We start from the raw sequence: 144,179 nt of genomic DNA, 5'->3' as shown, positions 1-144,179 counted from the left end.
AGCCAGCATGACTAAATGCCCAAGGCGCATGGAACGCTGTTACCTTTCCACCAAAGGTGGTTCCTATTTTTCTACTTGCATTTGAATATTTACATGCTTTCGAACTGCTAGGTTGGGACAAGTAACAGGAGCTTCCTCCATTACGCGGCAATAGGGATTTGAACCGCCGACCTTTCTGATCGACAAGGTCAGCGTCTTAGCCACTGAGCCACCGTGTCCCTTTTGAAGTGATAATAGTGCTGAAAAAAATGAAGTGATGACCTGTATCTGAAATTATGACCCTGCAGTCACATGATCAAAATGCTGGAGCAACCGCAAGGGCACTTCAACTCCCTCCGCCTACTTATATCCCTCCCCCTCCTCTAAGCCCTTTTGACCAGCTTAAATAAATAAATTACAGCCAAGGAGGAGAAGAGAGAACTTCAGATTTATTACTCATCCAGAGCAAAAGAAGCTCCTAGTCCGAAAGGAGAAAAGACTTGCCAGGATCCCCTTCCTGCTTTCTGTTTTTGATGTTTGCAATTTCCCTTCCAAAATGTTAGAGAAGATTAGCCGGGGCAGAAACAACAAGAAATAAAGAACAGTTACCAGCCAGCAACAACTTGGTACAGAACAGCTGTAAGTCAGCAATGGAACATACGCTCCGCATGCAGAAATCCAAAGTTCGATCTGGGACAAATGCAAAATATGGCTCGTGCTATATTCCTTTCAGGGCTGGGACTTCGGGCAATCTGGAATGAGAAGGGTGCTTTGCTCAATAGGCATACTTTCAAGGCATGACATAGCCGTTTGTGTTCCCTGCTCCAGAGTTATAATGTCCACTTTTATAACATTAACTGAAGTCCGCAGTCCAAGCGGTTCAGGCCCATCTGATCTGCAATATCTTGATTTGTAGCTATGCACCTGCTTGCAAAGCTATGCTAATGCTTGTTCAGATGGGTATTTCTAGAACTTCTTCCTGAAGCTTATCCAGTACTATTTTAAAGCTGCATGAACCGCTGGGGCCACCTTCCTCCCATCCTTCTCAAATATCGATAGTGAGCTAATAATATTAACAGACAAACTCTCTTTATTCTTGTTTAGCTTCGGCTCCCATTTCTGCAGGCTTGGCACTTCTGTCTTCAGCTCTGTTATCTAGGAATGTATCCACCACCATTTCTTTGGATTCAAACGCAGGCACACACTGCCTCTTACCCACACTTTGCCGATATGCTTAACGTCGGGTAATTAAAAAGAGGCAACCCGAATCAATAAAATATATTGATCCTTCAGTTGCCAAATTCCAGCCAGGATGGACATCAGTAATGAATTATGTGAACTGTAATTCGGCAGTATTTGGAAATCTCTAGGTTTCCCCATCCCCCTTGTGAAGTTTTATATGGATGTAACATAACAAAAATATTTAGCCAGTTTGCCAAGATGATGCATTTCAGATATGTTGGACTTCAAGACCCATAATCAGGGGTGGGCTTCAAGAATTGCAGCAACGGGTTCACTGCCCCATTGCTGGGTAGGTGTGGCCATGGTGGGTGTGGCCTAGTCAGCCTCCTGAACCACGGAGGGGGGGCATTTTTCACCCTCCCCAGGCTCTGGAGGCTTTTCTCGAGCCTGTGGGAGGGTGAAAACTGCCTCCCCCAGGCTCTGGAGGCTGGAAACAGGCTCATTTCCAGATATCCAGAACCTCCAGTAGGCCCATCCCCTCTCCCGAGCCTTTGCATGGGCCCTTCACTTACCTGGCATGATGAACAGGCTGCGTGGAGACTTCTGGGAAGGGAGGGGAGGGCATGGCCAGCCAGGGGTGGCATTTGGGAGTTCTCCAAACTGGGCAGAATCCTAGCTAGAGGATCGCCCAAACCCATGCAAACCTCCAGCAGCCCACCCCTGCCCATAATGCTATGGCTTTTCAAACTGCTCTTCAGTAGGAACATGATAAATAAAAGGCAGCATCCACTGAATTTAAGACATGAGCTTGAAGCAACAACCAAAGCAAAATGTTATAGCTACAGGAGACGTAGGAGGTGTTGGAAATGTCAAATGTTTTATGATCCATAACACTGCTTAAGTCCAATCCAATATTTTTTTGGCAATTATAAATAATGAAATCTTAAAAAGTGAATAATTATTATGTGCTTGTGCACTTTCAACCCTTTGTTCCTTCCCCAGTCATTTCCTCCCTGCTGGAGTCAAAGCAATTATATCTTTGATTGCCCTGATCAAGCTTCTTTTTATTCTCTCTTAGCAATACGACACTCCAAGGAGATGCGAATTCCCCAGTCTCAGCGACATATGCAATCTCCATCTATCTATCTCTGTGACAGAAGCCATGCATACCAAGGTGTTATAATATCCCTGGTTTCAAAACTGAAACTGTGATTATAACTCAAGTATGCAAGTACACTGGTATAAATAAGGAGAAAAATAGTTTCAAGATGACAGGTTACAGAGTGCATCATGTGAATTAAGAGTGAGACAGATGCCAGGACACTTGGCTAAAATACTAGTATGGGTCCATCCTTGTTCTCCATATTCCAAATCCATATTCTACAGCGGATTACATGCCAATTTCACATGGAGAAAACAGTAATGGTTGACCATGAATAATACTAAGTAATACTAAATGTCATTATTCCCATCCTCCATCCTCCAAGTGTGGTGTCCATCAGCTGTATGTTGACTTGTAAGTCTTGCGTAGCAAGGCCAACATTTACATTGGTTGGGAATCAGAGAAATTATATTCCAATGTATCTAAATGTCCCCCTCCTTACATCACTGATAAAGTCTCAAATCAATTGTCCTGGAAGATTTTGTCTAAAATAGAAGTGGACAAATTTTAATTGGCAAAATGAGTTTTGACCAATGAAAGTGGCACTCAGACTAGCTTTCGACCAGAGGTGATATTTAGCAGGTTCTGACCAATTCTGGAGAGCCAGTAGCGGAAATTTTGAGTAGTTTGGAGAAACAGTAAGTACCACCTCGGACTGGCCCTGCCCCATCTATTCTCTGCCTCCAGAGTCCCAGCTGATCTGGAGGGAATGGGGATTTTGCAGTAACCTTCCCCTAGAGAGAGGAGGGAATGGGGATTTTGCAGGAACCTTCCCCTGGAGTGGGGAGGGAATGGAGATTTTACAATATCCTTCCCCCGCCGTGCCCACCAAGCCACCCCCACCAAGTCATGCCACCCCCACCAAGCTACGCCCAAAAAAACGGTAGTAAAATTTTTTGAATCCCATTAGTGTTTTGGACCAACTAGGATGGAAGCTGTCGCTTTTCTCCTTCAAATCCTTACTCAGCTCTACTTTGAGGGAAGGACAAATTGCTGAAAGGCCATCTGCAAGGATTCCCCAAAAAGGATGATTTGGGTATGATGCTTTTGGACATCTGAGCACAAGCATTCAGTCTGGAGGAAGATTAGCTTCATATAGAGAACCTAATATATTTAAACGATTGGAGGAAGGGATGTTAAGTAGCTTTTTTCTATATTCATTCTGGATTAGCATTCACTGTGGTTAGCTGGGAGGAAATGTAGGTTCCTAATGAATCTACTACTGATAACAACAGTTATAGATGAAACAATTTGTTTCTGCTTCATACCTGCCCTGTACAACTAGGAAAACTAGGAGATGTTTGTCATTTTTCTTTAACTCAATTTGTCTGTTCTACAGGATCATTATACCAAGATAATACTAGCTGTTCTTGTAGAGATATATTCAGTGTTCCTGAGAATTGTGTAAGCTATTGCTAAACATCCTCCCCTACTGACAAATGTGGGTCTTACAGAGGAACTATATTCTTCTAAAAGGGTTTTCCTTCTTTTTTTTCCAAAAAAAATATGTATGTTGTTCTTCACTGAAATAACACTTCCTCCAATATCCTCAAAAATACTGATACTGGTCATCTTCAGTTTTACATATCAAACCTATAGAGGATGGACACTTTATGCGTTTGTGTGGGTTTGTCTGTGTAAAAGAGGGAGGGAGAAACAGAAAAAAACGTAAGACTATAAGCACCAAGAGTTTAAAAAATAAAAACCATCAGAATCAGAGAAGCTTGATGTTCTGCCAGTTCCCATACCAATGGACCCAATCTGTACCCAGAAAGAAGTTAATCATCAGATTGTGCACTTCCCCCAATTGCTCAGCTCTATCCCCAATATGTAAATGCACAGTAAGTTCTGCAAACGATGATATGTATTTAGAATATGCAATATGTATAGAAATTTGCATTTCATGAGAAAATACCCTGAAAATAGACTGTAAAAAGTACTTATGTGTTAATTTTCAGTAGATATTTTGACAAATTGTGAATTAATGCAGAAATAGAACAGATTTAGGAATAAACAACTATGAAACCGATTAAAAAACTACGATAGCTATTCAACTATACCTTGAATTTTAAGTGGGTTTTCACAATTCACAGTTATTTTCTGTTGTGTGTAAATGTTATTAATGCATCTGTTATTTGGACATTTAATAAGACTGCTAATAAGAGCCAGGAGAAGGGAACCATTACTCAATCCAATATTCTCTCATTCAGGGTAAATTTTAATAGGCACTGCACCCAAACCTAACTCCCTGGTGGCTTTATTTCTGAACAAAAGAACTTTTCCCAAGGTTCCTTAGAAGCCCTTTGTGATGATTTTGAATGCACTTTACTTTTTAAAAGAAATGCTGCTAGTGCTATTCAGATCTGTTATGTATCTTCCAAGGATACATAACTTGCTTCTTGAACTGAGGAAGCCCCCTGAGGCCTGCATGAAGTCCTTTCCCTACATCTTCACTTTCGGTCTAATGGAAACACAGGAAGACCATAGGAGCCTTGACTAAATAATTAAAAACAGGATATTCATTCACATAACATGTTCCATGAACATCCGACAAGTTTTTTTTTTTAAATCTCACTAGTAAGGCCATTTTTCATACGTGATCAATCCCCCCACCCGGCCCATAAGAACCAGTTCTGATTCAATTTGAAATGGAGATGTAATGTTCAAACAGGATGGAGTTCGTTTCCATTTGAGTTCTGCATTCAAAGCAATCCAATTAGATTTGAACCAGTTAAAGATTCGACTGGGGGGGGGGAGATGTATTCAAAGGTACAAAAGAAAACATCTGCAGATGCTTTGTTTTTAGACAGGATGGAAGGAAAGTAAGCAGGGAGGGTGAACCTTTTAGAGAACATTAAACTGGTTTTTTTAGTCAGATACTGCAAAAGTTTCATTATAACAATGTGTCACTTCTCTTAATACAAAGACAGGAGGACCTCAGAGAAACTTCGAAACTATTCAGCAAAGAGACCAAGTTATTTTTAGTGAGACAGAGCAGAAAGTGTACAATATAAAAATAGAGCTCTTAAAAACTAGAGTTATGCTAGCGAGCTATATATAAATGTTGTTCTAATTATGAGGTATGGTTATTCCTATTACTATCTTCTATCATCTTGAATTTTTAGATTAGGAGGTACAAATGTGATTTATATAAATAGATAAATACTTATCTTCCCATTTAAAGAGTTGGTAAGAATGAATGCCCATTCACTTCCTATGTGTGGGGCTTAATTTAATTTCATGTAGTTTAGTTCAGCTTAATTTAATTTAATTTGTTCAATTTAGATACCGACTGATTCCAGACTGACTCTAAGTGGCTCACAATAAAGCCAACCAAGGTAGAATATACCATATAAAATAAATAGAGTAATAATAAAGAACAAGATGAAGAGTCTGGCCAAAAATACCCACATATGCAAACATACCAAACAACAGCCCCATCATAACCGCTATCATAACCGCCAGGTCTTTTAGGCTTTCCAGAATGTCAACAGGTTGGGAGTCACATGGATATCGGGGGGGGGGGGGGGGACTCCATCCCAGAAGGCAGGCACTGCCACAGAGGGGGCACGCTTCCTGAGGTTCAATAAATAACACTGTTTCATCAAAGAGACTTAGAACCTGCCAACCCTGCTGGCTTATACTGGTTGGGCACTGGGCAGACATCACAGGAAATAACCAGTCCAGAGGTAGGATTCAGCAGGTTCTGACCAGTTCTGGAGAACCGGTAGTGGAAATTTTGAATAGTTAAGAGAACCGGTAAATAACACCTCTGACTGGCCCTGCCCCCATCTATTCTCTGTCTCCCAAGTCCCAGCTGATCGGGAGGGAATGGGGATTTTGCAGGAACCTTCTGCCATGCTCACCAAGCCACATCACACCCACCAAGCCATGCCCACAGAACTGGTAGCAAAATAATTTGAATCCCACCACTGAACCACTCCCTCGGATAACCTGGCTCTGTGACATGTAAGGCTTTACAGGAGATGACCAGTACCTTGAATTGCACTTTGAAACACACTGGCAGATAGTGCGGCTTGCAAAGCAGGAAAGGTGTGTGTGTGTGTGTGTGTGTGTGTGTGTGTGTGTGTGTGTGTTTGTGTGTGTGTGTGTGTGTGGCATTCTGGGCTATTTGAAACTTGAAGGAGTCTTCAAAGGCATCCACATCAATGGTGGGTTTCAAAAATTGTTCGAACCTACTCTGTGGGTGTGGCCTCCTTTGTGGGAGTGGCTTGCCACCCATGTGACCGGATGGGAATGGCTTGCCGCCCATGTGACCGGATATGAAGATGCCGACGACACTTGTCAGAACCACCTTAAATTACCTCACACACAGCACCGGCATGCATAAGAATATGATGTAAACTTGTTTTTTAAAAGGCATCTTTGGTTTGCATTAAAACAACTTCAACACACACAATGTTCTGATTGCACCACAAACGCAGTAGTCATCCTTACCTTTCACAGAGGCACTGAGTTTTATAAATATGAGCAAGATAATGTAGAATAATCATATCCAAGGACCAGTGGTGGGTTTCAAAAAATTTTGGAACGTTTTCTGTAGATGTGGCCTGCTTTCCGGGTCCACTGGTGGAACCTCTTCTAACCGGTTCGGTAGATTTGACGAACCGGTTCTACCGAATAGGTGTGAACTGGTAGGAACCCACATCTGATCCACATGTAGAGTGCCCTGAGACGTAAGGTGATTAGGATATGTTCCAAAGGGCCTCCTGATATGGGAAAAGTCACAGCTGGCCTACTAGATGGAATTGTGCAAAGGCCTTTTTTGGATGCTGGCTTTTGGTATGTGTCAGGCCAGTGATATTTGAGACAAGTTCATGGTTGCTATGATAGTCACAAACCTCCAAGCTACTCCAGATACAATAGCACAAAGTGACAAATTTAAGCCTTGGGTATCCCAACATCAGCCCAACTCAGGCAGAGAAGTCACTGGGTAGCACAGAGGACAATACTTCCATAGCAAACACAACTTCAACCAGAATATCTCACATCCAGTTATCTGTGGAGCAGAACCTCCAAAAGCCTTCAAAGAGTCATTGATGATAACATCCTCTCTGCTCCAGCCCCAGGTCTCAGTTGAGGAAGCACTTAAAACTAGCTTTGTTGCTTCTGATTATTGTATTTTGAAGGGCTTGTAATGGAAGTTGAGGTATTCTCTGTATATGTGAGCATTTCTGAGAGGGAATCTGATCTAAACAATTCATCATCATCGGCATCACTAGGACTTGCTATTATATTTTTACCAATCCCAGACCGTGAATCGAATTGAAGATTAAATCTTTAATAATAATAGAAGAGAAAGAACTGGAGAAGATAACAAAATACAAAGACTTACAAATAGAAATAGAACGACTGTGGCAAAGGCAAGCAAGGATAGTATCAATAGCAATAGGTGCCTTGGATGCAGTCCCAAAACAACTGGAGCACCACTTGAATGCCATCGGCATTGACAAATTCACCATCAATCAATTGCAAAAGGCGGCTTTACTGGGGACAGCTTCCATTCTGCGACGATGTCTGTAACACCATCAAACATTGTGATCTGCCTATCCCAGGTCCTTGGTAAGGACTTGATAGGTAGAATGCCAAACCCAATCTGAACATCTGGCTGACTAGGCAATGATCAATAATAATGACAGAAAGATTACAAGAACTAAATTATAAGAATAAGTAAAGCCTAGAATTTTGCTACTACATTCAGATAATAGGCATACACAGAGGGAGTACATAAGAAGTCTGGCCCACCTTCAGAAGGAACAGTCACAGTTTTGTTCCATACAGTATCAACCTTGTGAATTATCAAGCTTCCTCTTTCCGTTATGTATTTAAGTTAGACAGCAATTAATATTTATATGTATTTAAATGTTAGGGTATAGGTATATTCATATATATGTATATAGCACCTCTATATGTTTGTTATGTATGTGTACACATTTGAGAGCAGGCAAGAGAATTTCATTTTTAATGTGTGCCAGTGTGCCCACATAGAAAAATGATAATAAAGGTTATCTTATCTTATCTATCTTATCTAACCTCATTAGTAGATTTGGCGGGGTGTGCAGTCTTGGTAGGGCACCATAGCAAAGCTTGGTATATGCAGGATGTGACTATGACAGAGTTAAGGCTTAATGACAATACTCTATGGGCTTTCCCTCGTGTGCTTTCTACCAGTTTTCAAGTTGGCCAACATAAATTATCTTGAGTTTCATTCTGACCTGACAAATTTAATGTGGGCTGAGTTCTGGGAAGGGATTAGGGGATTCCAGCAGTGCTTAGTACTTGAAATGGCAGCTTAAGGCACCTTTCAAGTTGCAGAGTGACAGGCCGCAGGCATAGGGAGAGATGGAAGATGAACCAGGAGGAATTATCCTGCTGCAACAGGGATGCTTCCTGTCACTCATGCAGCACTTCTCTGTGAGCGTAACCTGTTGGTCAGGCTATTTCTAAACACCCGTTAAATGCTCTTCTAGAGGTGACAAATCTCAGTGGTCTGCTATTCACATTATTGTCGGAGAGTTCTATCACTCCTCTTAACCCCCAACCCAGTCTTCTGATACTGCAACATTGCACAATTCCCGGGGGGGGGGGACCAAAAAGTTGGGAATTCTGCAAAGTGCTTTGCTGTCATCTAATTGAATCTACTGTATTAAAGTACATATCTGCTGCCATTTATGAATGCTTCAGTGCAGTGATTTGACTGAAACTTGATTGAACAAAAGCACCTCTTCAAAGTTTCTATTCTATTCTTTTTTATTCTTTTCTATTCTATGCCATGTCATGCCATCCAGATGAATGGCTTAAGAAACATGGACTAAAGAAACAGGGCTTTGGTGCTGCTTTGATTTTAACAGAAGGCATTGCCCAAATCTTATAGGTTCCCACTTAATCTATTCCCAGAACTTGCACACATATTACCCATTCTCCCTCTCTAGACTCTCTTATTCATATGACATGAACCCACTCCAACTATCACTTCCACGGTTTTTCTGTTCCAACTGCACAGTAGCCAACCTCTGTTGAAGTGGGCTCTGCACTGGGGCCTCCTTTAAATAGAAAGGAGAGCCTGCTGCAAACAATTCAATTTCTCCCACTCAGCACCCAGTCTACTGCGATTTTCTGATACATTTCTATGTCAACAGGACACCAAATAAGAATGGAAGGGATGAAAAGATGGGAGGGACGAGGAAAATAAAAAAGTTGGGCTAAATTTACTATTGGGCTTTTCTCTAGAAAGATCACTGGGATTATTGAAGAGGTGAGAACTGTTCATTAAAATAAAACCTCAAGCAGCAAGTTGTCAAATGATAGTGTTAGCTGTAATAGTTAGCTTGCAATAGAGCCCTCAACTTGCACGAGGAGCTGCTTAATCAAAACTGCAATAGTTTTAAGCAACTTTAAGCTGTAAACTGACTTTATTTGATTCACAGATGTTACATACAGTGTTTTTGCATGGATGGCCTGTGGTAGGATTCCTTTTACTGACTAAAGAGCAACTGAGTGTTATGAATTCCTCAATGTGGTGCAACATATGCCTGAAGGTATCTATTTTGCCACCTTGTAATTCAAATCCCATCTGGCATGAGACTAGCCAGGCCACCCCAGGAGAATGTGATTTTGGGAATGGATCAACTCTATCTCCACAGAACCTACACCATGCTCTCACCTTCTGAATGAACCCATTGATCAAATAACCTTTTATCTACCTATATTAATGAAAGAAGCCCTCTGAAGTCTAGAAAGGGGAACTATCCGAGTGCTTAACCCTCTCTCTGCCAGCTTTCTTAAACCCATGCAGATTTTTTAATTGTATATTTACACTGACAGAAATATTCAATGGGAAAATAACTGGATGATAGAGTTACAGCAACTTTGATCAGTTTAGCCAACTTTCCTGCCGCCTAGGAATTCTAAAAATTGCAAATTCCAACCTTAGGAAAACTAGACTAAACAGACATATAAACCTGACCTTTTCAAAAAGTGTAATTTATTTTTCATAGACAGGTCCGCATGACGTACATTGAAAATCCCTTGCTGAATCAAGAACAAACTGAATCATCATTCATTGATGCTTTATTCTGGATATCAGCACTTAGCACAAACTTTGCCTTATGGGCCTAAATAGCCCTTTTCAAATCTATGACAAAGATATATTTTTGTCTCTATGAATCTTCCCAATAAAGAATGGGAGGATGAGGCTAGAATTCAGACGATATTATTGGATGACTTACAGCCATTATATCTGAAAAAGACTCTAATGTTGGGAAAGATGGAAGGAAAGAAGAGGGTGACCAACAGCAAAGTGCATGAATTCATTTGCAGTGGTGATAAGTGCACTTTTGGAAGACCAGAAAGATCATCAGATTAGGGGCAAATTGTCATAGAGAAAATCTATGCGATCACTGAGACTCACCCAGAATTTGATGGCACATAATCAATCAATTAATCAATCGATCTTGTTAAGAGCTGGAGGCTATTTAGATGCTGAAAGTTGGAAGCTGAAGGACAGTCAATAACACTTTCCCAACCTGGCTTCCAGTATCTGTACCAGTCCTAGCCAATCCTGAGGCTTTATATTGTCTACAAATCAGAGGCTGATTTTGGAAGCCAGCATTCCATCCTGCATCTGAAAAGAGTGTTGGGACCTGAACACATGCAAACACAGCTAGTTTCCCAGCTAACTCCAGGCCGCCAACTACACATTTTTTGTTCAGGCTCCCCAGAGTATTTTGCAAACAGTATTTTTTCTTAGACATACAGAATGCTGGAACTTATCCTCCTCCTCAATCTAGTGACCTCTGAGACTCTGGGATTTAGCCTGGAAACTCCAGCAGATGGTTCAGAGAGCTGCTGTGCTCAGCATTTTCTCCCGTCTCTGAAATTATTGACATGCCCTATTTTACAGCTAGAGATGCAGATAGCCACTGAGACATTTGCAAGTTAAGCAGACTCATGATGTAACTAACAGCAGACAACAACAAAACTACTACTTCTGCTTCTTTGAAGGGGTAGGAAATTAAATTGAAACAGATGCCTAGCATAATTATCTCTGGTCATTAGGGGCATTTTCAGATGGATGGCTGCTAACCTTAACTGGTCAAAAGACAAGATGCAGCAATTCAATTTCTTTATTCTTTAATAAATGGAAAATTAAGAAGCAATAGAAAAATGGAAGGGTTTCAAGTAGAGGCCCCTCATAAAATTCAGTGAATCAGGCAGGGCAATGGTGCAATGAACACCTTACTTAGAAACACTCTAGCATTTAATCTTATTAACAAAAAGCACAAATAGCACATTGACTGAAAGGTTGTGAGTTTAAAAATCAGGAGAGGAAAAGCCAAGGCTGAGGAATGATTGCATGTTCTCCACATTACTAGTCTAAGGAAAGGTGAGAAAACATATGCTGGCAGGATAGTTTTTTTTAAAAAAAACTATTGCACATCAATGATTACGTAGAAAGCTTATCGGTCTGGCTTCAGTCCCAGTTTCCCATAAAGAATATCCCTTTGATGACCTTCTGTGGGATGATGTGGACAGGGGAACTGGATCTCACTGATCTTCCGGGACTTCCCAGTTAGTTTTACATCCTTTGGGACCAGGATGTTAGGGATAGGAATGAGAGCATCCTTTTCCCACAAATTCTTATCTGCATAATAGGTTCTAGAAAAGGATGCCTTAGGGACTTCAGCTCTGTGGGTGTTGACTCATGTTTATCTCTTTAACATGGTGCCCTGCTATACAATGAGTTTTTCGTGTATTTTGAACATGCAACTTTCATGGCTCAAGACATTACCAGCTGACCTCTGGCAAACTTTCAAATTATCTGTTTCCTCCACCATCACCACCTCCTCCTCCTCCTCCTCCTCCTCCTTGCAAAAGGAAGACTTTGCCCCTCCCTTCACCCCACTTCAGGAATAGATGGCAACATTTCATTGGCTCCCGTTTCTAAAGATGTGGATGAAACCAGAGAAAACACAATTTATTTTCCTAGCCTCTTGGCAGTGAACCACCATGCTTGACTTGGTCCTGGAAAAACTGCTTTTCTGGCTTGAAACTCTTCCTGGGTTGGTTACGATTTGTAATGTAGCCCACCAGCAGAGCTGATGTGGCATTACATAGAGAAGGCTTTATGGGCTTCTCCATGGATTTGCTTGATTGCTTTAAAAAAACCACTTTCACCTCAGGTGCTTTTTGCCAATTACCAGCTTAATATACTCATGCACACAAAGTGATAAATTCATGAGTGATGTACATGAAGGAGAGAGGATGCTGGACACTGTGAAGGGAGGGGGAAAGGTTGTTGTGTATTTTTGAAGATTTAAAACTTGGAATGAGGGCAGGAGACATTAAATTCTACATCTGGAAAGCTAGACAGCATTAAAGCTGATGTCCTTGCATTCTACATTCAGCTACTGGGTAGCTTCAATAGAAATGTTGATGGCTGAAGGGACCTTTGCAGGATCCAGTGTTGCAACCAACTCATGGATTTTCGTTGCATGGTTTTAATGTTATATTGATTGTTTAATGTGTATATTTTTACATGTTTTTGTTTTAACTTAAGAGCAAGAGATTTGTTTACTGTTTATGTTTATACCTGCATTGAGGAAAGTCTGAAGTCATTCCCTTTTCTCGTCATTTTTTTCACCTTTTGCCTTTTTTGATCCCATCTCCTCCCCAATTTCCCTCTTTTTATTTTGTATTATATATATAAATGTAATAAGGTTAAGAAAAAAGACTTGCAAGTATTCAGACCTCTTTTTTTGAATATTTTTCTTCTCTAGATGATCAGCCCCTTCTTGAGAGAAATGGGCAGTCTAGAACCAAGCAAGCAAGTGTAAAGGGGGCGAGGGGGAAGTAAAGTAGCAAAAATCCCACACAATTCCAAATATTTCCTTGTTAGAGATTTACTGTGACTTATAGCATTACCTGCCATTGCTGTGGCAACAAATCACTAATGAAGACAGGCTTTATATCATCACAGCATGGCTAGGTGACACTACACTATAAATCATTACTGAGGAAATGATCTCTTGTAATAATGGTGAATAAATAAGGGCAAAGAAATTAAAACAACCCAGTGTGATCCTCCAGATGTTGGACTGGAGTAGACAGTTCCCTTTATTGAGGAATGGGTAAGTTGCCTCACATGGCTAGCTCTCTGTCTCTTATCCTCTAATCTTGCACCTTAGAGGGGCTTCTAGACTTAGTTGTGCACCAAGGCTCCGTTTTTCATCTTGCTAACCTTGTTTCACAATCTTGATATTAGATCATTTCAGTGATCTATGTAGGGCTGCCTTTCAAGATGGTTTGGGAACAAAAATTAATTCAAAACTAATTGGTCTTGCATTGAAATGATACAACATGAACTGTTCTTCTTTGGTATGTTCATCATATAAAATTTAGGAAATATTTTCTGTAACTCCTTTCGGCCTGCTGAATATGTAATATTGGCTATGTAAAAATCAATGCTTGGAAACTGAATATTACTACATAATACTTATTCCCCAACCTAATGTCATTCAGAAGCCTGGATTATGATTCTCATTATTTATAACTAGCATGATAGGCAATTACAATTACTGTCCCAAAATTGGGAATCACTTTTATACTGAATGGAACATGCTACTGTTAATTAGAAAACATCCAGGCAAAACATATTTTTATCCATGTCATAGTTTCCAAACCATTTCCAAAAAGTGCCAGCTCTACTCTTCATATTTTTTAAAAGGTAGGCCTAAATTCTTCCCAAAAATGAAAATAAAAAATCTTACTATGTCATTTGAAAATATATAGCTGCTTGTTTCAGAGTCAAGGAGGATTCCTGTCACTCTAAATCTTGCTATCTCTATAGCATGCTTTTGCCATGCATCTCAAGTGGGACTCTGTTGTGCCATTGTTCCTTCAGCTGTACCACACAATGCTGAAAGAACAACATTGTTGCATTCCCCTGGCTGAAATTCAGATATCACCAACAGGAAAAGCCACTACCAACTGCCACACTATGCCAGAGCTATTCGTATTGTCTGGGCACTCTATTCAATATCTTTTTTAATACCCTCCCCCACTTCCCCAACCTATTGACCTAATGAACACGAAGATGGCCAGAAACGGTTTACATATTTTGACTGCAATCTAATGTGAGAAGCCATGTGAATCTGTGGAGTGTTCTTGTAAATATCAACAAACTTTTCAACTGTTTTATTAGTTGATTTGTTGACCACAAGATGGCACCAAAACGTTGGTGTTTGCGTCACTTTACTGCCATCTAGTGATCACTGTGCAGCTGCTGGGTAAAGTGCTGAAAGTTATCAAAGGAGTTTTTTTCCTATTTTTCCATACTGACCCCTAGTATTTTTTAAAGTATTACTTTTTATTGCTGTAGCTGTATTTGTACATAAAATTACTATTAAAAGAAATCAAACCATCTCTTCCTTTGTGGTACACAGTCTGCTTGGAATGTCCTGTGCCAAGATATCCATTCTGAAACAACTAAAGTCATCTTTGGACGGCCTTGGTAGCTGGCTGAAGATGAGACAGAGGCAATGTTGTGAGGGCACATCCTTTGGCAGTATGAGAAGCAACTCCACACCAGGACAAAGAGGCTGAATGCCAGGATAAAAAAAATTAAATATTGTGTATATGTATGTGTATATTGTGTTTGTGTGTATATACACATACAAATTACTTAAATTATAAATTGTAATTCATACATACATATATTTAAATTATAATACACAAAGACACAGACACAGATATACATACACACTTGACTTTTATACAGAAGTTTATGAAGAAAGATAAGCTTAAAAGAACTGATTGACTTAGTCACCCACCGAGTTTCTCCAAAGTCCAATATTTCAACCATTACATTGTAGAGTATTGCTTTTCTCTATATATTTATGTTAATTGTGGGGATTTCTGCATTGTGCGTTTATCATCTTGTTTTTTAAAAGTTCTGTTTTTTGTTTCAAGTTGAAAGGGAGTCTCATAAATATTTTAAATAAATTCTCCACAAATGTGTGATTTAGTATTAAGCGTTGATTTTATTACTATCACCAACTTTAAAATTCATGGAGAATAAAGCAATCATTTTCATTACTCCTAATGCCTTATGCTATTTCCAATATCAGAAATTTACCTGTGATTAATTATTGAGAAAACATGTATGTATCCACATTATCCTACATCTTGTGTACTGGCTTTATTGGACCACTTTGAAAAAAATACTATACAAGGTAAGCCTTTATCGTGGTCCAAGAGAAGCAGCAAATTATGCAGGTTTTTGTATTATATAGCAGGTACAATTAGAATATAATAAAATAAAGGGAAACTGATGTACAAGATTCAGTCTGCTTCTAATTTCCAATTACCGGTAGTTAATTTTGAGCTATTGTGTATTAGAAGAATAAAGATATAACATGCACCTGGGCCCCTGGGATTGTGCAAACAAGGAAATGCAGCATTTGTTCTGAAGCTAATACAGACAGACCTTAAAATTGTTACTATTAATCTTTGGAGTTGGACAAAACATACATCTTTCAAAAGCATATATTTTATATATTTAGCTGAAGGAGGCCTCATTTCATCTCAACTTTTTAGAAGCTTTTGCCATTTGAGTAGAATGCATAACTTTTGCACAGCCATATTTTGGGAAAATAAGGCACACGGATGCTATGGCCTGGATGACTGCTGCCCTCTATAGGTTTTACTACATAGACTGCAACAATGAAAATCTAAAATAATACAAAAAGCAGAACTCTGCCTATGCATGCACATATACTATAGATGTTTTGAAAGACTGAATAACAAATACCAAAAATGTTATGGATGGAAGCGGAATGCTAAACACATAGTAGAGAGAAGCATTCAGTTACCTAAATTTGTTCCTAAATATGTATACAGGTTGTCCTTGACTTACAACCACAATTGAGACCAGAATTTCCATTGCTAAGCAAAGCAGTTGCTAAGTAAGTTGTACCCAACTTTATGACCTGTTGGACAGAGGGGAATCTTACACAATAGATATCATACTCCCCATCCAAAACATCACCGTTGCATAAAACATGAGGTGGGCAAATATGTCCATCTAGGAAAAAAATAAATGAAAAATTAATACTAGTATAACATATTAGTTACTGATTTTTTTCTATAGATTTTTAAAATAATATCTTATATTAGTATTAGGACATTGGTGGAGCCATTACAGTAAAAATAATCAAAAACCTTACATATACAGTAATCCTTGTGGAATTCAGAGGAAGATACACAAATTTACTTCACACTTCAACCAGAATCTCTTAACTGAAATATCAGCTAGTAGGGTGAATTCGGAACTTTCACGGGTATATGAACCTCATTTCAGAGGTGTCAGTCCTCTGTCAATACTGCTATTGAAAAAGAACAAATTGTGGGGACGAAAGAACTAGAAGCCCTGAGTGTGGTCTGTGTCAGCCAAGACAAAATAGGCATAAGACAAAGCCCAGCCATCAGAAAAGGAGATACAACAGAATTAGGTGGCCATTTAGAGCTGGACAGACCTCTGATTGTATTATTCCCATTCCCATGTCCATTGTAGATGGGTTTTATGGCAAGACTTGGGCCAGGGAAACAAAACACACCATTTTAACAATGGAACTAAACATGATTTCAAGCTGCTTCAGGTTACCAGGCTGACAGGTTAGCAAAGTATTTTTGGATAGCAATCCGTGGAACATGAGGACAAGTCCATAGAGTCTACACTCTTAGTAGGGAAACGTAGATGGAATATTTTTAAGTGTGTCATGGTTAGGAGGGAGTAGGTGCATTATTTACCCCATCCTACAAAATCAAGTAAAAAATTCTTGGGTTTATCTGAATATTTTGGTTTGGTAATTTCTTATGCCAAAACGTATAATTTTTGAAATTAAAATTATAACTAACCATAAGCATAAATAGCAATTCAAGGCTCTCTTCATAGAATTCCAAAAAAATTCAACCTCTTACTGGTCTCTTCTGGGGCTTTTTATAAAACAAAATATTTCTCTGCCTTTGCAAGCAACAAAAAAAATTCTTCAGAGCAGCTGAAAGGCTTGTCTACATTCCCTCAACCTTGAGGTCATGAGGCATGGCAAGAATGCTGCAGGGGCAGTAGATCTTGTGGCTCATCAACCCCACCCATCTCACTGTATACTTTGGCACACCCTCTTCCAAAAAAGAGAACTTTCTAATTTGGGAAGTACCAACCTGGGTGGTTGATAGAGAGGCAGGAGGGAGATACCTTGCCCTCCCCCAGCTCCCAACTGGGGCCTTGTGGACTTGTAGAGTAGAACCAAATAATCTAGTCCCTAGGTGCTGTTCTTAATTAAAAGATTAAGTTTATAATGTTTCTGGAATTTTATCATACATGTATCTTGCGTTTTCAGAATATTTACCTATCTATCTATCTATCTATCTGTCTGTCTGTCCGTCTGTCCATCCATCCATCCATCCATCCATTCCTCCATCCTAAATCCAAAGAAATTTTCTACACTATCCTAATAAAGTGAGGACAGTTTAGAACTATAATTGTTTAGACTTAACATTGGCAGCCAGTCTTTATTTATGTATCCATATAGCCACTATCAGTTAGATTTCTATTAAGTTTGCATAAATAAATCATACATATACATATATTTATACAGTGAAATTATACAGTGAAAATAGATTCTTCCGTGCCTCTATTATACCTAAAAGACTAATATTGCAATATTGGGAAGATAAATGTATAGCCCCATTCACTCAATGGATTGAAGACTTGCTATCTATGAGAAGACTGCCTACAGATATAGACTTCGTATAGACAAACATAAGGAAATGAGACTGATTTATACAAAGTACAGAATGTTAAAAAAGCATGGTAGTCATATAAGTGTATTAGAATCACACACACCCTTTATATTATTTGCATTAGATAATTATATAATTGTAACTGTATATTCTAATGTTCTAATAACATTAAAATCTTTTTTCTATCTTGTATCTTATTTCACTTATTTTTAAATACGAGAATGTATTTTTAATTTCTTTTTGTGTTTGTTCTTTTTCCATTGTTATTTTAAAAGTAATATTTTTTAAAAATAAATTAGCAGATGTGATCATAATTATCCAGACCCTAGCCAAACAGTATATTCTACTAGCATTTCTGCATGTTTATTATGTTAAATAAAACACATACATATGCTGTACAAAATGAAATAGCCTGTATTCCTGAAGAATAATCGTGTTACTATCCATCCCACCAGCGTCCCAATAACCTCCAACATACCAAAACATAGAACTATAGCTTCAGAAACTCCTATTGAGTGTCAAGAGATGAAAATAAATGTGTACTGACATTTCAGTTAAGACTTGCAAGACAAACCCAAAATTAAAACTGAAATAACAGAAAATAGTTAACAGCACTTTAACAGCAATAGCCATATACAAATTAAACCTAAATCATTTCAAGTTTGTTTAAAACAAAAGGTGATACAACGTTGCATTCATACAATCTGTAATATTGCAGTACTCTAGATTCTTATAAGGTATCCAATCATTTCCATTTTGTGCAGTTGAATAGAGAAATTTGATTTAGAACTTAAGTGTTTTTGTCCCATTGCTGGGAATGTTTCAGTCAATAGCATCTTCAAATTGGCCGTCCTCTGTCACAGCTTTTAAGTGAATCAAAGTCAACGGTGCTACATGGTGTAAACTTGGGTCATACAGAGGTTCTTCTTGAACTGAATAGGATGCCTGTCCATTGCCATCCCAGAAACTTCCACAGTAGATAATATCGTCTACATCTAAAGAGGCAATTTGGGAACAATGTAAAAATGCACTATATATATTGTTGTACAATGCTGAAGTTAATATATATGTAGATTGCAAAATTACTCAAGCTAAGGTTTTATTAACTTATGAAGAAATGCTTTATTATAAATATTACTATGTTCATTTATACTCAGCCCTTCCACCAAGGAGCTTAAGCTAATTAAGCTGGGAACATGCTATTTTCTCTGTTAAAAGAAAGAGTAAACAAAATGTGTTATTTGACCAATATGATTAGAAAGCTCAGTTAACACACAGAAGTAAATATTACAGCAGCTATAAACAAAACCTATCATTCATTCAATAATCATCTTCATTCAGTTAAACCAGGAACAGAAGTCATAAAATTTTCATGTTACAGAAAAATGTAACTAAATTAACTTTACAAAAAATTGTTTTTAATTTCAATATATGGTAAACACTACACATGCTGTATTTTTCAGAATATAAGACATACCTTTTTCCTCTCAAAAAAGAGGGTGAAAATTTGGATGCGTCTTATACACCAAGTGTAGCCCCACCCCACCACACCCCACCAAAGGCCAAAAACGTGAGGCATGGAGGCAGCATGGTCTGTGGCAATCCCTGCAGCCTGGAACAGCTGATTGAGGCAGTCTGATCCACTTGCCAATCAGCTGTGCTGAATCAGGCTGCAATAAGTGCTGAAGCTGACATGGCTGGTCAGAGTTTGCAGCAGCAATCACATTTAGAAAGCACAGTAACTGATTCAGCAGGATTCAAAATAACAATAATAATATACAATACATTACCAAAAGCAGGTTTTCCAAGGTAGTAGTAAATACAAGCAAAACACAAAGCAATTTCACTTTCAGTTCTAGGTTAAGCCAGGCTCCTTCCTATCTCCTAGTTGCTCACACAGCAAATTTCTGAGTCCAAATGGCCCTCATTGACAGACTTAGTTGCTATGCCTATTCATTAGCTGACCTTGTTACCAGGTGTCAGCTGAATATCATGGATGCTGGTAGGCAGGGGCAGATTTTTTTTTCTTATTTTCCTCCCCAAAAACTAAGGTGCGTCTTATACTCTGGAACGTCTTATACTCCGAAAAATACAGTAATTTATAGGCCATATTTTATGAAGTGCTACTAATTGACACACTGTGAAATCTTGCAATAGTCAATAACTTGTTTCCTCCAATTCATACTTGCTGCCAAAAAACTTCAGCAAGTTCTCGTAAGAAAAAAAGGATCTATGTTTGCTAGCATAAGACTCAGAAAAATAATGCTAGAGACAAAAAAGAAAAAATGTGCATTCCTTAAATGGTAATATGCAACTCTTCTCCACATCACATCATTAATTTAATATTTTACAGAAATGAAGAAAAACGGCAATTAAAAGAAGAAAAATCTTTACTATTTAGAAAAAATATGTATTTCATCCTTGTTACATTACCTTTAGGCAAATCCTTCTGATAATTACATAAAATTCAGATTAAATTTCCGACCTCTACAAATTATTGAAAACACAGGGTTGTTCTTTAAAACATTAAGAAATAAGATAATTCAAAAATAATAAAAATAAAAGTATTTGAAACAGTTTATTCTTTTGCTAATTGAGCCAAAGGATAAAAATGGCACTACACGTAATCCTTGTTTAACAACCACTTGTTCATTGACCATTCAAAGTAAATGATGGTGCTAAACAAGTGGTACTAACAACAGATCATCAAAGCTTCAGCCATTTCACCATTCCCAGGGTCATATGATCACAATCTAAGTGTTTGACAACTTGTTTGAAATAAATAGATGCATTATGTCTATCGGTGTGTATTGTTTAAAATGGCTCCCTCTGATCACACAATCAAGGGCTTTTCCCAAGAGCATTGGTAAGCTGGAAGATGGCAGCAAGTGACAGTCATGTATGTCAATAAGCAAAGAAAAATGGTTGAAAATACAATTTTATTGCAGGTGAACTCTTCAGCTTACTTTTTCTATTTAATATATGATTTTTTAAAATTACTGAATAATCCAGTAGAACAGCATCCCGTGAATCCCAGAGGACCTTTCTTTTTTTAATGGCAGTTGCATTTTTTATGTTTTTGAGTCAACCAAACAAATAGGTAGCCCTATAAACTTGAATAAATGCATATATCTCATATCTACGGAAAATAAATATGTAACAGGCATGTTTAAAATAATACACAGTATTATTATTGTTATTATATTTTTTATATTGTTGGCTTTTTGTATTGCAAATTTTTGAATTATATATATAGACTAGCCTTTCTACTTAGGAGTTTCTATTATTTAATCCCAGGCCAGAGTACAGTTTTAAGAATTAATATATTTATATTCTAATAGTACAGCTTCCACCAAATTAACAATAACGGAAGTGCTTATTCTCTCCTATCTTCTCTCTTAACAAGCTCTCGGGTAGTCTACTGCACCTAAGAATTGTCTCTACTATAACATGACAATTATTTAGAACCAGAAAGAAGATAACCTGGATATCTTGCAGGGAGCCACACTTACATACAATTAGATTTCTTTAATAGATATAACTCTATGCACATTTAACCTGAATATATATAAAAAAGGTAAAGTTTCCCCTATCAACCATATCTGACTCTAGGGAGCAGTGCTCATCTCTGACACACAGCCAAAGAATCAGCTTGAATAATGCTATAATCCTTATTTATATCAGAGATCAGTAACATGCTAGTAACTATTTAAAATTTAGATAGTCTAGAACCACACTCCTGAAACATATGACAGATACAACTGTTTTCTACATTTTCTCATACGAAGTACCAAGAAATTCATGTATCAGTGCTTTAATTTTTCAAGTGAGGAGTCTGACAAATATATGATGTATTTTTCCCAGTCATTAAGTTTCCTAACATTTGAAAAAAATCATAAATAAGCATTCCCTTACCATAAGAGTTTTTATTGTTTTCAGAGTCTTCCATCTCCTTATCCCAGTCCTCTTCTTCATATTGGGAAACTGTTGTCATTTCAGGAAAAACAGTTTGGGTAGCTACATCGTAATCTTCATCATCTGATTTCCAGTCTTCATTTTCTGATTTCCAGTCTTCAAAATCATCCGAGTCCTCAAGATTATTTATTTGTGCCTCCACTTTTTCTGTTAGCTCTACAAATAAAGTAGCCAGTATTTAAAGTAGGGGGGGGGAACAATCGTAAGGATGATCTTATATACCGGTATTAGGGGGGGCAGAGATAAAATACAATCAATGTTAGGATGACTCCATGCAATTTATTTAATATGATAGTTGCATTTATGGGTTTTGACAAGACAACAACCTCCTCCATTTATTGCCCATTTCACCAACAAACATCAGGAGAAAGGATGGCAGTTATGGAGCCTGAATTAACCACATGAACTGCAAAGCACATACAACGAATACATTTTGCATTACCCTCAAGATTTCCTGGATCAGTTTCAGGAAAACTTGCTAACAATTCCAAACCCAGAAAAGGCCCAAGCCATGTATAAACATCTTAGAGATGTTATCTTTCAGCCACTATTAATTAATGCTAATGCAACATGCTAAGGGAACATTTGCCTGTACCACTCAGAAACCCAGGTATGATATACTATATGATAATGCAGGTTTAGTAACAGTTTTTAAAACCTACCAAGTGAGCAATTTCGCATGTTAATCAATTAGCTGCTCAGAAAAAGCTTTAGAAAAAATTAACTGAAAGGAAAAAAAAACAAGCCTTTGCCCAACAAATGTGATTTTTTTTCAGGCTGTGGAAAATAATACTTCCCTATTTTGGAACCTAATTGCTTACTTGTTATATAAGGGGAACCAATATTCAAAGGCTAGGATTTCAGATGCTAGATCAAAAGAGAAAGGCATTTTCTCTTCTAGATACCACATATTTCTTCACTCCACCTCTACCACTGTTTTTCCATTCAGAGATTCTTAAACAAATTGACCAATTATAAAGCAGGAAAGTGCCCAACAGTGATCTAATATCACCTAAGCTGCTAAAGGGAATTGCTGCTTTATAGGTCCGTCTTGATGTCCCTTTTTAAACACATAAATAAAAAACTTCAAACATTTGATGACTGAAGTTCTGTAACCATTCTCCTTCTCTAAATTGACAAAAATAGAAATCCTTCACAGTTAGCCTACAAAAAGAGCTTAAAACACATGCTCATTTCCTCGTTATGAGTTTTTGGATTATGAGTATATATCAAGATAAATTTCTAGCAGAACTTAAGGAAGGTGTGCCAATTTACAATTTCTAACAGAAAAATATAAATGTGAGCAAAGTCACCCTTTATACATAGTCTTTATTTAAAACAATCCTTCAGTTTTATTTCAAGGAACAGATTCTGATGAAAAATGTCCCATTCATTGACAAGTGGCCATTCACTCTAATAATGATACAGTATAAACACACCATCACCAAGTCAGATGAGAATAGAGCTGGCTAGCTTACTGCAGACATTCCAATCCACTGAGGCACAAAATAGGGATGCATTCTAGCACCCTGTGGTTCAATATTTATGTGGACTTCAGAGCTAGTTGGAGCTAGTTGCTCCAACTATCCTAAATTCCATCTAAATTCAGTGACAGACATTTAATAATGCCGCTATATGCCAATGAACCAACTATTCTTTTGTTTCTTAGATAGCCCTTAAGAGAAGCTTAGGGCTTTAGTAAAATAATAACAGCAGAATATAAAATAAAGAAATATTGTAAAAAGAGAGGTCTTATAAGCAACTATTTCTAAAACCAAGATTTAGTCTTCCTGGGAAAGAAAATCCTTTCAGATATTTATGGCAAATAGGAAATAATAAAAATGAACATGTTCCAGATTTTAAATAGATTGGCATAATTTTTTAAGCTTCCAGAAGTTGAAGGGAATAAATTAGATTCATTGCTGCCAAAGCTAACAATAGTGCCAAGGCAATTCTGGGCTTTTTCCATTCTAAAGAGAGTAGTTCAGTAATTGCTACCATTAAGATTTTAAAAGCTAAAAGTTATTTCATAACTTGTCTAGTTCACAGGTATGTGCCTACAATGATCAAGTGCCTTCAAGTACTATCTAATCCACAATAGTGATGATATCTGGATTTACTGATTAATACGGGCAGAACAATTAAGAGAACCACATGATATATGTTTATATCTGAGGTGAACTATATTCTTGTTTTCTTTTTCTATTCATCCTAATATTGAAGCAGAGACATTGTGAATATTTTTCCTGTTCTATTTTTATTTGCTGTGTTCTATTCTATTTCAGTTTATCTTATTTAAGATTTCTTTTTAATTCCATTTTTTAAAATCTTTTGTGACTAATTCACTGCTTCCATTTTATGTGTGGCTATTTCTTCTGTGCTTCATCTTGCCAGTAAAAGGCTTAAATTAAGAACAAAATTTAGAAAAACCAACAATAAGCCTAAATTGGTAAAATAAACCATAATAATGCCAGATTGCATTTCACATGGGAGCCTAGACATGCGTAAAAAGGCTGCCAGCAAATCAGTCACACAATGCAAACCATCTCTCACCAACTTGTTCAGTAATTAATAGCAATAGCATTTAGACTTATATACAGCTTCATAATGCTTTATAGCCCTAAGCGGTTTACAGAATGAACACATTGTCCCCAACAATCTAGGTCTTCATTTTCCTCGTGCAACACAATACAACAGCTGAACAAGGCCTATGATTTAGTCCAATATGCAAATCTATTCATGTTTACACTACTCATGTAGTGTATTTATTCTACAACATAGCTACTGTTTCCTCTTCTAGAAATGCAGTTACTTTTTTCTAAGTACCTTTCCAAGGTTTCCAAATGAATGCCTTTGCCTTCTTTACTTCAACTTCCTCGTGTTCAGCAATGGAGGAGCCATTAACTTCAATCTGCAAGGCAGAAATGCTTATTTTAATAAAAATAAATAAATGATTTCTATCTCCTATTGTTTTTATATAAATGCTCCCGAAATTACTGGATAACAAATATAACTCTTAAAAGTTGGATTAAATCTGTGTTTTTGAGAAAGGTTGGCCTTATGTTGTTAAAATATGGAATTGTAAATGTATTTTAATGTTGCCTTCATAGTGAGAATATAAAACTTTAACTTGTTAGTTAACAATGACAAACTATCTTCTTGAAAAACAAATCTTGTGAAGCTTGTAAGACCAATCTTTCTATTTGTCATAAAGAACCAGGGACAATTGCCATAAGAATACTTTAATATTCTGTTTCCTCAGTTCAGAATAGCAAATAATGTAATCATGAATTCTGAAACGAAAATTCTGCTTTTAATATATAATGTATGCTTTCCTAACCTGGATAAATAATATTGGGTAAAAGTGTGGGGGGGGGGGGTTGGGTAATGCCGACAAAACCATTATACCAGGGGTGTCAAACTCAATTTCATTGAGGGCTACATCAGGGTTGTCTTTTACCTCGGGGGGGGAGGTGCATGGACGGAGTGGGCATGGCCAGCTGACGTCACTCGTGTTAGGGCCATCTGTGGCAGCCTGAGTGCTCTGTAAGTGAAAATGGGCTCCTGAGCTCCTTTTTTGGCTGTGACTGCCTCCTGCAGTCCTCTGCTAGCTCTGTTTTCACTGGCAGAGGCACCATGGGCCAGTCCTTCGTTTTTCCAGGGAGGCCCGCAGGCCAGATCTAAGTATCCCATGGGCCGAATCAATCCCCCGGGCCTTGAGTTTGACATCCCTGCACAACACAATCACAACAGAGATGTTTAAATACTCTCTGATAAGTAATTTTGGATAATGAAGGAAATGGCTATGAAGCACTGATCCAAAGTAAGAAAAAAAGAAAAACAAACACTTCTCTACCCAGATAGTTTGAACCTGACCCAGTGACAATACTGTCTAATTTTTAGGAATAACACTTAGAAATTCATGATTAAAATGTAAATATTTTTTCAAGGAATAAAAAAATCTACAGAAAATAGATGATTTCTCCAGACCAGGCAACTTTTTGGATTGCCTGGCATGTTTTAGAATTTTAAAAGGGTATTATGTCCATCTATAAAATGCCGGCCATTGATGGATTGTCTCTTCACAAAATGGTTGTCGCGTGCCTATAGCTATTCACAAAACCTATATGTATCAGAAGAAAAACTGAGATTTCTCTGTTATATTATAGCCAAAGGATGCTCTCTATGAATTCAGAGTAGCTCTTTCTCTTTTTTTTTCTAGATAGGACAGCATTGAGCTACACCATGCTGACTTTCTAAAAGTGCTCATGGGGCTGATTCACGGTCCATAAGCAATCATGTAAACAAATCTGATTTGGAAATTAAGGCTTTACTCTGCCATATGGGTATCTCCCATGTATTTATTTATTTATTTTTTAAAGTTAAGAAAAGAGAGCATGGCTAAAGGAGGCACCATTTCCTACTATTCCCCAAAATATGAATGCCCATATAAAGGAATCATGTCTAATTCAAAACAGTGACTACTTGTTGGCTATAGCTCTCCAAAATCCAATCTCCTAAAACCTAAAACATTAATGTGTTAAGAATCATAAGACCAGAATGTTTATCTCTGAAAGTACTAGCACATTAGAGTGTTTATATACACAATCTAAAACATTAAACAGAAGGCATAAATTTAAAAAATATTTTGTTAAATATAAGACAGCTAACCTGTAGAATATGAAGAACAGTTCTACAATTTAATTTAATGTAATTGCTGCTAGGGATAAAAACTGTACTCAAGAATAAAAACATTTTAATTATATAGCATGTTCAAGTAATTTCTGAAGGATGGCAGTTTGATTTTCACTGGGTTGCTCCCACTAGCATCTAGAATTCAAAAATTGACGGTAATAATCCCTGTCCATCTAATTTCTTTTTAAAAAAATACTGACAATTTTCAGTAAAGGTTCTTTTCCTAGCAATTTTCAAAGGAATTATTTGCTTGTAAACATATTTGAGTTTCCAAACTATAAGATTTCAGTTGACTGCATTTTCATATTTCATTTTATGGGCATGGGATGGGGGGAATGATGACATGACACAATGCCATGACTTAAACAACCATATCAGGCTTTGTAATGCAACTACATTATATTTTACAATAGCACTGTCTGTCATGAAGACATTATTGTAGTTTGTTATAAACACCATATACTCCAACCTAGTACCCTTTGTAAGTTTTTTGAGTTTTCAGCAAATCTTAAAACTGCTTGCCTAAGCATACTAGAGAAGTTCTTAAAGGAGCAATAAATACCAGCAGGAAGCTTACAGCCTAGGAAAAAGCTGGTTTATCAACTCAAACTACTGTATAAAGTGCATGCTCCTTGTTTCTAAAGTCTTGTTGTCCTTATTTGTTACCAATTAATTGTACTAAAATTGAAGTCACAATTAGCAAAACTGTAAATCTAGATTTAAAACCTAGAATCTTTTAAACTTGTAACATCCAATTATTCTATGTTAAATCTGAGTCCTTTTATTTCCCCTTACCACATCTTTTTTTCAACATATAATCATCATGTTATTTCTTGAGAACCAGTTTTACCCTACAGGTAGTCAGTCCTTGACTAGACAGTTCATTTAGTGATCGTTCGAAGTTACAACGGCAGTGAAAAAAGTGACTTATGACTCTTTTCACACTTACAACATTGCCGTATCCCCATGGTCATATGATGAAACTTCAGATGCTTGACAACACATTCATATTTATGATAGTTGCAGTATCCCAGGATCATGTGCTCCCCTTTTGCAATCTTCTGACAAGCAAAGTCAACGGGAAAGCCAAATTCATTTAATTGTGTAACTAAATAATTGCAGTGATTCACTTAACAACTGTGGCAATAAAGGTCATAAGATGGGACAAAATTCACTTAACAAATGTTTCGCTTAGCAACAGACCTGTGGTTGTAAGTCAAGGACTACCTATACTTTCATCTCTTACCTTCCCTTGCACATATTCTTAAACTTAGTATTACTTCTTTAGAAACATTTAGTTTCTAAATATATTCTAAAAATATATTTCATATTTCTAAACCACCCATCTCCCTCAAAGATGAATGAAACCACTATTTAAACATCTCCTTGTCTATTCTCACAACATTCTCCCTCAGGATACTATTACTAAACCTTCTTCCACTCATCCAGCTTTTTGATTCTCTACCTTTCTGTATCTATAACCTTTGCCAGTCCTTTCAATAAATCCAATTCTATTGCCTAGGGTCCATGAGAGATTTAATTACACACTAAAATGATTTTTTTTTAAAAATCTGGGCTGTTAAGTATTCTGGCAATTCTGCTTTTCCAAGAATTTTAAATCTTACACACACTGCCTACCATTATTGTTCTTCTGTGTCTGATGCTTCATCACACAAGGATACTTTGCATTGCAGAAAAACGTGATGCACCAAATAAATGCCAAAACTGTCCGAACAGATATCAAACTGGAAGTTAGATGCAATGCTAAATAGGTTACTAGGAAGCCTATCAGTATGTGTGTTTAATATGTCAGAATTTTAAATTAAGAGTAGTGAGGCAGGGATCCTTTTAGCTAATTGGAATGCATGAAGTAATTTCCACTGATATGGCAACACGAGGCACAAATGGTTAAACATCCCTTTTGGTCCTTGCTAATAATTAAAACTAATAGCTTTGATTCATATGTGTGTGTGTGTGTGTGTATATATATGTATATGTATATAGGTATGTATGTATGTATCACCAGTTTCACATATTACTATAGCCTTATGATCAAAAAAGAATCAGAATGGGTTTAAATATATCTAAAGAAACTATGAAAGAGAAAAGTATGAAGAAAAACCATCCTTAAATTCCAAACTAAATTGATACAAAGACCCATATGATTAGAATATGATGCCACACAAAGCATGGCGGTGTTTCTTCAGCCACTGCTTGGAAGGAGGATGATCTGATCCCTTAATGCATATTTTTCAACCGGATGCCTTCCTGGTGACAGACCTATGAGAGTTGTAGTCCAACATAGGTGGAGACTTACTGTACCAGAATGGGGAAAGCTTTCCTTAAACCTTTTTTTTTTACCTCAGGAAAGATACATGGCTGCCTAATCTTATTCAATAAAGTTCACGCAGCATTTCCACTGCATTTAAAAACAACAAACTCCTAGTGAAATAAGCGTGCTTCGAATTTAATTAATTCCACTCGTCACGGATAGCGTTAAACGGTCGCCTGACACACATATACACACCCCAGTAACGCTCTATTTTAATTTCAGTCATTGCGCTTCGTTACCTAGCAAGAAGCGTTAACATATAACGCATATTCCTGAGTTTGACGACGACCTGACTGCTTTAAAAAAAATAAACCTCGTCAGTACAGAAGCATCAACTCGAAAGCACGAGTTTGAAATGCCATCAAACCGACTCTCGTATCTAGTGGGTAAATATCTGCATTATCTACGCAGCTTCCCAGTCAAGGGCGCTATATAAAGCGGCCTCGCCGTTCTCCCTTGAAGGATATGAGTTTCATTTTGAACCGGTTTCTAAAACGCGTTTCCTAACTCTTGGGAAGCAAAGCTCTTCTCCTCCCACCCCCACCCCCACGGCGGCTAACTTGCAACTCCGCTCATCGGCTGCCATCGACAAATCCTCCGCCCCGCTGCCCGGCCCTCGCGCCCATGAAACGTGTCCGTCCGTCCCCTCCCCAGTTCACGCGGGCTCCCGCCTCACCCTGCAATCTAGGCTACGCCCCTGAGGAGCGGCAGTCTCCATGCCCGGCAGACGGGGCTGTCCCGATTCACCCGCCCCCGTCAGTCCACCTTAAGCAGACCTTCCTCCTTCTCCTCCCTTCCCACGAGAAAACTCGGGCAAGGCGAGGCTCCCGTGGGCAGCCCAAGCTTTGCACCCCGTCCGTCGGCCTGGTCAATTTGACTTGGCGCGCGCCTGCCGCAGCCCATTTATTTATTTATTTAAATCCCGCCTCCTCCTCCTCCCCCTCCCCCCCGCCTTCTTTCGTACACAACTCATAGACGGCCCAACGTGCAGTACCAAGCAAAAGAATTAGACTTAACGACCGCAATTTATGAGCCCAGAATTTATGGGGCTAAAGTGAGAAATTGGTTTGAGTTGAGTTTACAACTTTTCCTTGCCACGTTTGTTAAGGGAATGGCTGCCAGTTTTGTAAATTGGTTTAACATGGTGGTTCAGTGAATCTGGCTTACTAGCTTGACTTTGCTTATCAAGGGCGCAAAAGGTGGTCACGGGACCCTGGGATGCTGCAACCGTTGTAAATATGAATCGTTTGTGCGAATGTAAATTGTGTGACCTTAGGGATACTGCACTGGTCGTACATGTGAAAAATGGTCATTTTTTTCAGTGCTGTTGTAACTTTGAACAGTCAGTAAACAAACTGTTGTAAATCCAAGACTACCTGTAGTAGGTCCTACTCCAATTTCCCCCACAACCCTGTCAGCTGAGTTGGGCTGAAAGTGCCAATCCTGGCCATTGAAGTATCTGTATCAGTAGAACAATCGTGGCCTATGGATGCATTCAAAAACTTAATGGTTGAGAGGATTTCAGGAGGAAAGGCTTTTGTTAACTGAAATCCCCTTTTCTAAACAAAGAATGCAGGCAAAGGAATCCTATCATCCCCTGAATTTTTGTGTGTGTGTTGGAGAAAAGCAGGATAGTGAATTGAACTTCATTTTATGCATCACCATCTTTCCATTACTTATGGGAGAATACCTTGGCTAAAGAGACAATGTATGAAAATTCCAATTCCTTGGTGTTACCTGTAAGATAAAGATCCATCCAGGGATCTTTGATTTGAAGGTGAAACATGTCCAATAAAACAGCTGGTGCCAGCTGTGCTTCCTCAAATATGACAACAAAAATGGCCTTTTATGTGCTCTCGGGTGCTAGGCTAGGACAATTGGATCTCTGCTGAGTGCCTGATATTTGATACATGTGTGGACCATGTTCATCTTTTGCTTGTTGTTTATGCAAATGGTTATTTTTATATTTCCTTGTATTGTAAGCTGCCCAAAGTCAGTCGAGTTCAGAGGTACGAAGTTGAATAAATTATTTAATACTCAGAAATGCTCATTTTTCAAAGATGAACCCTGACATTGAAAACAAGTTTCTGATGTTAACATTCTGAAGTCTTCCCCCAATGTAAAAATTAGGTTTTCAGAGCTTCCAGGCCTAAATCCTCATTTTGATAGCCATTTACCTCACAAACAGACATCTCAGTTTAACAATCTTGATTACTTATTTCAAATAATCACAAATAATTGATCAGGGATAGAAATCAAGAGTGGGAAAATAATTCAGGATAGAAATTTTAGGCAAGAATTGTCTTTATTTCTTAGTAATAAAGCATATTCTCATATATGCATGCATGCATGCATGCATGCATGCATGCATGCATATGTATCTTTGACTAGATTGTTATATAACCTCAGTCAACTAGAATTTATAAATCAGGTCACAAAATATCAGAGTATACGCCCAACTGCTTCTAAGGGCCATTTGACTTCTCAGATCAAGGTTACATGCTACTATAAGTCTATCCCAAAAGAAACTACCTGCAGCTCTCTCAAATGCACAAAAGGGGTTATAACTTGAATTCATCCATCATGCTACAGTAAAAGGTGATTTTTGGTGTTTTTTCACAAATTAGTTATTTTGTGGGGTTTTAGACTTCAAGCTTAGCCAAAGTATGAACTCAGTCACTAATTTACAAACTGGATTAAGCCACAATGGATTTGATTCTTGCTTTGTGATGTGTGAATCCAGTTAAATAAAACACTGTCGGTTTGATAATCTATGTATATCAGGGGTGTCAAACTTGTGGCCCGCAGGCCAGATGCATCATGTGCTGGCTCCACCCAGCCCAATTTAGCAAGGGGGGGGGAAGTCCTGATATGTCACATGACAACATGAGTTTGACACCCCGATCTACATACTACTCAAGCTCTTGTCATGACCTTTAACTGGATGAAACAGTGCATCACGAGGCAACAATTTTTGAACCAAAATACTTCAAATGGGCTAACTTACAGAATGTGTCCAAAATATGAGACCCATGACTCCTAAGAGAATGAAATTTAGGGAAACTATGACTGTTTCAGTCCTACTGACTGTTGCTGCACTGTTGCTGTGATCACTTAATCTCCATTTTCCATTAATAGTTTCCAGGAAAAAATGCCCCCTGCCTAATTCCCAACAAAGAAATTCAGAGAGGAAGTCACACTGGCACCCATGGCTTTTTTGTCTACTCTTGTGTCATTCTGTTTGTGTTTGGATAAGGAAATACCTCGGAAACAAGGATGCAATGGGGCATGGGTTTTCTAGTACTGATCATTCACTAATTGCCTGATGACAACAACTTGTAAAGATTGTTCATTGATTTTTTTAAGTGCTTAAATCATTTTGATTTGCCTGTAAAGGAAAAAGAAAACATTGGAACCAGCATGTTCTTTATGTTATCAGTTGGAAGAAGACATCTCTCAAATTTCACATTAATGTCAGCCAGAGGAATATCTGAGTGTTTCGTATTTCGTATTTCGTATTTATTATAATTTATAGGCCGCCCTTTTCCCTGAGGGGACTCAGGGCGGCTTACAAAACGCGGGAAAGGGGGTACAAGACAAAAACATAAGACAATACATAATTTTAAAAATGGAGCACAACATTCATTCATCATTCGGGAGGGGACAAACTAGATTTTTTATCCCCAGGCCTGACGGGATAGCCAGATCTTGAGGGCCGTGCGGAAGGCCTGGGCTGTGGTGAGGGTGCGAATCTCCACGGGGAGATTGTTCCATAGCGTCGGAGCTGCAACTGAGAAGGCTCTCCTCCGCGTAGTCGCCAGTCGGCACTGACTGGCGGATGGAATTCGGAGGAGGCCTACCCTGTGCGATCTGATGGGACGCAGGGAGGTAATTGGCAGAAGGCGGTCTCTCAAATAGCCAGATCCACTACCATGGAGCGCTTTGTAAGTGGTAAGTAGGACCTTGAAGTGCACCCGGAGACCAACAGGTAGCCAGCGCAGCTCGCGGAGGATCGGTGTTATGTGGGCGAACCGTGGTGCGCCCACGATCACTCGCGCGGCCGAATTCTGGACTAGCTGAAGTCGCCGGATGCTCTTCAAGGGCAGCCCCATGTAGAGCACGTTGCAGTATTCCAGCCTAGAGATCACAAGGGCTCGAGTGACTGTTGTGAGGGCCTCCCGGTTCAGGTAGGGCCGCAACTGGCGCATCAGGCGAACCTGAGCAAATGCCCCCCTGGTCACAGCTGACAAATGATGGTCGAAACTCAGCTGTGGGTCCAGGAGGACTCCCAAGTTGCGGACCCTGTCTGAGGGGTGTAAATTTTGTCCCCCCAGCCTGATTGATGGAACATTAGCCAAATTTTTGGGAGGAAAACACAACAGCCACTCGGTCTTTTCCGGGTTGAGTACCAGTTTGTTAGCTCTCATCCAGTCTTTAACAGCCTCAAGGCCCCGGTTCATCACTTCCACCGCTTCATTGAGTTGGCACGGGGCGGACAGATACAACTGTGTATCGTCCGCATATTGGTGGTATTTTATCCCGTGCCTTCGAATGATCTCGCCCAGCGGTTTCATGTATATGTTAAATAGTAGGGGGGATAAGACCGAACCCTGCGGCACACCACAAGTAAGGGGCCTTGGGGACGATCTCTGCCCCCCCACCAACACCGACTGCGACCTGTCCGAGAGGTAGGAGGAGAACCACTGCAAAACAGTGCCGCCCACCCCCACCTCCCGCAGTCGTCGCAGAAGGATACCATGGTCGATGGTATCGAAAGCCGCTGAGAGGTCAAGGAGAACCAGGATGGAGGCATAGCCTCCATCTCTGGCTCTCCAGAGATCATCGGTCAATGCGACCAAAGCGGTTTCTGTGCTGTAGCCGGGCCTGAAGCCAGACTGGAAGGGGTCAAGATAGTTAGCTTCCTCCAAGGTACGCTGAAGCTGGAAGGCCACCACCTTCTCAACAACCTTCCCCACAAAGGGGAGGTTGGAGACTGGACGATAGTTGTTAAGAATTGCTGGATCCAAAGACGGTTTCTTCAGGAGGGGTCTCACCACCGCCGCCTTCAGCGCGGTGGGGAGATGCCCCTCCCGAAGAGAGGTGGTAACAACCGCCTGGATCCAGCCTCGTGTCACCTCACTGCTGTTGGCAACCAGCCAGGAGGGACACGGGTCCAGTATACAGGTGGAGGCACTCACAGCTCGCATAGCCTTGTCCACATCCCCGGAGGCAACATCCTGAAACTCAACCCAGAGATGGTCTGCCAGATCATTCCCCTGTGTCTCGGCTGGATCTGCAAGAGTGGAGTCCAGGTCCGATCGAAGCCGAGCAACTTTGTCCGCCAAGAACTGTACATACTCCTCAGCCTTACCCTGCAAGGGGTTCTCCGTCTCCCTCCTATTTAGGAGGGAGCGGGTTATCCTGAACAGGGCGGCTGGGCGGGACTCGGCGGACGCTACCAAGGAGGCAATGTATGATCTTTTGGCTGTTCTTAGAGCCCGAATATACTCCTTGGTGCAAGCTGTCAACAGTGCCCGGCTCGACTCGGACCTATCAGACCTCCACAGGTGCTCTAGGCGTCTCCTCCGGCGCTTTATCTCACGGAGCTCCTCGGTGAACCAAGGAGACCTCCGTGGGCCGCTGACCCGGAGGGGCCGTAGTGGCGCAATCCGGTTCAGAGACTCCGATGCTGCCGAGTGCCAGGCAGCAGCAAGAGTCTCCACCGAACTGTGGGCGAGAGTATCTGGAATAACCCCAAGCTCCGTCTGGAACCTTACTGGGTCCATAAGTCGCCTGGGGCGGAACCACCTGGTCGGTTCCTCCTCCCTACGGTGGGGGTTTGGCCTCCGGAAGTCTAGCCTCAGTAGGCAGTGGTCTGACCACGACAGGGGAATGATCTCATTTCCCCTCAGACCAAGATCATAACTCCACTGCTCCGAAAGAAATACGAGGTCGAGCGTGTGACCCGCTGAGTGAGTTGGGCCTCGAATTACTTGGGTCAAGCCCATGGCTGTCATGGAAGCCATGAACTCCTGCGCTCCATCAGAGTGTTCACCGAGCGAAGGCAAATTGAAGTCCCCCAGAACCATAAGCCTAGGGAACTCAACTGCCAGCTCGGCTACTGACTCGAGGAGCGAGGGGAGGGCTGCTGCAACGCAGTTGGGAGGCAGGTACGTAAGCAGCAAACCCACTTGACCCTTGAGGTCCAGCGTCACCAGTAGGGACTCACACCCGACAAGCTCCGGAGCAGGGATCCTACGAGGTACTAAAGACTCCCGGATTACAATAGCCACACCGCCACCCCTTCCCTGAGCTCTCGGCTGATGAAGCACCTGAAACCCGTCTGGGCACATCTCTACGAGGGGGACTCCTCCTTCTGTGCCCAGCCAGGTCTCAGTAATACATGCCAGGTCTGCGCCCTCGTCTGTTATCAAGTCCCGGACGAGGGGAGCCTTGTGAACAACAGACCTGGCATTTAGCGACAGCAGCCTGAGATCAGGGTCCTGACTACTCGCGCCATCTGACCTTGGAGTGGGATTTGTAGGGCCGGAAGGAGGGATCTCTGTGATGTAGCGAACCCTCCTTCCCCGATGATGGCCAGCCCTAAAGTCCCCGCCATATCTGCCTCTCCCTGTTATGACCGCAATGCTCCGACCCTCTCCCGTGGATGTAGTCCCCCCAACCACCCCGGTGGCCCCCGCAAATCCCACCAGGTCCTCCGAATCATACATACTCATTCACTCACTCAAACAATCCCCACGTAATAATTAAGAACACAAAAATACAACAGTAATAATAATAAAAAGTGGGATCATTCATTCAATCTCATACATACTCCTAACATATCCCAAACACAGTAAGAAGGAAAAAAATAAAAAGAAAAAGAAAGAAAAAGAAATAGAATTGCGCATTGATTATGTTGTTAAAAAGCGAGTCCAGATAGAGCCAAATGGCCTTCCATAATTAAAGTAATTAAAATAGGTGTTGTGTTTAGCGTCCAGTTATAGTCCGGAGAAGGTATGCGGGGGGGTAGATCGTATTCCCCTCTTCTATTGGCCTGGATAAGTCCAAAGAGTTCGGAATAAATAGAGGGGATAGGAGGTCGTCTTCCACCTGTGCTGCTCCGAATAGAGTTCCCAGAATAATAGTGGTGGGTGATGTTGCTGATGGTACTCAAAGTCAAATAAGGCTGAGCTAGCAGGTCTGGAACCAGATGAAACTGAGATAGCAGGACCAAAGGCAGATGGAACTTAGCTAGCAAGCCTGGGTAACCAACCACCACAATCAGATGTGGCTGGAGGTTAAAAACCCACCATAGGGGGGCGCCAGATGGTACGTGGAAGACACAAGGCAGAGCCCCACCGAAGCAAAGGGAGGCAGGAAGTGAAATGCGTCCAGGGAGCCACCTGCCTGGGCAGGGATAAAGAAGGGAGGAGGCAATACTGGGAGGGAAGTAAGGCTGGATGGAGAAAGGGGCCATCCGGAGGGGCTGGTGCAGCGTTGGGGGAAACCACACATCCACTATGCTCAGTCCCCCCACTAGTGTTCACATTATATGAAATGAATGTTTAAATGGATGATTCTTAACTGATTACCACTTTCCATATTTCTTCCAGGTTACTATCTACTAAATTCACTCCAGATCTTAGTCACAGCAATTGGACTGCGTTCAGATGATGATCTCTTTTAGTTCTAGGTAGATTCTGAATATTTAAAAGAACTTCTGAGAGATATCCAGGAGAAAAATTTAGACCCACTTTTTAGTCATCTTTTATAGCAGAGGTGTCAAACTCATATCATCACGGTGACATCACATGACACATCAGGACTTTTTTCCCTTTTGCTAAACCGGGCAGGGGCAAAGCCAGCAAATGATGCATCTGGCCCGTGGGCCGTGACTTTGACACCCCTGCTTTATAGCATTTCCTTATTAAATATTTTCTACAGATAGCTACTCTTGCTTAGGCAATTTTTCTCCATTTTCTTTTGCAGTATCTTTCACAGATCCCCTTGCATGCCTTTGAGACTTTCCTTCAGTCTTAATAATAGTTGTCTGGCAAGCATGGAAGACCATTCCAGAACCTTTATATTTATTTTCTATAAGGCTTTGTTGTTTGTTTTGGAAGTTTCAGATTGTTGTATGGCTGAAATGTCCAACCTAAAAGAGATGATGTCCACACTTTTACACTTGAAATATTCAGATTTTTATTTTGAATCTGTACATAATGTATATGCATTATTTTTTTTAAAAGAAATGTGCCTAACTTGATACAAATTAGCCTAACTTCAGTAAGGCTTTTTCTTGTTCTATCTTCCTCCCGAAATGCACCAAAATATTTTTGTCTAGAACAACTATATTTCAGTTTGCATCTGGACCAAGCATGCATGTTTTGCTTTCTACACAAACCACCCAAAACTACATGTTCCTGGAACAATCTACATGTGATTATTTACATTCGTTTGGCAGACAACTAATTTCTATTCACTAGCCAGAATGAAATCCAGTTCTATCACAATAATATAAAATATAAACAGATCCTATCACAAAACAGTAGCAAAATAAACTCAAAATTAAGTTTGTTCTTCCACTTTCCTTGAAAGTATATTTATATGTATTTTAATTAAAATCTAAAACTTACATTTCTGTTAACTCCAGTAATGTGGAGAGAATATGGATGTTAGGCAATTATTTAGGAGCAAGTAATTTATCCAGGGAACATCTATTATACACCTGACTCAATTTAAAGCCAAGAGTTTCCACAGTTGTTAGATTATCAAACAGGATAATTTGCCATTAGAATAAAAATAATTTCTCACAGGTGCCCAGCTTGCAGTAATGTATACTTGGAAATAAATGTTTCCACTTGTTCTCCCTGCAATATTTTCATAGCTCTCCAGTGAATACTGCCACAATTCTCTGGTTTGCCTTGAGAATGATTCAGCTCTTCTTTGATGTAATCCAGCCAAAGATCTTCAAAAAAAAAATCATAGTTACAACTGTAATAAAGGAAATGCTACAAAAGAGGCGATTCCCCAGGGCAAAAAACACATTGCCTATGTATTTGATTGGAATGTTGCAACTACACTGTATTCTGTAGAATGATCCTGGACGGATCAGAGACAATGACTGTGGTGACTTATGATAGATCAGAAGCTGTTGTGGACTTTCTGCATATAAATTACAATAAGGGACTGTTAACAGAGGGTTTTGAAATTTGGCTGCTTTTTTTATATGTTAACTATGTTTCCATATAGTAGATAGATGTCAGGCCAAATGGGTTGTAAATTGTAGACATTTATAAATGGTGTGTCTGCTTCACAAAGGGGGAGGAGTTATTATCTCTGAAATATATTTATCAGTATTCTACGGGGGGCGGGGCGACAATTTATGTATATGTATTGGAGTTTTTCATGCACATTTTTATGTAGTCTTGTTTTGCTTTGCTTTTGTATTTTTCCTTTCATTTCTTTTTGGAATTTGTATTTTAATGTTTTGAATAGAATTTAAAAAATGATGTAATGTTTCAACTACACAGTATTCTGTAGAATTCCAAGATAGACAGAAAGGAAAATCAGCAACTGCCACAATAAGCTCTGCTTGGTACATTGGGAGACTTGGTATCTTTTAGCAGAAAGAAGTAGGTGATTGCCACAGTTATAACAGAAAGACAACTGAGAATAGTCTTAGAAACCAACAAGTAAAAATTCTTACCAGGTTCTGTAGCACCAAATTCTCTCAAGGCACGTTCATAATATTCTCGGATGTTAAATATTTTACTGGATTCCTTTAAAAAATGGTGGGTGGTTACCATGCTGAACTTAACACATGCTGAACTCAACAATAAAATGACTGGAATAAAACACATTTGTCATGCAATCTCAATCATCTTTTGAAACTTTAGGCTGCCTTGATACATAAATCTTTTTTGGGCATTCCTTCCCACTTTCCTCGAGCAGTTTGCATGCGAACAATCCAGACCAATTGTGAGTTGCTAACCGGTTTACTACCAGTTTGCTTGGTTTGCATGCACAGAAGTGTCTGGGCGGATGGGGGAGCCTCCCGCCACCACTACCAGTTCAGCTGAACCAGGTTGAACCGGGAGCAACCCACTTCTGCAACGATGGATTTTCAAAAAAACTGGGCATGTACCAGTAATCTGCCTGTAACATTAAGGATTACTATTTCCAGGTGGCTTTTAAAATCAGCTCAAGTATTTTACTGTGGCCCAGTCCTAGCAGAGCATGCTTTTACAGAATAAAAAATACTAATTCCATTAGAAACCTCACATTGGTAAATACCTCTACAAATATTGCACACCATTCATTCATTTATTTGTGCTATCAAATTGGTAAATTTTCCACAAATATCACTGTTATTCATTCATTTGATTTGTTTAGCTATCCATCTCATGAGACTAGGTGGCAAACAAATTTAAAATAAAAATGCAACCATACATAAATTAAAACACATGGTACCTGAGAAAATGATATATTTCATAATGACTAACACAACCAAGAAATAGATCCCTGCACTCGTTCATAATACTTCTTTACTTACCTGTTCCTTTTCGATCTGAATCATTTTTTTGAAAAACTGGAGTGAAAATGGGCGGCATTCCTGCAGCCTAAGAGAGAAGTAATGGGGTAAGGCACCTGATTTTAATAATAAATGGGGATGGAAGAGTATAGAAAAAAGTGATTGAATAATGCTTTCAAAAGGAAATGTCCTAACCTGGTGAAGACTTGCTTTGCTTTCTTATAGCCACCGGTCCTATGAGCCCATTCAAGGTACTTTTCTTTCAGGGCTATGGAGTCAGCAGGAAGTGTGGCAACGAAAGATCTCTGCCGGTTAAATGTAAATGATTTTGAAGTCCATTAAATGATACAAACCTTTTAAGCATCCACAGTGGACTTTGAAGCTGAAGTCAAGAAGATCGGTTACTTTGTTCCTTGTGATAATTACCCACACCAAATTGGATCTATTGACTCGGCTAAAGCAGTGTTTTTCAACCACTGTGCCGCGGCACACTAGTGTGCCGTGACATAGTGTAAGGTGTGCCGTGGAGAAAACACCTTATATATAGTCAATATAGGCACAGAGTTAAAAAATTTTAACATTTTCTAATGGTGGTGTGCCTCCTGATTTTTTTCATGAAAAAAGTGTGCCTTTGCACAAAAAAGGTTGAAAAACACTGGGCTAAAGGATATACATAGGCTGGCAATCTCCTATTCATATAGTTTAGTAAGCCTACTCTGGAGAGTCTACAAACAGCCCTTGCTTAACAACCACTCATTCAGTGACCTTTTGAAGTTATAATGGAGCAAAATGAGGGGAACTTAGGGTAGGTCCTCGTAGTTGCAGCTGTATCAGATTCTTGTGGTCATATGATTGAGATCCAGGTTCTTGACAATCAGATTGCAATTAGAATGTTGCAGCATTCCATGGTCAGGTGTTTGCTATTTGCAACTTTAATTACCAGTTTCCAACAAGCAAAATCAATGGGGAAGCCAGCAGGTTCCAAGCTGCAATCACGAGACATCACACTTAAACAATGGCTTGGGATTCATTTATCAACAGTGACCGGAAATAATGGAACTGCATCACTAAGTGGCATGGTCATGTAACATTGTGCTTTACCATTGTGTTGCTTAGCAATAGAAATTCTGGTCCTAATTACCCTTGTTAACTCAAGACAACCAATACTTCTGAAACAATTCATTTGTAAATAAAAACTATGCTTTAATATGTTTATGTTACTCCATTTCAGGATACCATTTATGATCTTATAGCAGTAGCACTTAGACTTATATACCGCTTCACAGTGCTTTACAACCCTCTCTAAGTGGTTTACAGAATGAGCATATTTCCCCCAACAAACAAGGTCCTCATTTTACCAACCTCGGAAGGATGAAATGAAAGGCTGAGTCAACCTTGAGTCTGGTGAGATTCGATCTGCCAAATTGCTGGCAACCGGCAATCAGAAGAAATAGCCTGCAGTACTGCATTCTAACCACTACGCCACCACGGCTGTATATATTTTCAGCAAAACGTTTTCAGCATTACAACAGCCTCTGACTACAGATATGATTTTATATGATAGTTTTATATCCTGCAATATATTCATTTTTAATGCACAGGACATCATTAGTTCTAAAATTAATTTTTGAAATAATGGTGGAACCATACTTACTCTCTTTCCCAAATTAATTTCACAGTATGATTCATTTTTAATGAAAAATATGATACCTGATAGAGGGCTTCAGTCTCTGCTTTGCTGCTTGCACCTTCACTCCATTCTAGCCATAAATTCCATAGTGGCAAGGTGTCCTACAAGGAGGAATAATAATAAAAAAACAGGAGAAGAAAATATTGGATATGAGTTGTATAAAATATTTGTAATAATGTGAGACTGGAGAATGGCTGGTAAATTTAGTGACAGGAAAATTAAAAGGCACCAAAATTCTTGAAGTACAGGTAGTCCTTAAATTATGACTACAATTAAGCACAAAATTTATGTTGCTAAGTGAAACATTTGTTAAGTGAGTTTGACCCATTATACGACTTTCCTTGCCACAGTTGATAAGTTAGTAATACGGTTGTTAAGTGAATCTGGCTTCCCCATTGACTTTGCTTGTCAGAAGGTCACAAAAACATCACTCTAGGACACTGCAACCGTCACAAATATGAGACAGTTGCCAAGCATCTAAATTTTGATCATGAGACCATGGAGATGTTGCAATGGTTGTAAGCATGGAAAACAGGCATGTCACATTTTTCAGTACCGCTGTAACTTTGGAAAGTCACAAAATGAACTGTTGTAAACTGAGGGCTACCTGTAGTCTATCAGAAAATATACTGATGAAATTAAGGAGCCTCTCCTATTAAAAAGGACCGGACTAAATAAGTGAAGTCCTCCATTACACAGGCTACGCAAAAAGCTTTCAAAGGAACAAAAGGGGAACTCAGAAAATGAGCTATCTTATTAGCTTATTTCCATGGTTTATCTCGGGGATCTTTAAAAGATAAGAGGTGTGGGGAATGCAACTGGAATAGTACTGGAAGGTGTTGCCACACTGGAATGCCATGGCCTTGATAACAAGTGATCATTATCCTGTGGACAAGCATAAGCAGGTACTCATACCAGCCACTAGGGACAGTGGGACAGCCCACTGTTAGGTGCAAGAAGCCAATGAAAAAAGCTCTTTCATTGACCTCTACCAGGAGCACTATCAATTCATCTTTCCCTAGAAGGTGGTAAAATGTGACTTTGTCAATGCCACTCAACAGTTAATCTTATGAATGGAAAGAGCATTTCAGATCACTAAGCAGATTCGGCAAATGTGCTAGTTAGTTCATTTTAGACAACACAGACAGTCCTTGTTTACTGACCACAATTGGGAGTGGCAACTCTATCACCAAGCACAGAAAATTATATGACCACGATGGCTTATGACCTTACTTCACATTTGGTCTTTATGCAAATTGCACAGATCATTAAGTGAGCTATCACTTGATCACCACTTGCAATTCCACTTCCACATTCTCTATTAATTTTTCTGGTTGGAAGCCAGTTGCAGAGTGCCTGAATGGCAATCACATGACAGCAGGATACCGAAGATGTGCGGACTAGTTGAAAATCTTTCCCCCCCCCCCAACTACCATATCCTTGAACAATCACTAAATGAGGCAGTCAATAAGTGAGGATTATTTGCATGCATTTTTACTTGTAATATTTTAGAATTGCACAGTTTATTACTACATATTATTTTAATAACATGCTGCACTTTTATTAATAAGACTCCTTGTTATGATGGTAATCTCACCCAATTGATTTGACTTTGGTGTTGTATATTTGGTAAACTTTGCTGGTCAATGACTCAATAAGTGTTACTGTTATGGCTAGTTTCAGATGATTTTCATTTGTGAGTAAGGACTCCCAGGCTCCAAGTATTCCTTCCTACAACTCAAGGGCAGAAGAGAGCTCCTACCTTCGCTTTAACCACTTTGAAAGCCTCCTGGGCACAAGCAGCCACTTCACTGCTCTTCAGTTTCAGCAGCAATTGCAGCCTCATTTCCCACATATCCACCAATTGGCTGAAACGGTTTGTGGCTGCCGCAGCCACCTCTCTGGCCTTGTCTTCATGACTGAGTTCCAGCAGGAGCTGAATCTGAAAAGACGCCACACCAAAATAAGCACTGAAGGGTTGCTTCCAGGAATGGATTTCTAAGCTCCAAACCCACCCTTTCCGGTTTATGTGAGTAGGAGCTTTTCAAGGGCAAGGACCACATCCTTCCTTACCCACTGTTTATAGAGGGAAGCTGGCAGCAATTGTGATTCATGAGCTCGGCTGAAAACACTCTGCACCCTTTCCAGTCTCTGAAACAAGATGGACGGAATAAAAACACTTTTACTGCAGTACAAATGAGTCTTCATAAAATATCACAGAGCTTCTGAAGTCATGATGCTGAGTACTCATGGCTAAATTTTCCGGAACCATGTGTAGTCAAAATGATATTATTTGTGGCACCAAAGGAAAAAATGGTGGGTTTGAGAGAATTTCAAGGACTGGATAAATACCAACAAAAAGTTTTAAAAATTAAGGGGAAAAAAATCTTCTACCCACCAGGCTGATCAAATCAGTCTCTTTAGGGAACAATGAATCTTGAACTGACTTGATGGGTAGAGAAGGGAAACAGAAAGGATGAAAATTTGGAGATCCTGAAAACTGGCTTATCAGGCTGCTGCTCTAACGCTGTAGAGTAGGGGTATCAAACTCAAGGCCCGGGGGCTGGATCCGGCGTGCAGGGTGCTTACATTTGGCCCGGAGGGTCACCCTGGAAACAGTGAAGGACCAGGCCGCAGTGCCAGCAAAAAACAGACGGCCCCCATGGGCAGCCCTCCCGAGCACCGTTTTTGCTGGCAGAGGGTTTCAGGAGGCCATTGCAGCTAAAAACAGAGTTCAGGAGCCCATTTTTCACTGGCAGAGCACTCAGACCCCCAAAGGCGTGCCCCACCATGAGTGATGTCGAGCTGGCCACGCCCACCCTGGCCCCGCAAGGTCAAACACAACCTTGATATGGCCCTCAATGAAATCAAGTTTGACATCCCTGCTGTAGAGCATACCATAAGATTTTGCTGCAGAAGCTACGTAGCCCACAATCTTTCAGTTGCTCTTCCGCAGCCCTCTGCTGGGTCTTCTCAATGCAAATTCTCTTCCACACTACTGCAGCCATTGCCTCCATACTCCCTTGAACTTGAGAAGTGGAGGTGCAGTACTGGGCATGAATCTATGGCCAGATTAATAGCCAACTACAGTATGTATTATTACATGTGGCCCTCAGGGCTGAAAAGACTGTTCAGTCTTTCTGCAAAGCGGCCAACAACTGAATACTTAGATGTTACATCTATGATTGCATCACAAGCTGAACTAAAATCAGGAGAATCCAAGTCTACTTTAATATCCTTGCATCATTTTTTAAAGTTCCCAGCAGTTGTAAAATGTTATAATGAATAATTTTAAATATTATTTATTTCATTTGTATCATTTATTTTTACAAATAAGGTGGCAAACATACCTAATATTCCTTCCTCCTCTTGTTTTCCCCATAACAACAACCCCCTGAGGCTGATTGGGCTGAGAGTGAGTGACTAGTTCAAAGTCACTCAGCTGGCTTTCATGGCTAAGGCAGGATTTGAACTCAGTCTCCCACATTTTAACCTGCTGCCTTAACCACTAGACCAAACCGTCTCTCATTAACTTAGCTTAATTATAATAAATATTACTGTATATCACAAGATTCTTTGCAAAAGCTTCCTTTAAAAAAACCCCACCAACTAGCCATTCGTCATTAAGGGCATATATCAAAATTTTTACTTGCTTTTGATTTTGGAGCAATATAGCCATTTTGCAGTCCAACCTTAGAAATTAGGAGCCAATCATATAAGCTCTCAAGATGAGACTAGGTGTCTCTTTGTTTAAGTGAAGTACTATATTATTGAGTCATCAGAATAGGGTAGGTAGGTCAGAACATGCCTGTGTGGGCATATTGTAGACATTGGATGGCAATTCTGACCATGCCTCACTAAAATCATAAGAACAGATAAACACAGGCAAACTATACAAATCGAAGCCACACACGTTTCAGATCATTGTTTACTTCACTAAAGTCTGCCTATCTTAATCAAGCCTTAATATTCTATTTAATAAATCAATTTTCTAAAAGCTTTTTCAAGCTGGGAACTGAGGGACATCCTAGTGAAATCCCTCCAGGGGAAATAGCAGCATCAGTAACAGAAGAAACCTGTATTAATCCAAAGGCAAAGCATTTACCTTTTGCCTTAATTCTTCACTGTTGGTCTTCCGATTACATCTCTCCAAGGTAAACGTGACATAACACTTCCACATTTCCTCTGTGGAATTCAAAATACTTGTTATTTCTTCTGAAAACAAAAGTCAAATATACTTGCATTTACGAAGCAGAGTCTAACTTCTGAATAATCTGTTTCAAATCAGCCATCAGTTCTGCTAATTCATCATAGGTCTCTTTTCCTCTTTCAGCAGATGTGGCATTGCCACATTAAGCCTCAAGGGGGTGCTATGGCGCTCTGCATCTTCCTCATAAGTCAGCATACAAAGCCCACTGAGCTTCCTTGTAGAAACCACATGCAATTGACTTATAGAGACAATACCAAAGTATGACAAGGGAACTGTTAAGGACGCAAACTGCCATATCCTCCTCATGTTCCTTCTCATTTCACTGCATGAGTACATTAGAAACGAGTACTAGAAGATTTGAATGCGTGGACTTTAGGAAGAAAAAAAAAGACCTTTGCTAGAGAGGCTCTATAGGTACAAAATTGAAATAAAGCCATTTGCAGGCTTAATGACAGGAAGAGCCAGTCTGCAAAAAGTAGCCCATAGGAGGAAAAGAGGTGTAGAAAGTATTTAGGAAAGGATGCTCCCTAGTTTTCTGAAAAATAAAAATAAAGGGAGGGGAGAGGTGCAGGAATCTATTACCTAAGTCTTACAATAAAGCTGGTGTTTGTATTCATAGTTTGTGCTTCTTCCCTGAACTACCTCAAAGGACTCACAGTAGGAGACTCAGATAAGCAGAGTTTGTGGACACACAAAGACATGGGCGGAAAGTGCTTATCCACCATCCTTAGGTAAGTGCTCACAGGTATTCACATCTGCTGAAATTCCAGCTTAATTCCCATATAGACAGTGAAGGAGAGCTGAAATCATTTTGCACTACAGGTAGCCCTCGACTTCCCCCGTTGACTTTGCTTGTCGGAAGGCTACAAAAGGGGATCACATGACTCCAGGACACTGCAACTGTTACAGATGGGAGTCAGTTGCCAAGGGTCTGAATGTAAATCACATGGCCATGAGAATGCGGCAACGGGCGTAAGTGTGAAAAATGGTCATAAGTCACTTTTTAGTGCCGCTGTCACTTTGAACAGTCACTAAATGAACTGTTGTAAGATGAGGACTACCTGCATTTGCTGTTCTCAAGTCCATAGCTACAGAATGAAGCCAGAAATTCAGTTATAAGAATTGGGGGGGGGGGCGCAGAGAAAGAGGAGAAATAAACAAGTTTTAATATCTAGAGGGGGGGGAGAGTCTAACCAGTGGGAAGGTGTGTGATTGCCTCCTCAAATACAACGCAACACCGTTCTTCTTTGTGGGCAACCTCTAAAGCCTTGGACTCTTTCGACTTAGGTGCTTCTGAAGGAGGCAGGGATTCCATCTCCAGTTCCCGCTGTGCCATGAAATCCCACACAAGAGGATCATTGTCATACGTTGCCTGCAAACTAAAAGAAAAGTTGCATTTTGCAGTATTAGCTGTGAGCGACTCCCTTCCTATAAAGCTCTGGCGTAATTGCGAGTGCTTTTGTTCCATAAAAGGTAAGCAACCATAAGCGGGAACGTTTTGCTTATGCTAACAGAACTCACACAGCGTGCACAGAAACAGGAATAGGCCTTCAGCTAGAAGTACTTTGGATATTCCGAAGACTGGGAAACTACCACGCACTCTACACAAGCCGAGCGGAGTGATCTGGGAAGGAGATGTTCCTCCTTCTGTGTTCTACCTTAGAATTACATCCCTTCAGACTGGCAGCAATTTACCATTGACATGTTAAATACCTCCTAGAACGGGTGGTGGACAACTATGGCCCTTTTATGACCTGTGGACTTCAGCTCTGAGGATTGATGGCTGGCTCAGGAATTCTGGGAGTTGAAATCCACAGGTCGTAAAGGGGCCATAGCTGCCCACCCATCCCAGAAAACGGGAAACTTGGTACAGCAAGAAATGGGTTAGAGAGCACATTTTCTTTCCCATGCTAGAAGCCTAAAAGGAATTTGTACACACCAGTTATCTCCTAACCAAAACCTCTGTAGACACAACATAGTTATGAAGATCAAGGACATTTTTTTAGTGCAAGGGAGATTCATACCATAAATCCAAACAGATTTATGCTTATCAGTTGTTTATACTCAATGGTATTCACAGCTAAGATGGTGGACCCAGAATGAAAAGATTCGGGAGGCCCATCTGACCACAGAACGTATTTGATAATTTTATCTACTTTCTGTCTCAGCCAAACAAATCTCACCATCGTACTGTTGTAAGAATAAACAAAGTAAGCTAGGGCACATTGAGCTACCAGGTGAAAGGCAGGATGCCAACAAAAATAAATACAAATAGATAAAAGGGGGGGGTTGAGGAGAGAGACATGCTCTTTTCTGAACAGCAGCTCCTAAATTATGTCGTTTCTTACTACTATTTTTATTTTAAGTCACATAATTCACACAGGTACATAAGGCAAATCCAGACAATTAAAGGGGCAAATAAATATTTTCACACCATTGATCGTGGCCTGAAGAGGCTGATGTTTGTGGATATAAATGGCAGATGCTGTCCATTTCGGATAGCAAGATGGGCAGTATATATGTAGCATGTACGAAAATAAATAAAACAAATTACATCGGCTGTTAGATATCTGTTTAAAAGGAAGGCAGTGCTAATAAATGCCTAGACTTGAAGACATTTTCCTTTCTTAGGGTATGCTAAACCTGTCTTCCTTTCCAAGGATTGGAAAGCAGCTTATGTTTAAAAAGCTGCATTAGAAAACATTCACAATAATCAATATCAACATATATTCACCAGAATATCAAAGGTATCGTTAAAAACAACTGAGCACCATGAGTGGTAATAGAATATTTCAAAGCCCAGTCACTTTTAACCTATTTTCCCCTAGAAGGGAGCAAGGCTGATGCTGCAGTTCTCAAAGCTGAGTTTTTCACGGAAAGGGGGAATTTAAAAAATGGCTACAGCTTAAGAAATGAAAATCTGCCCCAACATAAGCCACTGCCAAGGACTCAATAATTTTACTTTTTAAACACATATTACAATCTTATAAATTAAAAGCAGAGCCAAGATAATAACAACACTTGCATTTTTGCACTGGGGCATTTTAGTTGGAGAGAAACAGGATTTGTTTTTGCTAGAGCCGAACCAAAAATGAGACCAGGTTTATGCAATTAATCTAATCCTGACTTCTGGAATATGGTGAAATAATTGTAAATCTTAAACATGTAGAATAGACTAACACATGATAGAATAATGGCTGCTGAATGGTAAGAGGGTGTAAACCGCACCCAGAACTTACTTTTCAAGAATTTCTTTCTGAAGATCTTGTGTAAAAGCAAAACGTTTTGCAATTGACAAAAGCGATAGTGCAAACTCTGCACCTATAATGAAGGAGGATATATCAATCAGGGCACTCTAAGCATCATAATCAGAATTGCAGCTCCCCTAATTGTACCCCTACCTCCTTGGGTATTCCCAGGCTCCTGGCCCCATCTAACATAAATGGGGTGCTGGCATGTTGCAAAATAAACTCCTTGTGCGTATTGTCAAGAACATATTCAGGCCCTGTGATTCTTATCTAGGGCATTGATGGCGAACCTTTTTGTCCTCACGTGCTGAAAGCACGCGTGTGACAGCGCACACGTGCCTGCCCACACCCATAATGCAATGCACAGTACCCCCGGCACATGCGTGTCCCCCTCCCTCCCATGGCCCATTTTGGGCCTAGCAGCCTCCATGAAGCCTCCTGGGACCAAAAACTGGGTGCGGGGAGGGGACCACATCCCTTTGCGCTCCCCCCGTGCATATATGCACGTCTCACACATGTGCAGCAGAGACCCAAAAATCAGCTGGCTGGTTGGAGGTGTGCATGCATGCGCTGGGTGACGGCTCGTGTGCCTGCAGAGAGGGCTCCGCATGCCACCTAGCATGTGTGTCATAGGTTCGCCATCACGGATCTAGAGTATGTTTGCTGTCTACATTTTGAGACCGGGTACATTGGTATTTTTCTCTTACTTAGATGCAAATCAAGTGTCAGTAATTAGATTTTCTTTGAAATGAATATTCTGTTGCAATTTGTGACATCAAATATGCAAGTTATTATCCTCAGACATTCCTCCTATTCATTTTCTTAGCCAATTACTTGTCTCCAAGTCTCATCAGCATTAGACACTTTATTAACCAACCAATGACATACACTTAAAATTCCAGATATGCTTATTGGCCCAAAGAAAATCAATGTTTTTAAAAAATTAAAGCATGTCTACCCTAAACCCACAAAAGGAAGTAAGAGAATTTTAACCTAAACGAATATTGCGTAGAGAAAAGGTATCTCCCCAGTGCTTGGAAAAAATACAGATAGTCCTCGAGTTATGACCACAATTGAGCCCAAAATGTCTATTGCTACGTGAGACAGATGTTAAATGAGTTTTGCCCCATTTTATGGCTTTTCTTGACTCAGTTGTTAAATGAATCACTGCAGATGTTAAGTTAGAAATCCAGTTGTTAAATGAATCTGGCTTCCCCATTGCCTTTGCTTGCCAGAAGGTTGTAAAAGATGTTCATGTGACCCTGGGACACTGGCATTGTCATAAATAAGAGTCTGTTGCCAAGCATCTGGATTGTAATCATATAACCGTGGGGATGCTGCAACAGACATAAATGGGAAAAATGATCATAAGTCACTTTTTTTCAGTGATGTTTGTAACTTGGAACAGTCCACTAAATGAACTGTTGAAGTTGAACAGGACTCATAGATAGCTGACTAGCTAATTTGTCTAACCAATCATTCTGAGTGACCAGATTTCGATGCATCAAGAAGGTACCATTGAGCTGTTTGGTGTAGTGGTTAAGGCACCGGGTTAAAAACTGGGAGACTGAGTTCCAATCCCGCCTTAGACAGGAAACCAGCTGGGTGATCTTGGGCCAGTCACTCTCTCTCAGCCCTAGGGAGAAGGCAATGGCAAACCACTTTTGAAATCTTACTAAGGAAACTGCAGGGACCAATCCAGGAAGTTGCCAGGAGTCAAAAATGACTTGAAGTGATCAAATATTTTAAAAAATTGAGATGAACTATACTCATTTTGAAAAGTAAAAGAACAACACAATGTACAAGCGGGTATGATTACAAGTTAAAGGGTAATAGGTTACCTTTGATTTTTTCAACTGCATTTCGGTAGACAATTCTAGCCAGTTCACCATTAAGGATGTCTTCAGAAAAACTGAACTCACCCTACAAATCAAGAGAAAATGGCTCTTTTATGATTAACATTTTTTTCTTGGATTTTTCCAGAGAAAACTTTACAGCATTGTCTGCAAACATGAACACAATCACCCTACAGGTAACCCACAAATGTAAGACAACTTCGGATTTCAAAAACCCTCAGCTATCTTCTGGAATGAGGCCAGAATGGTTGCTGGGAGAAGTGGGGGGGGGGTCGTGGGGAGGAACACAACTAAGAAGCGCTAACCCAGACCCCCACTAACCTCAATTTCTTGGGTCATGGGAATCCCAACGCTCCCATCTAGGATGAGCATATACACAGACTAGTTCTAATGGAGATGAGCATATACAAAGACCAGTTCTACTGGAGAAAGCAATCTTGAATGGACCTCAAGGCCAAGCCATTTAGGGTACTCTAAGGGTCAAACCCAAAATTTTGGATGATAACCCCAGTGACAATGCCTGCAGTGGAATTTGGGAGGAACTGCTCTTATATATCAGCAGGCCAGCCATTGCTTTCTGTACCAGCTTCTGAGTAGTTATTTTCATACTGAACATTCTCTGCTGTGGAAAATAGAACTAACTCTATCTGTCTGTCTGTCTGTCTGTCTCTCTCTCTCTCTCTGTCTATCTATCTATCTATCATCTATCTATCTATTAGTGGGGAAGGCCATCATACAAAACAATTAACTGAGCTCAGAACTGAAAAGAATATTCCAAACTGATTACATATATTGAAAATTGGCATAGTCATTTTCTTTCCTTTGTCTTTTTTTAAATAAAGGTGATTTGGCAGAATTAAACCATACGTCATAATCCACAAAAGGCTTTCTTCTTTAGTAGAAAGCCTTGTGACATTCTGATCTTTCTATCATACTCTGTCAAACTTGATCTATCATTCTTAATAAAAAGCAAATGGTGGTACAGAATCTTGAACTCTAATATTCAAGTACCTCCTAATCAATTCCATCTTTCAGTGAGATTCAAATCAAGGCATCATATTCTTCTTTCCCTGATATTTATTAGCATTGCCATATATACCTAAAAAAAAACATGCCTGGAATTAAGGGGGGGGGGGTTACAGTGTTTCCATGAGAAATCAATTGCAATTGATTGGGGGGCATTGTTAAGAAAAATGAATATCTCTTCTTTAAACAATATTTCTAACATAGCCCAACAACAGCATTACCACATCTAATTTTAAGTCATGGTTTACCTTTCTGGTACAGTTGCTTTCAATGAGCAACTGAAGGGTAGAAAAAAGGCTTTAAAAACAAAGACCTATCACAAAACTCCAGCCCTTGCTAAGGATCAGATCCACACATCTTTTACAAACAATGTAAAACATTTTTTCCTCATTGGTTTTTGGTGCTTAGGCATTGGAAAGGCCATATTGCTAACCTGCTACAAAATCTTGGAATTGGATGGGTTCTAATTCAATGAAAGGAGGATCGAAAATAGGTTTTAAAAAACAACAACACCTGGTACATGTTTATACAGGTTATGATCTCTAGAAGTGCAAATGGAAGCAATGAAATTTTGTGATATCGTCTGCACCCCACCTTTCATAACAACCACTGCCTACGGATAAAAGTCCTTCCACTGTTTATCTGCTGTGTTTTCACATTCCTGATTTAGCAATGGAAGGACATCAAAATTGGGCAAGAGAAGAATGTGGGAGAGTTTCTTCTTAATCAGGCAATCTGCTTTGAAGCCCAGGTGCACACAACAGATAGGTGCTGTTGGATTCATTTATTAAACTATAGCAAGTGCAGGAAAGCATTGCACAAATATGCAATAATTGTTCTCACCATTAACTGAATGCTTCCACTTGACAATTTAAATTAATAAGTAACACAGAGAGAAATATTTCCACTAACAATGATTTCTTACTAAATCTATGTTTGCTTGCTCAAATTCTTTCTTCTCTTCCCTTTGCTTTTCTACATGCATCAGCTCCATTCTAAAATACTAGGAAAGGAAAAGAAAAAGGAAGGGGAAAGAAAAGGAAAATGGGGAAGGGGAAGAGAATTAATAATGTATCAAGATATTCAACATTACAAAGAACACAATCATAGCTTCCTGGTTAAAAAGCAGCCCTTATTAATACTGTGCTTAAAGCACTGTTAAATAGTTTATGCCACAGGATATTTGTATCCTGTAACTAACCAAGTCGCATCCTTTAACAATGAGTGCAAGGACTCAAAATTATATATGCACCCCAGCAACACTTTTGTCTTGATTAATTAGGTCAGTTTTGTGGACTGCCTCTCTTTCTCCAACTACTGTCATTTAACCAGAAAAAGCCTTCAGAAAAAAATAATATCATAATTGAAAGATAGGAATACATCATTGGAATTTACTGCTGCCAATAGCTTGCCATATATGGACAGTGTACATGGCGTTCAAATGTTAAGAGCATGAAGACAACCTGACAACATAACTCCAAATGCAAATGTGTTGTCTTTTGGCTGGTGGGATTTTTAAAAAAAACTAACATTTCTTCTGCATTTCCATTAGGCAAAGAAAAACATGGTTTTCTCATTTTTGCTAAAAAAATATTTTTTTCCATTATACGTATAGCAGCTACTAGCATTACCTAACCATTACTGAGGCAATATAATGTGTGTGTCTCTATTAGTACTATATTGGAAGAACAATGATCGGATAATTGTCAAAAATACTCTCAAGCTGCTGATTAAAAATGGCACTGAAGACCATCTGGGTGACTTTGGGCCAATCACTTTCTCTCAACCCAACTCACAGCACAGACTTGTGGGGAAAATAGGAGATGGAAGGTGGACTGTTATATTTGCCGCCTTGAGTTGTATAAGAAAAAAAAGTGGGATGAATTTTATTTTATTTTTAAATCTACCTCTTTTTCTCCTGAAACATATAAGCATAGAGGAAGTCCTCCTTAGTGACTGCAACTGGTACTGGCAACTCTGCCATTAAATGATGTGGGTTGCTAAGCAAAACATCATGTGACCAAACTTGCCACATTACTTATGCTGTGATCGTTAAACAAATCACCCACATTACCACAACTTGTGTTTTTACTGCCATTGACTTTATTTGTCAGAAGACATTTATGAAACATACAAATAGTGCTCACATGACCATGGGACACGGTGATGGTGGTAAATGCCCACCACTTGTGAAGTGTCTGAACCTTGATCACATGACCACAGGGACGTTGTAACGGTCGTGGATGTGAGGTCATAAAGTTGCTTTTTCAGTGCTGTGGTAACTTTGAACAACTGCTAAACAAGGCAGTTAAGCAAGGTCTACCTGTACACCCAAGAACACCTTATAATCTATAACTCAAAGATAAAATTTCCCAGCAAAGATGAACAACCCTGATGATATTTTATTCTTCGTGACAAGGAACAGATCATCGTATTTGCCCTATACGTTACCGCAGAGAGAAGGGAGAGAGAACCACCTGCCTACCTCTTGATAAAGTTTAGGAGAGTCAGGATGGAAACGCAATGCACGAAGGAACAACTGCCGAGCACTTTCTGATGACAGGCGGTCTTCCATCTCCCATTTTGCAGCCGTGATCCACAAAGCTGATCAAAGAGACAGAAAAGATTATAGAAGACAGCCAATACAAGAATGGGGCATCAAATTAGAGATCAACCCAAAAAGAAATGCTTAATCTTTGCTATTTACAACAGCCAAGCCAGCATGGCCAAGGAAGAGGAAAGTTGTAACTCAGCAATGTGGGAAAGTCAGAGGTTCCTATTCCGTGCTAGATAATGTTACTATGATTCCTAGACAAAATGATGCATTGTATATCCAATATCATATTTCAGCATGGGTCATGTCTTTCATTTCCGTAACACTTGAAATATATTCATGTCAAGCCACTTCTGTAAAAGCCAGAATTATCAAAAATTCCCATTATGTGTGTGTCTGTATGTGTCTAAAAAATGTGAAATTAAACCACGTTTAAAACAATACAGGTAGTCCTTGACTTATGGCTGGTCACTTAGCAACCATTAAAAGTTACAATGGACCACCCCAAAAGATACTTACAATCCAGTTCCAAAGTTTGCAGCATCCCACGATCACATGGCTATAAATTACCGCAGATTTGTCAAAAACTAGCGTTAACTTCCAGTTTGCAGCAAAAAAAGCCCCATGGCGAACAATACATTTTGCTTAATGACCACAGCATTCACTTAATAAAACTGCCACAAAAGCATATTAGAACATTGGGTCTAGTTCTATAATCTGCTTTATGACCATAGGTAGGCTTCATTATGGTCACAAGTTGAGGCCTAACTGTAATTAAAAACATATCAGAAAAACCTCTCAGATATCCTCAACTTCATCAGCCAAATTCTGTTTAAATTCTGTTAATTAAAAAGATTTGTGCTTCTTGCAAGAACTATGAACATGAAGATAACCCATGTACCTGGTTTGTTGGGATGAAGGGCTAACATGGAAGAAAACACCTTGCTCAATTGTATTTTCTTGTTCTATAAGGAAACAGAAACCTGATTGTAGTTATGCATTTCAATATGAAACCAAATTATTTTCACCGCAGAGGACTTGAATTTTCTTGATCTAACAAGAGTAGAGACAGATGCAAGCCTTCAAAGGATTGAAGCAAGGATTGAACTCACTATATCTACATTTTCCATAATTAAGATTGGGAATGGTTGGGAATAATTAAATAGCACTAAATTTGGAAAGTAAAAGAAACAATATCCCTATTCACCCAGAAATGTACATATTCTCTTCCTTCACCCAGAAATGTACATATTCTCTTCCTTCTTGGCAGATTGTATGGGTTAATTGACTTAGCTTAATTAACAAACAAACCAATTTTGATTCTACAATTTTCATATGGCAAAGATTCTACGGCAATACTTGATATAATTTCCAGAAGGGTAAAAGGGTAAAATACTTCACTAACAGCGCAAGTCCCATAAATGAAGTATCAAAATTAAGTATTTTGTCCTGAATGACTATTTTGCCCACACCTGATGGTTTTGCTTCCTGCCCTTAACTAATTCCTCTGGAGAGCCAAAACATTTTATACTGCAAATGCTACATTCAAGCTGCATATTCCAATAAATGGGACAGTGCACCACTGTATAAAAAAATTAAAAGGAGGAAGCTCAGTTCAAATAATAAAATACAAGCTGATTACAATAAAATTATATCCACTCACCCATTCCTTGCAAAATGCAATATGAGACAGCCACAGCTGAAGGTCATCCTGTTGGAGCAAGAGAAAGGGAAAAGGAATCAGCTGAGAACTCATGACCACTAGTTCATTCCAATACTCTCTAGATCATCAGGAACTGGGAGGAAAAGAAGCAAACCAAGCAAGCATTTAGAAATGGGAGGTGTCTATGCAGATATAAGTAGTCCTCAGCTTACTTCCATTTGTTCAGGGACCATTCAAAATTAGTGGTGCTGAAAAAATGAAAGCATCATCAATATTCAAAGCTCCAGCCCCTGCTATCACACAATCACGATCCAGGCACTATAGCACCCTGCTTGTGATTATAACCTCACAAGGAACTGTGTGATCACCATTTGCAACCTTCCCTGCCAGCTTCTGATAAGCAAAGTCAATGGAGAAGCCAACAGGAAAGGTCACAAATCCCTCTGGTAAGTCTGTGTGGCCTGCAGTGGGTCTCCCAAACCCTCCCCCAGCCTCCCTTGACCTACAGGCAGCCTATGCTGGGCTTCTCCAGTCCTTCACCAATATCCCTTGACTCCTGTGTGGCCTATGCCATCCCTCCCAAATTCACTCCACCTTCCCGCAATCTTACCTGGGACTCCCACCACTTTCTTTGCACCCTAGGAGAGAAAAACGTGCCGCTAGCTAGGATTGAACTCTTAACCTTCCAAATGGGAGGTGGGAGTCTTTACCATTAGGCCACTACGCTGCTCATGGAAAATGTCTAACAATGTTTACAATCTATATAGAAGTTGCTGTACTTTTAAGGCTTCTCTTCCATGCTTCACCCAGGTCTTGCTGGAAGGCAACCAATGTCATATAACACTCTACAAAACTTCTAGATGAGATTAAACTGCAGTTTCCATCGCTCCTGTCATTCTGGAGGGGGAGAGGAGAATATGGCAATTGGGACCAGGATTGACCCCACTAAGTGATGTAATCCAGGAAGTCCCAGTTGCCATTGTCACCCCAAGACATGCAGGATGTTAAGTGGAAAGCAATGGGAATCCCAGGTAACAAGCATGGGAATGCCCCCCCCCCCAAGTGGAGGAGGTCCTGTGTTGGTCTCATGTAAATTGGGGAAGGGGGATGCAACAGTGGTGCGCAAGCACAAGGAGGCCAAGGGAAGAAATGTGAGATCTACACTAGTGCAGGGAGGCCAATGGAAAGAGGGCATAGCAGAATGCGCAGGAAAGCAAAGGGGGAATTGCCAGAGCAACTTGCAAATTTCCCTGTCCGCCTTCCCATTGATTTTGCTTGTGGGAAACTGGCAGGGAAGGTTGCAAATGGTGATCATATGACTGCAGGGCGCTGCAACTATTGTAAGCACGATTTGATTGAAAACATCTGGACCAGTCGCAAATACCACTTGTTCATTCACAACTTTAAACAGTAATTGAATGAGTGACTTGTAAGCAAGGACTAGCTATATACCTGTATTATCCCATGTCATATATTTTATAATGAAAAACAAGAAATTCAGTACTAAAAACTAGATACAGCCATTTAGCAGCTACCTTGTTTAGCAATTGTTCACAACTACAATGATAATAACAAAAAAAATAATCATTTTTCTGACCAATGAGCGTACTTACTTTCTGACCAAATTTCATGTGTCTGCCAATAACACACACTGGTGAGCTGTACAAGAAAACTTTATCTAAATGAGACCTCAAGAACCAGCCTTTGCAGCCTCTCTTTTTCTCTGCAACGTATTCGCTTAACAACAATTTTGTTTCTGAGATAAGAAATTAATTTCAATCACTAAACATGGAGAGAGTGCACTTGCTGAATTTTGATTCATACATAAAGAAATGACCCTATTTGCTTATTTTTAATAGCATCCAAAAATTAGAAAAAAGCAATTTCTGCAATAGCAATAGGTTTACCTTCCATTTTGTTGTAGCACGCTTGAAAACGCCATGGATTCTTTGCACAATTGAATATTCAATCTCTTCTTTCTTAAACGAATATCCAATGCGCTAAAGGAAAAGAACAGAGCTGTCATGGGTACAGATTTTAAAATCTCCATACGCTTTTTCAAATGATCAGTCCCTGGGTAACTTACCAGTCTTCGTGTCTTAATCAGTTCCAAGAGATTGATTTCATACTGCGAGAAAAAAAGATCAACAATAATTCAAGGATTACCGTGCTGAATAGATTGTCACTGCCAAGCTTTACATTTTTAGCATTTCTTGAACACATAACAGCTACAAGTGAAGCACATTGAAGCAAGTGAAGCAATTAATCAAGAATTACTCTAATCCCCCATTCAATAAATTAATAGCAAAGTAATTTTTGAATGCTCATTCTTAGGCAGCCAAGTACTATCAGAGCTGGCAGCAGATTCAGGCAGTGAGGAGGTTGGGGAGGAACATGGGCCAGTCCTGGAGTCTGGGGAAGGCTTTTACAAGTGCTCTGTGTTGGAGGCAGAGATGGGGCCAGGGCTGTCCGACAGTTATCAGCTGCCTTCACAGTCAGACATCAGTGAGGCAGATAAACAGCTGGAGCCTGTTCCCAGTGTGCGCATGTGCAGAGTTGTCAGGAGAAGGGAACAGCTAAAGAACAGGGGTCGACTTGGGAATAAGGCCACAGGTGACGATGAATGGCCCCTTCCAGAGGGAAAAAAAGAGGAGCGAAAGGGGAGTGGAGTTTGCAGGAAACAATTAGTTCACTTAATTGGTTTGTAACTTTCTGAGACTCCTTGACAAGTTTTGCAGATATCAGCCTGTCAGCTGTCTAAGCCAGATACTGTCTGTGACTAAATCCTCTCTTGAAAGATTTGTTGGATGTAAGTGAGCAGAATTCACAGTAAATTAATAAAAGGGGTTTTTGTCTGAACCAGGAGCTTGCTTCATGCTCTTGGGAAGCCTCGGTCAGAACAATATCCACACTAATGAAGGTATTTGCAAGATGGAGAGAAGCCCAAGATTTACTGTCCTGATCTTTCCTGGCAAGTACTAATACCATTTGGGAAACCCCAAAGTTTGCAGAAGGCTAAGAAGTAAATGGAATGAGGGGATCAACCAGCAGTCTCAAAAGATACTATGTGATCAACAGCCTGATCAAAAGTACAGGTAGTCCTCAACTTACAACAGTTCATTTAATGACCATTCAAAATTACAATGGCACTGAAACAAGTGACTTACAATCGTTTTTCACACTTCTGACTGTTGCAGCATTCCCCATGGTCACATGATTTACACTGGGATACTTGACAACTGGTTCATATTTATGACGGTCGCAGTGACTGGGGTTATGCGAACACTTTTTTGCAACCTTCTGACAAGCAGAGACAATGGGGAAGCCAGATTCACTTAACAACCATGTTACCGTACTAATTTAACAACTGCAGTGATTCACTTAACAAATGTGACAAGAAAAGTTCTAAAGTGGGGCAAAGCTCACTTTAACAACATGAATTTTGGGTTCAATTGTGATCGTAAGTTGAAGACCACCTGTAATTCACACTGTAAGATGTAGTTGTTACCCCCATTTATAATCATTCGGAATTCTAAAATAAAGAAGTGTAACAATTCAGCTTATATTGAATTGTATTGTTTGGATTTCAGGCTTCTACTATGGGAAAATGGGAGGGGGGATTATACAGAGTATGGGTGATATGTAGCCATAACAAAATTCCTTTTCAGAAAGTCAAGGTCGCCTTGTCCCTGCGCCTGGACGGATGTGGATGGAAGGACTCTTCCTTCGTGGCAATTATTTACTGGACCATGTGATGGGCTTCTGCGTGTTGGGGCAGGGTCTTGAACTTTCAACTGGGAAGCTTTCAGATTTGGGTTTTCCCAGATGTGCCAATATGACATCTCTAATAAAATGGAACTTTGAGGAAAGTCAAACCTCGGAGTCTTCTTTTGTTGGGGGTGTTACTTGGAACCCTGACATTGTTCAGGTTACTCACCTGCTTAGATCCCCATGCTTTGTTTGTTTTATTACATTTATATACTGTCCATGTCCCCAAGAGATTCTCTACTTAACAGATTCTCCAAAGGGGAGGTAAGGGAGAAGATAATAAGGTCTACCCAACATTCCCTGGCAGGCACGTTTTGCTCTGCTTTCCTCAATCTACTTCCATCAGTCTGCAGCATGGCTCATTTGTATGAATGGATGTACATTTTCTGTATTCCTCTCCTAATAAATATATTTAATGTAATACCATTTTATCCAATTAATAATCTGTTAGGCCTGCCACATCTCAAATAATCTATTTTGTATAAGGAAGGATCATAGCTGAGTGACAAGTAATCTCTTCATAAACTCCCAGTGAAATACCTCTATGTAGGACTGAAAGTCTGGAGAATAGTAACATTAAGCAATATTCAGCAAAGTAGGCCAACGGTTTGGTTGGGTGGAGGTTTCTTACATTTTTCACACACCTTCAGATCTTGCTGAATTTCAAACAGTCCTAGCAAACGTGGAATTTGGAATTCAATAAAAATCTGATGGGTCACACATTACCCATTCTAATATAGTTGCTTTCTCCTACCTCCTATCTTCATGGGTGTACAGATAATCCTCACAACCACAACTGAGCCAAAAATTTATGTTGCTAAGTGACACATTTGTTAACTGAGTTTGGTCCCATTTTACAATCTTTCTTGCCACAATTGTGAAGTGGCACACTCTTAGTATCACAGTTGTCAAGTGAATCTGGCTTCCCCATTGATTTTGCTTGTCAGTAGGTTGCAAAATGTGATCACGTGACCTTGGGACACAGCAACAGTCTTAAAGCAGGAACCAGTTGCCAAGCACCTGAATTTTGATCACAGGACTCTGGGGATGCTGCAGTGGTCATAAGTGTGAAAAATGGTCATAAGTGATTATGAGCCCTGATGACGCAGTGGTTAGAATGCAGTACTGCCGGATACTACTGCTGATTGCCTGCAATTTGGCAGTTAAAAACTCACCAGGCTCAAGGTTGACTCAGCCTTCCAGCCTTCCGAGGTGAGTAAAATGAGGACCCAGATTGTTGGGGACAATAGGCTGACTCTATAAACCAGTTAGAGAGGGCTGTAAAGCACTGTGAAGCGGTATATAAGTCTAAGTGCTATTGCTAAGTCACTTTTTTCAGTGCCACTGTATCTTCAAATGGTCCCTAAGTGAACTGATGTAAGTCAAGGACTACCGGTATAAACCCCTCATCAATTATTCACAAAATTTGCTTTTAGAGTGCAGGAGGCAACATTCCCTCTAATTTCTGACAAACCAAGCATTTGTGCACAAATCTATGAACCTGCACTGAAGATATAGAACTTTGTTGCAGCAAAGATCAGCAAAGTTATAAATACCACAAAATTGAGATTGGAGTCATTTGCCTTAACATCCTAATGACAGAATGCAATAGAATTCTGAAATAGGTCAGAACAAACAGATATTGCAGATTATGCAAAAAAAAACCATCTAAATCTAGAGCTGACAATTTGGGATATAGAGTCTCCTGCATGAGCAGGTGGTTGGACTAGAAGACCCCAAGGTCCCTTCTATATCCGTTATTCTGTGATTGATATAGGTAGTCCTCAACTCACAACCATTTATTTAATGACCATTCAAAGTTACAATGGCAGTGCAAAAAGTGAAATTTTTACACTTACAACTGTTGCAGCATTCCCAAGTTCACGTGATCAAAATTCAGGTGCCTGGCAACTGGCATGTATTTATAATACTTGCACAGGTCATGTGATCAACATTAATCTTCCCAGCCAGCTTTGGACAAGATTCTCTTAACAACTGCAGTGATTTGCTTAACAACTGTGACAAAAATGTTCTAAAATGAGATACAACTTACTTAACACCTTCCTTGCTTAGGAAAATAAATGTTGGGCTCAATTGTGGTCATAAATTGAGGACCACCCGTATGCATTCTCCCTACTGAGTGCCAAACTTCTAACTTTAAAAAAAGTCATGCAAAATAGTCTGAATTTACAATAGTTCCTTATTTTCCTAAAATCTCATGAAATGTAATTGATTTCAAATGTTTTCTATTTTCAAATTTTTAAATGCTTTGGGAGGTTCCTGTGACAGATCTGAACTAATGGAAAGTTTACTTTTCCCCTAAGTAACATTTTACCGCATCCCATTGCAGGTTCACTTTAAGAAAGAAACAATTTGAAGTAGTTAGTGGCAGAATAAACAATGTATCATAGATGCATTCATCTCAACAGATAAAAATACACAGAAAAAGATCTGTGTGAGAAAACTACCTGTATATAACTAATGAAGTCTTTCTTGTGAAGTGCTCTCCGCTGTATCTTATATTCAAGAGCTGAGACCTTCTTAATGACAGCCCTGCAAAAATAAAGGCAGAATCATTTCGTTAGGTTAGGTTTATTGGATTTATATGCCGCCCTACTCCCAAGGACTCAGGGCGGCGTACAACATAAAACACATATTACAAAAATTAAAAGGATCATTAAATAAAGTATCCAAAAAAAAAACCAATTGATATTTACAATAAACATTTAAAAATTAAATTAAAATTTACAACTAAATTAATCCTATATTTTATTCTATTCAGGCCAGCCCAGCTTGCTGAAAAAGCCAACTTTTTAGGGCGCGTCGGAAGGACCGGAGGTTGGGGATTATGTGAAGCTCCAGGGGCAGCTCATTCCAGAGGGAAGGCGCTCCCACAGAGAAGGCTCGCCTCATGGGGGTCACTAACCGACACTGTCTGGCTGATAGCACCCTGAGGAGGCCAACTCTGTGGGATCGCACTGGACGGTGGGAGGCTACTGGTGGCAGTAGGTGGTCTCACAGGTACCCTGGGCCTAAGCCATGGAGCGCTTTAAATGTCATAATTAGTACCTTGAATCGCACCCAGAAGACAACCAGCAACCAGTGCAGGCCGCCTAAAAGGGGTGTAACATGGGAGCACCTAGGTACCCCCATGATAACCCGCACTGCCGCATTCTGAACCAGTTGAAGCCTCCAAGTGCTCTTCAAGGGCAGCCCCATGTAGAGAACGTTACAGTAGTCCAGGTGAGAAAGGACGAGGGCATGAGTGACTGTGCAGAGAGCATCCCGATCCAGAAAGGGGCGCAACTGACATATCAGGCGAACCTGGTAAAAGGCCCCCCTGGTCACAGAGGGATTGAGCTTGAGCCTGTTTCTCCCCATCCAGATCCACACAGACTCCAGGCATCGGGACATCACGTCACGGGCATCGTTTGGGTGGTTTGGGATAGAGATGAAAAGTTGGGTATCATCAGCATATTGATGATACCGTACCCCAAAACCACGGATGATCTCGCCCAGCGGTTTCATATATATGTTGAACAGGAGGGGTGAGAGAACCGACCCCTGGGGCACCCCACAAGTGATGCGCCTTGGGGTCAATCCCTGTCCTCCCATCAACACGAACAGTGACCGATCCGACAGGTAGGAGGAGAACCACCACAAAACAGTGCCCACCCACTCCCACCCACCCACCCACCCGAGTCATCACAGTAGGATACCATGGTCAATGGTATCGAAAGCCGCCAAGAGATCTAATAGGACCAAGACAGAGGAGCAGCCCCTGTTCCAGGCCCGCCAGAGATCACCGCCAGAAACCCGACTGAAACGGATCCAGGTAGGCAGCTTCATCCAGGTACTGGGGAAACTGATGTGCTACCACACTCTCGACAACCTTCGCTACAAAGCGAAGGTTGGAGACTGGACGATAGTTGGCTAAAGAAGCTGGGTCCAGGAAAGGCTTCTTAAGGAGGGGGCTCACCACCGCCTTCTTCAAGGCGGTGGGAAAGAACCCTTCTCTCAATGAAGCGTTGGTAATCGCCTGGAGCCGGCCTCGTGTCACCTCCCGGGAAGCTGAAACTAACCAAGAGGGACATGGGTCCAGCACACAAGTGGCAGCACTGAGTCTCCCCATAATCCTGCCCATGCCCTCGGTGGTCACAGGGTCAAACTCATCCCAGATAGTCTCCACAAGATTCATCCCCGTCGACTCGCCCAAATCTACCCAGTCAGAGTCCAAACCTGTCCGAATCCGAGCGATTTTATCCTGCAGATACTGAACAAATTCTTCAACCCTACCCTGCAAGCGGTCTTTCCCAGTTCCTTGGTTAAGTAAGGAGCGGGTCACCCTAAACAGGGCGGCTGGGCAGTTATCTGCAGTCGCGATAAGAGCGGAAAAATGTTGCCGTTTTGCTGCTTTTATCGCCACTAAATAGGATTTAATATGAATTCTTACTAGTGTTTGATCAGGTTCGGACCAGCTGGCCCTCCAACCACTCTCTAGGTGTCTTTTCCGGCGTTTCATCTCCCGGAGCTCCTCGGTAAACCAGGGATCGACACCGGGTCAGAGGCCGCAAAGGCACAACGCGGTCCAAGACCCCAGTGGCCACCCTATCCCAGGCTTCCACTAGGGCTTTGGTCGAGCTGTGAGCAAGGGATTCAGGAAAAGTCCCAAGCTCCAACAGAAACCTTTCAGAGTCCATCAGGCGCCTGGGGTGGAACCATCTAGTTGGTTCCGCCTCCCTGCAGTGAAGGGTAGCAGTATGGTAGTCAAGCCTAATGAGGAAATGATCAGACCATGACAAGGGTTGGATAGAAATATCCCCTAAATCTAGATCATTCATTCACTGCCCAGAGACAAAAATCAGGTCGAGCGTGTGTCCCCTGTTATGGGTGGGGTCTTGAATTAACTGAGTTAGGTCCATAGCCATCATGGAAGCCATGAACTCCCAAGCTGATTTGGATGTCTCGCCAATGGAAGGCAGATTGAAATCCCCCAGGATCATCAGCCTGGGGAAAACAACCGCCAATCCGGCTAACACATTCAGCAGTTCCGATGAAAGGTAGCAGGGAGACAGGTACGTCACAAAAAGGCCCACCTGAACTCCAAGGCCCCATTTCACAAAAAGGGTCTCACACCCGCCTGAGGCACAGTGACCTCCTGAGGTCCGAGACTTTCCCTAATAACTACCGCCACCCCTCCCACCCCTGCCCTGGGCTCTCAGCTGGTGAAATGCCCGGAAACCTGGTGGGCATAATTCACCAAGGGGAACACCCCCCTCATGGCTCAACCAGGTCGCCGTAATGTATGCCAGGTCTGCTCTACCCTCTTGTATGAGGTTGTAAATGAGGGGAACCTTATGTACCACAGACCTGGCGTTAACCGACACCAGCTTGAGACCAGGATCCTGTAATCCCGAGCACACGGGGGGGGGGGCAAGAAGGGCAATGAGGGTCGGAACACGCGATCGCTCTTAAACAGCAAACCCGCATCCCCCAAACATAATTTGGCCCTCGGCCCCCACCATATCTGCCTCTCCCACAAACACTAGAGATGGTAAACCCCCCAATGAAATGGCTTAATGTCTCACCCGGAATCCCAACCCTTCCCAGCACTCCCACCCCGTGCCCATTAGTTAGCTCTGGCCTGTGCAATGGCAGACTCCCCACCCCCAAAAAAGCTTGTATGAGCCATCTGGAACAAACACCACCCCCCCTTAAAATTTGATTTAAAAACCCCTGTAAGAAACCCCTAAGAAGTCTCTTCTTCGCATGTCTCCTCTCGGTATCCCAAGATCCGTCATTAAGCGTCTTGATAGGCAAGAAGGCCATCCCCAGGAAAGGGGGGGTTCCCGAAGGGAGTAAAGTTCTGTCGCAGTATAAAATAGAGGACAGTGTGGCATCAACCAAACGGGATGACATCATGGGGAGATGGAACAGGGAGATGACGTGTCCGGGGGAGGGGGGGGAGCCGACAGTGTTCGTAAATTCTGATTTATATTAATAGCAGTTTTAACTGTTCTGTCGTGTCTGATTTTTGGCAACTTTATAGGCAAATGCTCTCCATGCGCCCCTGTCAAGCACAGCTTCTTTCAATTGTTCGAGTTGATGGATTTTTTTTAATGCCACCAATTACCCTAGACAAGTTGTGGCATAATATAGGTGGAAGATGGAAGGGTATCCACATATAAATACAGGAAGTCCTTGACTTACAATAGTTCATTTTGTGACTGTTCAAAATTACAATAGCACTGAAAAAAGTGACATGTCTGTTCACCCTTACCGTGACCCGTCAAAACCGCGCTCGACTAAGCCGCGCCCAATTAAACTGTGTCGCTGACGTCATCAACAGGGCGACAACAGCCAGCGCGGAGAAAGAAGGGCGCTTTAAATAGTGCTTTGAAAGCAAGCCGATTCAACTTAAGGTAAGGGTTAGCTTTAGGGTTAGCTTTAGGGTTAGGTTTAGGGATAGGTCAAGGGTTAGGGTTAGGTTAAGGGTTAGGTTAAGGGTTAGGATTAGGTTTAGGGTTAGGTTAAGGGTTAGGTTTATGGTTAGGTTAAGGGTTAGGTTTAGGTTTAGGTGTTAATTTTAGGTTTAGGGTTTACAGCGTGCTTCTGTCTCCACGCTGTTGTCGCTCTGTTGATGACGTCAGCAACGCGGCTTAGTCGGGCGCGGTTTAGTTGGGCGCGGTTTTGTGGTGGAACCCACCCTTACAACTATTGCAACCTCCCCATACTCATGTGATTCAAGTGCTTGGCAACTGGTTCATATTTATGACCATTTCAGGGGACACTGTGACCATCTTTTGTTCAGGGGACACTGTGACCATCTTTTGTGACCTTCTGACAAGCTAAGTCCCTGGGGAAGCCAGATTCACTTAACAACTGTCTTGCTAACTTAACAACTGCTGTGACTCCCTTAACAATTGTGGCAAGCAAGGTCATAAAATGGGGCAAAACTCACTTAACAAGTGCCTCACTTAGCAACCGAAATTTGCGGTTCAATTGTGGCCCTAAGTCGAGGACCACCTGTATATGGAGGACTTTTAGGATGTCCAGCAAGAAGCCTCCATTAAAGTGTTCTTATGCCTTTGTATTGGGACTAAAAGAAATGATAATCCACCTGGAAGACACAAGATTGGAGAAGAGGGTATAAAGCCACCCTTGTGATGGTTTATTCTTAATCAGAAAGATTCCTTCTCCGCTCCCCCCAAATCATGCTTTCTTCCCACCCTTCCCTAGCTACTGTGAACGCCCCTCTTCCACAGACCTCCGCTTTTTACCTGACTTCCTTACGAGTGAACAGCCCGACTCTCTCCAACTGCTCTAGCTCCGGGATTCGGTCCTCGATGCGTTCTTCGATCCTCTCAGCCATAACCAGCAAGAAGCGAGCTGCGTAGCCCTACACAGAACCAAAACCCACGTGGACCGCTCGCCCTCCGCTTCCTGTAGCGACCGACTAGTTACCTCCAAGGGCCGGGCCGCTCCTTACCCTTCCGTCTAAAAGCGGCGCGGGATCTACGGTGCTTCCACCTTGCGGCCCCTGGAATAATTGCAGCCTTTCTGCTTTCGGACGGGGAAAAAAATATCAGAGATACGCCGTCTGTGCTGCATGTCTGGCTATATAAGTTATTAGGAAAAAGAAAACAATACTTGTTGCAAAGAATGGCACTAAAATTCGAAATGGGAACAACCCAGCTTTACCTTCCAGGGTCTGTTATCTGTTTGGGATGGAGAGTTTCGCGGTCCCACCAGGGCTTGAATTTGAGACTTTCTCTGTACTATTAATAGAATTGACAGAGAGTGAAGGAATCGATCCTTAATGCTTTTCTTAGAAAACTCGCTTCCTTACAGGAAGGAAAAAAAATGGCATACCAATGAGATGTTTTCCACTTCCAGCTTTGTGTTTCTGAGTGTCAAAACCCTGTTTGGTTTATGCACTGGTGCAGTTCTAGGCTAGGAGCAAATGTTGCATCCATTGTAGTCAATTTATCTCAAGACAGAGAGCATCCCTAAACTGTGTTTGTCATCCTTCTGCTTCAGTGGCAAAATCATAAGAAATGTTCAGCAGACAATGCTCTTTATTATTGCAAAACTCCAATTTCAGGATTCCCAAAAATAACCCATGCCAGGTAAAGCCAAATAAAATCCATGTTGGTTGTCTGAAGCTGCTTGAGGAAGATAAGCGAGAGGTTTTCTGAACATATAAAACATAATTAGAAAAAGTACTTGGACAAACCAATAGCCACATAATTTTAATACATTACAGATAGCCAGACTCATCACAACTGAGATCAAAATTTCCATGGCTAAGCCAGTCAATTGTCATGTGAATTTTGCCCCATTTTATGACCTTTCTTGCCACAGTTGTTAAGTGAATCACTGCAATTGTTAAGTTAGTAACACAGCAGTTAACTGAGTCCAGCTTCCCAAATGACTTCACTTGTCAGAAGTTCACAAAAGGTGGTCAAATGACCCTGGGACACTGCAACCACCATACATACACGCCAGTTGTCAAGCACCTGAATTTTGATCATGCAACCACAGGAAGTTGGTCTCTGACAGAAAATCACTTGAAGAAACTAGAAGCATTTGAAATGTGAATTTACAGATGGCTGTTTTGTATAAACTGGATTGACAAAATCACAAATGAGGTAATAAGCCACCTGGGAAAGCAAAGGGAAATCATCAAAGCCATTAAAAAGCAAAAGTTAGAACATTTTGGATATGTGATGCAGCACCTACAAAAATATGGCATACTTCACTTAATCCTCCAGAAAAAAATTGAAGGCAAATGAGGTCCAGGCAGAAGAAGATGGTCACATCATGGCTTCAAAACCTAAGGGACTGGTGTGGACAAAACTCAGCAGCACTTATTCATGCGGCTGTTGACAAAAATAGGATTGCCAACATGATCGACAATGTCTGATGACGGATATGGCACAAGAAAAAGAAGACCACAGGGATGCTGCAACAGTCTTAAGTGTAGATAAGTCATTTTTTTCAGTTCTGTTGTAACAGTCACTAAATGAATGGTTATAAGTCAAGGACTACCTATATATTTTCCCTGCTAGGGTTGTTTCACTGATTCAAGTGACCATATTACTTCCACAATAATAAGTTATCCATAATTAACATGATTAACAAATATCCCAATTCAATAAACATGTTTCCATTATTTACTCATAAGTTTTTGTAAGGCCAGATATGTATATGTTTTCTGTATAATATTGTGCAACCTGCTTCAGTAAATTTGTTTAATGCTTTATATTCATATATTTTCTATATTGCAATACATTGCAATGTTGGTCAATTGGCTATTAAAACCATGTGTGAAAACCTGCCAGAATTTTAACAATTCCACAACTGGGGCATAGTTTCCATCAAAGCAAAGCTAAAACCATTCTATATGATCCATAATTGTTAGAAAGCAAGCAATGCAGGCAAAACAATATAATCTTTAAAATGTTCTATTCTGGAAGTTCATAAATGCAAATTGCTAAAACAGAGATAATGAGCAACAACCAAGATGTTGAAAATGCTGGGACAAATATATAGATGATATTATATTATATCTAAGTGTACCTGAGAACTGGGAAAAATTCTGCTTCTAATTATCTTAACACAATTAACATTACGGACTGTCAAAAGTATTCAGACCTGAATAACAAATGCAGTGTACGGCAGGCAAGAAAGAACTTGATTTGTAAGAACCCTGTTCGGTAGATTTGGAATGCAAACTAAAATGCAACTTGACATGTCTTTTGTTCCTGCCTCCTTCAGAAAATCTCCTGTAAATGTTTCCCATGTGCCCTTAAGTTCACCATTTGAACATATAACAAAAATTAATAGGGTGAAGGATCTTTTTTTTTAAGTAGCAGAGACTAAAGTCTTAGACAAAAAATAATGAGTAGATAGCAGTAGCTGTTCTTCATTCATTATTGTTATTACAATGTTTTAACCATATATTAATTTTAGAATAGGTTTCTTTTTACCTTGGGCAAATGTATCAAGATCTATGTGATATTTACAGTACAATTTTTTTAAAGTACATCTGTCTACTACTCTAAGCTTTTACAAAAATATGGGTCCACAGTCAAATAAATAATATGAATTATCTATATTAATCTGCATCAGAATGATCACTTTAACCCATTTGAATGTAATATAAACTATTTCAAGATATCACATTTTATATTAAGAGAAATAAAAAATTAACTATTTTTCTGGTACAAGAATTAGTGGGCCAATATTCCTAAATAATCATATAGAGTTCTGTTATTGCCCAGTATTTTCTTTATAAAATCTCCTCCTGCTTCAAGAAGCATCAGGTAATCTCTAGTCGAAACATGCTTCTCTTATCAACAGCAGTAAGAGGCAACACTAAAATACTCTAAAGCAGTAAATGTATGGAAAAAAATATTCTAGAGAATGATGTCTTATTTACTTAAATTAGCAAGCTTTGTGTTTATATCAGCAGCAGAAATCTATAACACATGTTTTTTAATTTATATCCTGACAGGATAAATGCTAAGTCCAAAAATTGTGGATTTTTCTCCTTTTGAACAGACTAGATTTCAGGAGATCTTACATAATATAATACTATATATTAACAACTTGAGCATGGATTTTTATGAGTCATCTTTCTTATTATTCATTCAGACCCAAAATTAACTGTGCCTTGGTTCCATCTGGAGGACAAGTACTGTATGTAGGCGAATCATTTTCTATAGGTTATGACGTCAATTTTCCCTTAAATACCAATCAAATATCATTCATGTATTAACTGCTGAAATACAGGATGTTATCTTATACCTATTTAAATGAGCGCAGTTTTCACTGAATTCAGTAAAATGTACTTGTAAGATTTTATCTCTCATATTAGCCACAAATGAATTAAGCCACTGAGACCTGTTATTTTATCTATTCATTAATATTAATATATATTAGAAAATTTCATGTTCTGTTAATCTACATGGAATCAGTATTTTTCCCTCTTGCTCCTAAACCTTTAACTTAAATATTGTTGCCAATCCTATTCTTTTCACTATAATTCCCAATAAAGTATCTAAAATTAATCTTCCTATTACAATAAAAGACCTGTTATGTAATCAAAATAATGAATGTTTGGAACTATCCCAACACCTTAGAATTTCCATGGAAAACAAGCTTTTAGTATGAATACATAAGTTAGTTGATTACAGTTTTTTTACATTGGAGAAAATGGAAATTTCTGAGTTATATACTCTCATAATATCAAGTCAAGACAGCTGGTTTGCTGTACTGTGACGGTTAAGACAACAGGATAAAAACTAGCATACAAAGCCAGCTGGATGACCTTGGGCAGTTCTCTCTCAGCCCTGGGAAGCAGATAAGGACTACCCAAGTCTGAAAAATCTTGGCAAGAAAACTAGTCCAGGAATTAAAAACTGTCTCAATGATACACACATTAAAAAAGAAAAAGAAGCTCATTGTGAAGAATCATCTTCCCTATACTTGGTTTCTAAAATGGATGGTAAAAAGGTTCCAAATCAGGCAGATGGCATATTTATTTCTTGGAACTCTATCCCATCTTTTTCCGAGCACTCAAAGTGACACACACTGCACCTCCTACACTAATTTTCTTTACAAGTCAGTAAGGTAAATTAGGCTGAAACAAATTGATTGTCAGAAGACTCAGCAATTCCCTCAGGCAAGCATGGGCTGTAGTCCAGCCTCTTAAAAACTAGACAATGATAGGTGACATTTATTGTATTACAAGCTTGATCAAAACCGTTTGCTGCTTTTATTTCTTATCATGTATTAATTAGCTGCAGAATCACTCCAGGTAAGAGGTGAGATTTTAGAGATTTTTTTTTAGAGATTTTATTAATATTTGTAGGCCGCCCTTTTCCCTGAGGGGACTCAGGGCGGCTCACATAAAATCAGGGAGGGGGAATACAGACATTGACATAGAGACATATAATAAAATAGTAAGCAACATACATTCATCATTCGGGAGGGGCGGCTATCCTTGTCCCCAGGCCTGACGGGCTAGCCAGTTCTTCAGGGCTGTTCTCCGTAGAACACGCCAAATTTATTAAGCACTACAGTAAAAACATCTGAATGTTTATTTATTATGCAGGTATCCAAAAGCTCAATCCTGTTGACAAAATTAATTTCATAATCATAGTGAGCAATCACATCTCTTCCATGGAATTTCACTATGACAAACTCAAAGCATATAGTATAGTATAATATGGTATAGTATGGTATGCTATGGTATGCTATGGGTAAGGGTATGAGTATTAGTATAGCCTTTATTGTCATTGTACAAGTACAACAAAATTAGTTTTAGACTCACTGGTGCAATCCATGACAACAAATACAAACATAAATAGTATAAAGAATAATACCAATGCAAGTAATTAGGGTAAAAGAAAAAAGAAAGAAAAGGAAAACTAGTCATACATTTCCATGTGTGTGTGGAGTGATTGTGGTTGTTTAAGAGTCTGATGGCCCAAGGATAGAAACTACTTTTAAACCTATTTGTTCGGCCAGCTATGCTTTGAGGTGTTCTGCCCTATGGTAGAAGTGCAAAGAGATACTGACCAAGGTGTGAATCATATCCTGTATTTGTAATATTTTTTATTTTTATATTTATTCTTCCAATGTGTTTGTTTTATACTCTAAAAAGAACAGCTACCTTATGGTAGTTTGAGCATTATCAATAGTTCACCTGCCCCAGACAGAAATTGCATCCTTTAATCATTTTGTGGCATGTAATTGCTTTATTTAAACTTGCATTTTGGTTGTGTTTCAGAGATCTTGTGAGGAGAAACATTTTGCAACTTTCAAGCTTCATAGCATCAATGCTAAGGAGTAACCTTTACATATAATGTCCATCACTTTTGAAGGTTAGAAAGGGCTCAAATACGATTTTTCCCCCTCAGTGTATTTTTTTTCTCCACCAGACAATGGAAGGATAGATGCGTTAAACGGTATCCTGCAACTAGAATATGTGCGCAACAAGGAGTGTGTGTGTGGGGGGGGGGGGGAAGGATCATCGATCGTTTCCAACGAGATGTTAATTTTTACTGGTAGAATTTGACCAAGAGATAAAATCTCAAAGATGGCACCCCAAACTACCCTCCGCAGCACGTGCGGGACCAGCTCTACTAGCGCACGATGGCTTTTCCGCGCGCTTAGATTTTCAAAACCGTTCCGCGAGGCACGGACGGAATGTTCACGCCGCTGTTGCCGCCGTTTCTCTTAGCCATCCGACACGCGCCGCTGGTTCGAAGAAGAGCAAAACCAGACCTCCCGGTTGCGTTCTTTTCCCATCATGCACTCCGGGTGGGGGGGTGGAGGAAGGAAGAGACGAAACAGCAACAGCTTCTTTTTCCCGCGAATTCAGTTCAAAGGAAGAGCGAGGGGGAGGGGAAAAGGGAAGCTCCCGGCGGTGAAGCGCGCGGTCCAACCAAACTCTTGCAGAATCATTCTGCCGTCATGGCTGGGCGGGATCTCCGTCGGCCAATAAAACGGGACGGCGCCATCGCGGGAGCCAGTAGGAAGGCGGCGGAGGGGGCGGGAGCGGCGGTGGCGGCGCCGTCGGGTTTGGCTGGGCAGAGAGGGCGCTTGAGGAGAAACCGAGCGGGGCTGCTCCGAAAGAGTTGAAGCGCTTCCACTTCCTCCTCGCCACCTCACCTTGCCAGCGCTCCGGCGTCCTTTTCCCCTCCCGCGGTCGGTCCGCACCTGCCGTCCAGCTCCCGCCCGCAGGAAAAAAAAAGGCCTCATGGCTCCTCAAAAGCACGGCGGCGGAGGAGGAGGAGGCGGCGGGGGCAACGCGGGGCCCAGCTCAGGTGCTCCGAGCGGAGGGGGAGGCGCCGCCGCCGCTGCCACCGCCACGGGCGGAGGCGCCGGCGGGAGCTTCGGCGGCTTCACCTCAGCCGCAGCGCCGGGCGGCAAATCCGGCGGTGCTGTTGGAGGAGGAGGCGGCGGTGGTGGAGGAGGAGGAGGCAGTTATTCCGGCGGCGGCGGGGGCTCGTCGGCATCTTCCGCGGCGGCCGGTTCGGCGGCGGCCCTGCCCCCGGTGAAAAAACCGAAGATGGAGCAGATCCAGGCTGACCACGAGCTCTTCCTTCAGGCCTTCGAGAGTGAGCGTGGGCTCTGGTGGGGGTGGGGGTGGAGTGGGGGGGATGAAGGGCCACAGCAATCGCCGCTTTCTGCCCCCCCCCACTCCCGCCGCCGGGAGCGCGGGGCAAGGCGGGCTGGTGGCAGCCGTGGCGTTTGGCTCCCCGCGACCCACCATCGGGCCCCGAGTTGTTTTTCCACGAAGGCAACTGGACTTTCTTGCCTTTTGGAGAGGCACCTTTGGGGACAACGTCGATGTTGGATGTTTGGAGCTCCTGCGTGGACCTTTGGGCGGGAGGCGGTTGCTGGAGGAAAACGCTGCTGCGGCTCCTGTGTCTGGTTTGTCAGTCCGGGAGGAGGTCTCTTTAGGGGAAACTCGTGCCTTGCTAATCGTTTTCGTTAATGAGCCAGCGGCACGCACGCACGCCCACTCCGTGACCCGTGGGATTGCGCACCGCGGTGTAGAGTTGCGTTTGGGGTCCCCCTCTTTCTCTCTCAAAGGGATAGAGCTGAGGAGGTGTTGTATGGGCGACACTTGTGTTGTTTCCAGTATCGTCTTCCTACCCTCGAGAATATTCCTTAAGAAATAGAAATATAGGTATCTTTGTATAGTAAATCGATTTCATGTACTAAATGTAGCCTTATAACAACTCGTTTATAACATGCTCTAATTAAGGATATAATCTAATTCATGGGAAGTGGATTGCAGAGGTCCACACTTCTGAGCTAAACAAAAAGAGTAACTTGTTAAAAGAGTATTGTAGCATATTAAATAGATGGCTGAGTATCCACTGTATGATACCTTATAACATTGACATACAGTAGCCAAAATATGGAAAGATTAGTATTTTTAGTTGACTGGTTTTTAGACCTAAACAATTCCAGCTATTTAATAGAACAATTAACAGCTTTGATTAGTTTGTAAATAATATACTAGGTTATTTGTGCAAACTACAGTACCATGCTGCTATGCATAATGTGATCTATGAACCCAGCTTGGGTTTTGAAAAGTTTAAAATGCTTAAAATAATTGTTAGAATCGTTGTTTTCATTACTTGAGTAATGTTGCTCATTACTTGGCTCTTCTAGCTGTTGTTGTACCACAGGTTCCAATATACAAGGTGGTATATGCTCTTATTTCCATATAAATCTAAGTGTATGTTAAGGTCCCTGATTGTCTGCTGTACAGTAGGATATTTACCAACTGGTAGCTTTCTGTGACCTGTCCCAAAGTTTTTTTCCAAAAGCCAACTGGATTTTCTTAGTGTTTTTTTTTTTTTAATGTTTCACTTCTCATCCCAGAAGTTAGAATTGAAAAAACCTCTTGGATGAGAAGTAAAATAAAATAAAATAAAAATAAAAACTCAGAAAATCCGGTTGCCTCTTTTGGGGAAAAAACACCTTTGGGACAACCATGACTGCCTGATTGAGAATCTCCAGAGACTTTCTGTGAACTTTGCAACAAAGTGATATTGATATTTATTAGTTTACCATGTGAAAACACCTATCCATCTCATATTTGAAGTCTGTATGCACACAGGTTTGATATGAGTGAGAATGTTTTATGTATGACTGTAGTGCTTGTACAAAAGCTGCTGAAGTCTCAGATTAGCAGCTTTGAGTAAAGAATATTTCATTTTTGTCCTCACAGAACCAACACAAATATATAGATTTCTACGTACCCGCAATCTTATAGCTGTAAGTAACAATTCATCTTTGTCTTTAACTTTGTAGATTCTCTCATGTCAACATTGAATTGATTTTTTTTTCCGTTTTTGTTGCAGCCAATATTCTTGCATAGAACTCTCACTTATATGTCTCACAGAAACACCAGAACAAATATTAAAAGGTAACTTAAGCAGTAATTAAAATAAGGGCTTTGTTTTCCAATAAATGACAAAATAGTATATGTGTCTTATCAATAACTATCGTTGAAGCTGAAACTAAATTTTTTCTGACATGATGAGATGAACTTGATATAGGCATTTATCCAGAGGAAATTTGATATTTATTGCTTGTTTGAAGTGCCATATTTTATGTGATAGTTTGGGGTATTTTGTCTCAGTGATTTATTTATAAATTAGTACAATTCCAGTAATCAAGACATGTAATTCGAAATGCTTGCTGAATAACAATTGTTGTGCATTAATTATTTTTTTGCACATTTATAACACTAGTTTCTGCTGTTTTATTGTGGCTGACTTTTAAACATCTTAAAGTTTATCTGGCTATTTTAAAGTAAGCATTTCTAACTTTATTTTTAATGGGTTTAATGTATTTTAATGGGTTTAATTTTCTTTAGATTCTTTGCAGTGGTATTAGTAAGAAGCTACAGATATTTTGTAACTTACATGGCATTGATGATGCAGTGCCATTTAAATAACATAAGGTAACATGTTAGGCAATGATGAAAAACATATAGGGATTATAATGTAAGAAGACACAGTCTGAAGTAATGAGTTATATTTAGTAGGGAAAAAGCTACAGTGTGAATTCTTCAAACGTAATAGACAGGTGTCAGTGATTAAAACGATTTCTGGCAATTTAAAATTAATACTTTCACACTATTGTTACTGGACAAAATTATGTAGACATGTTGGAGCATGACTTAATGGCTGCTTGTGTAAGGTAGTACACAATGACTGATTAATTCTGAAATATTTTTTGGATTAATTTCTAATATTCAATGTAACTAAAACTTTGTTAGTGACTTTAATTTTTCTTCTGAATCTTTGTTTTCGTTCTTAGAGACTAATTTTTTGGAATATTTTTCTCAATATTGAGACAGAGTCTATTTTATTGAGCCATAATTTAACTTTTTTGTTTTGAATCTGTGCCATATGTGATGTATAGATTAATATAATTATCAGTCTTGAAAGTTTTGGAAGTATTTTAAAAAGCATGACTAATGAGTGTTGATATATATAAAGTCTGTATCCAGCCTGTACTGCTATAACACAATTATTTCATTCTGCTTTAAAAGTGCATCATGATTAATGTAGCTCTCCTTCTATTGTGTGGTATACTCTGAAAGTATTTGTTAGAGAGGATCATAAATTATTTCAATCCAAGGGTCTCTACTCTGGTTTAAAAGATATTTTTAAGTAATTATTTGACCTACAAGCAATCAAATCAAAGATGCTAGATAGTGAAGCTTTTATAAATTTAATAACATTTATTAAATTATTTTTAATAGAATAAAAGACAAATGAAAACAAAAAAGTACAGGAACAATGGAAAGAAAATAAATAGAGGAATATATAAACTTCAATAAACGGAACTTCTTTTCAAAAGATAGTTACAATATTATCTGTCTCCCCCCCCCCTTTTAGATGATATACAAATTCTTTCAGCTCTTCATTTCATCCAAGTCCACTTTAATCTTCAAATCCATGAATCATCATTTCATTTCTTCTTCTTTCAGCAAAAAGTCCATATAAGGTTTCCAATCTTTAAAAAAAAAATCCCTCTGATCAAACAAATCAGCTTTGCCATTTCTGCGAATTCTGACATTTTCACAATCTCTTTCTTCACTTTGAGAATTTCATTATTTTTCCATTGTTCTTCATATAAATGATCTTGCTGCAGTTACCATATACAAAACCTGTCTACCTTAAGTCTTTTCTAATTCATTGTCCATAAATCCCAATAAAATGTCTTTTTTAATAAACCAAAAAAATTGATACCATAGGTACCCTGATGAATTTTTGAAAGCTATTTATTGACAAACTTTTTAAAAGTGTTTTTAAATAGTTATGGGAGATACAACACAAAATAATGCAATAAGCATCTGTATTGAAAAATGATTAGTTTAACTAGCCATATTCTTTTAAAATAAAATATTCATAAGTGATTTTTTGTCCTGTAAATTATTTTTTTATTCTGCCAAACGTAATATGATGCTTCATGATTAATGAATTAATACGAAGTGATTATTACCAAAATAAAATTAGAATACCCTCACTGAAATAAAACTTCCTTTATAAATGACAAATTGAAAATGAACTTTCCCTATATATTCCGATAAGGAAATATTATATACATTTTGAACACTGTGGTTAGAAGATCAATTCAATTTATCTTAAATAGCAGAGAAACAGAAGGCCTTGACTCATAGAATGGGTTTTGATAGGATTTCAGTGCTTTTTGGTTCTACATTTTAGGATTTAAGTTAGCACCTTTCAATCTAGAAATTGGCAAGTACTGTATAACAGATGATAAAGAGATGATCTCTTGGTTTCTGCTGGAACATATCATTCTAGTTTTTGGAGTGATTGCACAATAGCCATTATAGTGACCTAACCTCATTATGACCAAAATATGTCAGGTGATTGTATGACTCCTACCATAGCTCGCTTACCATTATATATGTGAAAGTATCCTTACCTTAGCTTTTTCCCGAGTGCTTGATCTAGAGCCCATTGTCAGGCTATAAATGTTTAGTTGAAATATATTCTTATGCAGAATAAGTTATTTCCAGATTCCTTGAACAAAATTCTACCTTATGTGAAATATACCTTAATTTATTTTTAGTTATTCCCAAGCATTGGTTTAGCTTTCCACTATTGTGCCCAAAAATGGTACATGAAATATAGTCAGGTATTCAAATAATTGTGGTACCTGATCTAACTGTTGGAATTATCTCATCCAGGAATTTGTTCTAGTTATTAACAGTATGGGAGGCCAAATTGCATCACATAAATCAAAGCCTACCTTTAAATAGATAGTACATCTGTTGCAAAGCAGTACATTCTAGACCTACCTCGGACCCAAATAACAGCATGTTTGGTGTTTTTCCAAGTCAGTTGGTTTTTGATATGAACAAAATTGAGTAAGATGTTTTCAAAAGATATTTCCAACAGTTTTAATACTATCAGAATCTCAGTCATTCTCAAATACAAATTTTCCACTGTAATTTAATTTCAGTGGTTTTATAATGTAGTATTCAAAAAAAGTATATGTGGATATTCTGCCATAAAACTGTACACCCATTGTTAGATTGTACAAATTTAATCTGGATTCTCTTCAGATAGTATAAATCTTTCATTATTTTACATGTTTAGATGTATTGGATGGGGGGGCGGGGTAGAACATTAGTGTTACTCAAGACCAGCTGTAAAATATGTGCTATTGATCACAAAGAAGAGGGAATCAAACTATTTTCCAAGGCACCTGAGGGTAGAACAAGAAGCAATGGGTGGAAACTCATCAAGGAGAGAAACAACTTAGAACTGAGGAGAAATTTCCTGACAGAACAATTAATCAGTGGAACAGCTTGCCTCCAGAAGCTGTGAACGCCCCAACATTGGAAGTCTTTAAGAAGATGTTGGATAACCGTTTGTCTGAAATGGTATCCGGGTTTCCTGCCTAGGCAGGGGGTTGGACTAGAAGACCTCCAAGGTCCCTTCCAACTCTGCTATTGTATTGTATTGATCAAAGTGAATGTGAACAATTGTGCTAATGAACTGGACACTGAGAATACTGTATCCAATTTATTTTCCTTTTGGCTAGGCTGTAAGTAGCCTTTAAATAGATACAGTGTGATCAAAGTAAAACTAATTCCCAGACCTTGATCAGGACATAGATCGGAAACCATAACTTGTAAGTAGTCTGATTCAGGCAGTCTCCCACCGTTTGACTAACTAAGCTTGGTAGCTAAGTTTGGCTACTGATAGAGAGGATTGTTTCTATATGCTGTAGAAAGCTGAAAGCTCTCCCCATGCTAGGATTCCCAAAAGCTAATCATGTTCTTGAGTGGATTTCTCAGTGGATCTCTGCAATTCAGAGGCAAGACTATATTTTTAGTTTTCACAATGTGAAGGACAGTTGCTTGAAGGGATTGTCAAAGGAACCACTATCTAATTCTAGCATTTCTAAATCAAATTTTTCTTACCCAGAACATAAAGCCAGATTTAACTATTCTGTTCACATTATTGTAGTAATGAATTCTTCAGCAACTTCTGATGTGCACCATTCAAATTCCTCAAGACAAAGTAAGGTAGATTGACCTCCATGAGCCAGAAGAAGAGAAGGATGATTATTAACTTGGCTTTTCTCTTTGTTTTTTAATCTATGGTTTCTATTTTTATGTGTGTTAAAAGAATTGCAAGCTGTGTTGTGAGGGCATTATATCATGAAAAGGCAGTTGCTGTTTTTCAACAATAAAGCCTGTTCTCCATTTTCTCAGATAATAAAGATCTATCGTCTCTCTTCATGAAACACATTCAGAACTAGTAACCAAAAAGCAGTTTACAGATCTATAACAGCAGCCCAAGACCTAAAAAGACAGTGACTAAAAAAAGCTAAAATTTCTCAAGTGTTTCAAAAATGCCAGTAAACTCATATATAATTTTATGAGTATCAAGTAATATATATTTTTAAAAAGATTTAAGCAATAACATAACAGTGGCTCTATATGAAACTCTTATAACATTCAGCAGCAAAGCTATATAAACATTTAAGGAGCAAGTAATTTTTCACAACTGCATCTCAAAACAGTGGCCGCAGTATGATATATTAGATTTTTTTTTAATATCCTGTACATGATGATAAAAAATATTTCATAAGGTTAAAAATTCTTGATTTAATGTCATCAGTTCTGATAAGATGTGAAATGTTGCCACTTTGTTGCTGGGAATCTCCTAAATATAAGGAGGCTGTTTGGAGCATTTTCTACTCCTTTTCAGTATGGTCTTGTGTGAATATTTTCAAACTCAAATATTTCTTCTATCGGTTTTCAAATTCAGCTTGATTATATCATTTATAGAACAAAACTAATAGAAAAAGTAAAACCTTAAAGGAAGTTACAGCATTGCTTTCTATGTTGGTTCTTTGTTTTATAGATGAGCCAATGTTTCTCAGTTTTTGGTGACTCGCCATTGGCATCAGTCTCCCAAATAATGTAGCATGGTTTCCAATAATGTTCCTGTGGTAATTAATGCTAAGATTGCTTAGTTAAGGAAATACAGTTATCTGCAGTTATTTATATTTACTTCAAAATTTGGAGGGGGGGCTGTTGGGGGCTATTCAAAATGGGGGGGGGGTTGGTAGATAATGTAAAATGGTGTAAAGGCATCAATGCAAAACTGAATTTTAGTTGTAACTTTAGCTGTTTCTAGAGATCTCTCTTTGGATTAAAATCTTGTAAATGTTTTATACTCGTGATATTTTAATTGCATTCAAAAAATAATATATAAAAAATCTAAAATAACATGGATTGCTGGGATGCTCCTTATAAATTCAGTATGATTTTGGGGGGGAAATGCCCGAGACTTGGCTCCTGAAGGATGGTACTTTTTTGAAGAAATTTGTTATGCAACAAAATTGTACTACATAATGGAAATCAGTGCAATTTCAAAAGCCAACTTTTATTGCAGGAAAACTTTCAGAGTAGACGGGATGCTGACGAAAGTAGAGAAAACAAAGGGAGAACACGACTTGCAAAGGTAACATTTGTTTTATCAACCAATGTGTTTCAGTAGCAATGTTTCAACTGTGATGAATACATGATAGATTAAATAATGTGTCAATAAAATTTATGCAGAAATGGAAGTGAAATGTGATGTAGATGAAGATAATTTGCATCGGCTTCTCCCACAATAAAATATCAATAAATTAATTATGTTAAAGAGTTGTATATGTTTTGTACTTTGATCGTGTATTGTCCCAGTTAACACTAAATTATATATAATGTTGCATCTGCAGAAGGAAACTTCTGTTGACATTTATTTTTGGGTGGTATGCAGGCTGGATCCATTGATTGATTTTTTTGAAATTTCATTGATTTCCATTATGTAGTCCAATTTCCACTTACCATGCACTATTTGTATCTGTTCCTCAAAAAAACAAAGCTGAGAATGATAATAACAAGTCTCAATTACATCACACCTGCATGTCTGCTATGTACTCTTTTTGGCTGCCTTTAAATGTTCAAAAATATTGTGACATCGCAGATAAAATGTTCAGCAGCATATTACATCGTCCTGAAATAGCTATATTAGCTGACTTCTGGGGCCAGTTTAAAGTGCTAGTTTATTACCCACAGAACATTGACATAGTTTTGGACTTCCATATTTCAAAAAGGTTTGGATGTGATCCTGCTGAAATAATACAGTATTTGAAAAACTCTTATATAATCAGAAATTCAGTTTATTGGAAGAGCAGAAGGAGTCTGTTGAGTGGCCTATTTATCTTTCAGAAATTAGTCTGACTTCTCTGGGTTCTTGGCACAGCATGAATTATTTTTTTTAGGAAGGCAATACATTTTTTTGATTGAGATTGATAGGTATACACTGCTATGACATTTGCTGTTTCTTTTAAGGAATTTTATTTACTTCAATAATGTCTTTATACATTTTTTAATTTGGGTTTGTCAGGTTAGGAAAAAAAACCAGATAAAGGTAGTTCTTGCTTAATGATGCTAATGGGATTAGAAAGTCTGTTATTCAGCAATATTGTTATAAGTCAAAAAATTATGTGACTGTGTTGCTTAGCTAAGTTGTCATTGTTAAGCAAGGACCTCATGTAACTATAATCTCTGACTTCCTGTTGGCTTCACTTCGCAGCAAAATGGTTCACTTGAAGAAATGGTTGTGAAATAAACACCACCTGTTTTATATATTTTATTAGCTTTTATTGAATTGTTTTTAGAAATTTGAATTTAATTCAAAATAACTTATCATTTCTTTATGTAGTGAAAAAATATGGCAAATGTAGGATAGGCTATCAGGATTATACAAACCTATAATAGTGATGAAAATTGCTTCTATTCTGGGAAATTTATTTCCCAAGAATGCCTAAATTGCTGCTTTTTAGGGAGTAAAAAAACGCAGAAATGAGCCATGTACTTTTATGTACAGAATATGTTTTCAAACTTTGCTTATAGGCAGATTAGATTACATTGAAGCTAAGCAGTACAGTGTTTTGAATTCAAAGACAAAAAGATACTCCATTATATGCAGAGGTGCAACCATAGGCTTGTCTTTAATTTCTCAAGCCAAATACATCTTTTCTTAGGTAGGGCTGTAAATTGATTTTCTAATGAAATAATTTTATTTTCCATGAATCCACCGCCAGTTCAATTTTCCTGGATGACATAGGATGACATACACATAATAATGTAAAATAAAACCCAAGTGAAGAATTGCTTAAATAACTTATGATTCTAATGGCTTTTCTTGATGAGTTTATTTGTTTTTAGGAACTGATGATAGTTTCCTATTTGTCCTTCTGAAACAAAATTTTCAGCCAGATTGTTATATGTTTTAAAGTATAAACATACTTTAAAATATTAAAGTATTGAGATGTTAAATTTGTAAGTTTTAGATGACAGTGATTAAATTTTAGTGAACAAGATATTTATCATATTTGTTAAAATGGTTCTTGAAGTGTTTATCCTGAAATCATCAACATTGGTATTATAGTAAATGTGAAAGGGTGAAGCTTTGATGAGTACTGTAAGAAAAGAAAAACTAATTGTGTAGTAAATTCTGACAATGCTTTTCTCCCAGTTTATCCTATTTCAGTAAACAAGGGTCATTTGATTTCAGCAGGCTGTTGAAGCTAATGTTTTGACTAGGATACTATTGATTCTGTCTCCTTATTCAGCAACTTTACTATTGTATAGCCTTTACAAAACTGAATTTTAAAATATTGTAAGATACTTTGAGTGATTCATATAACTAGAAATGTTTATAAATATTTTAACAAAATAAATTTATGACATTGTTCTTTCAAATTGACTCTATTCAAAATCTAAACAGCCAGATAATGAAGGGAAGAGGGAAGGGAAATTTTGGCTGAAATTTTTTTGAACAACCTGGTCAACTAATAACTTCAGATATATTGCATTGTAACTCCAATCATCCCCATCCTATTATTATATTGCCAGCTTTGTGAGTGAATCTTCCAGGTTTTGTCTTCTCTGGTGAGGCCTTTAAATATTAAAACAAGCACTTTGAATTGGACCCAGAATATTTTTGGCACTTATGAAGTAAATACAGTAAAGTACACTCATAATTAGTAAAGTACACTTTCAAGCATGAGAAATTCTTAATTTAAGCATTCTAATGTAGAATACAATATTAATCCAGACAATTAGGGAATTAAAGACTAATGCTAGGTCAGTTCGTGAGGTAGTGCCAACTTGCAGCTAACTAAGCATACCTCAAACAGTAATTAAAATAGATTCTAGAGGAAAAGTGCAATCTCATTCAGAACTATCTGTACATCTAATCTCAATTACTTGAAATGCCCAGTGAATAATATATGTGTTATATTAGCAAAGGAGCCAAAATGATTACTTAAAACACTTGCTGTGTTTCGTATAAGTAGTTGTATAGTGGTACATGTGTTATTTGTAAATGTGGTGTTATAGTGGATAAAATGTAATTTTTTATATTTGCGTAAACTATTTAAATAAATATTTTAAAATGTCACATCTTCATATCAGTAAATTTTTATTTTCTCAATTTAGCTTGTCTGCTCATCTACATCTAACCTTTACTGGTTTCTTCCATAAAAATGGTAAGTAGTTTTCTCTTTTCCCCTTGTGGTGCTGTTCTCTCAAATGACAAATTGGATTTGTTATAGAATTGGGGAATAAAACTAAAGACAATAAAAATACTTTTTAAAATTGACTAATACAACACTATTGTGTTCTGCAAAATATGGGTTATGTCCAATCTGTCAGACAAATTAATTGGCTTTAAAGCTTGAAGTTAATGGCAATCTTAATGATTTTATTTCTGTATATTAGTGTGGAGTACTAAACATTTGTTATAGTCCTCGTCTTACAACCATCCATTTAGTGACCATCCGGAGTTACAATGGCACTGTGAAAGGTGACTTATGATCTATTTTTACGTTTAGGACTATTGCAGCATCCCCATGATTAAAATTCAGACGCTTGACAACTAGCATGTATTTTTGACAGTTGCAGCGTCCTGGAGTCGTGTGATCACCATTTGTAACCTTCCCAGCTGGCTTCCGACAAGCAAACCCAATGGGGGGAAACGAGATTCACTTAACAAACACACAAGTGTACTTGTACTTGTACTTGACGCCTCTTCACCCATCGTGGGTATAGGCGACTTCCATGGAAATTTGACGCCACTGTTTTCGGTCCTGGGCTAGGGTTGTCAGGTGGTGCAGCCAGTCGCTATTACTTTTAGCGAGAAGGGCCTGCTTCCCTGTTTGTAGCAATGTTTGCACATTGAGGCAACCGATATTGTTTAGCCCTAAAAAGGAATGGATACCGCGATCCATGGAAGCTGTTTCGGCTGGATATACCCAAGGGGACGCCAGTCCCAAGGGTCGACAGAGCCCGATTGGTGGGACACAAGCAACACAAGTTGCTTAACGACTGAAGTTACTCATATTCAAAGAAGGTTATAAAATGCGGCACAAGTCATTTACTGTCTTGTTTAGCAATGGGAATTTGGGGCTCTATTGTGTTAAGGCCTACCTGTACCCAGGATTGAAACTGAGCTGCAAGAAGAATGTTGTGTGCTATGGTATTTCCCTAAATCTAAAGCTTCTGGGCCTTTGTGTTTCAATTGTATTTAGTTGGTGAATATTGTAGATTTCACTGGACTTTGTTTCAGTATTTTAAAATATAGATTATTGTATCATCTAAGTGATGGAAAACAAGTGCAGCTCTATTTACGGGTAATAAATGGATGTTTTTGAATTTGAGAAAGGTCTGGCTTTGCAACTAAGGCAGTTAAAAATAATATGCGTTTTTGTCAAGCTTAAATATAGAATGTATACTAACGAACATCACTAGACAAATGCTTTTCTGTTTGCCTAATTCTGCGTTTTTTAAACAATGTGTCTTGAGAAATTCCTCTGCAAAAAAAATGGCAGTTACATTAGGCAATTCCTATCGACATGAGAGCCTTCTGTTAGGGATGAATTAGCATTTCTAAGGCATCCAGCAAAATATCTTATTGTAAATATATCTTGGCCATGCAGAGTTCAATTCTTAATCTTTTCAGGATTTTAAATCTTTCTCTTTCTATATTGACTGTCTAGATAAGCCATTGCAAAATTCAGAAAATGAACAAAGTTCTGTAACTCTGGAAGTATTGCTCGTAAAAGTTTGCCACAAAAAACGAAAAGTAAGTACTAGAAGGCAAATGTTAAAATAACAGAAAAAATAGAAAAGACAATTATGTGTGCAAAATTATAGTTGGTAAAGGAAGAGTGTGTTATTAAAACTAGGCCGTTTCTTATGAGAAGCTGTAAATTATCCAAATAAGTAAGCCATTTGTTTGCTTTCTCTTTTACTGTTGTTTTATTCGTGTATCTCATTTAAGGACTGGGTTTTCTTACGTTTTACTGCCAGATGAAATAGTAAGTTCTAATTAGTTCTTACTTTCTTCAGTTTGTTTAGTTGAATTATAAGGAGAAGGAGCATTTTGCCTGAAACTCTTGAGTTTAATATACATTATAAAGACTTAATTTAAAAACTTCGAACTTAACATTTTTGATGGATGGCCTTTTCTCTTTGTTGGTTTTTTTAAAAATGTAGCTTAAGGTTTTTACAATTTTTTAAAAAACTGCTTGCTTTGCAATCTCAAAAATGCCTATGATTTAACATTTTAAAAAAGGTGGTTTGAACAAAAGATCAAGAATGAGAGAAGGGCCAAAACCTCCTTGTTAGTCTTTTTGGCTCTTTAGAACCCTTGACACATTGGAAAAGGGTTGTTAGAAACTGCCACCTAATTTTTAACACTGGAAGAATGATGACACGTGATGAGCAACTAAGTGATGATTTTCACCAAGTTCTCTACTTTTACGCTTGGAAGGAATGTAATAAAGACAACATTTTGACTAATTTGAAAGAACATGGTATTCTACTTTTTAAAGTTAATTAGAATTTCAGCAAGATTATTATGTAACAGAATTTCAGGCATAGCGCTACAAGTTTACATTTAAAATGAAAGGTATAATAAAGTTAGGAAAATGTTTTGTTAAATTTTTTAGTTAAAGCTAACTTGTGAAATGTGTGAACTTAATAACTTTATTTTGGTCATTTATATTTTGTAAATGATACAAAACCTGTCAATGGATCCTAACTCAGCCTCAGGTGCTGTTTTACAAATCAGCAGTTTCATTTCTTCTTTCTCCTTTTTATCTTGAATATTGTGAATATGCTGCTGGTGTATTATTTCATCCTTGTTCTCCTTAGAAACATGAAATGTTAATATAGTTCAGGGTCAGAATGCCAAAAAAAATCTTGATTGCAGGAGTCTCTTTTTAGCTAAAATGAAATATATTTTCTGATAGTGTAAAAGATGGGGCTACATTGCTAATTAGTGTTTGACATAATGTAGAAGTAGTCCTCAGGCTTCCATATAAAACTTGTTTGTTTGTCTATTACAATGAATTTTAGATGCAGTGTATCTCTAATATTACTCTTCTGAATCTGTTGGGAAAGTTGCAAACATGAGCTAGCTCAAATTAAGTGATCTAAAAATAATGATCTTTAGAGTCTGTAAAAATGTTTTCATTTTTGTATTTGACCTGACCAATGTTAACTACAAAAAATATTGTCCAAAGTAAGATTCTTCCTGTCGGGTTCAAATGTTTAGAGATGGAAGGTAAAGAAAATGTAAGCCTTTTTGATAATAGCCTCCACACTCTGGAATTCGCTGCCACTAGAGGTACTCTTCAGTATCCCCTATCCTTCTGTCCTTTTGGAGGGTCCTGAAAAACAATCTTTCTTTGGCCCATAGTGGGTTGTTCTAGAACACCATCTAGTTATTACTTTGTTTTAATGTGGATTGGAAGTAATGTGCACCACTCAGATTATGTATTGGGGCAATATATAAAATCCTGTAAAATAAATAAATGGGTAGCTTTGGGTTTTGCTCTGTTGTGTTCAGCAAATCTTCTTATCTTTGTTTGCAGGATGTTAGCTGTCCCATAAGACAAGTACCTACAGGGAAAAAGCAGGTACCTTTGAATCCAGACACCAACCAAATAAAGCCAGGCAACTTTCCATCATTGGCCGTTTCCAGCAATGAATTTGAACCCAGTAACAGCCACATGGTGAAGTCTTATTCATTATTATTCAGAGTAACTCGTCCAGGAAGAAGAGAATTTAATGGAATGATAAATGGTGAAACAAATGAAAATATTGGTAAGAGTGTAGTCCATTTCATTTTCACTTGAAATAAAAAGATGGAGCCAGTTCTTGAATGTGTAGACATTCATTGCATAAGGTTTCATGCATGCCTTTTATCAGCCTAGGTTCAGTTTTGGCTCAGCCCCATGTGTCCTTGAGTAAGGTTTTCTTTTTCAATAAAGATTGTAAAAGATTCTCACATCACTATTTATTCCTATCTTTCATTCTCCAAAGGAGCCTAAATTCGTTGTTATAGCTGTCCAATAGAATATTAACATATTTTTAAAAACCTAATACTTACGTAACTTTGCTTTTTGGCCTTGGCCTTGTGTATTTTAAATCTAAACATGAGAGAACAGCAACTTGGAAAAAGACATAAATGGAGAATAATCCACTTCCTGAGGGCAAGTTTTCAGTTCTTAATGCAATCATTTTATTGCAGGTAGTTTGAGAAAGTTTAACATATTGCTATAATAAATACAATTCAGTTAAGTAGTTTGGTGTTTCTATATTGACTAAAATCTGTTTTGCCCTAGAGAATGATTACATATGGCATATGTAAGTCGCATTTTGAAACAGGAGTAATGAAAGTACTTTGGCTAGTATTTGAGAAATGATACACTTTGAATAAAAGAAAGATCAACCTGAACAAGACTTCAAATTTACAAGTTCAATTATCTTTTAACATAGCTTGATTTCCTGTCAGCATCATCCAAAGAGCCTATGTTAGCAGAATTCAAATTGGGTTTACTTTTATGGTACCTTAGTACCCTTTATCTAGAGCATATGCAATTGTGAACAGTGAATTATTTTAATAAAATCATCATCTTCATATTAAAACTTCGCTGCCTAGAAAGGATTTCTATACCAAAGGAGGGGTATGGTTTTAGTTTTTTATCGCTTTCTATTTTTACTATTTATCTGTAAACAGCTATTTATGAGCAAGCTCAACTACCCGAGTAATGAATTATATTAGTTAATATGTATTAATTAATATAACTATTTAATTACAGATGTTAATGAAGAGCTTCCAGCTCGAAGAAAACGAAATTCTTCCAACCGTGAAGATGAGGAAAAGACTTTTGTAGCACAAATGACTGTATTTGATAAAAATAGGTAATGTGTTCTTAAAAAGGAGGGTTTTTTCTGACATATGTTTCTATTAGCCTTTTAAATGTGGATTTTATTTTAGCCTGAAATTTAATTTTAATACCTTTAAAATAGGGTCCTTTATTGGACTTCAAGGGTTATCTTTTTGCCAGAATTCTGTTAACCACAATTTACAATGGTAGCTATGGCAACTAAGTAGACTGAAAAGTTATATCTGCAAAAGATATGTTAAACTGTGTGTATTATGTTAGGACCACACAAAGCATATGTATAGTATATTTTGAAATATCACAATTTTTTTGTTGTTTAAACAATATAATTCATCCAAATGGACCAAACATGAGAAGTAAATCTACGGTTGTAAGGGTGGGAAGAAGCAGGAAAAGGCTGAACATGGGTGGGTGGCTGTGTATGTCAATCATCTGGGAGCAAATTTAAAGAGCAAACTTGATACAAGAGATAATAGAAGCAATAATATATACAGATGATCATCAACTTACAACCATTCATTTAGTGACTGTTCTAAGTTACAATGTTACTGGAAAATATCTCCCATTGAATTTGTTTCCAACAAAGCAGAGTCAATGGGGCAAGCTAGATTCGCTTCATGACTATATGGTTCTCTTAACAACTGCACTGGTTCGCTTAACAGCTGTGGCAAAAAGGTTGCAAAATGGGCCGAAACTCACTTAACAACTGTCCTAGCCTCAGTTGTGGTCATAAGTTGAAGCCTATCTGTATTTGCCAATCCTAAAATAGATCAAGAATCCTTTACACTATTGGGATATAACCTCTTTATTAAGCCAACTCATAAGTCAGTCTAGAATACATAGTTAACACAGCAGAGGTCAGTGTACTAAAGAATCAGCATTTTTCCTTCTAAAACAGAAAGTTATTTTATATAAATCATCTTCACAGACAAAAGGCATATAGCATGCAGTTCACATTTCTAACACTAAATCTTTTTTAAAATGTTTATGATATTTCTGATACCAGAATTCTGCCAGTCTGAAAAAGGCCAAACACTTGGAGATGGAAAGTAACAATAGGCCAGCTAACATTTCAGTATACTATATTTCTTCCAAATAACATAGAAACATGATTAACAGTTGAATCATAATATAATGTATTATAATATGTGAATTCCTTAAACTAATTTTAGTTTTGGAAATAGCTGAATGATTTTGTTCACATTAAGATCAGGGTTTTTCATCCTTTATCCTAATATGTATGTTTTGACATTTTACTTTTCTTAACCTTTTCTTGTTCCAATTATAATTGTTTATTACCTTTCCACATTAAGAAATTTGTATTTATTTGACAACATTAACGTGGGTAATTTAGAGATAATGAAGAAATCAATAAACATAAAAATTAAATTAAGAAGTGTGACCATAATTAAATATTGAATAATAACATGTTTTGTAACAGACGGTTGCAGCTTCTTGATGGAGAATATGAAGTAGCCATGCAAGAAATGGAAGAATGTCCCATCAGCAAGAAAAGAGCAACATGGGAAACAATACTTGATGGGAAGGTAAGAACCACTAGCGCCACCAGAACTCCTCTCAAAAGTTGATGAATTCCTTAGCTTTTGATGTTAGTGACTGGAAATTTCATTAATAGGGCAAGTGAGTAAAAGGGGGAAAAACAGTTTAGTTCTGTAATTCAGCAATGCTCTAAATGAAATATTTTGAAATAAATACTTCTTTAGAGGATTACACTACAATGACTGACCATTACTGGTGTGTTGGGATCACATTTGAAATGTCTTGCTGGCTGAAAGTGAACAGTTAAAGGGGAAATCAAATTTACAAATTGTTACATGAGAATATAATTAGATTTAAAGTATGGTATGTTTTCACTATAAGTCTTTGCAGTACATAAGCCTATACTATTGCAGTATTGCAGTGAAGGTTATTTGGCTCTTAACAACAGTTTAACAATGATCTTTTCTCATTATTTTTTTATGGATGAATTGTTTCACCTTAAGAAACACTCCTTTGGAAAATTCTTTTAAAATATTCCTTTTGTTTTATTTCAGAGGCTTCCACCATTTGAAACATTTTCTCAGGGACCAACACTTCAGTTTACGCTTAGATGGACAGGAGAAACAAATGATAAACCTGCCACTCCTATAGCTAAGCCCCTTTCAACACGGAATTCAGAGAGTCTCCCTCAAGAAAATAAGTCAAGTTCTGTTAAACCTACACAGACTATAGGTAGGTGAATATTTGAAACAGGATTACTAGTTAAGTTGTGCTGCTTGCGTGCTGTAAATTTACCAGAATAATTTTTAAAACTCTTTTATTTCAAGTAAATGTAAAATATTACATGAGTCATATTGAGATTAAACTAAAAGAAAAATATAAATAGGTTTCTGATCTTCTTTACAGCAGTTTTAAATATTGTACAATTATATTTATCCTCTCTCTCTGTAAGGTTATGTAATGGCTCCCTTCCACACTACCCTTTCTAACCATAAAATTCTGAAATCACACAAGTTTATCTTTTTTATTTGTTCATTTTCAGCAAAAAGTCCATACAGAGTTTCCAATCACTATCAAATGTAGACTTTTCCCTAATAAACAAATCAATTTTTGCCATCTCTGATCTATCGTCTATCATTCTATCAAATTCACCAACCAATCCTCCATTGTAGGTATTTCAGATTATTATTTTTTACATCACAGTCTAGCTGGAATCATGGGAGCTGCCATTAAAATACTGATTAGGATGAACCCTCCTTAGATTCGTAGCCTAAAGAAAATCAGCCAGGTGCTGATCTTTTTTTGTCTTAGTTAAAGCATCTCTTTGTGAAATAAAAATTTAACTAAATCGCTCAATTACTAATTGCTGTAACTGGCATATGTGGCAAAAATGGCCTTCAAAAGACCAGTCTTGTACATTGTATTAAGACTATTTATATAGTCATTGACTATTCAGGTTCTATTTCAGCTGTGAAGGAATCTTTGCCATCAGATCTACAAACAAGAAAAGAGAGAGATGTTACAAATGAGCCTCGCCAGAAACTGAGAATATTTTATCAGGTATTGACTATCTAATATTTCTGTTTGTTATGGGTCATTGTTTTATTTCATCTATCTGTCTATTAGAATTTTATTCTATTTTTGTTACTTTGTAAGTAGCTCAAGGCAGCTTGTTCCTCCCCCTATTTTCTCCACACCAACCACCCAGTGAGATGTATCTGGCTGAGAGAAAGTAACTGGCCCAAAGTCACCTAGCCAGCTTTGATGCCTAAGGTGGGACTGGCACTCATCATCTGATTTTTAGCTTGGTGCTTTAACCACTAGGCAAAACTGGCTTGTAATAATTTTTCCCCTGTTCTTTATGAAAGAAGGAACTAGCTATCACTTCTTGGTTTTCAGTAGAAATATGCACTGATTCATAAAATGCATACTGGAAAGAAAACAAATTGCAATGTAGGTTTTTTTTAAAACAAACTCATGGTAACAATCTCTTTTTTTTTTAGTTTCTTTATAATAACAACACAAGGCAACAGACTGAAGCTAGAGATGACTTGCATTGCCCATGGTGTACATTGAACTGTCGCAAGCTTTACAGCTTACTTAAACATCTCAAGCTTTGTCACAGCCGGTTTATTTTCAATTATGTGGTAAGTATTCTAGTAAAATCACTTTGAATTTAATATTTTATTTCCACTGGTGTTGTCTTAGTGGAAGAATATTCTATTATAGAAAGCTATGTTGTAAATGGAGCCCAGAAGGTAAGTGAACAAATTTAATACTTTTTATTCAATACTACTCAGCAATAGTAGCTACAACAGCGAAAAATCTACATTAAGTGCTATCATCCTTCTTAATGTACCCAGTAACTCAGAAAAAAAAATAGTGGCTAAAAGTTGATTTGGAATCTTTGTGCAGCAAGATTTAGAAAACTCGTTCTTTTATTTATTGCAGTATCATCCAAAAGGTGCTAGGATAGATGTTTCTATCAATGAGTGTTATGATGGCTCCTATGCAGGAAACCCTCAGGATATTCATCGTCAGCCTGGGTTTGCCTTCAGTCGTAACGGACCAGTCAAGCGAACTCCAATAACACATATCCTTGTATGCAGGTCAGTAGAAAATGGAGTTCGTCTGCAGATGTATATGAGTAAAAATCACATCTGTGATGCTCTCATTACATTAGAGAAAATAACTATGATATTATGAGAGCTTACTGTTTTGATATGTTGGTATTTTTAAATGAATTTACAACAATAATTGATAATCTGGATATATTGTTGCCAGGAAACAACTACCGGTAGGTTTCTAGGCTTCATTCAGTCCTCAAGTGGTTTTTGTAGGGTTGCAGTACTGTTCAGATGTTTAAATACCTGGTTGAAAAAATTAACACTTCGTTTTTCAGACCAAAGCGTACAAAAGCCAGCATGTCGGAATTTCTTGAATCTGAAGATGGAGAAGTAGAACAGCAAAGAACATATAGCAGTGGCCATAATCGATTATACTTTCACAGTGATACTTGTCTACCTCTACGCCCACAAGAAATGGAAGTTGATAGTGAAGATGAAAAAGATCCTGAATGGCTACGGGAGAAAACTATAACGGTAACTTTGTATCACGGCAGACTGTGATGCCTTCTCTTAATCTGCTAATATTATTAGTAGATAGGATTGGTACAATTGCTGATGTAAATAGCAAGGAGCTGGATTATGTACAGAACAGGAAATTGTCAGTCAGATTCTGAAATGTTTCTTCTATATTAATTTAATTACTATGGAAGGAATGAATGAAGATAGATAGATGATAGATAGATAGATAGATAGATAGATAGATAGATAGATAGATAGATAGATAGATGATAGATAGATAGATAGATAGATAGATAGATAGATAGATAGATAGATAGATAGATAGATAGATAGATAGATAGATAGATAGATGATAGATAGAAGGGAAGAGAACCTTTCATGTTCAGGTTGGATGCTGGTCATACGATTTCCATATTTTACAACTAGGGGCTCATAGATGGCAAATATACTCAGGTATTTGATACAAAATGAGGCCATACATTTATTTTTCAAATGTAATATCAGGGTTTTTTGCCATAGCAAGGGCCCAGAGAATCCATTTATATTGTCCAATTGTCAAATTTTATATAGGTGTATATTTCAAGAGAATGTTATCCTTTGAAAGTTTTAGCTTTTGTCACACTTATGTTTATGTAGTCTACTATTTTCTCCCAAAACTTGTTAAGTGTAGGACATTGTAAAAGCATGTGTTTTAAAGAAACATTATCTTTATTACATCTCCAACAAAATTCTGTCTTAAACCATCCTTTTTTGTACAAATGTAAATGGGAGTCCAATAAATTCTAAATATTTTTGGTTGCATGAGTCGGGTTCCTAACACCAAGTCCGTGGACCAGAACTGGTCCATGTAAACAAGTGAACCCCATTCATGTGATGCAGGCAGCACACGAAATCACAGCCCATCCAGTCAACAGAAAAACCTTTTCACGGAACCAGTCCCTGCATCCCAAAAGGTTGAGAGCTGCTGGCTTAAGTCATAATTCAAGGTCCACTGACACTCTTGCTATTAAGAGTTAAAGACACTCTTTCATTTGTCTAGGCAATATAGGAACCCAATAATAATTAATTCCACTTGTTTCTTAGCATCTGCATATCACTGATTTATTGATAATAAATACTTATAAGAACCAATACCAGTAGTAGCGGGTGTTTTTTTTTTTAAGGATTTAACTGATGGTTCTAGAAAATGCTACTGGTCCCAATAGTGTTAAAAATGTAACAGTAAATATTGCTGTTTGGTCACATAGATGTTATTTACGTTTTAACATAGCATATTTTAAAAATTTAAAAATCTTTTATCATCTGTCAATTGGTCCAAAGTGAAACCATCTCCACTTCCATCCAATTTTCTATATTACATCTTTTCCCCCAATTTTTAAAGTTGGGTTTCCCCATAAAATCAATTTAGCATGATGAAAAGGGTCTTTTTATTAGATATTACATTCTATAACTTTCTGATGTGATTGTTTCCAGAGATGCTAGAGTTCTTAGTACTTAGACCTCGATATTGGCCATCCAACCAAGTGTTGTGGTCTCCTTATAATTATTATTTCCTTTGCTTTAACTAACTTTCAACAATTGTCTCACTGTAGCAAATTGAAGAGTTTTCTGATGTTAATGAAGGAGAAAAAGAAGTCATGAAATTATGGAATCTGCATGTTATGAAACATGGGTATGTGTTCTAATAAATCTAAAATGGACGAGAACAACAGAAATATGGCTGAAAAATTATTCATATTTTCAATTCAAATTTTAAAAAATATTAAATATTTTGCTGTCCTTATTTTAATGTACTGAGAATTTTTTAAATTTTTAAATGTTGGCAATTGTGGCAATATGGGCAAGAATGGTGTTTCTAAGCAAGATTCTTTTAAAACTTGGATCTTTTGAGAATTCTGAGCAATCCAAATTTTGTTTTTCAGCTGTGATTATGAGCCCAACTAAATAGTACTAATTTGTTTTATGTTTTAATGTTAACAGATTTATTGCTGACAATCAAATGAATCATGCCTGTATGCTGTTTGTGGAAAATTATGGACACAAAATTATTAAGAAGAACTTGTGTCGGAATTTTATGCTTCATCTAGTCAGCATGCACGACTTTAATCTTATAAGCATTATGTCAATAGACAAAGCCGTTACTAAGCTCCGAGAAATGCAACATAAATTAGAAAAAGGAGAGTCCATTACAGCCACCTCATCTGAGGAGTTTACAGAAGAACAGACGGGTGCAACTAATGGCTATAGCGATGCTAATTCTAAGGAACGGTCTTCAGAAATAGATAACACATCTTGTATGACAAAACAGAATAGAAAACAGAAGATCTGAAAAGACCAGCCGACAAAAAAAATGAAGTGATATTCTAAGATGCATGAACTCTATAAGGAATTTAATAAGATACACAGATTTTAACAGGCACTGCTGGAAACAAAGGATTTCATCACAGATAGTGTTGATATGGCTCCTATTGAAATAATTACGCAAGTGCAACATGTATATCAGTTCTAGTGATGTAATGACAATACTCAAAGTTTGAGCATGAAGAGCAATACAATTTTTGGAAATTTTAATTATGAGATGTACTGAATTTACATAACTTAAGTATATGTAAACCAGTTTTTATATAAAGATTTTTGCATCAGTAATGGTCGACTTTCCTACCACGGAGTTAAAAATGAGAAGAGATCGGAACAGTTTATCATTTGTACTTAAAAATTCTGTTTCCTTTTTGTAGAAAATAATGTCTCATTTAAATTTGATCCTTTGTTTTTATTCTATCAAATTAGAAGACTGCAGTTTTTAAATACATTTTTAAACATTCAAGTGTAATATTGCACTTCTATAATGTCCATATAGGGGGAAAATTGCTTTATCTATTGCAAACACAGGGATATACTATATTAATTGTGCCAGTAGCCTAAAAGAATTTGTTGTTATCATCTGGTATATGAGATCAGACTGTTTAGGGTGGATGAAGATGACAATATGCTGCTTTAACACCTTCAGGTAATGGTGGGCGTTTCTGCCTATATTTGCATGTACACAGACTGCAGAATCAAAGCACAGTTAACCTGGGACTTTTAGATGCTACTTTTAAGGGGGAAAATACACTGTAAAATTGGTCCAGAAAATGTGTTGCACTTCTTTTGCAAGTATTCTGTGATGTATTGCATTCAATACAGATGCTAACTAAAAGTCTGGTGCAGTCTTGCACTGCTCTTAACACATTAAAGCATATGTTTACAGATTTTCTTTTTTTCCAATGGAAAGTAGCTTCACTACTGGTACAGTATCAGCACCAAGGGTTTGTTCCAGCAAGCACTGTGGTTGAGTGACATCACCTCATTTTTTTTAAAAAAATTCTTAAATAGTTCACTTTTCATATTCCTTATTTATAAAGGATCAGTTATGTAAATACAATTTACATTTGTTTTTATTTCATTCCATCATCGTAAGGAGGCAGTTCCCTGTTTTGGATTTTGGCTTTGGAATGGGTGGGGAAGAAGCTTCCTAATGGAGATTTTCAAAACTTTATAAAAACTGTAAATACTGACTTTGGTCCCTAAAGGTGTGTTTAACTGTGAGACTATTTAACTAATGGTGTGGATGTGATTTGTCATCCAGTATTAAGTTCTTAGTCACAGATTTGTGTCAATAGCAAAGAGGGAGACTACAGTTTTTCATTAGATGTCTTTTGTCTGCTCTGAGTTGTAGCAAACTCTAATTACACCTTTGAATAGCCGGCAAGCATTTCTCTTGGGCTTTAATTTGCTAAAGCTGTGCACATATGTAAAGAAATATTTTAGGAGAGACATAGATGTAGAGTTATTGCTTATGTCACTTAAGCAGTTGCGCTCTCAATGCTTAAAAGGAGGCTAGCATTCTTTGCACAAAAAGTTGATGACCCCCAAAAATAGTAATCAAATTACTTCTGTCAAGTAAACTTTGTATGTCATGTCCATTTATAATAAAAGCTGAGAATCCCTTTGTTTCTATTTATAATAAAGATGGATTTTCTATATGTACTCTTAATGAGACTTTGAAAAAATCATGTAAACTGGATGAACATTTGAATGGTACAGTAGATAAAGAATTGTTTAATGAACCTTTTGTTTTTACATTAAATGTTTATTTGAAATTGAATTTTGTACATAAAGTTCAATATGTAAAATCTGCCAAGGTGTCATGTTGAATCTTTTCATATATATGCCAAAGTGAATTCAGAACCAGGCAAATTTAGTTGGGGGGGTGGGTGCTGTATTTGCATTTGGACTAATTGTGGCCTGTGATAGAACTTGAAATGGCCTTTTTCTGTCTACGTTCTGGAGATCCTTTTTTTAAAAATTTGCAGTTAAATCAAGATAAAACATACCAATAGTATCACAAAGATAAAGTCTGTTGCCATGATTGACCACAAAGGGATTAAATGTTCTGATAGGGAACAACATTTTTTTTCCTGTCTGCCAATCCGTAAGATATAAAAGCAAAATTATTTTTCACAACATTAATTTCAAGTAGAAAATTTTTGGAAAATTAAGATGGTAAAAACATACTTCCAAATGTATGTCTGATCTACACAAATTCAACCAGAGCCATAAGTGCAGCCCCTCTGAAATCAGAGTAATAGGTAGTCTTCAACTGAAAGCACAAGAGGGACCCAAACTTCCCTTGCTAAGTGATGGCGGTCATTGAATCACATCATTTTTTTGACTTTTTTTTTACCAAGATCATTTGCCTAGGTATGTGTGTACAGGTTGACAAATGCCCAAATTTTGATCAGGTGACCTAGGGACACTGCAGTAGTTGTGTGATGACCAGTCACAAGTCACTTTTTTTCAGCACTATTGTTACTTTTGAACAGTTGTTAAATGGTTTTAAGTTGAGGAGCAACTATTTTGCAATTTTTTCTAATGGGAATTCAGCAAATGGTTCTAGCACTTTAGTTCAGCTGCTATTAGTAATGTGCTGAATTCAAAGCATAAAATGTAATTGCTTAAAAACTTCTTGATATTGGTCTGCTCAATAGTTCATGCTTCTTCCTTCTCTAGCTTAACTATATAGAGATAATGCCCTTTCATCATTTACCTATAGTTTTAAGTTGTTCATAGTGAAAATCAATTACAGTGATAATGTTGTCAGGAGCCAGAGTGAGGATGGGAGCTCACTCCCAGTTGTGTGGTACTCAGGTCTCGAACCTAAGCTGCTGGCTTTCCAGCTGACAAGATCAGCGCCTTAATCGCTGAACCACCACACTGCCCTACTTTAAGGCAGTGGTGATCAGCTATTTCCAAGAGCAATTTTCTGTGTTAAATATAAGTTGGCATATATAAGTATTCCTCTTGTTCATACATTTACTGAACTCATGTTCCATTATGAGCTGATGCAATGTTCAAGCACAAAGTTTCTGGGGAATAAAACTGCTAAACCCTCAAGGCTTGTTCTGTGTATTGCTACTCTGGTATCTTATTTTGGTGCAAAAGGTAAGGAATATTTTCTTCAGTATTCAAACTTCGAATAAAATAAGGAAATAATTATGATTATTTAAATTTCTTTGCTATTTTTAAACTTTTAGTAGGATGGCAGGTGTCTACCTGACTTCCATTGAAAGGAATACTAATAGTTTTGAACAATGGCTCCTAATTTTCTGTAGTTTCAATCACTTTCAAAGAATTTGGGTCCTAGCACAACAGAAACAAAATACACTATTTTTTTCCATTTTTTTCTGTTGCTGTATTTACTAATTACCAAAAATATTAAAAACATCACTGATTTACTCTGTATCCCAACTTTTGACACTATACAACTTGAAAATTTCTGGATATGAGGGCAATGACACCATTACTATTTCTAAAGAAATGTAGGCTTTCGAAAATAATAAATTTAGAACCAAATTTTCTTGCAAAAAACCTTTCCTGGGTTTTCTACAGCATAATTTTAAGCAACTGTTTTCTATTTGCTGTTATCTATTCATTTCCTGATATTTCTCTTGAAGATCAACAGAGAAAAGACCCAAAGGATTTTAAAGGCAGAATTTAAACCAGAAAGTCCAGTTGTGTTTAAAATAAAAGCACCTTTAGAGCAACCATGACCAGGATGAATGCAAACCTCCAGAGAAAAGATTTCACTACTGGATAGGGTACAATAAGTCAAATCTTTATTCAAAGATCATGATACAAAGTATCTTGAGGTAAATACATACAAGTGCATACAAAACATAATTCCATGCTAACTTTGCCTCCAAGTATTGCCACCTCATATGAATACTGTCTGAACAAAGAATCCAATTTTTCAGAATTCTTACGGCTCTAAAATACTGATTCGATTTCTTTTGAACATTTTTGCTGCTCATATCAAGTTCAAGGTAAGCTTTTGAATAGCTTTCCTGTTTCATAGCTTTTTTTTTAAAACCAGCCTTTACACTCTCAAGAGATAAAATCTCTCTATTTCCTCTTTCTCTTCCATCCCCTGCTGCAGAAAGTCAGCCTTTGCTGGGGGAACAAATTTCTATTGCTATAGCAAAAAAGCTTTTACAAAAGTTTTAAGGGGAAAAATTCTGTATTAGCTCAGCATTAACATGCCTTCCTCATACAAGACAGAGGTCTGTGGTATATTCAAAAATGAAGATCTTACTCTATCCAAGGGAAAGATAAGAACTATAAACCCAGACATCTGGATAGAATCCGACTTTTAAATTTGGATTTACAGTTTTTGATCTTCTAAAAGTAGAACATTTGGATTATGTCCTCCATTCCGTATGTTTAAAAAAAAATTACTTTAGAACATTGTAAGGGCATTTTGTATGGTATACATGAGATCGCAAATTGTCCTGTGGCAATCCTTTAAGAGGGAACTGCATACATACGTGTCTGAATACCGTCACAAATCCCGATTTATGTGTAGCATTCTAAAAAGAAGGGAGAACTTCCAACCTACCATTATATAATGAACATACAAAGCTAAAGGTGAACTAAAATATCTCCTTCCTTTTTTTTGGTACCAGTTTTATTTTATGCTCGGATACATTTTCACAGAGATCAATAATGAGAGATAAAAAGTATATGGATGATCTGGTTTGCATCTGACATTCCTAGAAGAGGAACGTTGATACATTAATATCCTTTTCCACTGTATATTCACATAAGCATAAGGCAAGGTGGTGATTTATCTGAGTGCAAGAGAAGAATTTTGGTATGGCTTGATTTTAAACTGGGGAGGGGCAGAGATAGGATTCTATATTCCTTAAAAACCATCTTCTTACAGGATATCTTGAGATTGGGGGGGGGGGGCGGAGGGGAAAGAGAAGAGACTACCCATTTTTATTTAGATTCTGCTCCACAGAGTATTCCGTTAGCCTTCCCCAAAATCCTGCCTCCAGATATACTGGGAATTCAACCCCATAATTCTGATAACCAACAGGAAATGAAGCGAAATATGTCTAGAAATCATTAGATCGCAATAGACCATGAAATAAGGTTGCATATTCCTTATGTTAGTTACATATTCCTCAGTTACATATTCCTGAACCAAAGGACCTACCACCGGGTGACAACTTTTACTTAGTGCTGAAACCAGAGTAACTCCTAGCTGGCAATCCCACCGTATAAGAAGGGAAGGGAGGAATTTTGCTCTTCTTTTTAATCAGCAGTTCCTTTCTTTGCTAACTTATCAGACTGGGGTATGGCAGCTAAGGACTGCAGCGAAAGCCTCTGGGCCTAGGGTTGAAGACTTAAAAGTTTAAGAAAGAAACTGGTTGCAAATCTTACTTAACGGGATACCCCTATTGCAAGGAAACAGCTGCCAAGATTGGGTTTCCTATTTTAGGAGATGGGCATGCAGGCAATCTTCTTTCTTCTTCTTCTATATATATATATAAAAATGGCAGTGTGTGTCTGTGTGTTCCAGCATAACCCTGGAACGCCTTGAGCAATTTCAACCAAACTTAGTACACAGATGATTTACTCTCTGGAAACAAATACTGTGGGGGTAAGACAACCGGGGTTGTGTGTCTGTGTGTCTGTGTTCCAGCATAACTGGGGAACGCCTGGGCTACTGAAATGAAAAGGAATGAATTATATCTATAGTGTCAAATCACAGTATTTTTGTCAATGATAGTGTGTATTTTGGATTCGTGTGTGTGTGTGTGTGTGTGTGTGTTTGTTTGTTTGTTTGTTCCAGCAATACTTTAACTTGACACTATAGATACAATTCATTCCTTTTCCTGTCTAATACAGGATCGAGTTATCAGCTAGTTTAATCACACAAAGGTGCCCAAGATTAAAAGAGCAAAATGGAGATTAACTGCAGAGGTTGAGAGCAAGAATGCTTTAGCTGTTACTCTCTGCTTAAAATTAGTACCTGGCTTGCCTGCTAACTTGGTTACGTCAACCAAATTCTAAAAAGTACGGTAAGAGATTTCTACAATGCATTCTTTTCTACATGGTACCTCCTTGTTTGCAAGTTGGCTTGTATACCCTGTTGGCCTGACCCCGTTTCTATAAAATTTATCTGAACGCAAGTCCAGGTAAAGACAATTTACTTGCTACACAAAACTCTAGGCTCCGTACAAGTTATTCAAGAAAGATCTAAAACATTTGCGCCCTAAATATCTCTTGGGACTGTGTGATATTGTGTTGAAAAAGGCACAAGCTGTAAAAGGCACTACAATGAGCACAGAGGAGCAGGGAAAATGTCGCCTAAGCCAGGGGTCTCCAACCTTGGCAACTTTAAGACTTGTGGACTTCAACTCCTAGAGGTTCCTCAGCCAGCTTGCTGGTTGAGGAACTCTGGGAGTTGACGTCCACAAGTGTTAAAGTTGCCAAGGTTGGAGACCCCTGGCTTAAGTGACAAATGCCATGAATGAAATTTTCTATTTCACATCTGCAATATTGTTCAACAGAAGCACCAAACTAAGGCACGTCGGTATCATAGGCTCACCAAAACAAGCGTTTCGGCTCAGATTTCTTCTGCAAAATATAGCAAGGCACTGAAGGAAAAGGATAACATAGAGGCCAAAAAGCCTTATTGCCCAGCGGACAGAAAGCTTTTGGCAGGTTGAGGTACAGCATTTCAGTACCGAACTCTGATGAAGAGGAAAACATGCGTACAATTTTGGTCCTTTAACCCTGAGCCAAAGAATAACACTAGGCAAACTTTAGTAACGCATAACCAAGCATTGATAGCAGGACCAAAGTAACAGAATCATTTCTACTTTTTATTCCAAAACCAGGCTCTCTCTCTTGAAGATCTCCAGAGGTGGACTACAACTCCTATAATCCCCCTTTCATTAAGTCCTCAACTAGGGATTGTGGAAGATCATGTCCAGACCCTCTGGAGAACATCCAAACAGAGAGAGCTGTTCTAAAAAATAATAATAATAATACTCAAAATGCATGATGTCGATAGCAAACACAACAACTTACATAACTTTTCCAGGTTACTCAGCATTCCACCAATATTTAAGGTGAATCCAGTAGAGAAGACAGAGTTCAAGTAATGTTTATCTTACAGAAAAGTGGCATCAAGCAGATCACTTGAACCAAGAGCAATATACCAAAGACACACAGATTGAACAGCCTGAAGGAGCAAATAATTGTGTCATTGGAGTCCAAACCCTTTGAATGATGCCACCGAAAGACAAGTACTACCCAGTCTAAGAGTTAGAACACCAAAACTTTCCAGCCGGGATAGGAGAAGGAGCATCCAAAATACAGAGAGCCACAGCATTCATCAAGTACCCAGTCAAAGACAACTTCCCTGTTGTTGGAACTAATCGTCACTCTGAGTTTGAAGCTCCCCCCATTATTATTATTGCAAGGGCCTAAATTCACAGTTTCCATGTCGAAGGTTACAGCTGATCCTGAAGTCACTGCAGGCAACTGGTTGGTCATCTCTTTTCCATTGACAAAAACAGCTCCTGCAATAGAGAACAAAATGCTGGTGAGCCTACCTGTACACATAACAGGAGTTTTCAATTTCCCATGAAACTTCTGAGCTTTCTGAATTCACCTTCTTTAATGATTTGCAACACACTTCATGGACACCTTGTTAAATTACGTTCTTGTCACTAAAGACAGTAAATTGGCTTGCTTGCAAAACAAAGGTGGCATTCCAATTTTATTATTCCCAAATATGTCTCTTCTCTTTCATATCCAACTCCCCACATCAAAAGTGAATGGTGGAACTAGATACAGTAGCAGAACATTGTCATTAGCGTATTTTTCAGCCTATAAGATGCACTGGTGTATAAGACGCACCAAGATTTTGAAGAGCGTCTTATACACCGGTGCGTGTTATAGTCTGAAAAATACAGTAATGACAATGTTCTGCTACTGTATCTAGTTCCCCGGGATGGTTTCCACCATTCATTTTTGATGTGGGGAGTTGGATATGAAAGAGAAGAGACATATTAAGTAAGAAAAAATAGTTTTTGCCTTCCCTCAGCCCCCAGCAGCACTCTGCAGGCTTCAGCAAGGCTGGGGTAAGGCAAAAATGCCCCCGTTTTTGCAAAAAATGGGCAGGAAATGGGGCATTTTTCGCAAAAACGGAAGCGTTTGTGCCTTACCCCAGCCCTACTGAAGCCTGCAAAGTGCTGCTGGGGGCTGTGGGAAGGCAAAAACGCCTTTGTTTTTGCAAAAAATGGCCTGTTTTCCACAAAAATTGGATGTGGGGGCGGGACTTCGGGAAATAAAAAATGGCTGTATTCGGTATATAAGACACACCAACATTTCCACGCTCTTTTGGGGGGGGAAGGTGCATCTTATACTCTGAAAAATACGGTAGTTGGTCTCCTGACCAATACAATTATTAATAATGAAACCTCTCAAGAAAGACCATTTTATAAGAGTGCCCATTGCCCCCAAAATAGTTAGGACTTCTGCACTATTCCACATAGTGTCTGACACACACATCCATTGTACTCATTTACCATACTGGCAGCAATTATTAGGGGGAATTATTTTCTCAGTTCACAATTCTTATTTACAAGTGGTATGGCAAATCTTAAAAAATGTTGTTGTAAAGGGTTGCCTAATTGTTTGTGATCAAGGGCTACATTCTCCGTACAAAGCTTTTTTTAAAAAATAATTTTTATTCAACATTTTTAAAACATTAAAATCACAGTTACACTTTTACAGCTTTCCGTTATCGGTATTTTTTTTTTCTAATTTTGAATTTTCCGTTCTAAGGCCTATTGTTTTATACATATACCTCCTTATTTCATAGTTATTCATTTATATAATATATACAACATTTATACCTCTGTTGCTCTCTAAATGTATACCATTTCCTTTTGTTATACTTTCTATGTATTCATTATGCATTAATTTTGTATCTCTTTTCTAGCCAATTATACCACCTATTCCATGTCTTATAATACTGTTTCCTCTCTATCCCTTAGTTCCATCATTAATTTATCAATTTCCACGCATTCTGGCACCTTTTTTATAATCTTTAGAAGCTAATGACATAAAAGTTAGGATTTACTGATCTTCATGTATTTATAATTTCCCCCCTGCCAAATGAAAAGGAGGGTGTATTATGATGATGTTAAGAGGAAACCAGGCCATCAAAAGAACACGATGGCTGGACACCATCAAAGCTGACACCAGCCAGAGCATAGAAAAACTCCAAGAAATAGTGCAAGGTCAGAAGATGCCAAGAGTCAGACATAACTGAATGGATAACATCATTATCATCATTATGATGATAAGTATTGAAGGGGTAGTTGAGCACCTTTGCTCTAGCCCCCGTCAGGCTTTTGAAAATTAGAAGCCTGCTAGGACATGGATAGCATGTCTTGACATGCCTCTTTCCCAAGATACTGATTTTTTTGCACCTTCCTTGACAATCTTGGGAAATCACATTTATAATTTTCCACCACCTATTTAGGATTCCTGCATGTCATAAACTATATACCCGTGAGGGCGATACCCGTGATACCCGTGGCACGCAGAGCCTTCTCTGAGGGCACACCAGCCATCGCCCCAGGCCAGCTCTACTGCGCTTGCGTGCACACCTCCTGCTCACAGCTGGCCTCCAGGCTGCTACTGCACATGCACGGGGTGTGCGCGTGCATGTAGAGTGCATGCACGGAGGAACTCACATTGCATTTTGAGGGTTCGTGCAAGTGCACACACACACACCACATGCCCCATTTTAGGCTTGGAAGGCCTCCTGCACCAACCTGGAAGCCAAAAGGGGGCACAGAGCGCATGTGCGTGTGGGGGGGCTCACATTCCATTTGGGGGGTATGTGCGCTTTGGGCACTCAGCACCAAAAAGGTTTGCCATCACTGCTATATACAGTAGGTCTTAAAATAACAATACATTAGGATACAGTGGGGATTGCAGATCGGAAGGGTTGGCCAAATCAGATCTTTTTATAACTCACCATTGGTACTAATGCATACAGCTCTATCCCGTTGCAAAGAATCATAGCCATTCAGCTTCTCAACACAAACTCCAATACTATCTTTCTTGTCCGGCTGGCCAACTGTTTCAATTCTGTGAAGAGAAAGGTGGGGGGAAGGGAGAGGAAAGCAGCTATATTTAGAAAAAATGTTAATATAAACCACGTCCTTGATGATTAATGCACCCTCCTTTAAAGCTCACAGTCTAGGAATCTGCAATTCAGCTCTCTTCCATCTGGTGTTCCTCACATATACTGAAATCCAAATCCTACCATCCCAATATATGTCGGTATTTGATGCTCACAACACTTACCAGATTTGGGAAAGCTACTCTCATAGAGGGGATAGTTTCAATTTGCCTCAATTTATCTTTCTTAAAGGTGGAAAATTTCTAGGATGGGGAAAAACCAACCACCTTCGTGTTTTGCATAAGGGAAGGCCTTCATTGGATCAGTGGCCTCTTTAGCTAAAATGATACCATAGCAAATAGTGAAAATCTCTGCCAGTGATGTTGGAGAACAATGCCTGATGCTCTGAACAATACAGCTAGATGAACAATGTAACCTATTATCTAGCTCAGGGGTGTCAAACTCAAGGCTCACAGGCTGGATCCAGCCTGTGGGGTGCTTAGATCTGGCCCACGGGGTGTCCCTGGAAACAGCAGCCCATGGTGCCTCTACCAGCATGCGGGTCTCCCAAACTCTTTTCACTGGCAGAGTACTCAGGCCACCACAAGCACCCCGATACGAGTGACATCGAGCTGGTCACACCCACCCACCCCCTCCCCCAAGGTCAAACACAATCTTGATGCGGCCCTCAATGAAATCAAATGAAAATATCCCTGATCTAGCTATTGGCCATGCAGTTACGTCTTCCTGTCATATTGGGAGAAGTAACATTCTGCCTGCCAGCATTAATTAATAAGATGTTTGCTATCATGTCAAACCTTTTATTGCTTTTCCTTCTCAATAAAACTACTTATTTGTCTTTCAACCATTCCTTTGGGAAATTGTTCAGTTCTCTCTACAGGGTACCACTTTCAGACTAAACACTCCTGCATTTATTTATTTATTTATTTATGAACAGATGTCCCACTTTTTCATTATTTAAACAAACTCAAAGTAGTTTTCATTGGTAACCAATAAGCATTTAGTGTCAGAATCTCCGGAACAGATAATATGTTCAGATGCTTTATTAATAACGGTGGCAGTCGGAAGTACCATATTGTGCAGAAACCTGCTATGTGGGAAGAAATTTCAAACAAGTTGATGTCATGGCCTGAACAGAGGAACATATACACATTAACACAAGGGAAAACAGGAAGCATTATCTTCCAAGTTTTATTTAACCATTTGGAATCTATGGTTATGACTCTGAGGAAACCTTGAGACATAGTCCTTGATTTATGGCCACAGTTGAGCCCAAAGTTTCTATTGCTAAGAGGGTTGTTAAGTGAGTTTTGCCCCATTTTACGATCTTTCTTGCCACCGTTGTTAAGCGAGTCACTGCAGTTGTTAAGTTAGTAACCTGGTTGTAAAATGAATCTGGCTTCCCCACTGCTTGTCAGAATGCAAAAGATGACCACATGACCCCGGGACTCTGCAACCGTCATAAATACATGTCAGTTGCTGAGTATCTGAATTTTGATCACATGACTATAATTACACCTCCACAGTCATGTGTGAAAAACAGTCATAAGCCAATTTTTTTTAGTGACTCTGTAACTTCACTAAATGAATTGTTGTAAGTCGAGGACTACCTGTATTAAGTAGCAATCATGAAATGTGAGAGCATCCTGTTTGCTAAGAAAAGGAAAGAAAATGGAAAAAGGAGAAAGAGATAGAAATTTATTCCTTCTTTTTCGATGTTACAAGGTAATGTTATCTGCCCTGTAGGAGATAAGAACCTAAAGGTAGCCAACCTTTAAGTGGCCGGTATATTGGTACAAGTGTAGAAAGCCTGCCCCTCCCAGATTAAAATATTCTTCATTCTTAATATTAAAAAGAGGCAGGATGGAATATTTCCTCTAAAGGAGAAGATGAGAAAAATCTTAACAAAGGCAGAATTGATTGTTTGACCTTTGCCTAGAACGTGCATGTATATTCTTTTGTAGAGATAAATCACTATTTATTATTACAAACCTCTATTTGATGTTATTGCTCCTGGGTTGTCTCACAGAGTCACAATGAGCACACTCTGACACAGCCCCAGTTTTCCTGCCATAGGAAAGCAGCCTCAAGCAGAAGCTTGAAGAGGCTGGTCTTTAGGAATGGAGATTTTGTATCCATTCAGAAAGACTGGGCCAATTTGTTTAAGCAGAGAGACTCCAAATAAGTAACACAATTAGGCAAACCAAAGCAGACAAGATTAACTCAAACACCTAGGACCGTGATGGCAAACCTATGGTATGCGTGCCGGAAGCGGCACACAGAGCCATCTCTCCAGGCACGCCAGCTGTCGCCTGTTGCTCTTCCAGGTGGTCTTTGCCAGCTGGTCTTCACACACATGGAAGCTCCGGAAATCGGAAGAGCAGTTCCCTGTAGTTCGGTGCCAAAAAGGTTCACCAACACTGACCTAGGATTTGCATTTCCCCTTTTGCCTGAAGAGCCCACCATGACCCCTACATGATCCCACCGAAATCTGACAACAGCCATTAAAATACTGAAGGATATATTCTTGCACAGGAACAAGCATCTCAATCACAAAGCCCCAAAGAAAATATAAAAACCCACCTACTCTCAAGCCCATTTTGTCAGCTACCCCAGAAACATGCTGCTGTCACTGAAGTTTCTGGCTACCAAATAAACAGAGACCTTTTCTGCAGCGTGCCCCTCATTTTATTTCCAATGTCTTTCTCCCGGACCAGATTTTTCTTCCAACATAAGGGGGGGGGGGTCTAGGTTTATTTTAGAAGCCATTGCATTTATAACAGTTTGTGTTTAAAACAAAGCAGATACAATATATGCACCACCAACAATTTAAGCACAATTATTTCATAAACAGGAAAATATTAAACAAAAAAAAAATCCCCATGTTTTTAAGGAGAACAGGTCGGGCAGCAATGAGTTAATTCTTCCCCTTGATTTTGAGTAGACCTCAAAACAGGAACCATATTGTCCTGCTAATATTTTAGCCAGTTTTCCTTTTCTTCAGGAAGAGACTCAGCTGAGGGCTAATGTTACAAAATGGGGGAGAGGGAGGAGGAATCTCTACATCTGGAAACAATCCATAAGAGAAGGTTACTTGTAAAAAAAGAAAAGAAAAAGCAAGCAAAAGCTAAGATTTACAATCTCCAGTTGTTTCATCCTTAATTATACGTTGCTCGCTGATACATTTTTGAAAAAGGCTGTTTATAAGTTAAGTTCTTTTAACTGTGGACTTCAATATATTTTGGTGTGGAAATATTGCATTAGGCTTGACACCTTCCCACCTTCCCCTTTGATGCTACATTTAGTTCTTATTACCACTCTAGCTGGGAAGAACATAAGAAGTCCATTGTGAGAACAAACCTCTAGGCTAGCGTTTCATGTCCAAAAGGAGCTGATTAGATGTCTCTAGGAGGTATCCAAGCAGAGCATGAAACTAATGGTTACCAACTGTGACCCTGGCATCTTTATTAGATGGATGACTGCAGTTCATGGAAATGCCATTTGGCTATATGGATTAACTTATGCTCCAGCAATTTCTTGCAGATACAGAAGCTCAAAATAGAATGTTTTACAAGTTTATAAGAAAGCACAAACCCTGGATAAAATGGCAACCGAAAAGCAAGCCATATACTTGAATATATATGGGGGAATTTATTTATTGAAGTTAGATATTGCTTGATTCCCAGTAACAGGGGTGCCAGGCCTGCAGCCATCTTTTCTTTTGGATCTTTGGCCTGCCACACTTTCTGATATTCTACTATGCATTTTCTATTGTGGGAAAATGGGAGGGGGGAATTGTAAGGAGTGAGATGCTGTGTAGCCATAACAAAATTCTTTGTAGAAAGCCAAGGTCATCCTTTGTCTCTGCATCTCTGCATCTGACCAGAATTGGATGGGTGGAAGCTGCCAGCATGGCAGTGGGAAATTGGACCATGGGATGGACTTGTGGGCGTGGGGGCAGGATCTTGAACTCTCAACTAGGTGGGGAAAACCGGGAAGCTTTCAGATTCGGGTTTTCCCAGATATGCCCACATGGCTCTCTTAATAAATTGGAACTTTGAGCACTATTTTGTCTTGGACTCTGATTTACTTTTGGATGCTATTTGGAACCCTCACAAAGCTGTGCTGTAGCTTACACAGTATTCAGAAGGAGGAAGGGAACTCCAGACCTGTGTGAAGTTGAACCACAACTAAATACACTCTCTGAAATACAAAATAGGACACCCTATACGAGACTGAGTTTGAACCGGATACATAGGCTGGGACTGTCACGATCTTCTGTTCAATGCTGCCCAGATATGCAGGCAAGGACTATCACAGCCTTTTCTAGGGGGGCAGGAAGACACAAAAATTCCAACTCCTATTGAGGCTGATTAAGTACATTACAAAAGTTGGACTAGACTTCAGCTGCACAGCACTGCACAGAATGTAAGCAGCTGTCATCTGGGGATGGTTGCATAGACCTTCTTTTTATACATCAGCAAATGTTAACATTTCCCGCTTGAATGTGCCTTGCCTCCCTCCCACCTCCCAGCAGGAAGTCAGAACCAATCAGCAAGCAAGGTGTGCACTTCCACACAACACGCAGCTCTCTGCCACCTCCATCAACCTCTTCGCAGCATAGCCATGTGGCAACGGCTACGGGCAGTTGTGGCCCACTAAATCAGCTGTTAAACATTTCTTTCTTATTGAAATGTCAAAGCAGTTACAACCCACTTCATCTTTTTGCTTATTGACTCAGCCGCGCTACAAAATATTTCTTCTCTTTTCAAGGTTTAGAATTATTTTCTATGACCTGTGTGAACTTTCTTAATCAAAAGAAGAACTTTCATTACTAGAAAAACAAACCCAAATATCAAATCAGATTCCATCAAGCTTCTGCATCTTTCTTTTGGGAATCTGCATTTACAGTAGAGCCATGATGTACTTCAAAAAAGTACCGTATTTTTCAGAGTATAAGGCGCATCTTCCCCCCAAAAAAGAGGGTGAAAATCTGGGTGCGTCTTATACAGCATTTTTGGCATCCCGAAACTCTGCCCCCTTTGCAAAAAAATGGACGTGCAGAGGGTTTGGGAGGCCTGCAAAGTACTCCTGGGGGCCGGGGAGGGCAACAACTAGTGGGAAACGGGCCGTTTTTGCCCCCACCAGCCCTTAAGAGCACTCTACAAGCCTCCCAAATCCTATGCATGCCCTGTTTTTTTGCAAAAAAAACAGGCCCATTTTCACGGAAAATGGGCCATTTTTTGCTCATTCCCCTCCCCTCAGCCCCCAGGAGCACTTTGCAGGGCTCTCAAACTCTCATGCCCCATTTTTCAAAAAAAGAGGCATGCAGAGAGTTTGGGAGGCCTGCAGAGTGCAAAACCTTTTTTTTTTTAAATTTACCTCTTCAAAATGTTGGCGCATCTTATACTCCGGTGCATCTTATAGACCGAAAAATACGGTTAAGTAAAATATCTTACACACACAAACAGACCTATTGTGCAGTACAAGTAACCAGAGCCACACAGGAAGAGTTCAAGCTAATTCTTCTATTGTATTCTGCCTAATAATACAGGAATCTCCCCAGAGATTGCCTTCCCTTGGGAACAGATAGAGAAGGTTTCATATAGCTTGGAATAGGGCAGTCCTGGATCTCTTGTGGCTGCAAAATGATTCAAGACTAATTCCCCACTTGATTCTCCTCTTTGCCTGGCTGGGCATTTTCCAACATTTAACCAGAAAAGCTTGTTGATGTCTTGCAGAAAGGAACTATAGAAACCAATCAAAACCAAATCATCCAATACTAGACAATCCAATATCTAAACACAACCCTTACAATCCCAACGCAAGCTTTGGCAAGACAAAACCTTAGGCTAAAAGTTTCGGACTCCTCCAACCTTTTTTAAAGTGGCAGTTTAAAGTGTTTTCCAGTTTCCAAAAGCAATTACCAGTATATCATTACAAAGGAGGCTCAATTCATTGATCATTCTCTTCCAGTAAGACCCACAAAAGAGCAAAATGACTGCCTCCATTCCTGCTGTATGCTTAGGTTGTGACAAAATCTCTCTAGCCATTTTCCACAACTCTCTCGCATTTCCCTTTGATATCCCCCCCCCCCCATTTTTGAAATGAAATCTGAACCCGTTGGCTTCCCTGGAGACTTTTCCTCCTTCAGTTGAGTATTGACCTCATTGTCTCTCTGGAGTTTGGCAAAGGCTATGGCTTCCCTCTTTTTGCAGACACACATCCTGTCATCCCCCAGCACAAAAGAAGAGCAGGGCAGCCCTTGAGGAGAAAGATAATCAAGTCCACGGGGACAAGGAGGAGGAAAAAGCCTGGCCAGGGAAATCTAGACAATTCAAGGACAGACATTCCTCTTTGCTAGAAAACAAAGTTTGCGGTGGGCAAAGCCCAAGGCCAAGTAATAGAGAAAGCCAACATTTAAGACCAAAGGGATGGGTCAGCTTGGAACGATCTGGCCAGTAACTGAAGCCTATCTTCCTTCCACGAAGAAACAGGAAATGCACTTCACTTGAACTAGGAATGTTTTGATTTCAAGTGATTAAGTGCACCCCAATAGTAGAAGAGGCCACCTAGGAAGGGAGAAATTGGTCACCCTCCAGATGCTGCTGGACTCCCAGTGGCTGCTGGGTGGCTGGTAGACTTGTCATTCAACCAAAGCTGGAAATGCACCAGTTTCCCACTCTACTTTGAATGACTAGGACAGTGATGGTGAACCTTTTTGTAAAAGCGTGCCAAAATTGTGTGCGTGCGTGCTATTGCGCGCATGCGTGGGCCTACACCCACAATTCAATGCATCCCACCCACCTGCGCATGCATGTGACCCCCAGCCCTGCGAACCCCCCCCCCCATGCAGGGAGGGTGTTTCACCCTCCCCAGGCTCCAGATGTTTTCCTGAAGCCAGGGGAGGCAAAAACTGCCTTCCCCGGCTCTCTGGAAGGCCAAAAATCAGCTGGCCGGCACGCACATTGGAGGAGAGAGCTCATGTGCCAGCAAATATGGCTCCGTGTGCCACCTGTGGCATGCACGCCATAGGTTTGCCATCACAGGACTAGGAGATCTAATTCAGAGGAATGATTCAGAAAGCCAGCTCACTTTCTCCAAAGAAAGAGAAAGCTTTCCTGCATCTGAGTGATCAAACAATTCACTCAAAGAACGCAACTGAGGTATTGTATATTCATAATGATATTTGACTCCATTTTAAAATAAGAAATTCGGCATTTTGTAGGTAGTTTCTTTTAAATGGAAAAATAAATTCAATCAAGGTATCGGGTAGGTTTTTTTAAAAAAAGCTTTAAAAAGTCATCCAGTTTTATATGCCCTGGTTGGGGGGCCTTGGATACCTCTAAGCCAGGAATCTTCAAACTTGGTAACTTTTAAGATTTATTGGACTTCAACTCCCAGAATTCCCCAGCCAGCCAATTTGGGGAACTGAAGTCCACAAGTCTTAAAGTTGCCAAGTTGGGAGACCCCTGCTCTAAGCAGTAGCAGCAACATGGGAAGTGATTATGCGAGTAGGTCACCTGATGTGAAAGCTGCAAATATATCAAGTGAAAAAGACCAGGCCTGTACATGAAGATTCAATTAAACTGGTTTATTGCTAAAAGTTTATGCAAAAGAATCTTCTCAGCCAATGGTCTGGCCCACAAAGGGAGAGGTTGGATTTACCATATTTTTTGGACTATATGATGCACCGGTGTATAAGATGTACCAAGATTTTGAAGAGAGGTAAGTACGAAAAAAAAAATTGTCGTCCCCCCACCGCCCCCCAGGAGGCTTCAGCAGGGCTGGGGGAAGGCAAAAGGCCCCCGTTTTTGCAAACAAACAGAGGCATTTTTGCCTTTCCCCAGCCCTGCTGAAGTCTGCAGAGTGCATTTGGGGGCTGGGGAAGGCAAAAACATCTCTGTTTTTATAAAAAACAGTCCATTTTTTGTAAAAATGGGATGCGGGGGCAGGGCTTCAGGCAAAAAATGATTGTATTCGGTGTATAAGATGCAACAACATTTCTACGCTCTTTTTTGGGGGGGGGTGCGTCTTATATTCCAAAAAATACAGTAGTTTTCTTGTGGCTACATAGGGATTCTAGGCTGATTCCACTTTTCACTCTTTTCCCAGATATCTTTGGAGATTCTGTTGTCCAGGTCAAGGTTGTCCCAAAAGTGCTTTCTTTCAAAAGGCAACTGGACTTTCTTGTTTTGCTAGAAGATGTTTTTCTTCTCATCCAAGAAGCTTCTTCAGTTCTGACTGAATGGTGGAGAATGGAAGGATTTTTATTCCTTGCCTTGCAGTCGTGTGCTTAGCCTTCTTTCCGAGTGTCGCTGGGGTTCACTTGGAACTATTTGTACCCTCAGAATCACCTGAATCCTTTAGTCTGCAATTGTTCTTTTCTGGAAATCCTTTCCTATTCCTGTACCATTTAACTATGTGTTGTGGGATGAACACCCTTCATATGGGGCTACCTGTACACACAATTCTTCAACCTTCAAATTTAAAGTCTAGGTTTCATTTATTTTGAGCATAAAAACCAGAAGTGACACCTAGTGAGTCAATCCTGAGTAACTAGAACACAGCCTAGCTCAACAAAAGAAGAAATCACAGGTGGAGCCACGGTGGCGCAGTGGTTAGAATTCAGTTATTGCAGGCTTCTTCTGCTAACTGCTGGCTGACCGCACTTTGGCAGATCGAATCTCACCAGGCTCAAGGCTGACTCAGCCTTCCATCCTTCCGAGGTGGGTAAAATTAGGACCCAGATTGTTGGGGGCAATAGGCTGACTCTGTAAACCGCTTAGAGAGGGCTGTTAAAGCACTGTGAAGCGGTATTTAAGCCTAAGTACTATTGCTATCAATGCCATCAAAATTTAGTTTGGGAAAATACAACCAGATGATTGATTGATTGATCCACCTTTTCTTACCGGAATGTCAGTGTCTGACCACAACAATAAGTTGGAGCCTTGGAATACAGCACACCACCCGTTTGCGAATCGTTTCGAAGGGCTATGTTCCTTCGGCTGCTCAAGCTGTAGCCCTCCATGCCTGGAGTCCATTCTAAGGAAAGAAGAACCAAGAGTAATAATGCAGGGGCCCCGCCCAGTTTGAACAAACTACAAAACGTAACATTATATTCTTAAGTTTGCTGACACCAACAGGCCCAGCCTTCTCAGAAAATATGCTTTGCTTCAATTTTTAGTTATGGCTTTGTATACATTCCAAGATAGGAAAAGCGTGCAAAGAATGTACAAGTAGTCCTCGACTTACAACAATTCATGTAGTGAACGTTCAAAGTTACAACGGTACTGAAAAAAGTGACTTAGGACCGTTTTTCACATTTCGCAGTGTGAAAATCCCCGTGGTTAGGTGATTTACATTAGGATGACTGACAACTGACTTACATTTATGAGGGTTACGGTGTGTCATGGAGTCGTGTGTGATCCCCTTTTGCGACTGCCTGACAAGCAAAGTCAATGGAGGAAGCCAGATTCACTTAACAACTCTTTTACTAATTTAAGAGCTACAGTGATTCACTTCACAAATGAGGTGGGAAAGGTCGTAAAATGGAGCAAACTCAGTTAACAAATTTCTCACTTAACAGTGGCACGACAAAACCGCGCTCGACTAAGCCGCATCTGATTAAACCGCGTCACTGACGTCATCAACAGGGCGACAACAGCAAGCGTGGAGAAAGAAGGGCGCTTTAAATAGCGCTTTGAAAGCAAGCCGATTCAACTTAAGGTAAGGGTTAGGGTTAGGGTTAGGGTTAGCTTTAGGGTTAGGTTTAGGGTTAGCGTTAGGTTTAGGGTTAGGTTAAGGTTTAGGGTTAGGTTAAGGGTTAGGATTAGGATTAGGTTTAGGTTAGGTTAAGGGTTAGGTTTAGGGTTAGGTTTAGGGCTAGGTTAAGGGTTAGGTTTAGGATTAGGTTTAGGGGGGTTAGGTTTAGGGGTTAATTTTAGGTTTAGCGTTTACAGCATGCTTCTGTCTCCGCGCTGTTGTCGCGCTGTTGATGACAGCTACGTGGTTTCGTCGAGCGCAGTTTAGTCGAACGCGGTTTTGTGGTGGAACCTCACTTAACAACATACATTTTGGGCTCAATTGTGATCGTTGAGGACTACCTGTACACAGTAATCTTTGATTTACAATTATTTTGTTCAGTGACCACTTAAAGTTACATTACTGAAAAAAGGTGACTTATGACTTATGTCTGTTTTTCATACTTATGACCATTGCAGCATTCCAATGGTCACGTGATCAAAATTTGGATGCTTGGCAACTGGCATGTATTTGTGACGGTTGCACTGTCCCGGGGTCCTGTGATCACTACCTTCCCAGCCAGCTTCCAACAAGCAAAGTCAATGGGGGAAGCCAGATTTGCTTAATGACTGGATGGTTCTTTTAACAACTGCAGTGATTCACTTAACAAGTGTGGCAAGAAAGGTCGCAAAATGGGTCAAAACTCACTTAACCATCTTGCTTAGCAATGGAAATTTTGAGCTCAACTGTGGTCATAAGTTGAGGACTAATTGTAATTCACAAACAGTCTGATCATATACAAACCTACAAGCCTTCTTAGGATCAATAAACTTTATGTTTTCAAAGGAGAACTCAGAGTTACTTAAAACACAATTTAATTGATTTCATATGCTCTACAGTTGAAAACACAACAACATTCCATAAAGTTAAATGTTTGTGTAAGAAACGGCCTTAGCATCAAACAAGGATACCTGAATATGAAAAGTTATCATACAGAGCAAACTACATGATAGCAATAGTCTAGATCCGTGATGGTGAACCTGTGGCATGCAGCGCCCTCTCTGTGGGCATGCGCACTGTCACCCCAGGTCAGATCTCTGTGGTGTTTCTTTCGTGAACTTCTGTTTCCCTGCAAATGACGAAACAGAAGCTCACGAAAGAAAACGATCTTACCTCTTGCTGCGCTGCCGTGTTGGGATGCCCCGCCTCCCACCGGCCAACTGGTCTTTGGGTCTCTGCTGTACATGTGCACATGGCTGTGCATGCACGCAGATGTTTGTGGATGCGCGTGTGCACACTTTTCCGTTTGGGCGTGCGTGCACGCAGTTTGGGCATTTGGTGTCTAAAAGGTTCGCCATCACTGGGCTAGATTTACAGGTCAGGGAAAGGAGATGAAGCAAGACTGAAATATTTTTTTATCGCAGAATAAAATGACGAAATGCATACCATGAGGGACCAATGTGGAACACCCGGTCTGAGAAACACTCCATGGGCTCCATTCCTGACGGCCGTCTCCCCGCGCACAAACCTTGAACTGATAATCGACGTTGGGATCGATGTGCAACACCATGAATTCTGTGTCAGAACCAACGTAGACATCTTCAAAATGGCAAGTGGTACTCTTGCGATACTGAAGCCTGTAGTCTTGCGGGATGAAGTCCTCCTCAACCTGAGCAAAGATAAGTTACCTTATCGCATATCTTAAAACTCTTCCTTCCTTAAACATTTGTTTTAACTGACTTGTTCTCTAAAAAGGCGAAGGCTCGAAACTCCCCAGGATTTTGGGATTAGAAGCACACTGGGCATTATCACAAAGTGCAAAGGACACAATCGCAAAATTACTGTTGTGGGGCAAGTGGTTAGACACAAAGCATATTTTCCAGTCTTACACCAGCCAGATGTGCTGGAATCCTGAGAATTCCAGTTCAAACATATCTGGAAAAGTGATACCGTGTTTCCCCTAAAATAAGACATGGTCTTATTTTCATTTGACCCCCGAAATAAGTGCTTGTTTTGACCCCTGAAAATAAGCCTTATTTTCAGGGAGGTGTTATTATTTTTGAGGTGCAGGAGGCGGCAAGTGTGGTCATCTCATGGCTGCTGCTGTGTTGCAATATTTGGGGGGGCTTATTATCCAGGGAGGTCTTATTTTTGGGTAAACAGGGTATAAATATTAAGAGGCAGGAACAATCACATAGAATCCATTTCACAATGTGCCAGTTATCAGATAGCTATTAAACGAGTTCCAATTAAAAAAGAATGCTATCTCAAACAGAAACCAATAAGCCACATAATAACCATTATTCGTTGTATTAACTACTATCTGCATGCTATTATCAAGGAAGAGATTTTCATATGATGGGGAATATCCCAAATCTCTACCCCAGGTGTGTCAAACTCAAGGGCCGGCAGGATTTGCTTATATCTGGCCCACAGGGCTACGCTGGAAACAGCAAAGGACCAGTCTGCGGTGCCTCTGCCAGTGATAACAGAGCTCAGAAGCGCCACAGGTAACCCTCCCAAACTCCGTTTTCGCTGGCAGAGAGTTGTAGGAGGCCGTCACTGCCGAAAATGGAGCTCAGGAGCCTGTTTTTGCTGGCAGAGCATTCGGGCCTCCATAGGCACCCCCGACATATGTGATGTCAAACTGGCCATGCCCCCCCCCGAGGTCAAATACAACCTTGATGCAGCTCTCAATGAAATAAAGTTTGACATCCTTGCTCTACCACTTATACTTAGTCCTCAACTTCATTTAGTGACCCTTCGAGGTTATAATGGCACGAAAAAAAGTGACTTATGACCATTTGCACACTTACAATACTTACAGCATCCCCACTATCATGTGATCAAAATTCAAGTGCTTGGCAACCGGTTTATATTTATGACATTTGCAGTGGCCCAGGGTCATGGGATCACATTTCGCGACCTTCTGACAAGTAAAGTCTATGTCAGACTTTGGGGAAAGGCAGATTCATTTAACAACCATGTTGCTAACTTAATCAGTGCAGTGATTCGCTTAACACCTGTGGCAAGAAAGGTGGTAAAACGGGGCAAAACTCACTTAACAACTGTCTCGCTTAGCAACATGAATTTTGGGCTGAAATGTGGTCGTAAGCAGAGGACTACCTGTAATGTGTTTCTGTCCATCGTAAAATCACCATCAGGCTGTTGGGTTAAAGCCCAAGGCAAAAGAAAAAGCCCAGGTGGCATCTGATCCTGAAAAGGCTGCTAACTTACCTTGCACCACCGTACTAAGATACCTCCAGGTTTCTCGATCAGTTCTTCTATTTGTATCGGCGGTCGAGATGCTACTGTTCCGTGGCTGAAGATGTAGCTTTTCATAATTGTAAAAAAGGAGTCATCCCACTGAGCAGACAAGCTAGCCACATCAACCAGCGATGGCACTTCAGGTAAACTAAAGAGAGAAAACATAATCAATATACATAGCAGGCAAGGATCTTTTTTCATTCAGAACCTTTAATGACGCTTGGAACTCTTGAGTTGATGTTTTTAAGAAAAATGTCTTATATTAATTTCTCTATCCACTCCAATCCATATCTTGTTTTCTTTATCATCTATATATAAAAACGTGTGTGTGTGTGTGTGTGTGTGTGTGTGTGTGTGTGTGTTTGTGTGTGTGTGTGTGTTCCAGCATAACTCTGGAACACCTCGAGCAATTTCAACCAAACTTGGTACACAGATGGCTTAGTCTCTGGAAACAAATGTTGTGGGGATAAGACACCCCTAATACCCTTGGCAGGGTTCTGTTAAGATACAGCCTGTTGTACCTTAAAATGGATTCTACTGTACAGCACATTGGAGTTGCCATGGTAACGGTTTCATTGTACTCCACAAGAGGGCTCCCTCTGGTAAGGGGGAAATCCAACATTAAAAATTACGTTTGGTCCAGACATTTTCCCCTTATAAATAAATACCTGGGCAATGCAGGGTTATCAACTAGTTTTTATCATAAAAAGAAGCACATCAGAACAGGTATAAAATGATGGTTATAGATTTCTATTCACCAACCCTACCTCCATAAGTTTGAAGGCAGGGTTTTAGCACCACCTCCTCTGTACCCATAGCTCTGCACCTGGTGTTTCCCAAATAGAAAAATATAAATTTGAAAGGTGGTGAAGATGGAATGAAAGAAACTCTGGATTGATTAAGTTTCTCACCAAGGAAATATTCAGAAAATTCATTGGGCTGGTTTAATTGAAGTCTATCCCAACCATGAAGACAATTTTCTCCCTTAAAATAATAATTTTGAGATTCACAAATTTACACAGGTGGTCCTTCATTTACGATCGCTCACTTAACGAACATTCAAAGTTATAACACCCACACACCCCACACAAAAGCTACTTAAAGTTACAATAGGCAAGCACACCACGTGTTCATGTGATAGTATTTGGAGTGCTTGGAAACCAGTTCATATTTACAGTCATTTGCACACCATCCGATGACTGCAATTTGCAATTGTTTTGCTGGCAAAAAATAATGCCCATTGAGGATAAATTCTTTTAGCAAACACCACAAAAAAATGTAAAAAAAAACCCAAACAAACCAGGTCTGGTTAGCTGATGCCTCAACTTATGACCATAACTCCAGGCTCAATTATAGTCATAAATCAAGGACTACTTGTACATTCTTTTCAGCTTTGCTGTGAGTTTTTGTTTTTGAGTGCTCAGATTTTCCATTGGGATAGTTCTGCATGTTTGTTTGGTTTGTTTGTTAGATTTATAATGATCTCACTATCCAAAGGAACTCTAGTTGAAGATTAGTTTAGGGTTACCCTTTTCAAAGGAAAACTTTCCAATGTAAGTCAATCGCCTAATAATGCTATCTGAAGGTTGGACAGTTGCTATTATGAGCCTCAATCCTGCTATCTGAATAGATCAAGTTGTCTAAACGGTACCTTAGAAACGGCAATTTCTGCGTCATTCACATAAATTATCCTAAGTGGGGAAAGGGCCTCTACAACCCAAGGATACGTCTGTCAGCCACCGACTGTGAAAATCCAGCCCCAATTTGTGGCCTCTTACCTGTCCAGCTGAATATGCAAAGCCTTTTTTGCAAAACTGCAGAGCTTGTCACTGTTGTCCCTTGTAATTTCACAAATGGCATTTTCACCTGTAATGCAATAGCAGGCGATTATTACTAAGAAGGGAGTCACAGCCAAGGACAGGCTTCCGTGACATTCACTTCTCCTTTGCAGACATTCATCCAAACTGTATATCGGCCACCTTAACAGTACATGAGGTCCAAATGCTATGGATGATTAGATAAATTCTGATCACAGTGGAGAAATTTCCTGACAGAGAAAATCAACTAGTGGAACACCTTGCCCTTTAGAAGTGGTGAGCGCACTGGAAGTCTCTAAGAAGACATTGGACAGCAATTTGTCTAGAATGTGTAGGGCCATGATGGCAAACCTATGGCATGCGTGCCAGAGGTGGCACACAGAGCCTTCTCTGTGGGCATGCACCCCTCATCAGCTGTTCTTCTGGTTTCTGAGGCCCGCAAGCATGCCGGCCAGCTGGTCTTTGCACATGCCGGACTGCCGGAAACCCGAAGACCACGTGGCCGGTGCATCATCTAGTCAAGTGTCTTGAGTCAGAATATAGAAAACAGGTACATGTAGGTATACTGTATATCACTGTTGGGCTGCACTATAGAACAGTGATGGCAAACCTTTTCGGCACCGAGTGCCCAAACCAGAATGCGCACATGCATGCCAGAATTTTGAAGATCAGCTGGTTGATGCGCATGTGTGCGCTGGTTTTTGGGTTTCTGGGACTCCGGCATGCATGAAGACCAGCTTGTCTGCGCACATGCATGCGCCAGAACCCAAAAACTAGGTTGCTGGAAAACACATGTGCACTGGCCAACTGGTCTTCAGGTTTCTCATGCGCATGCACATTCCAGTTTGGGCACTCGGTGCCTAAAAGGTTCGCCATCACTGGTGTAAGGCCAGGGTGTCAAAGTCAATTTCATTGAGGGCCACATCAGGGTTGTGTTTGACTTGGGGGGGAGGGGTGGCCAGGGTGGGCATGGCCATCTCGATGTCACTCATATCGGGGGTGCCTGTGGCACCTGAGCTCCGTTTTCAGCTGTGACGGCCTCCTGTGACCCTCTGCCAGTGAAAATGAAACTCAAAAGGGCCACGTTCCATTTTTGCTGGCAGAGGCACTGTGGGCTGGTCCTTCCCTGTTTCCAGGGCAGCCCCTGTGCTATATCTAAGCACCTGGTGGGCCGAATCCGGCCCCTGGGCCTTGAGTTTCACACCCTTGGTGTAGGGTCTCCTGCTTGTGCATTGGGTTCGATTAGAAGATTCCAAAGTCCTTCCAACTCTGTTATTCTGTTATTAATTCTGCTTTACTGTGGCTGGTTTTTAGGACTTTTGAAGAAGAACTCTTTTGGAAGGTTACAATTCTGTGATTCCATGGGCTCATATGGGTGATTACCAATTTCTACCCCCTCTACAAAACCTGGGTTGATGTTTTGCTCCTACATGTCTCTCTACACTTCTTGACGTAGCTGAAGGAAGGAGAAGAAAAAACGTGCCAGTGTCTTACGATGTCTTCTGCCTTGCCATAAAGAGCAGGTTGAGGCTGTTTCTCTCACCCAACGATCCACAATTTTCTTTTAAGGCTGTCAAGCTTAGGAAGCTTCTGCTCTACATCCAAAAACCAGAGGTTTCTCGATCGTTTTTTTTCATTCCTCCCTTCTATCTTCTGCCACCATTTTCCAAACAATTCAGAAAGATTTGAGAAAGGGGAAGAATGCAGGGCATTGTTGGTGAACCTTTTTGGCGCTGAGTGCCAAAATGGAAACGCAGGTGCACATGCCGGAAACCAGAAAAGCAGCCATCATGATGTGCATACATGCGCTGAGCGGCTGAACTCCCAGCTTCCTGCACACACATGTGCACCGGCCACCTGGTCTTCCAGTTTCTGGCACGCATGCGTGCATGAAGACTGGCTGGCTAGTGCATATGCGCGCACTGGATACCGGAAGAGCAGCTGCCCTGTACGCATACATAGGTGTCCTGAGAGCACCAAAGACTTCACAAAAGCAGGGTTTTTTTGCCAAATGAAAACTTCCAGTCTTTATTTAATCATCTAGGACAGTGATGGCAAACCTTTTTGTCGCCGCATGCCGAAAGTGTGCACACACGTGCAATCATATGCGTGCGTGCCCACACCCATAATGCAATGCACACGTGACACCCCACACACACTCCCTGCCCCCCTGTGCATGCACGCGCAACACACACGCCCGTGCATGTATGTGTGATCCCATTGCCCTGTTTTGGGTCTAACAGACCTCCCTGCAGCCTCCTGGGACCTAAAACAGGGTGGGGGACATGCTCCCCCTGCCCCCTGTGCATGCATGCATGCCTCCACATGTGCCTCACCCCCTGCATGCGCGGCTCACATATGCATCCCCATCCCCCACGCATGCATGGCAGAGACCCGAAAATCAGCTGGCTGGTGAGAGGCGTGTGTGCGTGCGTGCATGTGTGGTAGAGCTGCCTGGGGCGACGGCTCGTATGCCCGCAGAGATGGCTCCGTGTGCCACATGTGGCACATGTGCCATAGGTTTGCCATCATGGATCTAGGACCAGAGAGCAACTGCTAAGCTTTGCTGAGTTCATTCTTAGACAAGGAGATTCTACTTACAGAAAGAAGCAAATTTAGCTAGTTTGATATTGTAGTTCTAATAGTAAATATCTTCAATGAAATCATTTCACCACTACCAAATTGCAGGACTGAAGCAACATGCTGGTTCTCATCTCCGCAATAGCATTGCTATGCAAGATACGTGATACAATCTCTTTATGCTCAGTATTCCCCACCCTTCATCCCTGAGGTTGGGTGAAGGAAGAAATGAACAAGAAAATGCTGACTAGGTTGGCATCACAACTTGTTTAATTAAGTATTATTGTGTATCTTTCAGAAGTGGCCCAGGAGCAGCTATGACAAGCGGTTGCAAGACTGCTGACGGCTCTGAGTTACATAGTCCATCCTTATCCCAGTTCTGTTCATTGTGGTTCTTGCAATCTTATTCAACAGTCAAAACAATTCAACAGACATCTTTAATTTGTTTTTGGGATTAAGATATTCCAGCTCCAAATTCTCAGTATATTGATAGTCGTGATAATGTTCTGCGCACCCAGCAAATTGTTCTGAAACTTATCTCACTGAATTAAAATGAACATATTGGTAGAAGAGTAGGGTTCACCCATTATGTGAAGCCATAATAGCAATAACACTTAGACTTATAATCATATGCTTTGCAGCATTCTCTGAGCAGTTTACAACATCAGCGTATTGCTCCCAACAACCTCTGTCCTCATGTTACCAACCTCGGAAGGATGGAAGATGGAGTCAACCATGAGTCCCATCAGAATCGAACTCCTGGCAGTGGATAGAGTCAACCTGCAATAATGCATTCTAACTACTGCACCACCATGGTTCTGTAACATGCTTTATGGAGTTTTGATTTATGTAAACCAAGACACTATGGCTTGTAAAACATCTTGCTGTGTATATGTATTCACAGACATTATATTGTTACAACAAACCATAGTATGTAGACCAGGCAATGTGTAATATGCATGGGAAAACAAAAGACAGAGAGATGCATCAAGAGCTCCTTCCTTTGGATCAACAATAGACATATCATCTGCAATTTATTTCTGAACAATGATTCATGAATGTGCTTTATATGCATGCTCATTCTGTGCATAATTACCATTTGTTTGATTTATGCCCTGTTTTTCCTACAAAAGCTCAAACTGGCAAACACAGTATTCTCTGCTTGATTGCCCCACACCAACAATCATGAGAAAGGATCAGTTAAATTATATCAGCCTGACCAATTTTACCAAACCAGCTTTTACACCTCAAGGGTGGACTTGAATTGAGTCTTCTCAACCTTGTCTAACATCTTATTTGTTTAAAGTATAAGCCAGTGATGGGTAACCTTTTTCTCCTTGCGTGCCAAAATTGCACGTGTGCGTGTGTGCCCACACCCATAATGCAATGTGCCCCCCATGCATGCCCGCACGACCCCCCGTATTCCCCCTGCCCCACCGCACATGTGCGTGATCTCCCCTGCGTCCCCCCCCCAAGCATGTGTGTGACAAAAAAAAAAACCTGCACCACATTTTGGGCATACTAGTCCTCCCTGAAGCCTCCTGAAACCAAAAAACGGGCGCTAGGGGGGTGCCTAGCTCTAGGTTCACCATCACGGGTATAAACCATCTTGTTGTCCAAGCAAGTCTTAACCATACCTCTTCACATGTAGAAGCATTATGCAGAAAGGATTAATTTAGACCTCTAGACACACACAAAATATCTTTGGCAGATAGGTGGAACTATTGAATACAATACGGTAGTTCCAGTGGCCATTAGGTTGAAAGAAATCCTCTATGGTCCCCCCCCCCCAAATGTTTTAAAAGCAGATTCTCCTACCTTCCTGGACAAGTTCATTGGCTGTCCCAACTCCTTGTTCTATGAGCTTCTGGCACTCATCCAAGGGCTTGATGCTTTCCTGTTCTATGTTGTCTACTTCCTGGAGCAAGGAGGCCAATCTTTCATCCAGCAACTTTTTCAAGGTCCCTTTTAAGTCACTGAAATGTTGTTCCAGCACTTCCCGGGTTTGTGCAGCACTGTTTTTGATCTGAAGGGAGACAAAGGAATCTGTAAGGCCTTGAGGGAGAATGGCTCAAAGAAGACTCTTGCCACACTCAATTTGCTAGCAAGAAGACTGCTCAGCCTCCTTGATCTTATCAACCACTTCACGTCAGGTGAATTAAACATATCTTGGACTGAATGGGTTTGCTTCACCAAACCATGGCCTCATAAAGTAACTGAAGAAAATCAGATTCTTCCAAAAATTTTACAACCCTACAAAAGTCTGAATTCTTTCGACTGTTTCCTCCAACTGCCTTCTTGTTTATCACATGAAAAATATTCACAATTATAGCAGTAAGCTTTTTCTATAACAGCCTTGCTGTAACCCACCATTTTCAAGTAATAAAGGTCAGATTAACATTTTAAGCTTAGAAGCAAATGAACCACTTTTGGGGGTTTGCATGATGTGTGAATTCAGCCATAAAATTAAGGTCTTTTGAATGTATGCAACTTGCTCGAGCCAAAATATATTTAGGACTGCCAAGTATGCAAAAATTTTCATCTGCATAGTTTTAATATTTTAATAATTTTTAATCTTTTTATATCTGTTTACTGAAACAAGCCACAGAATTAATACAACTTAGGCCTGGAATTAGGAAATTTTAGCATTCCAGATGTTGTTGAATTGCAACTCCCAACATCCCTCACTACTATTGTTCTAAGATGCAGTTTAACAACTTTGGCAGTGCCATGCTTTAAGCCAGGAGTCTCCAAGCATGGCAACTTCAAGACTTAGGAACTTCAACTCCCAGAATTCCCCAGCCAGCAAGTCTTAAAATTGCCAAGTTTGGAGATCTTTCACTTTAAGCTATAAATCATGGTTTATACATCACAACAGCTGTTACTTGCATCCCAAAATCCCCTCCAAATAAATCACATTTTAGCTTGGCATGATGCCGGATTCCAGATGTTTCTCCTCTCAATATTAACTCAAGAAGCAAACAGATAATGCAGAGTAGGAAACAACAGGGAATGAATTCCAATAATACTTTAATTTCAAAACAAGTATTTTGAAGTAATTTTTCGTTATTGTTTGGAAAACATCTTCCAGAAAGAATGTCTATCCTAGAGTCAGTTCCAGGTTCCCACAGGCTCCTTTAGATCCAGTCTAGCAAGGCCAGGTTCTCATGACATATAAACCACAGGAACGAGTTATTGTGCATTTCTCGTGGACCAGAGTTAGCCTTGAACTCAGTACAGCTTCAGATGAAATCAGAACTGAAACCTCCAAGAAAGCAATGCTTCAAAGTCCAACTTTTGCAAATCCAAAAAAGGAGCCGTTTTAAAACTCATGTTAACCTCCAAGTCTAATTAATGGACCACACTCGGTTGGGAAAAGGGAGGGAAAGATTGTGGCCCAAGTATCGGCCTTCACTCTTTCCTGTGGCGTAGCATCTAATGCCAAAACAATTTAAAAGTAAGGAAGCAGATTTCATAGTGTGAGACTAGGCTGAAGCAGCCATACCTAAAGATAAAGCAGAAATATAAGCAGAGTCTATGCCAGGAATCAAGAGATAGGTGAGAAGCAGATAGATCAAATCCATTAAGGAAACAAAGGAAAAATATCACCTGGAAAGAAATTGGGCCTAAGCATGATGGGAAACTCTCTCCCCAAATCCCATCAACAGCTACCAAACTTCAAAATCAAGTCAAGTGGAGCTGCCAATCTTGAGAATCAAAAATGTGAGGATTTGGGGGGATAAAAGGCATCCTGAAGCCAGCCCACTCTTTGAGTCATCTTTGGATGTCAGCTTGGTGGCTTCCATCCTTCTGGCTAATACCTAGTTGAGAAGGACACAGGTAAGTGTGTGTGTGTGCATGTCAGAAAGAGCAAATGTATAATGCAACCAGTAAAATTTTGGTGTTATTTTAAATTCACTAGATCTCCTTGTATTAAAAAAAAAAGGGTTGTGCCTCAGGGTTGGGTTGAAAGTAATTTGAGAGTGGCTGCCAAACCTGTGTGTGTGTGAGTGAGTGACCATAAATCAAACCTAGGAGTACAGGTAACAATAACATGTATATCTGAAAATGAGTCAGGTTTTTCCCCCCCAGATGTTTATCTATGGACCTGATATAACTTAGTGCAAAAAGGCCATCATGCAGAAAGAATACACATTAAGCTGCTTTTCTTACCATTTGGAACTTCACCAGCATGCTGTGTTGCTATCACAAAATGCCTACAAGGATGAATAATTGCAACTGCAAAGTTTTCTCCCCATTGACTGTTCTGGATACATTAACTAGACTGTTCTACATCTACAGCATCTCAACTTATAATTGTCATTTTATCTGAGCAGTCATTCATCATTCCCCTCCAAACTCAAAGAACACCTAGAGTAGCAGTATCCAACCTTGGCAACTTTAAAACTTGTGGATTTCACCTCCCAGAATTCTCCAGCCAGCTAGCCTATTGTGGCTGGGAACTTCTAGGACTTGAAATCCACCGGTCTTAAAGTAGGCAAGGTTGGACACCCCTGGCCTAAGAGGATATATGTGGGGCTCTGGATAAAAGAAAAAAATAAACATACTGGAATGTACTTAAGTGTCCTGCAACCTGAAAAATTTTCATATATCTATTTTTAAAAAAAATTGAAGGAACCTAAACAAAATCAGAGCGTGTACAGAAGTGCAAAGGCAGGGCAGGTCAGCATCATAAGGTTTAGTCCATTTTAAAAATTGTGATTAGGAAGGAAATAGTCATGAAAAGTTACAAGGAGGAAAAGAATGAAAAGCTGAGCAAAACCAACCAGAAGTAGCTCCTTGATCTCTTTTAAGTACTAACAAACAACCCAGGATACATTGCATTGGTCAGGTTATGCAAAACTGACTTCCTCTTTATGTCACACTTGTAAGATTTTGTAGTCCCTCTGCAGTTAGTTTTGTTATTTCAAGTCTCCATGACTCAAAGAAGGAAGTCTATGCCTCTGTACGTTAAAAAAAAACCCACAGAGGTGGCAGGAAAGATAAAATAATTATGTTCTCTTTTTTTTAAAAAAAAATGAATCTTTAAGTCTTGAAAGAGAGACTATGAAACGGATGCTAGGAAGGGTGGATATTAGAACCCCTGGAGGACTCACTGGGGACTTAGATCTGGACTGCATGAATTTAAGTCTTCACACTGTGATGGATAAATAGAGCATCACATAACAAAAGCTATAGGTTTGGGCATGTATGACAGTGGCATTCTGTAGGAGTGGGAGAGAAAAGTACAGCTAGGTTTCCTTTCTCTCTAATTGCTATCAATCCCTGTCCCATTGCTACGGAGCATCAGCAGAAGACATTAAGGAGCAAGTTGTGATTGGAGCAAGTATGAGGATGCAGGAATTAGTCGTAATGAACTGGACTACAATGCAGAGATAGGACTAAAGTTAATGGGGGAAGAACAACCAAAGTTATGCTAGCAACTGTGATCAGGATCTTATTGATCTACACTATGATTATCATCCAAAAACACATGTATGTATTCATACTATGCATGTATGTACATATTCTTCCTAGAGGGCATGGTGGTCTATAGTTTAAGAAACTGGTCTTGACAACCAGAAGGTCGGCAGTTGGAGACCTGAGCGCTCTGCAACAGGGTGAGCTGCCATTACTTGCTGCCACTGTTGCCAACCTAGCAGTTTGAAAGCATGCAAGTGTAAGTAGATGAATAGGCACCACTTCAGTGGGAAGGTAACAGCATCCTGTGTGCCTTGGCATGTAGTCATGCCGGCCACATGACCACGGAAACATTTTTGGACAATGTCATCTTCCTTGGCTAGGAAACGAAGGTGAGCACCGCTCATAACTTGACCAGAGAAATCTTTACCTTTAACACTAGTCTTCATAGATGACAAGATAATGATTAAGAACAGGATGCCAATTGGCATCATGGAAGAAACTCTTTGTAAGTAACCAGAATTGAGACAGGTCACATTTATAAACATTCTAACATTCTCCAATTCTCTCTGATTTTTCATCTTCTGCTTACTGCAAGTGATTGGCACTTAATTACAAAACTTTGAAAAGTGTCCTGACATGTCATACAATTGATTAAAACTACTAGTACTAGTGGTTTTTGTTTGTTTTTGCATGTAACACTAAGACAAAATATATGTGCAGTCTTAAAAATGAAAATCCAGAATTTCAACTATCCTTAACACCAACCTTGATCAATCAGTTGGTAAAATTATAGAAGATAAAGATGACTCAAGACTGACTCCTGGTGATTTCATAACACATCCAATTTTCTGGCAGCAGTACAGAAATTATTTGTTTCCAATCTCCTCTCTGTTTTTATTTAACCTTTTGGCCTATCTGTAGCCTTGAAATTCCTCAGTGGTTTTCCATCCAAGTATAAACCACTCTGATAGAAAATATGATACTCAGATTTTTTTCTGTAGACTGATTTGCTCAAATTGGAAGGATATGCTCACACATCATACTCAAAATACAAATAGAGCCTTATTATTGAAATGTAGACATGGATATATAGGTAGTTCTCAACTTAGGATCACAACTGAGCCCAAAATTTCTGTTGCTAAGGTAGAGAGTTGTTAAGTGAGTTTTGCCTCATTTTACAACCTTTTTTGCCACAAATGTTAAGTGAATCGCTGTTGTTATTCAGCTAGTAACACGGTTGTTATGTGAATCTGGCTTCCCCATTGACATTGTTTGTCAGAACGTCGCAAAAGGTGATCATATGACCCTGGGACATTGCAACCATCATAAATATGACTCAGTTTCCAAGCGTCTGAATTTTGATCATATGATCATGGGGGTGCTGCAATGGTTGTAAAGTGAAAAACAGTCAGAAGTGACTTTTTTTTCAGTGCCCTTGTAACTTTGAATGGTACTAAATGAACCATTGTAAGTTGAGGACTATTTGTAAATGATTATAAGAAACTTTTACAGTGACTGGAAGCGGATGGGTGATGCCAGAGAGGTTAAGGCTATCTGCAGACACAGTATGCATTCTGATACTGATATTGAAATAAAAGTAAGTGTCCTTCTATCTATAATGTTCTATAGCACAAAACAGAACGGGCTCATTAGCCAGGGATGAGACTTATTGAAATTCATTTATTAAATCAGCCTTCCTCAGTCTGGCGTCCTCAGTATGTACCGGGGCTAAAACTGTCAGCAAGCATAGCCAATCTCTTCTCTAAAAAATTAAGGCAAAATGAAGACAATTTATTTTTTTACTAAGAAGCTGACACTGTATTTCCTTCCCCTTAGAAAAACCACCAAGGAAGCACATAACAATAATGAAGTTATATGAAAAACGTATCGTATCATTGCCCTCTCCTAGATCAGAACATCTTTATATATCACGAAACACAAACTTTTGGTTTTACTCGCCATGCAGATCGCAAAGGCTATCAGAAGTGCAATCTGCGCTGAAGTTCATGCTGCAATACTATTTAATACACAGAAGATGAGAAGTCCTGCCAAAACACTGGGTTCAATCAGTGCATTTTGCGTTTTGAAAAACTATGATGGGTACAACCACAAAATGAGCGTAGTGGAGAAGTGGGGCACAACTAATCAGAAAATGGTTGCTGTTGGAAGAGGTGCAGCCAACCGGAACTTGTTAGCCTCTGCTTTGCACACAGAAAACCAGGCAGACAAACACCCATCTGATTCACAAAATCACTTACTGTTATGGTTAAAATCTGAACTGGGATGGGGAAACTCGGATTCAAGTCTACCTAAGCCATGGAAGTTTTTGCTCCAATCTTCTTCTCTCTTAGACCAGCCTTAATGGTTGTTGTAGGCAATCTACTAAGGCCGTGATGGCAAACCTATGGGACGCGTGCCAGAGGTGGCACGCAGAAAGAACCCTCTCTATGGGCACGCCCACCATCGCCAGCTACTCTTCTAGTTTCCAGCCAGCTGATCTTCGCAGGCACCAAAGTGCCAGAAAATGGCCTGAAAACGGCTCGAAAAATGGCCAAAAAACCCAGGCAGTTTTTCGGGCCTTTTCTGGGCCATTTTCCAGGCTGTTTCTTCGGCCAAAAAGGGCCTCAAAAAACAGCCTAAAACCAGCCTGAAAAATGGCCAAAAGAACAGGCATGCACACGCCAGCCAGCTGGTCTTCGGGTTTCTGGTGCTCCAGCACAAACATGCACACCAGCCAGCTGGTCTTTGTGTTTCCAGCGCACGCATATGCATGTACGTTCTGGTTTAGACACTCAGTGCCGAAAAGGTTTGCCATCACTGTACTAAGGGATAAAAGAGATACCCATATACACTATCTGAGTTCCTGGTGAAATGGGCAGGATACAGATGTAACAAATTAATAATATCTATAGCATATATGTCCCATGATCTAGCCTCTGGGAGTTTAAGGCAGCCATCATAAGAAGGACATCCTCAAATTTTGTTCTCAAAACAACTATCTTATGAATAGGTTGTACAGGAAGTCTGTACAACTGTACAACAACTGCCTTGTTTAGTGATCGCTCAAAATCACAAGGTTGTAAAGAATGTTTTGCAACCAATCCTGATATTTATTATTATATAGTATTATATACAATTGTAGCATACCATGGTCATGATTGCCATTCCAACAGTTCTCAACCAGCATGCATTTATGACCATTGTAGCATCCCATGGTCGGAGGACTGCAGTTTGCATGTTTCCCAACCAGCATGCAACGATGGAGAATATTGAAGTTTTAACAACCAGGGTGATTAATTTAATGACCAAATGGGAAATGATTTTGTAAATCCATGATGGTCACCTGACTTTAGTGATTGCAGTGCTTAAAGATGGAGCTGCCCGTCCCAACTGTGGTCACTAATTGAGGACTATTGATGTACATTATGTCTTAGGCCAAAATCTCTCTATCAGCTCCATAACTGAGAGGGGATACCTGGATCTCTCTGGCCCTACTGTTGACCCATGAACTCAACAATTATTTAGTCTACAGTGTACTGTATTGAATAATCTTAAATTGGTCGAGTTCATACACAGCGTTCTTAGACATAAATGACAGTTTAAAAACTCACGTAGCAGAGTTCATATAACATTTTCTATAGTTTAGATTAAAAAGTTTGGAAAGAAAGATTAACTCTACACTAATAGAGATAGTCAACCTAATAAAAGACAGACTCTAGAAAAGATCACTGGGCTGAAACTCCTGACATGTAAAATGTTTGTGATTAAAACGACATGTAATTGAAAGAAATGTAAATCTTGCACTTTAGACATTAAAAGTCTGTGTATGTGTGAGAGAAAGAGAGAGAGAGAAAGAGAGAGAAAGAGAGAGAGAGAGAATATGAGTCAGCAGTGTGACGCAGTTATTTTTTAAAAAAGCATTATGCAGTCCTAGAAGCACTGGTTGAGGAAATAATAATGCCACTGTATTCCATGTTATTTAGGCTGCATTTAAAACACTGGGCACAACAATTTAAGAACAGCGAGAACTGGAATGCATTCAAAGTAAAGTCATCAGGATGCTGAGTGTCTGGAAAAGCTCTAAGGGAAACAATGGAAATAGCTAAATATATTTATTTCATAAAATGTCTGAAGGACATCACAGAAGAAGGAGTTGAGTCAAACAAGAACCTGTGGGTAAAAATTATCAGAAAGCAGATTTCAGTTCCTTCCAAGGAGAGGTGGGTCAGTCGATTTTCCAAAGCACCGAAAGGCAAGGCAAGAAACAACAGAAAATTGGTATACCCGAAAAGCTAGTGAGCATCCTGCAGAATCTTCATAGCAATACGTATAGCAAGGTGAAGGTCAACAATCAAGAAACACCAAACTTCCTTGTATCAACAGGCGTGCGACAAGGTTGCTCAATAGCGCCTGTATTGTTCAATCTGGTCATCGATTGGATACTAAAACAAGCTCTGAAGGATTGTTCAGGGGTAAAAATACACGACCAACAATTGACTGATCTGGACTATGCGGATGATATTGCCTTATTTGCCGAATCGCCTCCAGAAGCACAGAAGATGCTGGACCAACTCAAATCTGCAGCTGAAAAAATTGGCTTAATCATAAACACGTCCAAGACTGTTTGTCTCGCACACAAGATTCCCGATCCGGGCCTACTGCTCAATACTCAAACTTTAAAATGTGTTGAAACATTTACGTATCTTGGTGCGAAGATATCGTCCAGTACGTTTATCGATACCGAAGACATAAACCATCGATTAGCAAGAGCCTCAACAACATTCGCAAAATTATACTTTCGACTGTGGTCGTCCCAACAAATATCCAGGCCCACAAAAATGAAAATATTTAATGCTTTGATCATACCAATACTCCTCTATTCATCTGAATCATGGACCTTTACAAAAGCTCCACTACAAAAATTGGAGGTGTTCCAAATGCGATGCCTACGCACCATAAGCGGGCTCAGTCTACAAGATCGGAAAACAAATGACTATATACGGAAACTGTGCCTGAGCCAACCAACCATCGAAACACTTGTAAGGCGCAACCGAATGCGATGGGCAGGGCACGTTTGGAGAATGAACAGCAACTCCTGGCCCAAAATAACCATTGAAGCACCCGTGCCCAAAACCTGGAAGGTGCATAAGAACGCCCCACGGAAAACATGGATGAAGCTGATTGAAGAAGATATCTCGCGAATCCATTTTACCATACGAGATGGCAAAACTGCCGCTCAAAATCGCAAACAATGGATGGCGATGGTTCGGGATGCATGCGACTCTACAGCGAAGGGATTGGCGATGCCGTACTGATGCTAAAGACTCAAGTCAAGTCAAGAAACAACAGATGGAAACTAATCAAAGAGAGATCCAACCTGGTCCCTTCCAACTCTGAAGACCTCCGTGGTCTATTCTATCCTCTTCCTCTTCCCTATTCCATTCCATTATAATTTTTTTTTGGCGGGGGGAACCTAACATTAAGAACCATAGCAGGAGTGGGCTGCTTCTGGCATTACTGCTGGTTTGGTGCACACCTTTTTGAACAAAAATAGATCTGTACATGCACCAAATGTTTAAAAAAGGGGGGAGGAATTAAATTTGTGCCATTACAATTGTTCTGCGCATGCGCAGAATCAAAAATCAAGATGGCAGTCCCGTAGGAGAATCAGTTCGGGGATGTGGCAGGCCTGGGTCGCTGCTGGTTCCAGCAACCCAGGCCGCCAAATCACTACCAGTTCAGTCGAACCAGTCAAAACCGGTAGGAACCCACCTCTGAACTAGAGGCAGAACAGATTACCCAAAGAGCTAATAAATTCTGTTTCATTGGAGAGAATTAAGAGGAAATTGAACAGAAACTCAGAAGCATCAGTCACATTGGAGATACTCTAGGCAGCAGAACATTGGACTATAATAATTTCGAGGCTCTTCTGACTCCATCATGCAGAGCAGAAGGAGAGAAGAAAACATTCATTTCTCTTGAGATACCAGCCACCTTTTAGCTACTTTTCTTCCCTCTCCAAATAGGCAGACATCCATTGTGCTATATAAAATAATCCATCTACCTGGTTTTCATAGAAATCTATCTAACTAGTCTTCATAAGAACTGTAAGTAACCTATCTACCTGGTCTTCATAAGAACCCATCTACCTGGTCTTCATAGGGACCCATCTACCTGGTCTTCATAAGAACTGTAAGTAACCCATCTACCTGGTCTTCATAAGAACCCATCTACCTGGTCTTCATAAGAACCCATCTACCTGGTCTTCATAGGGACCCATCTACCTGGTCTTCATAAGAACTGTAAGTAACCCATCTACCTGGTCTTCATAGGGACCCATCTACCTGGTCTTCCTAAGAATTGTAAGTAACCTCTCTACCTGGTCTTCATAAGAACCCATCTACCTGATCTTCATAGGAACCCATCTACCTGGTCTTCATAAGAACTGTAAGTAACCCATCTACCTGGTCTTCATAAGAACACATTACCTGGTCTTCATAGGGACACATCTACCTGGTCTTCATAAGAACTGTAAGTAACCCATCTACCTGGTCTTCATAAGAATTGTAAGTAACCCATCTACCTGGTCTTCATAAGAACCCATCTACCTGGTCTTAATAAGAACTGTAAGAAGTGTAAGAATGGGTGTCTGGGCAAGATGTTTCCCTCAGACCTCCACATAATTTTTAATGTTGTTTAGTTGGTATTACCAAAATATGGAGACTGGTATCTTACATGGATATTTGATAATTATTCAAAGAAAGGAGTAAACAGACTTTAGTATTATACAGATTTTCATACTTCAAAACCAAACATAGAGTAACACAAGAATAGAGGATACCCCTTGACTGTTTAATGAATGTCTTAATATAACATGTAAAATGTTTGTGATTAAAGTTATCTTGGCTAGGAGTATGAATACGTATGTAGCTCTGAACATGACTATGCCATATAATATTGACTGAGAACTTGAATGATTACAGCAAATGTTAAATTCATGGGTCATAGACTCAGATCTGTAATATATGAATCTCAGCATTAATATTGAAGACTGAAGATGTTTATGTTTGACTGTGGAAAGAGAATGAACTACTGCAAGTTATAGACAGTGTTTAAAAATACATTCAAAAATATACGAAAACATACAAAGTCAAAAATCAGTCCAGGTTTCTGTATGGAAACATGGAAATTTTAGTAGAAAGGAAGTGGTATGTATGTGGTCTGTTCTACAGAATAAATGTTAAAGAAGCAAAGTGGCTTTTATAGGTTTCTATAAGTTCTGTTTTATGGCAGGGAGAATTGGTTATCAGGATAAACATAAAAATAAATTGGAAGCAGTGGGGATGGCTTTAACATGTCTGCCCTAAAACAAGAAAGAGGGGTAAGACCAGTAGTGGGATTCACTTACCTTCCCTACTGGTTTGCAAATGTGTGTGTGCATGCGCACGGTGTTGCTTCGCTTGCACGTACCAGATCTGTGCATGTTCACCGCCTTCTGCACATGCGCAGAATGTCACGCATTATGTCAGGGCGGGTAGGAAGAGCCTCCCACAGCCGCTGCTACCGGTTCGCCCGAAACCACAGAGAACTGGCTGAATACCACCTCTGGGTAAGACTTAATGATAGGGTGCTGAATGAATGTAGATTGAATACCACATGAAAAAGCACCTTAAGATGTTTCATCAGACAAAAGGAATGAAAATCAAATTGTAAAACAAATACGTGAAGGAAATGAAAACTTGTGAGTAAAGGAGAGACTGAGAAACTCTCGATTGATATGAGCACTTTCAAAAACTTTTAAAATATGTTGTCTGATGCTTGTGTACCTATACATAAAGTGAAAGTATCCATATGGTATTTTGTAATACGAGTTAATCCTAATGAAGAAATCATCTTAATATAAACTACAGAAATTTTAATCAATTTGCATTTTTCTCTTTATAAACTGTATCAATCATACCTGGAAATCACATTGCAATAAAAATCAACATACAGGTAGTCCTTAATACTACACAACTGAGCCCAAAATTTCCATTCAAATCAATTGTTAACTAAGGTTTATCTCATTTTACGACCTTTCTTGCCACAAATCTTAAGTGAATTAGTGCAGTTAAGTTAGTAACATGGTTGTTAAGTGAATCTGGCTTCTTCATTGACTTTGCTTGTCAGAAGTTTGCAAAAAGTGATCACATGACGCCAGGACAATATAACCCACATAAATAGGAGCCAGTTGCCAGGAGTCCAAATTTGGATCACATGACCATGGAGATGCTGTAACTGTAGTAAGTGTGAAAACCTTTTATAAGTCACTTCTTTCAGTGCCATTTTAATTAAACAGTCATTAAATTAATGGTTTTAAGTTGAGAGCTACCTGTATAAGTAATTTATTTCAAAATATAAAAACAAATCTAAACTAACTAGAGAGAACAATACTGGAGTACTGGAGCTTTTTACTTCATTTAATATTATCCTTCCACATCATTCATTCTGCAATGCTCCTTCTCACAAACTTACCTAAAAGGCTTGCAAGTTTCAGCCCACAAATAAAAACGAGGGTATATTTAGAGACAAGGCCACGGAAATTGGAGCTAAGAGTTCCTTTTGGTGCTATTATTTCTTGCCAGCATCATAGCAAGACTTCATCTATTAGGAGATAATGCTTCTGCCTTTCCAGCCCACTCCTTTGGACCCAAGCATGCTTCAAATTATAACAGAAGGTACTCTAACTTTCTAGAATTATACGGAATATCTCTTTCTGGGTCAGACTGGAAGCAGCCACTACTACTTACGTGAATTTTAATTGCATGAATCAAGAAGAGGGCTGCGAAAATAACTAAAGACTCCTCACATCCTGGACATCAATTGTTTCAACTTCTACCCTCTAGGGCACTGCACACCAAAACAACTAGACACAAGGACAGTTTTTTCACTCTGCTGAACAACTAATTCCCACAATTCTGTCATATTACCTACTAAGACTGAATTACTATTATTTTTCTCTTCCTCCCTAGTATCTCTTCCCACTTATGACTCTAACCATGTTGCTTGTATCTTTACAATTTATATTGCATTTGTTTCCTAGTATAATTTGATGGCTTATTAGTGATAGTCATAGGTTATTAAGAGTGGTATCTTATGATTCTTGATGAATGTATTCTATTTTTCTTTATGTACACTGAGAGCATATGCCCCAAAGACAAATTCCTTGTCTGTCCAATCACACTTGGCCAGTAAGGAATTCTATTCTATTCTACTCTACTACTGTACACGGCGAAAAGAAGCAATACTTAGGCTCCCAAGGCGAGTTCTCCTTGCTAACTAGCTCGCTAAGAAGCAGAACGGAAGGGCCAAGGTAATCGACGCTTTATGTGCTTCGCCAAAGGGGGAGCGCCGCCGTGCCATTCTGCCAATCTTTTTTTGCAGAGGGAGTCTAAAGCTGCCCCTCGGATCGAGTAAAACGCCGCAGCGCTTGGCAAACTCAAAACAGGGAGCCCGCTATTCCCAGCTTAGCAGGAGAGCAACGCATTGCAACGCACAGCGCACATTCCTCACGTTTCCCCCGCACATCCGTTCTCCACACACCCATCGCGCAAGACAGGGGCTCTCCAGGCGGGCGCCGGCGGAATCACGCCCCGCATCGTTACCTGCTGGCGAGCCAGGTGCAGTCCTTTGAGGCGTTGCTGCAGCTCCCGGCTGTAGGTACGCGCCGCCTCGATGCTCTCGTGCGCTTCCTGCAACAACGCCTCCGGCTCCATTTCCACCCCCGATGACGACCCACCGCCACTCGGCAGCGAGAGCCGCAGGCCCTCCGCTCAGCCAAGCCTACTATTGGCAGCAGCTTCACAACCGGAAGCGAAAGACATCCGGGCATTTCAGTCGTGCAAGAGACAGGAAAGGGGGCGGGGTCTCCGAGGACCTCGGCTCGTGCGGGGAATCCCGAATTTTAATTTTTTTTTATTTTCGGAGTGATCACCGATTCCAATTGTCTAACTCTGAAGAATGAATGAAGATTGTAATCCATAGCTGTTTTCTGGACTGGTTTTAACCGAAGCGACGTAGTTAATTACATCAAAAAGGACTTCTATTTTTAAACCAAATTATGGTAGATGATGGGCAGATACATGTTAAAAAGAATAGGCTCGTCATTCCGAGAAGCTATTTCATGACTCAGTTATGATTTCTCACTCAGGACTTGCACCATCCATCAATGCATTATAGAGCTAATAGCCTTATGTTACCATAGAGAAGGATGCTAGAGAAAATATAAATCACTAGCTTTCAATAATTACTGTAAAGTAATTAGTATAAATACAAATCTTTCAGCAGAATACCTTATGCCACCAGACTTGAAATTTTGGACTTAGACAATTTCGAACTTCGCCATCTTCAATCAGACCTAAGCATAGTACATAAAATTATCTGCTACAATGTCCTACCTGTTAATGACTACTTCAGCTTTAACCACAACAACACATGACCACACAATAGATACACTGCTGCTTATGGTAAACTGCTCCAAACTTGATTGCAGAAAATATGACTTCAGTAACAGAGTTGTCAGTGCCTGGAATCAGAGGTGGGTTGCTCCCGGTTCGGCCCGGATCAGGAGAACCAGTAATAGCGGTGGCAGGAGGCTCCACCCACCCACTCGGATGCTTCTGTGCATACATGGAAGCTTCTGCACAGACGGGGAGGAGTGCACCCAAACTGGTAGTAAAAATATTGGCAATCCACCACTGCCTGGAATGTACTACTTGACACTGGTTTCTTCCCCAAACCCCCAAAACTACAACCTTAGACTGTCTACTGTCGACCTCACCCCATTCCTAAGAGGTCTTTAAGGGGCGTGTGTAAGCACACCAGTGTGCCTACCATCCCTGTCCTAATATTCCCTTGTATTCATATTTATGTAGTTACCGGTAGTTACAAAGCACATCTAAATAACATTAAAGTAACCAAAATATCTTTACAATCCCCAAGGTATGTCACAACTTTTGAGCACCCCTAATGTTTGGAAATCGAAAGGTGAAAAAATTGACATGCCCAGAGGTAGTCCTTGACTTACAACCATAATGGAGCCCAAAATTTCTATTGTTAAGTGAGATAATTGCTAAGTGAGCTTTGTCCTATTTTATGACCTTCCTTGTCACAGTTGTGCACTGCATTTTTAGGTTAATAAAATATTTTAAGTTTAATGGCTTTCCCATTGACTTTGCTTGCCAGAGGATTGCAAAAGATAATTTCATGACTCCCGGGACACTATAATCATCATAAAGGAGTCAGTTGCAAAGCATCCAAATTTTGATCATATGACCATGGGGATGCAGCAATGGTTGTAAGCAGTGGTGGGTTCCAGATCCCGTTCCAACTGGTACGGTTGGAATGGGCCCGGCGTCACCCACATTGACACGCACAGCGCACATGCAAATGTGCACAGCACATGCATGCATCATACCTGCCTGCAACACCTCCGCAAGCCACTGCGACGCGTCAGCTGCTTGGCGGAGCGTCGCACAGGCACCGTACGTGCCATGTACATGCACGGAAGCGCCAAAGGCTTAAAGGACAGGTAAGGACCTTGGGTGGGTGGGTGGGCCCTCCGGAGCACCGTACCGGAATGGTACCCGGTGCTCCGGGCAGGCTCCGGTATGCCCGTACTGGGGTGTACCGTCTGCAACCCACCACTAGTTGTAAGTGTGAAAAGCTGTCATAAGTCATTTTTTAAACAAACCTGTAGGTCAAGGACTACCAGTATGCAGGTACATGGGTTAAGGTTGGGGTTAGGGTTCTTCCTTCCTTCAGAATGTATATATATTTAATTCTGTGAATGTTTCTGTCGCAAAAGTTGAACCAATCTGTTGGCGTCAATATTTGATTGGTTGATGATTGCTGGAGGCTGGCTCAAGAGCCAAACGTTTAGTCGTGCTGCCAACTCCATTGCATGGTGATTTCGTGAAACAAAATCACATGGTGACACTTTCACAGAATTAAATATATATATGTTCCGAAGAAAGAAATCAAAGAAAGCAGGATGCTGCAAGAAGAAAGATGGAAAGTTAGCAGCACAATAGCTGGCACAAGAGATCATCACCAGTTTGTGCTAGTTGATTTCGATTTCTGTCAGCAAAGTTTCAAATGACAGGATTAATTTTGTGTCCAAAATGTCCCAATACTGTCGATCCAAATTTCCCGGTTGTTATGTTGCCTACACTTATGACAAAAAATGGTAGGTAGGTAACGTTGTGCCAATTTCCATCAAACAAAATGATGCATTGGTAACATTTATGCATCCACGAGGCCCTGCTCATTCATTTTATTAGCCTAAAAGACAAGGTGTTTGTTGAGTTCCAGAACCACATCTTATTTGCGTGCTTCTAGCACCTTCAGTTACGTCGCCAGGTCAACAGTATCAATTCCCAGAAGCGACACTAAAGAACATGGCGCATACATTCAATAATAAATAAGTGATCATTGGAATTTGGCAGTACAAACAGTATGGATTTTGGTTTGGGAACCATATAGCAATAGCAGTAGCAATAGCAGTTAGACTTATATACTGCTTCATAGGGCTTTCAGCCCTTTCTAAGCGGTTTACAGAGTCAGCATATTGCCCCCAACAATCCGGGTCCTCATTTTACCCACCTCGGAAGGATGGAAGGCTGAGTCAACCTTGAGCCGGTGAGATTTGAACAGCCGAACTGCAGAACTGCAGTCAGCTGAGGTAGCCTGCAGTACTGCACTCTAACCACTGCGCCACCTCGGCACTTATTAAGATACCCACTTTAGGCTTGGGAACCTAGGATAACCTGCCCAATTGTCAGCTTGGGAACCAGACAGTTACCCACATATGGCTTTGAAACCTTGAGGAAGAAATCAAACTACAGGCTTGGGATCCTGAACTATGAAACCCACCTGTGGCTGGTATTGCACGGCTATTGGGCCGTACAATGGTGATGGAGTTGCTAGTTCAAGTGCCTGAACTGGTAGTGACAATGTCACCATGGACCAATGCAATATAATAGTAGTAATGATGTCTATATAAACCAAAAAAGACGAAACAATAATAGAATGCATGTGATGTTGCCATACGTCCTCAACTTTGTTCCTATTTTTAGGGCTTTATACATCAGAGATGAAAAATCAACCCTACTTTTTTAGGGGGGTTGAAACATGCTCTAATGAAATGATTTAACAGCGTTTCCAGAAGGTTTTTTTTTTTGGTTTTTTTTTGTAAAAGCAAGCTGAAGATACCGTTTTTGGCATTTTTACAAAAACTATCAACTTTACACTCAATTTGTGAACTATTGGAAAGCAGTAAGAAATTGAAATTTTATGTTTGAAAACCTTGTTTGCTAAGTTATTATGCACAGTTTTATGTTTCTCATACCTTTCCTTCCAGAGATATAAAAAGCCAAACTTTAATCTTTTTTCGAGCCGCAGTCATTTTCGGCCAACTTTGCTCCAACTTATCTAGATGGAAATCGCTCATGAAAATGCTTTTATTATTTTGTTTAATAAAACACAAGTTGTACAAGATGGCCAAGTTTTGTTTCTCTCAACTAAGTATTGCCAAAGATATTATGTCTCAAAGTTGCTGAACCCTCAAGGTTATACTGTAGAAGGCTGTGTTATGGGGTCAAACTATTATATTTGGAGAAAACTTAAGGAAAGAAGGAAGGAAGTCAGAGATTTGCCTTTTTGAAATGACTATATCTCCGCAAGTATTGCATTGGCACACATAACACTTTACTCATGTTTATTGGGAACGTGTATGCATGTTCACACAAAATTTCATCGAAATCTGTGATAGTTGAGCAGGGAGCCCAGACCACTTGACATGGAGTGACCCCCAAGTTTGTTATCTTCTTGATCTAAAAATCAAAGCTGAAAGCAATATAGCAATAGCAATAGCAGTAGACTTATATACCGCTTCATAGGCCTTTCAGGCCTCTCTAAGCGGTTTACAGAGAGTCAGCATATTGCCCCCAACAATCTGGGTCCTCATTTTACCCACCTCGGAAGGATGGAAGGCTGAGTCAACCCTGAGCCGGTGAGATTTGAACCGCTGACCTGCTGATCTAGCAGTAGCCTGCAGTGCTGCTTTTAACCACTGCGCCACCTTGGCTGGAAAGATCATGGTATGACGCCTATGGTGGTCCCAGTGGTTCTCAGTACACTGGGTGCCCTACCAAAAAGTATTGGACAGCACTTAGAAAATCTGTACATTGAAAAAAAATTCCATCTGTCAATTACAAAAGGCTATACAAGTTGAATCTATATATCTACTATGCTGATACTAAATCCCAACTTCCTGGGAATAATTTGATGTGTATGAAGGCCAACACCAGCTAAAGAACAAGCAGCTTTGATTCAACATTGTTGTATATATAACAATAATTGAAACAAATTCACCACCAGTCAATTGCAAAAGGCAGCTTTACTTGGAACAGGTTTATGTCCTGTGATGATACTCCTAAACACCATCAAACATCAATATCTGGCTATCCCAGATCTTTGGGAAAGATTGGATAGGTGGATAAAAGAATCCAATCTGAGCATCTGGCTGACTGTGCAATGAACCATAATGGTCCCTCCTCTGATTCTTCTATGTAACTAACATATTATGCTCTGAAGTCACCCAGTTTGTGGCTGAGGGTGGATTTGAACCTGTCTCTGCTCCTATTACACTATGCTGGTTTTAATGCATGCTGTCATAAATTTAGTGAAATAATATAATTTCACTACAAATTTCTGAGGGCCATACCTAAGGCTCTGGAAACTTTTCAGGCACATTTACAAGATTTTACATTAGTTTTCTACATAATATAAATATGGCTTTCTCTCTAGAAATTTATCCTAATGGAAAACAATGAATTAGAATTCTTTATTAGAATTCTTTATTGGCCAAGTGTAATTAGGAATTTGTCACAAGGAATTTGTCATTTCTGTGCATACGCTCTCAGTGTGATCACAATTGTGATAGATCATTATCGTAATCATTTTAAAAATGCATTCATCATAAAACAATAGATACAACATTTAGTGATTGTCATGGATACTTAATAAGCAATCAACATAGATCATACTAGGATACTAAGTAAACAATATAAATTTACTTAGTATCCTGGTATGATTTATGTTTGAATTAAATGAAATAAAACCATGA

At 39.6% G+C, this 144,179-nt stretch overlaps 4 protein-coding genes across 4 annotated transcripts; 1 reads left to right on the top strand and 3 right to left on the bottom strand.

The window, feature by feature from the left end:
* Positions 1 to 17,894: 17,894 nt before the first annotated feature.
* COPRS (coordinator of PRMT5 and differentiation stimulator) lies at positions 17,895 to 29,980 on the bottom strand. Its single transcript, XM_014066398.2, has 4 exons — positions 29,824 to 29,980; positions 24,947 to 25,031; positions 22,061 to 22,276; positions 17,895 to 19,140 (listed from the first exon to the last, which is right to left on the bottom strand). The coding sequence occupies exons 1-4, from the start codon at positions 29,863 to 29,865 to the stop codon at positions 18,968 to 18,970; spliced, it is 516 nt and encodes a 171-aa protein (XP_013921873.1). The 5' UTR covers positions 29,866 to 29,980; the 3' UTR covers positions 17,895 to 18,967.
* A 7,355-nt stretch (positions 29,981 to 37,335) lies between these two features.
* On the bottom strand, positions 37,336 to 67,170 carry UTP6 (UTP6 small subunit processome component). Its single transcript, XM_087710322.1, has 19 exons — positions 66,980 to 67,170; positions 62,168 to 62,252; positions 58,018 to 58,059; positions 57,839 to 57,931; positions 55,932 to 55,979; positions 55,170 to 55,233; positions 54,200 to 54,318; positions 52,640 to 52,717; positions 50,674 to 50,755; positions 48,824 to 48,905; positions 46,779 to 46,963; positions 45,480 to 45,559; positions 43,448 to 43,525; positions 43,137 to 43,316; positions 41,395 to 41,475; positions 39,880 to 39,989; positions 39,706 to 39,772; positions 38,860 to 38,932; positions 37,336 to 38,118 (listed from the first exon to the last, which is right to left on the bottom strand). Exons 1-19 carry the CDS (start codon positions 67,069 to 67,071, stop codon positions 37,961 to 37,963), a joined length of 1,797 nt encoding a protein of 598 aa, XP_087566448.1. The 5' UTR covers positions 67,072 to 67,170; the 3' UTR covers positions 37,336 to 37,960.
* A 6,100-nt stretch (positions 67,171 to 73,270) lies between these two features.
* SUZ12 (SUZ12 polycomb repressive complex 2 subunit) lies at positions 73,271 to 97,801 on the top strand. The gene is made up of 16 exons (XM_014066396.2): positions 73,271 to 73,831; positions 75,460 to 75,506; positions 75,593 to 75,657; positions 81,185 to 81,253; positions 84,283 to 84,332; positions 85,842 to 85,927; positions 87,723 to 87,954; positions 88,953 to 89,055; positions 90,481 to 90,586; positions 91,094 to 91,271; positions 92,008 to 92,099; positions 92,543 to 92,686; positions 92,991 to 93,148; positions 93,442 to 93,640; positions 95,218 to 95,297; positions 95,606 to 97,801. Exons 1-16 carry the CDS (start codon positions 73,471 to 73,473, stop codon positions 95,952 to 95,954), a joined length of 2,319 nt encoding a protein of 772 aa, XP_013921871.2. The 5' UTR covers positions 73,271 to 73,470; the 3' UTR covers positions 95,955 to 97,801.
* A 1,957-nt stretch (positions 97,802 to 99,758) lies between these two features.
* CRLF3 (cytokine receptor like factor 3) lies at positions 99,759 to 138,816 on the bottom strand. Its single transcript, XM_014066404.2, has 8 exons — positions 138,658 to 138,816; positions 125,408 to 125,615; positions 120,971 to 121,058; positions 119,163 to 119,340; positions 117,372 to 117,594; positions 115,094 to 115,226; positions 106,014 to 106,126; positions 99,759 to 103,539 (listed from the first exon to the last, which is right to left on the bottom strand). Exons 1-8 carry the CDS (start codon positions 138,766 to 138,768, stop codon positions 103,283 to 103,285), a joined length of 1,311 nt encoding a protein of 436 aa, XP_013921879.2. The 5' UTR covers positions 138,769 to 138,816; the 3' UTR covers positions 99,759 to 103,282.
* Positions 138,817 to 144,179: the final 5,363 nt, after the last annotated feature.

This window comes from Thamnophis sirtalis, unplaced genomic scaffold (assembly GCF_051295495.1).
Source record: "Thamnophis sirtalis isolate CommonGarterSnake01/CBP01778 unplaced genomic scaffold, rThaSir2_p1.2 scaffold_3, whole genome shotgun sequence".
In the NCBI taxonomy this organism is placed as follows: Eukaryota; Metazoa; Chordata; class Lepidosauria; order Squamata; family Natricidae; genus Thamnophis; species Thamnophis sirtalis.
This window is presented reverse-complemented; position numbering and strand designations above follow the sequence as displayed.

Coding starts and splice junctions, on each gene's coding strand:
- COPRS (XM_014066398.2), bottom strand. CDS start 29,865: ATGGAGACTGCCGCTCCTCAGGGGCGTAGCCTAGATTGCAGG. Junction 22,277..24,946: donor CATTTGGAAACCTTGGAAAG/GTACTTAGAAAA, acceptor CTTTATTTGTAG/AGCTAACAGAAAAAGTGGAG. Junction 19,141..22,060: donor AAACAATAAAAACTCTTATG/GTAAGGGAATGC, acceptor TTGCCTCTTTAG/ATGTAGACGATATTATCTAC.
- SUZ12 (XM_014066396.2), top strand. CDS start 73,471: ATGGCTCCTCAAAAGCACGGCGGCGGAGGAGGAGGAGGCGGCGGGGGC. Junction 75,507..75,592: donor GTACCCGCAATCTTATAGCT/GTAAGTAACAAT, acceptor TTTTTGTTGCAG/CCAATATTCTTGCATAGAAC. Junction 95,298..95,605: donor CTGCATGTTATGAAACATGG/GTATGTGTTCTA, acceptor TAATGTTAACAG/ATTTATTGCTGACAATCAAA.
- UTP6 (XM_087710322.1), bottom strand. CDS start 67,071: ATGGCTGAGAGGATCGAAGAACGCATCGAGGACCGAATCCCGGAGCTA. Junction 55,234..55,931: donor TTGCATTTTGCAAGGAATGG/GTGAGTGGATAT, acceptor GTTTCCTTATAG/AACAAGAAAATACAATTGAG. Junction 52,718..54,199: donor CTCCTAAACTTTATCAAGAG/GTAGGCAGGTGG, acceptor TTCCTTTCCTAG/TATTTTAGAATGGAGCTGAT.
- CRLF3 (XM_014066404.2), bottom strand. CDS start 138,768: ATGGAGCCGGAGGCGTTGTTGCAGGAAGCGCACGAGAGCATCGAGGCG. Junction 121,059..125,407: donor CAATGAACTTGTCCAGGAAG/GTAGGAGAATCT, acceptor ATTGCATTACAG/GTGAAAATGCCATTTGTGAA. Junction 106,127..115,093: donor GGTCAGACACTGACATTCCG/GTAAGAAAAGGT, acceptor TTCTCTTCACAG/AATTGAAACAGTTGGCCAGC.